Source organism: Corvus moneduloides, chromosome 1 (assembly GCF_009650955.1).
Source record: "Corvus moneduloides isolate bCorMon1 chromosome 1, bCorMon1.pri, whole genome shotgun sequence".
NCBI lineage: Eukaryota > Metazoa > Chordata > Aves > Passeriformes > Corvidae > Corvus > Corvus moneduloides.
In genome coordinates, this window is record NC_045476.1 from 140,242,736 (window position 1) to 140,386,914 (window position 144,179).

General features: G+C 38.5%; 2 protein-coding genes and 1 long non-coding RNA gene across 4 annotated transcripts; 2 read left to right on the forward strand and 1 right to left on the reverse strand.

The window, feature by feature from the left end:
* Positions 1-2,115: 2,115 nt before the first annotated feature.
* LOC116453530 lies at positions 2,116-8,296 on the reverse strand. The gene is made up of 3 exons (XR_004243846.1): positions 8,025-8,296; positions 4,296-4,389; positions 2,116-4,120 (listed from the first exon to the last, which is right to left on the reverse strand). It is a non-coding gene; the product is annotated as an uncharacterized LOC116453530 (long non-coding RNA).
* A 12-nt stretch (positions 8,297-8,308) lies between these two features.
* OTUD6B (OTU deubiquitinase 6B) lies at positions 8,309-18,512 on the forward strand. Of its 2 annotated transcripts, none has more exons than XM_032129058.1 (7): positions 8,309-8,454; positions 10,638-10,792; positions 11,863-11,958; positions 13,340-13,652; positions 15,114-15,175; positions 15,814-15,920; positions 16,416-18,512. In XM_032129058.1, exons 1-7 carry the CDS (start codon positions 8,364-8,366, stop codon positions 16,498-16,500), a joined length of 909 nt encoding a protein of 302 aa, XP_031984949.1. In that variant the 5' UTR covers positions 8,309-8,363; the 3' UTR covers positions 16,501-18,512. The 2 variants fall into 2 exon arrangements, with proteins under 2 accessions (XP_031984949.1, XP_031984958.1); XM_032129067.1 differs by lacking the exon at positions 8,309-8,454 and adding an exon at positions 8,525-8,687 and having other exon boundaries at positions 16,416-16,601.
* Positions 18,513-46,007: 27,495 nt separating this feature from the next.
* SLC26A7 (solute carrier family 26 member 7) lies at positions 46,008-117,037 on the forward strand. Its single transcript, XM_032129087.1, has 18 exons — positions 46,008-46,521; positions 59,602-59,712; positions 63,981-64,153; positions 71,729-71,893; positions 79,528-79,680; positions 81,017-81,099; positions 82,660-82,807; positions 84,881-84,994; positions 88,228-88,305; positions 89,775-89,870; positions 96,737-96,843; positions 98,955-99,021; positions 102,724-102,840; positions 104,582-104,630; positions 107,279-107,379; positions 109,664-109,718; positions 109,803-109,906; positions 111,899-117,037. Exons 1-18 carry the CDS (start codon positions 46,329-46,331, stop codon positions 111,932-111,934), a joined length of 1,950 nt encoding a protein of 649 aa, XP_031984978.1. The 5' UTR covers positions 46,008-46,328; the 3' UTR covers positions 111,935-117,037.
* Positions 117,038-144,179: the final 27,142 nt, after the last annotated feature.

Genomic DNA, 144,179 nt, shown 5'->3' on the forward strand with positions numbered 1-144,179 from the left:
CTGATAAATTACTCATCGCAGATTTTGCTAAGTTACTTTATATGCATCGGGTCCTGACTCTTGTCAGATTTGTCTTGAAAAATTACTGGAAAACTTTCACAGATGAGGGATCTCAGCTGCAGATGTTCTGCTGTGAAAATCTGATAGCACTGTTTCCAGCAAACATAAACAAACAATGGGAAAATCTCAGCTAGTTCATTTACTGATATAAGTGAACTTTCAAACAGTATGTAGTGCATATACCATGCTAGGAGGTTTTAGGAGCCTAACAGCACTTGCCATATTGAGCTTTATGTTCTGTGGAGGCTTCACTGAAAAGGCCATGTATACTCCTTCATTCATGTAGAATAATTGCAAATCTTACTGCCAGCCAATTTTAGGGCCTAAAGAAAAGGAGAGTTTAACTACTTTTGCTTCAGTGTCTGGGCTCAAGTGGCCCAGATTCACTGATTATATAGCACATAAATCAGAAAACTCTCAACAAAACCTTAGTGAAACAACAGAGCCATTTCAACAGAGTTTCATGTATAGCTATAACCAGCCTATAATGCACTTTAATGCTCTTCAGGAAACATGTTGTAGATAATAGAGGGGAATGAGATACACACTGTCGTAAAAGCAGTAAGATAGCTTCTTTGCTTGACCAATGTTCTATAACATTTAGCTGAGTAAGATTTTGATAGTCTTTACTGCTGTCATGAAAACTGACTGCCAAATAGCTTATTGGCTTTGCAATTGAAGAAATAAAATCAAGACTTTTGGAGAGTGTGGTGATGGGATGTTCTTATTGTGTTTTTATATGTTCTTTGTATGCTCTTTATACCCCAATGGTTCATCCCTACCTTCCCTACTTCCATTCCCAGTTGGTTTGTCCCAGATCCAAGCCGCTCCCCCGGTGTTCTGTATATGGTTGTTCTCTGCCCCTTGTTCTAGTCGGTTCCCCATCAATCACCCAAACCCCTCCCATTATTCCCAAAAGTTCAGTGTCTATCACCTAAGCCCTCCCTGTTTATCCTTATATGGGCCTTGTCAATCCCCTGAGATCCTGCACCTTCTGACACCTCCCCTCTGGAAATCCCCTAGACCTCCACGCCCCATTGGGGCATGTGATCCCTTTCCCTCCACCCCTCAAGGCTATTGGCCTATGTGAATCTCTATCCGTGTCCATATCCCTCCCCTAAAGATCCCTATTGGTCCCCTGTTAAGCCATCCCCATTGTAATGCCTCCCCTTATAAGGTGTTGCCCAAAACTGCTCTGGGCTTGTCCTCTGTGGATACCCTCCAATAAAGTTGGATTACCGCCCCTGGCAAGCCTCCTCGCTACTTTTTATCTCTCTCTTTCTCCAGGGCTGCTGACTGCTACAGTGCCTGGAGCCTGTGCTCCCCTAGGTAGGGCAGAGGCTTCAGAGGAGCAGCTTTAAAGCTCCGTGCCTCCAGCTGCTCCCCACTCCTGCCGCACACTGCTGGAGATAGCTTGGGCAGTGGACACTGCGACAGGAGAGTGACAGAAGTACCAGGGGTCCTACCTCAGCTTACTTATCAATGAACAAACTATCTTCCTGATGTTCAGATGTTACTAAATACTGTGACACCACTGGGAGAACGTTACTAGAAAGGATGTCAAAGTGCAGTACTTTAAATAGCCATGCATGCTTTCCTCCCCAGAAGAGAAATACGAAAGAAAGTGGACACAGCAGCTGGTTAATTCACTGTCCAAGTCAGCTGATATCACAGGTGTGAAGTTACTGACTTCAGTGACTAACTTGACAATATTCAGTAGCATTGCAGAAGTACCCCTTAATTCTAAAAGTTTCAATTTTGTCAGTGTGCAAGACAGACAGTGCTTAGTACAGAGCATCTTACAGCTATCACTGATTTCAATGGGAGGCTTGAGTTCCTACAGAACAGATTAATGAAGTAATAAATTTTAATACCAGAAAGGGCCGTTATGGTAATCCAGTCAGACTGCTTTGAATTCTGAAAGTCAGTAAATGCTGCTTGCATGAAGCCTATAACTTAGGTCTGAGCTAACACATACCCATAGGAAGTATTTCAGTCTTGATTTAAAGACTTGTGTGACAGCAAACCTATCAGATCCTAGATAAAGTGCTTCACAGTTGGTTACCTCATATTTCAGTTCTCTGTTTTTTTCCTTTCAATTTCTAACTATTATGTTTCAATATGACCTTATCTGTTAAGCCACCCTTTCTACTCAGGAACTAGACAACCTGAGCTTACATGCAGGAAGGCTCAAGCTAGGTGCTGTAAGACTATCAAAGAGGAAAACCAGAATTTGTGTGTGGGGGGAAATGCTAATGAGCTGGCAGGTCAAGAGGCCCCTGAGCAACCAGGGATCCTGGTGCAAGCAGGCAGGGAGCAGGCAGGGAACAGGGGCCCTGGAGCAGGGGCAGGAACAGGCAGGGAGAGAAGGTGGCACACATGCTGCCCTGGCAGTCCCACAGAGACATCTTGACTGCAGGTCCCTATGATGGCAGTTTCCCCAAATTCAGAATTTTTTTCCTTTTATAAGAGGATTTCTGATCAGCCAGTAGCCTTTGGTCTCCACTCCCTAGGCCATACTCACACTTGGCGATACCAGAGAGTGTAATTTTCTCAAGTCTCAGCAAATGCCTCCTCTTGCTGCTTGGTTGATCCTCTAGCTCAGCTTGCTTCCCTTTGATAGGCTCAAAGCAGTCATCTTCATAACTTGTGATGTGTTTTTTTCAAGCAGTAATTTGATATCAGTTACTTTATAATGTCGGGTTGTCTGTTTTCAGTATTTTCAAGGCCTTTGTTGTTGTCCCACATTAAACTCCAGTTCATAACAGCCGTCTTGGCACAAAGCTCCAGTTCCCAGGACAGGCTCTCACCACAGGCTGATAACAAGCGCCACAGCCCAGAACTGGGGCATTGAGCCTGTGGCCTGCTGCTAACAATGGAAGTGCTCTTCTTAATAGCTTTCATTTATTCCAGGTTTCATGGCAGCAGAGGAAACTCATCATTAGCTGGCTGGGCAGCGTGACCTGCCCAGCATTCATGGCACTGCTGTTCTCAAACATGTACTCCCTCATACTTGGTGTGCACTAAAATCTCCACTCCTGTGTAAATTTGAGTTCAGCTATACCAAGTGTTGTTCAAATGAGGCTAGCTTTAATCAACCTACCTTCATCAATTCAGCACTTCCCATTTGGTGACTTGAGGTACTTATTTGGTTGTTGGTATTTATTCTATATTCTTTTGGATTCCTGCTAAAGATATAGCAGAAGCCTGGACTAAAAACAGTCCAGGGACTTCACTGGATCCCTTTGACTAGGGATAGTTCTGCTGGAGGAAAGGAACATCTGCTACTTTTTTTCCTGAAAGATTTAAGGCTGTAGTCCCCTAAAACACTGGAGAGCTCAGCCTGCTTGAAGGACAGAGTGTGTCATATGCCTGAACATCTAATTCCAGTGTCTTGTATGGTAAAAAGAGGATTTTTTTTACTTTGCTGTAATTTCTAATGCTCTGAAAAAAAATCCCAGAAATGTAGAAGGTTATATGTTAAGGAAACTCTCCCATCTGACCATTCTGATGGCAATCTGGGAGTCCCACTTGCACCACTCCTGGTTTTGACTGCTGGGACAGAAGCCCCTTTGCAGCAAGTAACTCCAGCGACCTCACAGGTGCCCTGTTTGACTCCCTGCACACCCCAGACTCAGACCTAAGTTTCCCTCATCAGCTTGACCCGAGGTTTCCCACAGCAGAGTCCCAGACGTCCTTTAAGTAATTTAAGCATGGTGCAGCGACTTACAGAACTGGGTGCCTCTGGGGAGGGACTCCCAACAAAGAGATCCCTGGGGGTTTATACCCTCACAGTCTGTGCACCCATGCTTCAAGCACCTCTTGTTCCAATGGTGGGTTTTGGTCTGGGGGTCTTCTCATTGTTCACTGGGTCCTGCAGAGTCTCTGGGTGACTGACCATCCCTGCCTGCCTGGTGTTGCAGGTCCACATGCCCTCTGTCAGGGAAAAGGTCAGTGCTCCTTCACGGCTCGTTGCTTGTGGTTCCAGCCATCCAGGGCACAGTGAGCATGTCACACACCAAGCAATCTGAACTGGGTGTACTCCTCAACAGTCCTCCTGCTAATGTACTGAAAGAAAAAAGACTAAACTGTCGAGGCATTTAACCACTGCCTTTACATACAACATTATTACAAGAAACAAACAGAATGAAAAGCTAACAAGATTGCCACAGGGCAGAGTACAAGTTCATAGATTCCCGTGCACAAATACTCAAATGAGTACAAATAAAAATCACCTAGGATTCTCAGAAGTCTTTTACTTTTCAACTGATTGATCGCCCACTCTTCATTTGATGTAAGAATAGTGTATCCAGTCCTCCTTACCTAAAACTTAAACAGCAAAACTTTAAACAGCAAAATAAGGACACAGTAGGAAACTCATTTTGGTGCTTATTGGAGCCCTGAGTTCTGAAGTTTTCAGCCTTTCAGTGCTGACAGGCAGTGATCCTCAGAAGCACACCGCATTTGACCTGAAGCCTTGGGAAAGGCTTCCTAAATTGTGTGATAACACTGAGGTTGTTGCTGTGTAATTAAAAGTTATATCACTGGGTGGATGTACTAGTTTGAAAACAAACTAGTGGGAGACACCAAGTCAGAATAACAATTTAATAGGGAAAAAAAAAAAAAGGAAGAAAAAAAAAGCCCAAAAATAAAGGCAGGAAACACTGGGTTAAACTGACAGAGTCAGGATACAGCCAGACACCCTGTTAATCAGGGTGGTGGTAGCAGTCTGGTAGAATGGCAGCTGCAGTCCTCTGAAGCAGTGATCCTGTAGAAAAAGGGTGTGCTCTTGCTCTGAAGTCCAGTGGTGGCTGTGTAGCTCCTGTCCTTTGGAAATCCAGTGGAAAGGGTTCTCTCTGATGCTCAGAATCTCAGATTATATCCAGGATGGAATGCTTGGTTCCTCCCTCTGGGTGGAGCATCTCACAATGGGGTAATGAGTCATGAGGCCAAGTGTTGATTAGGCTCATTAACAGAAGATAGTCCAGAGGGAGTTATCTCTGAGTCATGCAGCAGGACAATGATGGGCCATTAACAGTAAGATAGTCTGGGGAGAGGAGGCAAGGAAACACTGCCCCACCTGATTTCAACAGCTCATGAGGATGGTAATAGAATACACTGCAACTCAGGACAGTGGAATATGTAGAGATGTAGAAAAATTAGGTTTATGGGATATATGTAACAATATGGAGGATTTTGGGTGTGGGTTAGTTCTTCTTCCTTTCTCCTTCTTCCTCACAAATCTAGGGGTTCTGTTATTGGTCCAAAAAACTGGCAGTGCAGTTCATAAATGGTTAGTTATTGGATTATAAATAAAAACAAGTTACTTGGTTGGGTAATTTAGACCTTAAAAAGCCTTGGAAGTTAGAACTCATGGACATTTTCTACCTTGTTAACTTGGAGGCACACTCTGTGCAGCTGTGCTATAGATAAGATATAATAAAACCTAAGTCCAAAAATAACTCTCGGTCTCCTGCATTTTAATTCAAACTCTGGGTAAAAGAACTCACGAAACAGAAGCAAAGAAGAAAATAAAAGGTAAAAAGAGAAAATCAAAAAATGGGAAATTAATAGGTGCTAACTTGGATTTTCTAGAGAATACCTTAATTAAAACTTCATCTCCAGGCTATATATTGTATACCTGTATTTCAGATGGCATGTGCTGATACCATTGAGCATACTCTTTTCTGCTCTTATATGTTCTTTTTACATCTCTAAAACATACTGTGTCAACAGTACAGTTTGAAGGCAAACAAAGGTTGACTTCCTTCATCTATTGGGATGCTGAAAAAGCCAGCTGTTAAATTATTTACAATAAAATATCATCTTTAAGTGGTATTTGCAAAAGCATAGTCAAGGGGCCTGGCACCACTGGGTGAGGGGTCAATGCATGTTGGTTAATTGTCCACAGATCCTGCACAAGTACTCAGGGTCTTCATCTAACCTATTCTGGTTTACAGGCAATATATGCAGACACACATACTTTAAAATTCCTTTGTCTAAGTATTGGTCTATCTGGTTTTGGATACTTTTTCCCAGCTTCCAGGGGAATAGGGTACTGTCTCATAGAGGGTAGCACGTCTGCCTTGGTTTTAATGCGTACAGGCTGTGCTGAAACCAACAGTCCCCCACCTGTAGTGGTCTTACCCCAGAACTCTGATAATACAGCTTTCAATATTTCTAGTATCTTCTGTTCACTTTTGAAGCTCTCAGTAATCACCCTCAGTGCCATTATTAAATCCATTCCTTCTGGTGACAAATGCAGTTCTGCATCTAAGGCCTGTAGAAGGTCTCTCCCTAACAAGCACACTGAGGAGTCTTCTACTAATAAAAATAAATCTTCCCTGTACACTCTTATTTCCTATCATTGCTAATACAGGTTTACTCACATTTTTCCCTGCCCAGTGCCTCAATGTATGAATACTTTGTGGTTACTAACCCTCTTGGGGCAAAGTTTAAGTGGGATAATGTGGCTCCTGTATCTACCAGCAATCCAACAATGAGACCCACTCCCCACATACTATATGTCTCTGTTGACCAGGTGTTCTCCACAAATTGTATGTTTCTACTTGTATTGTTCCTTCAAATTCAGTAGAATTGCTGGCTCTAGTCATTGTGACTATCTATCCTTGCACAATTACTCCCCCACTTGGTTGGAAAGGCCATTCCCTTTGCCTGTGTCCTAAATTTCCACAATAATAACACTACATTTCCACATTCCTTCTCTGTCTCTTTCTGCTTTCTGGTTTAGGTCTGCTAAGTGTTATTTGGTCTTCCTCTCTTTCATTTTCTTCCCTGGACATTTCCTGTCAAGGCAACAGCCATCAGATTTCTCTAATTTCCCTTTTCTCCTCTACTTGCTCTGCCCTCTGGTTTTTTTTTTGCCCATCGTACACAAATAATGCATACATAGATACAGGGTGTGGACACATACATGCCATAGACAAACTGATACAAAGCACATATATGTTAGTCAAACCAAATCCAACATGGATTTGTCCCTACTCTGGATTTGCAGAATACTTACAAGGCCACCCTAGTACTTTCCAGCGCTACACTATTTTCCTAGCTAAAAGCCAATTGTCCCTCTCCTCTTTTCCTAGCTGGTCTGTGATGTCTTTTATTCTAACAAGATGGAAATAGCATGTGGAAGTAAATGAAAATTACATTTTCAGGCATGGACATATGAATCTGAAAATTATTTACATTTCAACATAATTTTAAAGGGGATCAAAAAAAATAGTGGTTTTATACAGCAAGAGAGTTTGATATATCATGTTATGATTCTGTTTTAAACTCGTGTCCTTTCTTTACATTTGAGACTGTACTTCATAGAATCTCAGAATCATCTAGGTTGGGACAGATGTTTATGATGTCCAACTGTTAACCCAGCAGTGCCAAGTCCATCACGAAATCATGTCTCTCAGAAACATATTTACTGTTTTTTAAATACCTCCAGGGATGTATTCTTGTAGACATTCTGTTCATAAAAACGTAAAACTAGTAACAGCAATGACCTTAACTGTTAAGGACAAACGCACTGTTCCATTACCACTTTTTGCCCAGTTCAAGTAATTTTATGCCCCATTAAAATATTAACTTTTATAGGTTATATTTTGCCCGTATCAACTGAATGTTCCACAAAATAGCATTGGCGCCTGCACTGAACAGAAAAGTATCTCACTACACAATTTGTAGTTCACACTTGGAGGTGCTGATTTGACCCCAAACACGAAGCCTGGCTTTCTACTGTAATAAAAATATTTCACCTTTTGAGGAGTAAGCACCGCAACTTTAAAAATCGTGAGCCTTTCTGGTGTTTCTGAGCTTCATGAGAAAAACTGGCACACGCAGCACACTGTATTTTGCACAGAAATGAACAAGTTAAATAATTCTTTTTTTCTTAATGTGATACATTTTTCTTAATGTAATTGCGTAAAACCCCTAACCGTTTCCTTTCTCACCTCCCTGCTTAACAGGATCTTCCTCGAGCTAAACGTATGGCTTTTTCCTAGTGCAGACTTGTCCACAGAAGTCCTTTACCAGGACATTACGGCAGGAGCGAGTAGCCCCGCAGACACCAGCGAACAGAAGCGCTCACAGCCCCAGAACAAATCAAGCGCTTCCTTTCCGTACCACGGCCGTAGCCCAGGGTCCCGCGACCTGGCACGGGCCCGGGCCGCTCCTGCCCCTCACGCCGCGGCTGAGGCGGTGCCAGGCGGGGCGGCGCTGGCGGAAGCGCAGCGAGCTCCCGCCTCCCGCCGGGGTCGGGGGTTAGCCGCGCCCGCCGGCTCCGGGCGCCCATGGAGGGCTTGGGGGACGAAGAGTCGGGGCCCGAGGGTCCTCTGCAGCAGCTGGTGAAGCGGCAGCGCAAGGAGAAGCGGGAGCTCCAGGGTGAGGGGCGCCACGGCCCGGCGCAGGGCGGGAGGGGAGAAGGCTGGGGAGCGGCGGCGGCGACACGCGGGGCCGGCTGGACTCGGCGTCCCTTCTCCGCCTTCCCTCGCAGGAAGCCCCGCTCGGCAGCGCGAGTAGCTCGGAGGGGCGGGAGGGCCGGCGGCGGCTGTGAGAAGGAGGGAGCAGCCCTGGCAGTGCCCTCGCAGGGGGACGAGGACGGCGGTAGCGAAATGGTGCGTGCGGGCAGCGGTGCGGCAGCCGGGCTGTGCTGCCGGCAGCAGTGCCCCTCGTGCGGGCGGCCTGCGGAGCTCGCCTTGCCGTGGCCTTGGGAGCCGCGCGATGCGCGGGAGCTGTGATTTAACGCTGGGCCATTGGCGTGATGTTCGCGTTTTGTTACTTTGGTTTTAAGTTAAAAGGTGTGTTTTTAAAAGGCATTTTAGATTGAAAAGCCTGCATAGGGGCTCTTGCTGCCCAGCCCGTTATGTTTCTTTATTCAAAATGCAGTTGACCTGAACCGAATTTTCATGTCCTGTCCAGCTATAATAAAGTATCTGTAGTAAAAGACCTGTGTGGTCTTAAAGTGCTTAATAGGAGCTTAAAACACTTTACGCTATTTGACCTACCCTATTATATATTAATATAATGAAGTAGGTCTGATAGATGGATTCTGTTGAGTTTCATAGTTACTATAACATTTTTGTTAAGCTTTTATCATTGCTAGTATATTGATACGGCCTTTTCCTTGTTTGACTTTTTTGGCATGTAATGAAATAGGCCCATCTGCAATTTTTTATCAGAGGGTTAAAGAAGAAAGGAGTCAGGTTGCATACTGTCATTAAATCTATAGGAACTTACTGTTTTGAGATGCCTTTTCCTCAGTCAGATTTGGTTGAAATTGAAGAGGGATGGGAATCAAGCATTGTCTAGGTGGCTGGGGCACATGGCTCCATACACACCCCCCCTTTCCACCACCCATACTCTCTGCTGTGTATTTGTATGTGCCTTTTATGTTCTGGATTCCCTTCTCCTCTATTATGTTAATTTTAATGAACAAAGCTGCTTTTCTGTCATATTCAGCTTATTCATCTGTGAGGCTGAATGCTTAAAATAAATCTTTCAGTATGAGCATTCTTCTTGCCTCCCTTTGAAAAGTTTCATTATCATTGCCATCATCTTCAGCTCAATTGTGTCAGTCAAGGGGGAAGGACAGGAAAACAGCACAGGTGATGAATAGCAAGCAGGGTGTTAAATAATTGCTGCTGTAACTCCAAAACAGTGAGTACAGAAGTGACAGAGGTAGCGGGAGTGTTCCTTTAAGAACACAAGAGAAGAAGACTCTGGGGGAATCTGGTTGTAGTTTCCACTGTGTAATGGATGGAGCCAGACTCATCAAAGGACACAGAATGGACTAGAGTGTAACAAGAAAAATCCTCATGGGAAGAGTAAGGGAAAATATTTTCATAGCAAGAATCATTAAATACTGGTAAAAAAGTTTCCCAGAAAGGTTGCAGAATGCCCATCCCTGGAGACTGCATAGTCATCTGAATAAATTTCATCTGAATTAACATAACCTGGTACAGCTTTGAATTCAGCCACACTTTGAGCAGGAGGTAGAACTAAGTAACCTCTGGACACTGTTTCTAACCAAACTATTCTGTGATTTTAGAAATGAAGCATTGACTTACAGCCTAGAAATACTTACGAACTTTAATCAAGTTAAGATTTTTTGGTTTATTTGGTTTTGAATACCCATTTTGCTTTTAGAAACTTTGTCTTAAGGATGGGTAAACTCAGTGTTTAATTTTAATCTGCTGCTTGTCTGATTAAAATATTGCACATCTTTCCTGTGAGATTTGAGATTCTGATGCTCACATAATCTTTTCAAAGGCAACAGGCCAAGGTCTGCTGCATGGATGAAGTTCATTTGTATTTTTATTAGTAACCTGACATAAGTTTTTCTCTTTTTCAGAGAAAGAAAGAAAAGAAAAGTCAGTTTGCATCTTCTAAGGAAAAATATAGCCACTTCAAAATGTGAGGATTAGAACTGGCAGTCTCATAGCTGTTATACTGATTTGTTGATGTTTGTAAATTAGTTTTTCTGTGTGACTTCTAGTCATCTTCTGCAATGACCATAGAGTATCTATATTTTAAAATAACGTTTTATTACACTGCTCGTCTAACAGCAAAAATTCAAGGCATGAAAAATGCTGTTCCCAAGAATGATAAGAAGAGACGAAAACAGCTGGCAGATGAAGTTGCCAAACTAGAGGCAGAACTTGAACAGAAGCACAAGGAAGAATTAAAGCAGCTGAAGGAAGCTTCACCTGAACAGAATAAGGTAGGTGCCCTAACTTCAGCTGAAGTTGTACAGGTACAGTTTGTGTTAGGGCTTTTTTAACTTTAAAAAATTATAATGAAATAACACTTCAAAGTAGTTATCCTTTTCTTCACAATATTAGTAACTCTTTTCAACTTAGGAAAGCTTTAGCTGTTACAGTAAATGGGCAGTGCTAGAAGGCGCATGTAACAGTGGGGCATTTTTGCTCTTGAGCACAGTTGAGAGAGCTTAAAGAATTGCTGTAAAAGGTGTTTCAAAAGCAGGTTTAATAAAAATTTACAAAAGCATGACAAAATTTGATGGCAAGACTTACTTTGTTACTGAATCCATGGATGAGGCATACAAGCAAAATTGTTACACAAATGCCAAGCTGTAACAGAAATTAAATGTAGAGTAGGGGGAAAGGTATAACACCCCAAGTAGTATTTGGTGTTGCCTTTAAGGCTACATGAGTAACTCAGTTATGTTAGAGAGTTATTTGTTTAAGTTACTGTTATATTGCCACTCTGGTTATCTTATATAGACTATTCAAGTATTCATGACCTTCAGCAGGTGTTTGACTCATCCAGTTTGTTTTGTCTTGTGATTTTGTCAATGTAAGTGATTTTTTTGTATAGCTCGTATGGTTAGTGGGTTAGGTTTGTAATTTTTCTTGAGAAGTTTCAACTCTCTCTCTTTTTCAACTGGTGGTTATGCTTTGATATAGAGGGTGGACCCTTCTGCTTTAATTTCACAGAACTTGATAATGGCTGTTTGGATACCTCAGTGGCTGGCATGGTGGGGAAAGCTTTTCCTTTCAGTCAGTAAGCAGTGTTCACAGAGAACGTAGAGCTTAAATTTGAGATGCACAGTTCATAACTCTATTGGGAGTACAGAAAAGTAATGAAATTCAAGGCAGTAGTTTGGGATGGGAAGTGCTTTGATGGGTTCTGTGCTGTACATGGATCATTGTGGTTAAACTTCATAAAAATATCCTGGAAGAGAACTTTAAATTGTTTCAGAAGATGCATGTCTTAGTTATTGTTTATACTAATAAGAACATTTAACTTTTTTTTTTTTTTCCTTTTTAGACAGATTCCATAGCTGATGGGGTTGCAAATTTAGAGCTTGAAGGAATAGAGCAGCAGATTCAGCATCCTCGAATATCAAAAGCACAGAAGAGGCGGGTATGACTTCACATTAAACATTTTACAAATAACTGAATGACATTATTACTTAACTGTAATAGCCAAAGCTAAACAATTTTACAGGGGACATTACCTGGCTAATTCTGTATTGATGCTGTACCTACTGCGTGCCTTGAAAATCTGTTAAACTGCTGCCTAGAAATATATAAGGATTTTATAAATAGTTGTACTTATCTATCCTCAGCCATGAACTGGGGATCAGAATAGGTCAGGAAATGGGAGCCATAAAAAAAGAAATTATGTAAAGCAAATGATTTTTGAAAGACTTTCACTAGAAATACTATTAAAGAAGTAAAGTAATTGAATTAAAATACTATGTGGAAAATACGCAACTAGTAGAACTTTACACATTTAACAAAAGAACATCAATACTGAAGAAATTAATTTAAAATATTGAGTTGTTAAGAAACGCTACCTAGTGTCCTGTCTGTTAGGTTTAGATCTGGTTAAACATCAGATGTTGTGATGGATTAACGTTATCATTGTACCTTCATGAATATTGGCTCAGGGCCAGAGGAACTCTGCTTTACTGCCTATTTTATCCCCTGTTACATGGTCACTACAAACATGTTAAAAGGATGTTCATAATTCATGGCACCATGTCTAGGCAAACCAGGAACTCTGGTCTAGTTTTCCTGTATTCTGATTGCCTAAACCAGTCTGGTCTTGATTTGTGATGAATTTTAAGTATGAAAGTGGAAAGATCATTCTCTGTACTGCTTCCTTTTTTACTTGCTTATTTACTTTGGCTCTTGCTCCCTTGTTAACTTCAGCACAAACTTACGAAACATTCTATGAAAGTAATTTTTTTTGTGTTATTACATCCCTTCTAATATTCTCTACATGCATTCTTGTCCATCCTTTAGGTTAGGAGCAGTCTTTTATGATGTAGAACACATATCCTGAGGGAGTTTCAGTTTCATGGCATGAACTCCATTATGCAATCATGTGCTTAAGTGGTAGATCCCACACTTCTTACAAAAGAGCAGTATTTTCTGATGTTTAATTAGAATTGCCATACTTGAGTGTTGAAATAGGTGATCCTGGAGAAAGGACAATGATTAATAGCCTTTGTATGAGTGTTGTAAAGTGTTATTTTGCATGTTGATATAATTAAGATTTCTCTTGCCATAGTTTTGGGTGTGGTGTCAGAGGCAGTTAGGATATATTGGTCACTTAGCATTTGCTAAAGTTTGGGTTTAGGAGGACTCTAATTGGTATTTATTCAGGCAAATACTTCATAGGTAAGAATGTATTGAGAAAACACTGAAAGAGTTAGAAGCAAGCACTAAGCCAAGAGCTGTATGGGCATATTCTAAATTTAACATTTGATGTAATTTTTGTGTGTTTTTAATCTAAGGAGAAAAAAGCTGCTTTGGAGAAAGAAAGAGAAGAAAGAATAGCTGAAGCTGAGATACAAAATTTAACAGGTGCTAGACATCTTGAAAGTCAGAAACTTTCCTCCCTATTGGCAGCAAGGCACTTGGAGATTAAACAAATCCCTTCAGATGGCCATTGCATGTACAGAGCTATTGAAGACCAGCTCAAGGATCACCAAAATTCCTGGACTGTTGCAACTCTGAGGAACCAAACAGCACAGTATATGCAAAGTCACTTCGATGACTTCCTGCCTTTTCTGACAAACCCTAATACTGGAGACATGTATAGCAGAGGTAAGACTTGTAGCATATGAGATTTTAAGAACTATTTTAAGTGTTCCTGATAAATCACTGATAAGTCTCAGTTACATCTGAATTGGGACTTTTAAGGTGTTTGTAACATTGTTACTTTATTGGTCTGCTATGAAACTTGGTACACTTAGATCTCTGTAATTAATATATATTTTTTTAAATTAATCTAGGAAACATTATTCCCCATTTTAAAAAAACAGAACTTGCTGGTTACTAGATGATGTGTACTCATTCTGGGAATATGATTTGTTATTATAAACAGCTTGTCTACCAGGCTGGGGTGATTTTTTTGTCAAGTCTTATATTGGTGTTTTCAATGTACACAGGAAAGCTGTTAAAATGGGTGTGAAACAAGCAAATCTATTTTATAATAGTTTGAATAGATGCATTTTCTTATTCTACCTTGTTTTTTCACTGCAAGGTATTTTGGAACAGTTTTTTACAAATAGACTAAACTAATAAAGAGTTTTAGTGTGGAGCAACAGTGTAGGTTGAGTAAATGTAGTTAAACAGAGTTTATGTGCCTCTTACTTAAGCAATACTTGATTAATTCATTATGTCTGGAACACCACAAAAATGACAGCATAGATTTCCTTAACTTAGTGCTGCATTTGTTTAATAGGCATTGCTGTGGATTTCATGTGGTCACTGGGTGCTGTCTTTCCCATGCTGACAGATTGTTATCACAGGATAAATGTGTCCCAGGAGAATACTCAATGAAATTCTGCACAGCAGCAGGGAATTGCGGTTTTCAGTTATAAGGGAAATGTATGAAAAGTCATTCTGAGCAGCGTTCAGAAAATCTGGATTCTTCTTTCTCAAAATTTGTTTGTAAGGTTCAAAAGCTTGGGGGTTTGTAATTTACAAATTTTAAACTTGGGTTCTGTAGAACATGATCTGAAAAGATTTTATTTGGTTATTTACAAAGAAACTATTGGTAATAAATACTTCAGGATGCTAAAAACAAGGCAGCTAATTCGGAAATTTAAAGAAAACCCAGCCAACTGTTCAACTGCATTCAACTGCAAGATTTTTAAAACATACCTGACACCTGGCTAATATAAGAACTAGATGTAATACTCACTGTCACATTCTTTACTGAAGTTTCTGAACATCCTCTGAACAGGAAGAAAACTGTATGCAATTTCGTGTTTGTTGTTACCTGCTGTTCTCTGAATAAAAAATTTAAAGTATTAACTGTACTTCTTTTTATACTCTTCTTTTATCCCTCTCCTCAGTCTGAAATTTTCTTTTTAAAGCAGAATGAGTTCGGGTTTTTTTTCACATCTGTTTTTCTCTCCTTTTCTTAGTGAACATATATATTTTCCTTTAAAATGTGTTTGTACTTTTCTGGCTCTAGTTCTTCATTGCACAGTCAGTGTTTTTCCTCAGTTGCTTGTTCTCAAAGACAAGTACTAAAAGTTGTCTTTTCTTTCCCTGCAGAGGAATTTGAGAAATACTGTGATGATATAGCCAATACAGCTGCATGGGGTGGTCAGCTGGAAGTAAGTATCGTATTGATAATTTTTATTTGTGAAATTCTGAACTGGGTGAATATACCTTAAAAAAGGGCTTCTTTAGAAAGAATACCTGAAGGCATAAGGGAACATAGTCATAAATAGCTTATTAAGTACTTCTTCCTGTGGTTATAAGTTGTTTTCCCAAAGTAGTAGCTTTTCTGATAGTGCACCACTGTTCTGATGTATTTGACAACATGCAAGTTAGTGAATTAATTTGGTTTAAATATAATTAGAAAGACTGACACTATGAGTGGGGGAAGACTTAGATAGTAGCAAAGATGCCTAGAGCAGAGTATTGTTAGGTTTTTATCATGTAAGCAAGAACCTGAGCTTCAAAAAATACATATTTATTTTAGTTTGTCTTATTTTTCTTGAAAGAACAGTTAGGAAATTAATGAAAGTAGCCCAATGTTGTATTCTCTAAACAATGATTAGTTTAAGACAATCTGTTTTCAATTAAAGTTTTAGAAGTTAAAATAATTTTTCTTATTTTATTAAAGCTTATTTTCTGAAAATATTTCTAGTGTTATGCTTGAACTGTCTGCTAAAATTAAATGCCTAGTTTTCCTGTCTCCAGCCTACATTGTATTTAATCCTATTACTAAATTATTTTTGCCTTAAAGCTAAGGGCTTTGTCACACATTTTACAAACACCTATTGAAGTAGTGCAAATGGATTCTCCTCCCATTATTGTTGGTGAAGAATATTCAGGCAAACCAATAACACTTGTGTAAGTATGTCATTTTATCACTTAAATTTAGCGCACTTATTTCTGTAACAGAGGGCTCAGCTTTGATTCTCACCTGCTCTTTTACTCTCTGTTACGTATCTGGCGTTGAAACAATGCTTGAATAATGGTTGTGCAGGTCAGAAATTGTTTGTGATTGACACACTGTGGAGAAATTGTAATTAGACAATGTCTGATGTGTATCAGTCGCTGATTTAGAGAATGCTGCAAGGTCATTTTACTTGTTAAATAATTACAAAATAATAATGACAATGAGACAAGATGGAGGAAACTTTTTTCCCTGTTCAGAGTATATGTCAAACTGTGCCTGGAAGTCACCAGAATTAAAAACTGTCTTTAATACTCTTCTGTGTAATGTTGCTATATATTTTGTTGTTAAAACTTGGCTTTGTTTAAATTGTCTTCCAGTGCTGTTACTGTTTGGCATGATGTATACTTCTTGTTAAACTGAACGCTATTTCTGTAACTTTTTTTTAGGTATATGAGGCATGCCTATGGATTAGGAGAACATTACAATTCTGTAAAAGTTCTAACAGACACTGCTACAGAAAACAGCAGCTAGCATACAAAAGTTGTGCATTCACATGGATAACGGTTGCATTGTGATGTGTTGGACTCCAGGAAATTCCCAGTAAGACTGGAAAGTAAATGGAATGGATTATAGAGTAAAAAAAAAAAAAACAAACCTGCAAGGTTTGACTGTAAATCAGAAATAGGTCTTGATTTAAAACCAAACCAAACCAAAACCACACAACAATATTTTGAACTTGTTGGTATTAATTATGTTTAGAAGATCTTCTGTAGAATGGTGGCTGTATAGATCAGGTTTTTTTTAACAGAGCTTCCTCCCATGCTGCAGGGAAAATACCAAGTGGTAAAAATTTGTTTTGATTAGTCTGCATTTCTGCTGAAAAATTAAGGTTAGTGAAGGTTCCTGTTCCATTATTTCTGTCAGATTTTCATGATAATGGAAGAGTTCAAGCATTTGAAATAGCTGATTGTATTTTGGTTGATGGAATATCCTCTACATAGTCTTATCAGGATCTAGTTTTAACAGTGTAGTATTGATCCCCTTCTTTATTTGGGCAGAGAAGATCTGGAGGCAAATCCAGCAGCAGAATGTCTTGCTTGGCTGAAGGAATTGCACCATCTTTTTAAGACTTTCATGTAAGATTTTTACCAAGGTTTGATGTAGGTTTTTTTTTTTTTGCAGTTGACAGTAGGAATTCGACTATTGTGCAGGAAGATCATTGTTATTTATGAGTGTACATTATAATGTCAGTGCAAGTTAACCTCACTGTTCATTCTCCATAGTCTTTCAGCTGTACATTTTTGTGAATCAATCATCTTACAGGGCTCCTCAATGTCTTCACTTCAGGTAGTAAAACTCACCTGAACTCATAATTTATGGATCTGCTGATCTAAGCACTTTGTCATCTAAAGTGTGATGTTTTATAATGCTGAAAACAGCTGGTTGCACACAGCTGAAGAAATAACTACTTTGGGTTTTGTCAGTAACTAAAGGTGATCTGGAAAAGAATTGTTTATTTTAATTGCTTCTTACGATGCACGGAGACTTGAAAGGTTTTAATATGGTTTGACATTTTACATTAGAAATGTAGATTGTTGTCTGTAAATGTGACTTAAAAATTAGGAGCATACTGAAACCAAAGTTGTAATGCAAATGTTTTTTAACAAGAGAAGTGATTTTTAAATTTTTTTTTAAAGCCTTAGTCAATAAAATAATTGTCTGTATTTTACTGCTGCTGAGTTGGTTTGGAGAAAAGCGGTTCATGAAAAGATTAAACAACTTTGCCCTGGTTTGAGGATTATGACCTAACAGTACATATCTTGTACTTCAGTAAAGCTAGCTTGCAGACTGACATTCCTGGAACTTAGAAAAATCTGCTCTTACTTAAGAGGGAGAGAAGTGATCACTTTATGGGGCAGATTATGTCTGATTTAAAATACTTTGAGAGAGAGAGGAGGTGAAAAAAAAAAATCAGATAATTACAGCAGGGTTTTTTCAACAAGCAGTTCTTTGGGCTGGTTCCTGCCAGGAAAACAAAGTATTAACCAGATCAGGAGTTTTTACATTCTTAATTATCTGTTACAGTATAACAAATATAGCTGGTTTATACACAAAATCAGCTGGCTTCCTGTAAAATTTGGTTTACTACCTTCATTATATAAAATGATGGTTTTAATTTCAAACAAAAAATAGGCTACCACAGCATGGAAAAAAATGTTTCTAGTCATAATACCATTACAAATTTCACTAAAAAGAATAAGAATAATAAATATTCTTCTCTGCATTGCTTAGAATTGATATATAAAATGCACATGCTGAATTTTATAAATCCGCAGTTCTTTGGTTTATTTGGATTTCAGTTTTGTTTGATTAACAGAGAGAAAAGATGCTGGAATCGGGGAATGTCTGTACCAACAGTTTGTCATGTTGAAGATGTTTACAGTTTGTATAAAGTTAAATAATTTAATACAGCGAGTGAAAGATCCCTGCTCATTCTGTATGGGACTTGCCAAAAAGTAATAAATTGGTTTATTTGTGGCAAATCTTGTTGTGGTCAATTTTATTTTGTAGTCAAATAGTTCCCTTATTTCCTAGTATGAATAAGCTTATCCATTTAATTTTTAGGATCCTACTGTAATATGAATTCTCAAAAGCTGACTGTATTCAGGCAGACAGAGCTTTAGTCTATATGAAATCAAGTTGTTTCTGAACAAAATTTATCCTCAGCATTTTAGCAGTTAAACTCGAGCTCTTCTGAAAAGCTGTATTTGAAAATACTGTTGAACTTTGCCATGCATAAAAATGATGAAGTGGAACTGAGAGGGTGTCTTTTCACAATTAAGCATTTAACTTCTTTGTCAGATTACACGTTTCTCTGCAGAGTGACACTATTTACTTTGAGTTTGTATGTATTTCAGTAGCTTTCCTTGCTTGTGTCTGTAATTCAGTTTCTTCAGTTGCTGTTTCTTTTAAGGACTGTCAGGTATTCTTTTGAAAGATTAATTGAGATTAGTTGCCAGTAGGAATGCTCACATGAACAGGAGGGAAGCTGTCTAGTGGTCTGAAATAAATTGTGTACAATGTTCTGAAAGGGAAGAACGTATTTGTTGTTGAAAACAGTGGTCACATGTGGCGTTTAGTGCTTGTCCTTGTCCCCTTCACTTACTCTGCACTGGTCTCTGCTCTCCTGTCCAGTTGCGTGGGCTGCAGGCAGCCCCAGAAAGGGTGTGAGAGGTGGGTGGCAGCCAGAGAGACTGCAGACCTGTAATAATTGATTTAAATAGTAAATTAATTCATTTAATAATTTATTCTTTAAATACTAAATTAGTTCAAGGACCTTTTAAAAGAAGGAAATTATATAAAATGCAATGAAGCAGTGATGTCTCTTGTGTGCATTTGTACAATTCTCATAACTTCTATTTATGTATATTAAAATATTGCACCGAAGCTAAAACCAGAGCTTTTTCTTATGTTGAGGGTGGCGGAGCACTGGAACAGGCTGCCCAGAGAGGTCGTGGAGTCTCTCTCTCTGGAGACATTCAAAACCCACCTGTTCTGGGTGACCCTGCCTTGGCAGGGCGGTTGGACTGGATGATTTCCAGAAGTCCCTTCCAACCCTTATCTGTGATTCTGTAAAACACAGTGAAGAGGGAATTTGTTTCACAACCGCTTGCTTTGAGGGCAAAATTGTCAATAGGAGCACTTTTTGCCTCCTCTCCATGGTCTGTTCTTCTCCCTTTTTTAACAGGCAGTTCAACAGGGGCTGTGATAGGCTCCAGGAAAAAAAAAAACAGTGCTGAAATTTTCGGTGCATGCAGAACACATCCCCTCTGCTCCTACTGTAACTCAAGGAGAAAGATGTGCTGGCAGCAGTGTGACTGGGTACATCTGCTGCTTGTGGGATGGTGGCTCCCCCTCTGCTGTGTTATGCTTGAGTGTAACATAGTTATGAATTACAACGGTGGGAATTACTGGAGCTAAATGCACGGGTGGCCTTAGGGTTGAATGGGGTCAGGAGGGGCACTCCCTCTGGCAGTTTGGGCTGTGGATTTTACCCAGTTCCTCCTTCAGCAGCTTATGAATTCGGTGATGTGACAGTGACCAAGTGAAGGCAGGCAGTGTCCCTTTTGTGGGAAATACGCGTAGTCACAGTGCACACAAAGAGAGGTGTGTTCAGGGGAGTCCTGCTCAGACACTGCAGAGGTGTGCTGGCTCAGTGGCATCTGCAGAGGTGCAGCAGCCTTCCTGCAAAGGAGCCAATGATGAATGTCTCAGAGATGGCCTGAAAGCTTTGGTGAGAGTGGATGTCAGAATGTCCCATCTGCATCATCTGGGTACTTTGGGCTGTCATCTGTCATAGGCCATGGAATTGTTGCAAGTACAACTTTCTATTTTTAGTCCTTGAAACACAGCCTTCCCTCCTCTGTCTCCCAGCAGATCTCCTGGGATGTAATAATGAATGACAAACAGCCCGTGTTTATTACTTAATATGTAAGAAGATAAGCAAACTTAAAAATAGGATCTGAAATACAGAAGGCATTTTCTGTACTTTCCTTGGCTCCAGTGAGAATGCTAACCCACCAATTCCTTTGTTTTGAGCAACTAATAAAAGGAACACATGGGTTATGATTGATCACTAGGGCCGGGTGATAGATGTACTTTTGAATACAACTAAAATCCTTAGCAATTGCCTCTGTATGTTAGAAACAGTTATATCATAAAAAGAATTATTCACACACACAAAAATATTTGGTAAAATTCAGAATAAACTGATGTAGTCTCTGTGTTGAAGATTAAATAGAGACCTCAAGGTGTTAATTGAAAAGCTTTATACTCTTTACAAGTTAGAAAAATCGGAGTGCATAAACTTATCATAGTAAGCAGATTAAAAAGTATTCCTAGGAGCTATATTTTCTGCAGAGGCTCCTTGAACTTCATCATGATATATGAAGGAGTTAGACATGTTAAGAATCTGACGGTGCTGTTTGTCCTGAAATAAAAATCTTTCAGATGTGAGTGGTGCTGTTTTATTTTTTATTGCTCTATTTTTTTCTTCTTTTGAAGGCTAGTGTTATGAAAACACTTGAGCATGATCTCTTATTTGAAATTATTATGTAAATCATGAAGATGCACTGTAAGAATTTGTCTTGGTTTGAAAGACAGGTGTCTGCTAAGGAAGGCAGGAGCCTCCCTTGGAACGGCAGAGGCGACCTCCCTTCCCTCCGAGTTATTATGATTTTGAAATCAAGGGGCTTTTAGGCAAAGATGTGGGAAATAGGAATAACAGTTCTTTACTATTATATATCTATATGTGTATAACCAGTCAAACAAAGAGCAATAACTCTGGCAGTAACAGCAAACAATCACAAACCCAGTGCCAGCCTTCTCGGCTGTCAGGCCCTTTCCCCTCGGGTGCAGTTCCGCTCGCAGCCGGCAGGGGCGCTGGCGGCTCCCGGTGAGCAGGGCAGGTGCGATGGTTCCCCCGCGGCTGCAGGGGGCGCTCCGGAGCGAGCTCGGGGAGCACGCGGCACCGGTGCCCTGGGATCCCGGGAAGGGATGGGACAAAGGCTTCACAAACCCCTGGGCAGCCGATCCCGGTGTCCGGCCGGACCCTGGGGAACAGCAGGCTGGAATGGCAGGGACAAGCACAAAGCCTGGGTGGCAGATGAGATGTATCCAAATTGCGGAGCTGCGGTGGGAACCCCCGGAGGCCTGGGCAGGCAGGGCGAGCAGGGCTACAACATAGTGAAGGCTCGAAGCAACGGTGGGGGCAGGACGGCCACGGCCCAGCTCCCAGCGGGGCAGGGAAGGCGGGCTTGGGATCTCGGGGTTTCTCTGGCAGAAGGAAAAGCAGCCAAAGAAAGCAGCCTCCCTCTCTGTCCAAAGCCGGGACTGACTGTCCACATACCCAGGTGAAACAAAAGAGTAGCCAGATGCACCCCACCCCAATGGCAGGTCTTTTGTTTTTCTTAAGTATCCAGCAATTTTTCCCCCAGCAACATGTATGGGGAAAATTCTTTTAACAGAAAAAAACCTAGGAGAACTCCTAAAACCCCAACACAATTGCATTCTGGAAGGTATTTGAATATTCTTTTGAGAAAGCTAAGGATGTGGAGATTTTAAACTAATAGTTCTTCTACAATAAGGCTCCATTGAGTGGGGAAAGAGTGAGGGACAAAAGATAGCACATCTAATGAAGAACCATTTTTCTTTTAGCTGTTTGCAGAATGCTGGAGCCCAAAAAAGCCATAAACAGAATAGGGAAAGTATTTGTGAACTGTGGATGCCTACATGAAATGCACGAAATTATTCAGTGTTGAGGAATATTCCAGGTGCTGGTGGCTGGGCGTGCTGAATGTTGTGCCCTGGCTGGGGGGGAAGTGACCGGAGCCCCAGGCAAACAGCTGTGAGTGCCCTTCTACACTTCAGTGTTTTGAACAGCTGCTCCATATTAACCAGCAGCCTCCACCATTCAGGGTTTGGTGAGATCCCTGAGAGTGTTCTGCAGGTTCATTGGCAGCCTACATTGCATCTTCTTCACTGGTTGGTGGAACTGCAGATGGCGTCAATGGATTTTAAAAACTTGATTTTAATCTCTGGTATATTTATCAGTATTGGAAACACTGTTCTCAATGTTGCTGATTCCATTGTAATGCTTGCTGTTTGCTTGGCCTGCTGCTTGCGTGTGTTACCCATCTGCTTCTGAACGTTTTATCACATCTTTTGCAAACAGCTGAAGACTTAGAGTCGACTTGGAGATCTTTGAGAAAAACTACAGGGGACAAGGAGCTAGAGAATGTAATGGAAGAATGTTTTAAATCCAAGTTGAAAAACTGCTGTTCAGTAAAAAACAGTGACGAGAGTGTTAAGCAAAATTATTCTGCTGTTCTTCCAAACCTTTACATTTTAGATTGTACATTTTAGTTGTGACAATCAAGTAAAAATTTTGTTTTAAATAGAGAAGAAGCTGCGCACCCCTGATAGAACCTGCAAAACCTGAGTACATGCTGTCACTTCTAAGAGGTCCTTAGCTTTCCCCATCTTATCAAGTGATATTCTCCCTCTTGTGGAAGGACACATTACAAAAACTATAAGGGTCTTTTTCTAGGAAGACCATTTGGGAATTCTGTTATTTTTCATAAAACATTTTTGATGCTGTCATAATCATCCACATAACCACTAGGTCCTCCTTGTGCCTGGCTGAGAGCTGTCTGTCAACTACTCTTGTCACAGACATCATATGGATACAGACTCTTTAGAAAGGACAGGCTGGGAAGGTGAGGAGGAGAGGGTTAGCTTACTGCTTGTCTGTGGGACAGGTGATGGGTCTGTTCATAGCTTATGGGTCAGGATCAGAGGGGTGCCCTAATTGGGCTTGTTGTTACACACAGCAAACATATTTCATATTTTTATTAAGTTTACTTACAGTGTGAGTGTTTTGCACTCTTTGAGCTCCCTGGCCAACTCCAGAGCCTTAATCTAAAAATAAGGCAAAGCAGACTTAATTTGAAAACTTTTGCTCAGTAAATACATTTGATTATGAAATCTCCAGTAAATCCTGTCTATACAGTATATATGTCTACACTGTCTCCAGTAAATACAGTCTGAAATGTTGCATGTTTCCTCTGCAAGACTTCTTTATGCATTTGAAGAAGAACACACAAGACAGGTTGTTTGTACATATGAAAGCAAGTCCCAGTAGAGGATTTCTGGTAGTCTCACTTAATTCTCACAATGTATGTATGCATCACAATGATACATGTACCATCAAAGTTTGTATGATGCACAAACTAAGGTTCCCTTCCCAGGGTGGCCTTTCCAAAACTCATAAAAAATGTTACATGAGTATTAAAATAGTCTTTATAAATTTCAAATGCATTGGTATGCAACAGTTTGCAGTCAGAAGACATAAAAAAAAATCATTTTACTTAGCCCCATCCCTGGCAGTGTTCAAGGCCAGGCTGGATGGAGCTCTGAGCAACCTGGTCTGGTCCATGGCAGGGGGGTTGGAACATGGTGATCTTTAAGGTCCCTTCCAACCCAAACCATTCTATGATTCTATGATCATTTCAAGGACTGAAATCAAATATGCATTTTAATAAGGGCGGAAAAGAATCCAATCCTGTACTGTGTACTGTAAAAATAGATGAGAACTACTGACTATTATAGTAGGATCTGAGTAAACAGACCAAGAAGAGAATGAACTGGTAAAGGAATAAATCTTATATTTTATTTATTAAAGCACTGTACATGTTAATTATATATAGTTAAGGACAAACTCTCAGTAAATCTTAATTGAAGAGCCCTAAAAATTATAAAAGTAACTTAACTTCTAATTTTGCATATAGTACATCTCAGAAACATTTCCTTTTGAAGTATTGAAGTGAGGGAATAGATAACCCATAGCTATACTGAGTAACTCAAATTATATTTTAAATTTTGAAACTAAGATTCTCATGTTGCTCTCATGCGCATAGAAATACAAAAATATATAGACATGTAAAACATATTTACATATTTGGTATTTTCTTCAGTTCATTTTCTAAAGTAATGCAATAGGCAAATTTCTGATGTCAGGACTGAATGTATCACTGGCACACAATGCACATGACATTCTGTTCATTCAGTTAATGACTTCAAGGATAGTTTAACCAAGTATCACTGGCACACAATGCACATGACATTCTGTTCATTCAATTAATGGCTTCAAGGATAGTTTAACCAAGTGTTTGAAGAACTGTACACCAAGATTAAAGATATGTATTGAATAAGTTTTACTCTTTATCTCTTAAATATAGTAACCTGTTTTTGTAATAGCATAAATCAAAAAGCAAGGTGGTGGATGTGAGGTGGGAATATGGGTCTCGAAGCTGGGAAAAAAGTTCTTGAGGGTTATCAGTGGCCTCAATAACACATTTTAAAACTGAGCAAGTACCTTCCAACAGTTGGCTTACAAAATATCAAAATTTAATCACACTCTTCTAAATGCAGTGTAAAGTGAGTAAACATGAAGCATGATTTTCATAGAATACTTTAGTTTTAAAGGGATCTCTGGTGGTCCTCCAGACTGGCATCCAGCTCAAAGCAGCGCAGCTTTCAGATAGAGCAAATTATTCTGTCTTTTGTTTTATGAGCATTATCTTGTGTGTGGAAAAAGGGGAGGGAATGCAACTGAGAACTCTGTAGACACAGTCAGAAGAGAAATGCATGTTCTGTGTGTTTGCTTCAGGTTGCAGGTCCCTTGTCTGTGTATCCATGCCAGTCAAAGGGACCACTCTGCTCTGAAATTTTTTATCTGAAGAATTCCCCAGTCTGAGTTGAGTTTTCCAGCTTCTTCAGTGAAGAGGTCATAGTGAGGGAGCTGTTTGCTTGGGGTTTTCTGATCACTGTGATTGATAGAGCCAGCTGACAGACTGGAACAGCTTTAAAGGTATTTCTGCTTATTCAGCCTATTTACAATACTGGTGTGTTGTATTCAGTAGAATTAACTCACCTGATGCTTATTCCTTTAGACAAGTCTTTCATTCCATCCTTATTATTAACTCTGCCTTGTCATACAAGTTATCATGCTTAGTGCTTTTCAGATAAATCATTTTATTGGAAAATAGCTGAAGAGTTGCAGAGGCTGTAATCTCCTTCTGCTGGGGACTGTGTGAGTTACTGAAGAATTGGATATCAGCTGTTGCTTGAGACTCCTGGAGCTCTCAGCTGTGTACCCTGGTGGTTGTGACCACATTCCTGGCAAAGAAATCTGCTTACCATGTTTGGGCAGATGGGGAGCAACTCACCCTTCATTTTCTGCTTGAATTTCAGTTTGTCATTTTTTGTTTGCAATTTTCCATTTCCAAGGATCTTTTCATGATCACACCTCCCGCCAGTTTAGCAGCAGCTGCACATCTCATTAAAGCAGTTTCTATTTCTTGCACCTCTTAAATGAAGGTGTTACAAGACTAGACTGGACTGGACATTACTAATGAACTTTGTCGCACAGTATTAGCTATCTCTCTCAGCAGATGCCTTGAACTCTTATAATTCTCCCTGAGCCTTTCTACATCAAGGAATGCCAGTCCCAATGAGCATGGAGTGTTTCTGACACACTTGGTTATGTGGCATCAAATATTTTGCTAGCTGGACATAAACTACACAAGTTATTACGTAGAAATTGCTCATTTCATAGGCCTTTCACTGCTTTTGAAAAGACTTCTCCGTCTCAGAGTAGGTAATGATTTCTTTGCATGTGCAATTCTTGCTGTGACTGCCAGTAAGAGTTCCACCCATACCATGTTTTTTTTTCAAAATCTGAACTTCATCCATGAGTATCTGGTCTCAGGCCAGGGAGTTAATATTAAATAGTTTGCTGCAGAAACTCTCTGTTATAATTCATAGAGTATGCAATGAAAAGAGTGACTTGGAAATGGAATGTCCTAAATTCTTTGGCCATCTCCCTCAGCCATCCAGTCCTCAAGACACATTTGCAGTTTTATTTACTTTCTGAAGCTCTGATAGCCCTAATTTTTCCCAAGATTCTCTTAAAGTTATAGAGTTTTGGGAGTAAAAGATTTGTGTGTTGGATAATGAACTTTCAACCCCACATGAAATGATGTAATGCAGTTAAAAACTACTCTTGAAAGAGAGTGAGGTGGATATGCCTCATTCCAAATGTGGGTGACTTAAAGGGTCCCATTATGGAAAAATAAATGAAGCTTCATACTCATAATTACTTAGCTGACATGTTTAGCTGAGCAGCAATAAAACATACATCATCTAAATATATATTGTTAATCTTGGCAATGATTTATACCATGCAAGCTGAAATTACCTCACCCAGTTAGACAGAATTAAGTCAGTGAAAAGCAGCTAAGGATAATTAAGCTAGACAAAGTGGCAAATAGGTTTTTCACTGCTTAATATATGCTATTATAAATTATTTAAATACTAAAAGAAAACATGAAATTCCTTTATTTTAACCGTAATTGGTCCTGCTGTGGATGTGTTAAAACAAAAAAGATACTTCAGATATTTCATAACAGTAAATAAACGTGGTTTTATTTCATTTGGAGAACTGTATTAGAATGTGCAGATTTTAGGCTAAGAAATATCTGCAGCCTTGACATTCTTCTGATAAATCATGGATGTAAAGCAACAAACAAACAGAAGACAACAAAGAGAACTTTGCTGTTTGGGGGGGTGTGTCTGAATACACTTCTTTCTGTACTGCTTGTGAGAGAACATTTTTGTTTAGGTGTGTTTCTTGCAGTCTTTTCTAATCTGAGAGAAGTCAGCCTGGTTTTTATTTTAATAAAAGGAGAATGAAAACAACTGGATAAACATAACAAGAACAGTTTCAAGACAAAACAAGCCACCCTCCTGAGTCTTTAAATGTCCAAACAGATTCTGTGGAACATCTTAGGGCTGACAGAAGGGAGGCAGAACTCTCTGGGCATGCTTTGTGGGGAAACTGAGGCAGGAGAGGGTTTAATTTCTTCCCTCCCCCTTTTCATCCCCCCCTCCGCATCGGAGAGGAATTGTAGGGAAATGGAATTGTATAGGGAAGCCATGGGGTGAAAAACGGATTAGGAATAAACTGGGGATAGGGTAAACTTAGGAAAGGGTTCATATTGGGTATAGGGTAAAAGGGGAAAGTAGGCTGTGGGTAGGGAAATTGCTGGGATGGATATTGTTTATAATTTTGTGCATAACGGCTGCCTTTGACTGGAATACCCCCAGGCCCAGTAACATTTGCTGCTTGTAAACCCTTCTTTCCTTGCACTATATCAAATTGTACAACTTCCCCATCTCCTACACTTTGCAGGTAATTTTTAGGGTTATTCCTTTTAATGGCAGTTCTATGGATGAATAGATCTCCCCCTGTATCATCTCGTGTTATAAATCCATAGTTGTTTTTTACATTGTACCATTTCACAGTTCCTGTGACTTTCGTGGCTATAACTTCTCCTATCGCGTGCTTGCGTGTTTGTCGTGGCTGCTGGTCCCGTGTGGCTGCCGCCTCGCCGACTCCGACGTCTCGGCCGGGCCCCCGCATTGCGGCTGCTCCGCGCCCTCCGAGCGGCGCTGCTCCGGCGCGTCTGGGCTCTGCGCGGCCCCGCGTTGCCATCGCCGCCGGCTCCGTGCCCTGCGAGCGGTTCTGCTCCGCAAACTCCACGCTGCTTTGAGAGCGGCCCGGTTCCGGCTCGGCGCTGCGCGGCTTCTCGTGTCGCTGTGGAAACCGCCGCTTCTCCCTCCGCAGGGCTCTCCGAGCCGTGTGCTCAGAGCGGCCTGCCCCGCCGATGCCCAATTCCTGGCTGCTCGTGGCCCACGGCACCGCGGCACCTGCGGCATCGCTCCCTCACTGCGGTCGCGCGGCCGGGGACCCCGAGACAGGGATGGGGTCCGCGATAAGGCGCGCGCTCCCGAGGGGGCCGGGCGCATCCAGCGCAGGCACCTCCGCCGGCACGGCTGCAGTCATGTGCTCCCGGGATGGCGGCCACGCGTTCTTGGCCGTGGGATAAGTATGATCCTCTGCTCTAGGGGTAATGGGACCATACAAATGCTCCTCAAGAGCTTCACTGATTACAAGGGATGCACGGAGAGCTTCTATCGCTAGTCCATGTTCTGTTTGATCCCTTACCTTATCCCAGATCTCGTCCCAAAAACACCCATGACTAGTTCCAGAAGGTTCAATATCAAAAAGTAAGTCTCGAGAAATATAGAAGAAACTTTTGAAAAGCCAGTTAAAATAATGTTCTAGATCTCCTGGTTCTAATACTTTCTTGTTTTGTTGTTCAAGGATTCCTTTAACTTCTAGATACATTTTTTTCTGTGGCTCAGAGAGCCACATTTCCCACGATTCTTCCATAGTCCAGAGAGAATATCCAAACCAAGATGAGAAGAGAGAGATCTAGAGTGGTTTTTACTCACGAATTTTCTGTCCTTAGGGATCGGTGTCTTGCCCGCATTCCTCCACCATTTGCTACAGCGGGGATTACTGTAACACGCATATATCAAACCAGGAGTCCCGTGGAAAGGAACTAGATATGGCCAGATTCTTGGTAGATGTTTCAGAGATGTTTATTCCTCCAGCCGCATGGCCGGGGCTCTGCCGAGGAGCTGTCACAGTCACGGGACCCGAGGGTCCTTGCCCACGCAGGGGAACACAAAACAACCAATGGGGAACGAGGCTGACCAGGGGCAGGGAAACCTCGTGCCTCCCCTCAGGGCCCCTCTCCCAGGGCTACATGGCAGGGGGAGGAGACCCCAACACCTAGTGATGACAGGAACTGGGAATCTTTATAATAAGAGAAAATAAAGTTGTGTATTCATCTACCTTTTCTAGTTAAGATGATTATTCTTTAGATAAAACATACAGAATTTATATTTATTGGAGTATTTGCAAGCACTTTAGCATAAAAGGAGATAATTATATTTCATTGCCTAACAATACCCTTATTTTCAGTTTGGCCATCAGGGCAGTTTTTGTAGCATCATTGTGCAAGACGGGCTTGTAAGGTGTTGTAACCGCTGGACTCTGCCTAGCAGGCTGCTGCTCCCTGAGAGCTCAGTGAGGGTTTCCTAGAGCCATGCGATTGATCGCATCCCGGAGTCTATTTCGGACAGCCCTGTGATCTGGCTCTGGCAGCCAGAAGCGTTACAATGCAGTGGTGGTAAAGAAGGTAGAGAAGGGTCTCTCATGAGGGTTTGAGATGGCTTTAATCACATCTTGTCTCCGTGATGTTCAGAGGTAGAGAGACAGCGCGGTCTGGATGCGGGATGGTTTTGTCAGGGGCCCAGGGGCGGTCCCTGGGCAGGGTTGGGGTACAGGAACAAATAGGGAGAAACCGAGGGAGTGGCCAGGGCTAGGGAGGGAACAGGGGGAACATGTGAAATAGGAAAAGCTATGGATTAACAGATCCCCACAGTAAGGTTCATATACTTTTTTAAGTACTCCATAATGAAAATCAGATGACCAATTTCACTAAAAAATAGTAGTTCAAACCTAAAAGAAAATCCATATGTTTTTAAATCTTTTGCCATTGTTGTTTGTCATTTTGTAACATCTTGGAGCAATATCTCAGTCCAAGATTTCAAACAGAACATGGTTGGCTCTTTAGTCATGGCTTTGCAGTCTCTTAAGGCCACCAGCACTTATGCTCTGTATGCCAGTGAACACAGGAAAACACAAATGTCTTCCAAGCAAAGGCCTGACTTAATAAGCTGTTTCAGGTTACTCCTAACTTTTGTTTATGACTGAGTTGTAAAGGATATGCTCCTATGCAAGCCTAATTTTTATGAGGTGTTGTGAATTAAATTTCTATGTATGTTCAGTGGAACACAGGTGCATCTTTGTGCTTGTTATACAGGCCATCAATTTGCTGTGGCAGATAAGGTCATAGAGGTTAAATGTTTTGTCTGCGATATGATGAATTGTACAACAGGAAAGAGAATTGCATTACACACAGATGTGGGATCTCTAGGAAGCATTTGGATGCTCAGTACTGAGAAACAGGAAATCCTGAACCTGGTTCAGCCTCAGTGTAAATATCTATGTAAGTAAATTAATTTGAAAGTGGACAAAGTATTTGGATTTTAAAACCATTATTTTTCCAGTTCTGGATGATCTTAGATAAGAGGATTTACAGTATATTCATTGTAGGACTGAATATTTGATTGGTTTCTTATACAGCTGCTTAACTAAAGGCTTTATTCTGGTTTATAATTTATAGTTTTACAACGCATTTTAAAGACATCAAATACGAATGTATTTTGGGTCCCAATGTAGGCAATGGAAAGGAAGATTGAAGATGGTCAACACCTGGAAAAACCAAATCTCTTAGGAGCCATTTGAACATGGAACTACTCCCAGACAACAGTAACATCTGGATTTCACAACTTAAGCAACTTTCCAGATGGATGTTGCTTATGTTCCTATTTCTATAGACACAGTTGACATTGTGAAAAAAGAGTGAGAAGTTTGAGGATCTGTTTACAGCATCTGTATAGTACTTACCTTGTTCTTACTAGCAAGTCATCCATTTCATGGAGCTTGAGAGTCATGGAATTGTCATGGTTGGAAGGGATCTCCTGAGATCGTCTAGCATAACCCCCTGCTCAGGAAATTTAAATCTCTTGGCATGTGTCCTGGTTTTGGCCCAGCGCAGTGGGAATGGGCAAGACTGTAATGTTACTTGATACCAATTTATGTCATTGCCAGGGGTGGGGGAAAGGGATTCTCTCTTGTTTCCAAGATAAAGGACATTCTTTTCCAGTGGGAAAAAGCATGGTATGGTGGGGAAGAGTCAGATGGCATTTGTCATGGTTTTCTGTGTAAATCGTTTGTCTTATACCTTTTGTTATTAATATTGTTGCCATTACTGTTCGTTTTCTTATCTCATTGTTATTTCCAGTAAAATGTTCTTATTTTAACCCGTGATTTTCACCTTTTGTGCCTCCAGTTCCCAACTCCATCCCTGGAGTAGAAAGGGGGAAGGGAAGGAGGGAAGGGTGAGCAATCAAGTGGTGTCTGGTTTGGGAGAGTCCTGGTGGGGGCACTGAACTGGGGAGTACCATTCCGAAACCACAACAGTATGTTAGCTATGGATGGAAGCCACATTTGGTTTCTGAAAGATGTTAAACTGAATGTTGAATAGAGAGTAATATTAACAGTGTCTTGAATTTTGAAGCGAGACGTTAATCTGCTGGATGCATCACATGGCGGGACCTCGCCGAGGAAAGCAGGGAGAAGGCTGCTGCACCCGCTGCCAGGCTTTCTGCTGGACCCTGCTTGGTGTGCATGCCTTGAAGAAACAACTTCTATCCTTCATGTGCTCCTCTCATTTTAGAGTTTCTGAACCAAACTGAGGGCAGTTTGTCCAGCTCAGGAGGGCAACGTTTGTACAGAATGGAAGTGAAGGTGTGTTATAAGCATTTAAGAGTGCAGCATGAGGATTTTTAGGGGTTTGTGGGTATGGAAAAACTTCTGGGATAGCACTGAAAGACTGAGTACGCAGAAAAAGGCAGAATTCATGTAACCTTATCCATACTGACTTTTGGCTCTGGTTTTTGAAGTGAAACCTCCTCCAAACGTTGCTCAGTTTGCAGCCCAAAAGATGCAGGGAGTAAGTGAAAACTGAAATAGAATGGACATTGAAGGATCTGATGCACAAGTTCATGTTCTGACCCTCAGTTACTTATCAGTGTGGATATTTTCCATGAAGTCCAATCCTAGTTAGAATATTATTTATACTGCAGCATAAAAAATAAATTAACAATATATTAATTTCTTCTCCCTAAATTAAAAATAATCTAAGTTGGTTTTTTGATTTTGGAAAATGTGTATTTTCTTCAGCAACATTACTATCCGCTCCTTCCTCAGGGTTGCATATGACATGACAGATAACAATGGTCCTGTCCTAAAGATCTCTACATTTAAATATTAAAGTGTAAATTGTGCCTCTGGAAGCCTTTGTGCCTCAAAACCATTTAGAAAGAACCAACACTGTACAGAACATCTGACAGAAAAAGGATTCATCAGAACCTGGCGTATAGATTTGTGGAAAGTAATTTTGAAACATTGGTGTTACACTGGTGTTCCTTCAGAAAAAATGTGCAGCACTTCTAATTTTCAGAAGAAAATGAAAGTAAGCTGAAATGTACACCTGCTAGTATAGAGACAATGCTGTGCTCCCACCCAGTGTAACCAGGAATTGGATGCTGTTGCTGTGCAGTAGAGCAAGCAGGGAATGCACGCACTAGATCAATCAGATTGCTCTCTTTGGTATTGTTTACAATAATTGTTAATTAGTTTCCTAGGATAGTACCTCATTTGTGGTCAAAATAAAATGTACACCAGATGGAGAGAAAATTAATTCCAAAGTAGTAATCTATTCATATACATAATTATTCCTTGTAACTCTGTAATGGTGGTGGTTTTGGCTGTTTAAACTCCAGCAACAGATAGATCAAGCAGATGACATTGCTTAAACATTATTCAGGGTTTTATTGGGTAAACCATAAACAATTGATACATGATTGCTTTTTGACTGGCTTCTTTCATGTGTTTTAATCTGAAATTGTGATTAACATTTTTTCGCTTAGAGACTTTGAGTTAAAATTTTAGAGTTGCAGAAAATGTTTGGATGTGCTTAAAGTGTTATTTCTAATGTTTCAGCATTTTTGCTATAGGTCCTACCTTTCTTTAGTTTTGAAATTGGCTTTTAAAATGTGATGTATGGATGTCTTGATTTAGAAACAAATACATGCTTAAAAATGAAGATAAAATACTAGGTTTGAACTGTTTGGAGGGTTTTATGTTGGTTTCTTTTCTGGAACAACTTTGAAGAATCTCTTATACCTCATAGAAAATAGTTGAGAAAGCATGAATTACTTTATCTTTAGAAATGCTATATTTATATCCTGCCCTGTGGATTATTTCGTTTGGAATCAAGATTATTGTTACTTTCTTTTAGGCTAAGAATCTGATCATTCATGTCATTTCTCTCTCCCCTGAAGTTAGAGGGGTTTGTTATTTCTCATCCTTTTGAAACAATCATATTTTTACCAAGACAAAACTGATTCAGGAAACATATTCCTAAACATGTAGTTAGTAAGTAATTTCAGTGGGAATCTCAATGTGCTTGAATTTAAGGAGGTGCCTAGCAAGCTTCTTCAACTGATCCAAATTTACTTATTTTGAAATAATTCTAGTATGTCTACTGCTTCTGTAGTAGACAACTTTAAGGATAAGTAAGTCAAAGTTCCATAAACAAGTGAGGATTTTTTTTCCTATGTGGATACTTTTTTGTGTTTAGAATAAAGGATTGCTGGAATGCAAACATTTCTAGAGACTCTTGGCTCTGTGATACAGCCTATGGGGACTTTGGGCTTGATCCTTTTGCTTTGAACATTAAAACTGGCTAAGAGATGAACTTCTTTTATACTGCTGTGCAAATTGTGAGGGGTGTCTTGACAATGCTGTAAATGCTCTGTCACCTTCCTGAATCAAAACATTTCAGTAAGAGGGTGTTTAAAGAACAGTTAATTCTATTTTGGTTGCTAGGTAGAATAAAAATGACATACTAAATTCATATCCCTATCCCGTTAAGAAGACATTAAGTAAGCTGTGATAGGTGCCCAAATATATGGAGGTGACAAAACCAACAAAACCACAGCTGATCAGGGGATTTTATTTGTACTTTCCCTTTAAAGGTCTTAGAAATCATCATTTTATATGCAATCAACTAGTACTACCAAATACAGGAAGATCAGGCTATTTTCATAGCTGTCTAGTCTATGATATAACATTAAACATGATATAAAAGCCAATTATTTAAAATGTGTAAAGAGATCCTATGAAGGTTTTATTTTTTACATTCAACTAATTTATGTAATGTATATAATACTTTTCCATTGGGTATGGGATAAATCAAAATCCATCTATGTCAAGGAGAAAAGCATATTACTGAAGTTTATACAATGCTGTCATGTGGAGGGCTGTGAGCCTTTGGCACAGGAACCCTCTGCACTCCCTTGGAGGAGAGAGGCTTGAGGGCAAAAAGACTTTCCCCAGAGATAAGCAACCTCATGGTGACAAAGTGAACCACCCCCAGCGTGCCTGGTTTCTATATGGTAATAGCCTTTACCCAGCTGGCTAGTTGGTTTCTACCCCACCCCCTGCCTTTCCCATAAAAAGCCCCCTGTTTCTGCCCTTCAGCAGGGAGCCTTGTCCCTGGCCTCCCCTTCACAGGGGCTGCTGGACAATAAAAGCTGCCTCTTTGGAGCTGCCAAACGAGGCTCCTGTCTCTCTGTCCCTGAGTTCGCCTTGGGTGATTTCACAAAGAGCTGAACCACAAAAGCTGGAATCACCTGTAGCTGAGAAGTTGCTACCCTTGCTGGAATCACCTGCTGCCCAGGGAGGCCGGCCACCGCCCCTGGAAGAGTTGTTCTTTGCGGGATGCTCTCTCTCGGAAGGTCGCAGCACACCGAGTTGTCCACCCCGGCTCTCTGAAAATGATACTGGCACAGAGCAAATATTCACATGAGCACTGGCACAATGTCTTGTCTGTGTAGGAAGACATCCACGCATACAGGTTAAGCATTTAGAAACCTTGGGAAAATAAATGCACGTCGATAATTCTGTGGAACATTAAAAATTATCCGTATATTATGTACAAAATTGTTCTGTCCACATTTTATTGTTAGAGGTACACATTCTAACTCACACTGAAATACTTATTCTGTTTTCTTTTTCAAAAGCAGTTTCATTACAGCATGAAGTTTCACAGTGTTTCCTGTTTGATATTACATGGGGATTGGTTTAAGTTGTCCAAGTTTTTAAATAACACAGTTTACAAATACATGTACAAATGAATAAGGCAACATCAAAGAGGTAGATTTTAATTATACAGGCAGATACAATAGGTCTTTGACGGCAGACAGGGGCCTCATTCATCAGCCACTGGGAACTAAGATGACTTGAGGCAGCAGAAGGTCAAAGAAGAGCTAGAAAATGGAGTCATGGTGCAGCGAAGTGGGTGCCATCTCTAACAGCTGCCCAAACCTTTGGGCTCCGGTGTAGGCTCTCATTACTCCTTTGTAGTTTTTCCAGTTTGTGTAAAGGATAGTCATGAGACATTTCATGAGACATTATCTTCTCATGAGCTGCTGAGTAACATTTGCTTCTTCCATTTATGGATGGACAGAGAGTATCTGAAATGGAAGAGAGGATCTTGCACAGAGCTCCTCTGTGCATGGAGACCAAAATGATCATTGTATGTGACAAATTGGTGTCAGTACAGGCAGGTGAAATTAGTCTTGTTTCTCTTCCAAAATGCATAAGTAAGCATGCCAGATTTCTTTGAAGTCTGCAAAGGTCTGAAACGTCTCTCAGAGTTAATCAAAGTTTCTCCCTCTCATTCTGGTAACTAAGTTTTCTGTAGCAATTGTCCTAAGATGTGTTTCAAAGCAAGTTGTTTTTCTTTAAACTGCTGTATCTTGGAGGAAGTTTGCCCTCTCTCCAGTGAAGTCCTCTTGCAATTTCAGCTGTGGCAAATTTAACTCCAAGTAATTATAGTTTGAAACAACAAATTTGTGTTATATATACCTTATTTTACACACTGTTCTGTCCAATGTCTAACTTACAAACATTGCACATTTCTGAATGAATGATTCGTTTGAAGGAAGTAATTCTAAACTGGGAAAGTGTGAAACTGATCTGTGATTAAGAAACCCCCAGTGAATAATTGCATCAGTGTATTTGAGCACAAGGGGACAGGTTTTAACAGGGTGGAAGGAAAATGTCTGTATGGAATATGGGAGTCAGAACAAAGAAGTCTTGCATAAGAGGAGGAGACTTATTTGTAAACCAGTGTAAGAGGAGACAAAGGCAACACAAGAGCTAAAAAGTCCAAATTTTAGAAGTAGCAATGGAAGGAAATATGAGGGGGAAAGGAAAAAAAAAAGGTTTTGTCATTTGCAAAGATCAGGAACCAAACAAAAGCAACTGCTAAGCACCTGACTCAGCAAACTATCCAGCCATATGCTCAAGTGCATTTTTACTTAACAAAGCACTGCACAGTCAATTAAGCAATCACTGGGGTCAGGAGGAATCTTTCCAAAACAGCTATGAGAATTTAATCTCTTAGATTTTATTCCTTTAGCAACATGTAGGTTTTGTGTTCCCATTGTTTATGGGATTACACAAAATGAGCCTGAGACAATGATAAAGATTTTTATAGTTTCTATGCAAAATTTTAAATGTATGTATAATGAAAAGCACTGTCTTCCTGATTACTTTTGAAAAAGTATTTGAAGAAGTTGCATCAATCACTGGGTTTATGTTTTGGAAATACACCTTAAAAATACAGGGTTTGAAGTATGTAGGAGAGAAAATTGGCATGGAATTACCCCAGTTGTCTATACTCCCTCTCCATGACAAGGAAGAATGGTAACTTCATAAGGTTGGGAGCTATCTAGGACAAATATTGATTATTTGGGAAAATGTAAAGTTCTGCAACAGTTGTTCAGTAGGAGTGGTGCATTTCTCTCACCCTGATGAGCATCCCTGCTCCCTCAGACAGACCAGAATGGTGTATGCCAGCCATCTTTATCAGCTCTCCTCCACCCTCTAGCTGGTGCCATGTTCATATTGCTAGGAAAAACAAGACATACTACATTGTGTGATGCAGATAATTGCCTTAGAGACCCAGGAAAGGCATCATGTTCAAAACCTTGAGATGTTTACTGAGACTATCTAACTTACCATTATCTATTGTTATATTGTCTAATTTAAGTAACAGCTGACAATTAAGAAACTATAAAACTACGGCCTTTTCTTCATCAGTGAGGTCATTAGCAATCACATCAGAAGAGAAAGAGAGTATATCTTAATTAGCATTAAGAGGCAGAACTGTAAAGACAGAATGCATTGTTCAAGGTCACCTAGAAGAGATTTTTTTTCTGTAAACATAGATCAGTAACGATTAGGACAAATTGTCCAAATCATAGAGTCCAGAACATACAAGCATGATCATACATTACTTTTTTATATAATCAATTGTATAAAATAGTACACAGTTGCATAAAAGGGACAAGTAGCAGAATTTGGTTGGGTTTTTCTTCTCAATTATTCCATAATTTTATGCAAATTAAAATGGACTGTGGTTTGGGACTTGGGGAATATGGATCTGTGTAGTGGGCATTTTGAATAAAATATATAGACTCATCTAGATGGTGTGTATGAAAGAGCAATCTCTTTTTTTTTTCTTTTTTTTCTTTTTTTTTTTTAGTACATTTCAATGGATTCTTAAGCACCTGGCATGTGAGTCATGGTGTTCTCATTTACCCAGCACTAGTGTATCAGTGGGTTGTTTTTGTTCCTACACTTCAGAAGAAATTGCTGAAGGAGTAGCAACAGTCCTGATTTCAGGGCACTTGGCAAGTATACTGGGAGATTTAGTTTGGATTATTTCTATACTTTTGGAATTTGGAATTATTACATTTTTATAACCTATGGATGCACGTATGAGGAAGTTTAAAATACATGCTTTCAAACTTAAGTATTTTGTTTGTGTCTAGTCTCTAAGTCCCAGGCAAGGATGAGAACTTTTATTGAAGTAAGAAAGATAGTTCAGTGCAGCTGTTTGTTGCGAGACTTTTCTGAGGTTACTGTCTTGTAGTAGTAAAGTCATCTAGAAAATGAATGTTCTTATGTCTCTGTATATCTTTCATGCTTATTTCTGGAGCTAGTAAAAGTTGATGTTACAATTTGGATTATTGTTAGTACGGATCTTTTTGTCTACTCTTTAATTTAACAGCAATGGATTTCCTGTATACTTGCTGATGATTATTAAGTCAGTTTTGGCAAACAACAGCTTTGGGGAGAAAAATCATTTAAGTCTTTTTGGTCTCAAGTTTGAAGAGTAAGCCCTTTTTTTATTCAGTATCCACTATGCATTCTTCATGTGAAAGTTTCTGTTAAGTGTGCAGACTACAAGGTAGTGGTCTCATAAAACATCTTTTCAGATATTTTAAATTATCATGAGGAAAGAAAGGACTGTGTGGATATGTTAATGCTTTTAGATTATCTATTTGTAAGAACTGTTTTAGCTTCCCCACAGGCTGCATGGAATTTGCTCAGCTGTGATCCTGGAATTCTGTCAGTTTGGTGTCTCTGAGGGCAGGAAGATATTAGCTACTTAAATACTAAATTTTAATTATTACACTTCATAGGCTTTCCTTTTTGAATGGCTGTACTTTCTGTCGTGTGTTGTAAAATCTATTACCGCTGTGATTTATATTATGACAGCCTACAGATCTGGATTAATATGCTGCTTTATAAATACACTGTTAACTTAGTTTCCTCAGTGAGGTAATTAAGTATCTGTTTCAGCTGGATGAAATTAAGCTAATGAGTGAAGTATATGGACACTCTAATATTGCAGGTTTTTCTGATTAACGCTTTCACTGACTGATGTGTCTCTCTAAAAAATACTTAACAGCACCACAGTTTGTTGTAAGAGAGTAGAAGTGAGGCACTTAGAGGTTTTTGCACTGGGAGAAAAGAGTGTGATAAGATATCTTACCACAGGATGCAAAAGAAGGGAAGGGTCTGGAGGCAAGGTATTGCTGATTATTCAGATAGTGACATCCTCTCTCTTTAGAGTGTCAGAACTTACTGTTGAAGAAAGGTTATGTATTTTCGGGTAATCTGTGATTTTGTATTCATTCCAGTGCCATAAGATGACGTAACCCTCAACAGAGAGGAGTGCAGTGAGGGCGTTAAGCACAAGAACAGTTTGTCCCTCCTGAGCAAGGTCCTGAGCAACTTGATCTGGCTTTGAAGTTATCCATTCTTTGAGGAAGTGTTTGGATGAGATGGCCTTCAGGTGTCCCTCCCCTCTTAAATTATTCTATGCTTCTAAGGATATCTGGAGATAAAGTCCTTCAGGAATGCTTGTTTCATTATACTAGTTCCCAAAGAGTTCTCTCATGAGACAAACCATAACAAATCAGCACCTAAATGTTCCGTGGTTGATAACATTGTGTTCACTCAAGTAAATGGTAACTTGTTGGGTTGCACTTCTTGAACATAGTAACATTTTAGGCCTATCTGCTGTTTGTCTAACTTACAAGACTGTTGCACTGGAGTTCCAGGGAAAATAGAGCCCTGTCGTGGGAGGTGTCAAGGAAACTTTCCCCTGACCATCCAGGAGCCACTCAAGCAGTCACAGTCCCACCATCTGAGCTGGGACTGAGACCTCTTCACAGAGGAAGGCCCCAGCGATCTGATGGGTGCCCTGCATGACTCCCTACACGCACACTCAGACAAGGTTTTCTTACTGGCTCAACCCCAGGTTTCCCATATCAGAATCTTAGACCTCTGGATCCTTAAAATAGTTTAATCATGGTGCAACAACAGAATAACAGCTTGTGCCAAGAAGTGGAGCCTGAATAAAGGACTACCTGGGGCTATTTTACCCTTACCTTAGGTGTGCAAGAGTCTGGGATCTTCCTGTCAGTGCATTGGCTCCTGCTGTGTCTCTCAGTGTCAGGTCACCTGGCTGGTGTCACAGGTCCCCTGCCCTTTGCAGTTCATGGCCTCTCACCACCCAGAGCTCAGCTGGCACTGCACCCCGAGCTACCTGCACTGACTATTCTTCAACAGGATCTCAGGTCTGGCCCTCCCAGCTGCCTCTGTGCCTCAGTGTCCCACAGCCTCTGGTGGGCCAGGTCTCAGCACCATCGCTTACAGATTAGGTCGCAGACATTAGAATGGATATTCTTCAAGATGTGCTTAAATGCTCAGTACCCACTGATTTGAAATGAAAGGATAGCTGGAGTGAGCAGAGACTTTGAATCTCATTCTCTGGAGGTCGAGGCTAGAACTGAAATCAGTGAAGATCTGCTTCTGTGGTGCGGCTGCTCCATTCCACAGGCTGCTGAGCACCGACTAGTCAGTAAGATATGCAAGGGAAGGGGTCACTTGAGTTTGAATTTTTTGGTTTCCTAAGTTGAAAAGTTCTCCCTTATTTGTGTGGCTCGTGGACTGGTTTGTGCACTCAATAATCAGAAAATCTGGTTTACTCTCTCTGTCGTAACATTTGGTTAAGTGAAATAATATGAAGAAACCGATGCCCGTGATTTAAATATTTTTTCAACATGCATTTTTTATGTTGAAACCTTAAACAGCATCTCTCTTGCACTGACAAATCTGTGTCAAGGGTAAGGGATTGCCACAAAATATTTCTGTTAAATGCCAGTGTATGTGTAGATAGATTTATGTATTTTCACTATTAAGATGTGTTCTCAAATGTAAGAGTGCTTAAATCTGTTTCTAGTCTATTCTTTGACATTTAACCCAGTTTAAAAAGGAAAAATATAAGGTCTCTTTTACTAATTTGAAGGTAATCTTCAAACAGCTGCTAGAAACAACCTTATAAGGAAATGAAAAATTGCATTTTCTTCACAGATATTTTCCATAAGAAATGGACACTACTGCATTTCTTATTCTCATTTTAGATATGCTAAAAATATCTAATACAACTTGCTAATAATTTATTTTTTAAAAATTTCATTAGCACGGCAATTAGTATGGCAATTTATTAGGAGACAGCTGTAAGGATCTCATCAGAAACAGAGTTTAAGAGGATGGTTGCATTATTACACTATTATTTTTCCCGTTCTACACTCCCTTTGTCATTCATTAGATGTGCTCAGAGCAGACTGTGCCTGAGTATTATGAGCTCCCATGGTTCAGTTCCTTGCCAATCTATCAGTTGACCTCCTGTCTTAATATTCTGACTAGTGAACACATTTGAAATGTAGTGAGTAAACCTTTTTTGATGCTACAGATACCTGTTTTTCAACTAACTGTGTTAATAAACTATGTAGTTAATATTATCCAGTTCAAAACCCGTCATGTCGCGACACAGCATCAGATCGGAGCAGTGTTTTTGCGTCCTGCAATAATCAAAGGAAAATACCAAGAGAAGCCACTCGATGTCAGTGTTGCTTCACCGAGTTTTGCCTAGCGCAGCAGCCTTAAAAGCGCTGAAAAGCCCGTTTACAGAGATGTTTAAGTAGAGTCCAAGCCTTTTGAGGCATGTCTAGCTTCTGTGTTGCCTAGATGTTACTGTCCCCATAGTCTCCTAAATATTCTGTATGATGAAGGGATGGAGATTATAGCTTTGTCTGTTTCGTGAAGGGTAAGAATCACATCTTTGTCAGTTTAGGTCCACATTCAAGTATTTGGTGACTGAAATCAGGAGTACTTTTAAAGTTAATTATTACTGAAAATGCATTGGATCCAACTGTGGGAGATAAACTGGCAAGCTTTGGAATTTGTGAATTTTGTCTGGCTTTGATGCAGCAGAATTTCAGAGGGGGAAGTTATTTAAATATCAGAAATAAATGATTTGCATACTTACACATATGCTTCTTCTCTGCCTAGTGTTGTTGTTTAACCCAGGTTTACGTAATACATGTGGTTGATAACCTACTTTTTAAAAAATTCTCAAAATTCAGGAATGCTGTTTGAACTGCGTGAATTTTTATCACTGTTTTTGTGGCGTTGTATTTGTCACCACTCTCTTATTATTTCATTAGCTTGTATAATATTCCCATATGCTGTGTTCTGCAATGTATGAACTGCACAATTTGGTCTCTCTAAATTAGTTCCTATCACCCCATTCTTAAAATTTGACTTTCATTCCTGTCCAGTTGTGCTTTGTCAAACTACTTAAAATTTTTCATAGGATCTGTCCAGGAATTTTAGCCATAGTTCCTAAAGACACCAGCTTTATGTGACCAAGATTTTTGCCTGTCTTATTTTCCTAAGTCTTTCATTTAGTATAACCTAAATCCTTTAGCCATACTTAACTTGACAGAGCAGTACCAAAACTGAGTTCATAAAAATTGTTGGTCAGAATAGAGGACAAGGATGAACAGGAAATAATTTCTGCACAGAATAAAAAGGTGAGGAAAGCTCAATCATTATATATTCATTATATATTAAGATCTAAATCATATATATGTTTTAGCCAGTGGCCAGCCAGAAAGGTGTGTGTAGCTTTGGATTAATGATAGTGCTTACTTCCCTTTAAGGAAGGGAAGGGAGAACTTGAGGAAGTGACTTGGATGCTCTGGATGTTCCTGGAGAGCAAATGATGCGCATCAGCAGGAATACAGGTTTAGTTATTTCACACTGGTTTAATACTGGATATTTGCAGGTATTTAGTTAAGTGATCTGTCTTCCTGAGAAAACTTACAAAGAGCAAGTCACACTGCAGAATCACAGTGTTTAAGGTTGGAAGGGATCACAGTGGATCCCCCAGTCCAGCCTCCCTGCTCGAGCAGGGTTGTCACAGAGAACATGGCACAGGATTGTGTCCAGATGGTTCTTGATTATCTCCAGTGAGGGAGACCTCACAGTATGTTCCATTATTTCCATCTATGCCTGTCTTAGGTGTTAATAACTTCATTTAGGTTCTATGAGCATGTGTAAACATAAGTATAGTTTTTGAAATTGCTTGCCAGTTTATGTGAAGTCTAAAAGCAGTTCTCATCCAAGAATCCAAAGATTTCCTACAAAATCTGCTTCCATGTGAAGTGGGGTTTAGGGCTTCTCTGTCAGAGTTTGCCAGAAATTTTTCCATTTGAGGTCTAAGTTGGAGTAAGGTGTTAGTTTGGCTTTTTTTTTAATCCCTTGAGGCCAGAGCTAGAGAATCAAAACTCCTTTCCTCACATATCCACCATGTATGCAAACTTTCCATATATGCAAACATTAGAGGAGCTGATGAAAATATAGTCTGTCCCCACAGAGCTTGCCCTATTTATTTTTGGAACCTGTTGTAAACCAGGTTTTAAAAGCCCACCATATCTGATCTATGATGCAATAAATATCTCCTTCTCTATACTACCTGTATTCTAAATTTTTGACTTATGGTAATTATCTTTTTAGCATTGTACATAAATATTCTACTAGAATTATATTTTTATGCATTTCCAGATCAAACAAACAAACAACTATGTAATCACTTATAAACAGATTTTACTTCTATAAGATTATCAAAAAAGCTAATTGTGAAACATCTAATATTACAACAGTGTGTATGAATACACTGGCTTAAATGTAGAACCAAATTTTCCTCATGCTTATCCTTTGGTGTTCCAGAAAATGAAGCTTTATGCACTTGTTTCAGAGCAGGAGAGGGTCGCATAATTCTGATAGCTCAGGTACATCATTATACAATTGAGCCTATGAAAACCCTGCAGAGTCTGGGAGTGCATAGATTAAAGATTTATAACGAACAAAATCCAGCTGATGGGAAAAAGTTTCAACATTGTGTGTGTGATACAATGTGTTTCCATTAGGATACTGATGTGTTCTAGGAAAGTAGACGGGTTTTTATGTTTCTTTAAGATTTGAAGGTTGCAATATTGTGTAGTGAGGTATAGGCTTGTTGTCATACATACCTAGGCATCAGTTTTCCTTAAAAACCTTGATTTCTTTGGGGGTTTGTGAATGAAATGTTGCTTTGTGTCATTGCTAAGAGTACTTTATTAATTTCAGAGTTACAATGAACAATATTTTTCAATAGTGACAGCATTATCAACTTCAGATTTATGGATAATGCAGTTTTTTACTTATCAAAATAATTCTTGGAGTAAAACAAAGTTTCCACACAAATTCCACATCAGCTGTAAGATGTTTGCACTCATGCATGCACACACCACAGAGAGATACCATACTTTGTTGTCGGTGGGGGACAAATGCTAATCCTAGGAGTTCAGGTACTAATCTGGGATTGATGAAAACGGTCCAGTTTTACTGAATCTTCAATGAGGAGGTGGGGAAATCTCAATTACAGACTTTTTCAAACATCTCCAGCATTTTGGTGCATGAAGGTTGAGGAAAGGATAATATGTTCTTGTGTGTTTAGCAATGGTTCTTTGATTTCCTAAAGTGGTTTTTTTTTGCCTGTTTCAGAATACTCAGAGCTTCTAGCAAAACATGATTAAAAAAAAAAAAGAGGCTAGGCTCTTTTACACAAGTATCTATATTTGGGTATGTTTTTGCACATGCATATTTATGTGTATAAATGTATTTTGATTTTTATTTCATGGTAAATACTGTTATAGTTAGAGGTACTGAACATTTCATCAAAACTAAGCAGCACCTGACTGCTGAGTAGCTCTCACTGTAGCTGTAAGGATTCCTGTCCACTTCTGACTACTGAAAGTAAGGAAAGATCTGTGTTGTGAAACACTTGGCAGACATAAACACCTCAATTATGATGTCCTTGAACTGTACTTCGAAGTTAAAAAACAGAGATAACCAAAAACACAAACCACAAAAAGAAAAAATAAATTATGTTTAGAGGTTTAATCTAATGAACAGAAGTAAGATTACCTGTCTTTAAAAAGTGTATGTTTTTAATGAGTGGACGGGGCAAAGAATAAGTATGCCAGGAATACTTATAAGTGAGGGTCTGTCTCAAACTAAGACATTCTTTCCTTCTCTTTCTTGTTTCTTTTTTGCCTTTGCACTGCTATGGGACACAGTTATGGACATCAGCTGAATGTCACTCAGTAGAATTAACTGTGATGCATTTGTCCTTGTGCCAGTCTACCTGTTGCATTTGGAAGCAATCTCATTTTTCTAAAGCTGTTTTGGATGGAAAATGCTTCAGTTTTAGTTGCCTTAGTCTAAACAATAAAATGTAAATTAATTTCTATTTTAAAAAATGGAAATATTTAAAAATATATTTATTTTTATTGCTTACTGCAGAACAGTGGAAGACACTTCACCCATATGATGGATCTTGCATTTCAACTTAAATTTCTTTGCCATCCAGAGATACAGAAAACTTAGAGGAAAGCTTACTGTGTCCTTGTTCCATATCAGTCAAGGCATTTAAATGCCTGCACATTTGAAGCTCTTCCATGCCCTTATCTCTTTGTGTCTGAGCACTTTGTATCATACACAAGGTGCATGATGTTATTACCAGAACAAATGTTACTTGGTGAACTGTCTGTGCTGAGAGAGCCTTTGCTGAGTGGACAGCCAAGAGCAGAAAGGACTAGCTTTGAAGAAGAATGATTGTCACAAGAATTTTTGGCACTTCCCACGTGAAGCCGATACCCTGCAGTCCCTCACTGCACTTTGAGATTATTAGTCTTAAGTTTGAGGTTTCAGCCTACAGAGAGAGTCTGTGTATGTTTCCAGTAGGACTTATTGCTACCTGATGTTCTGCATTTACTACATAAATAAGCTCTTTACTGTAATTTAGAAGACAAAATGTTGGTGGAGTAAGACAAGTCTTCTAGCACGAGCTTTGCTGAGGTCTTAATGCCTTCCGCCTGCGGCCAGAGCAGCTCCCCCCAGGAGAGACAAGGCTGCTCTCCCGGGCTTGGCAGGGAGATGCCTGCTCTGCTGGGCACTTCTTGCTCAGATTAGCATAGCCCAGCCTATATCACACACACACCCAGTAATACCTCATTTTGCCACTGGAATGAGGCCAAAAGCACAAGCATTACAGGGATATAAAGCGGGAAGTTACTGGAAAGAATCACAAACTAACGTGAGACTAGACCAAATTTTTGCAAACAGCAGAAAATGTGATCTTTTTTTGTAGAGAGTTCTTGCATTTAATGTAGCTGTTTATATGATTGAAGCGCTTAATAAGTGTTTTCATTGAGTATAGTTACAGAACAGCTGCAGAAATCTTAAGTGCTTCTGTTCATTTTTTTTTCTCTGTAGTTTTGGAACTGAAAAATCTCAGAAGAAAACTGGAGGCTGACACAGATCAGGGTGATTCCTCAACTGTGCACTCTCCTGACAGAGGCACTGCTTTTGTGGGGTAGAAATGATGACAGGGGGAAAAAGGAAAAGAAGCACAGTCTGGAGGAAGATCCAGGCTGTTCGCTTTGAAGATATCAAAACCTGGTGTATGAGAAGGCTGCCTATCTTGAAATGGGTGCCTGTCTACAACTGGAAGGAAAATTTGGTTCCTGATACAGTGTCTGGGATGATGTTAGCCATCCAACAGGTGACTCAAGGTACAGTTAACTCATTTCAGATTAGTATTTTAAGTTTTTCTGGTCATATCTAATGTTGATTGGATCTAAATAAAAATACAAGGAAAAATATATAGTCTTAACTCATGTATAGAATGGATGTGCAAATGTGGATAGAAATGCATTGTGTTACTGTAGTTAAATTCTGGGGAACTTTACTATTTATCCCATACCTTTGACAATTTTTCAAACATTTAATATGGAAGGTGAGAGAGCAGTAACTCTATTCATACAGGATATGGTAATATACAACGTTTTATCAGTTAAATGACCACTTTTTTCTCTATTTCACATGGAAAACAAAATATAACTAAATGATAATTGCACTGTAAGATATGCTATTCTGGAAGAAACAAATGCATGATACTATTACCTGCAAAATTCCAAAACACAACAGGAAAAATTCACAACTTTCTGTGCATAAAGAATGTTCCTGCCAGAGACATTATCCAGGGAGAGGATCTGCGGCATCCATAGCTTGTGTGCTGATTTAATGCTGTGTTGCATTACCTACCACACCTCTTTTCAAGAAGCAATACAAAGTAGGGGTGGAGCTAGACTCCATTTTACAGCTTAAAAAAAATAAGAAAGGAAAAAAAAAGAAGGAAAAGGAAAAACTCTTCAAGCCCTGCGCAATGACCTGCAGAAAGCTTAAGTTCCAGTCATCTTGCTTAGTAAAGTGATTGGTACTAGGAAATAAATGCTTTTGTCAGTTTCTGCTGTGTCTTTGATAGTGTCACCTTCTTATGACATTATCTTATATTTATCCCAGACAAATCACAGCTTCTTATCTCAGATGAACTTTAGCACATTCCTTCATTTGAATGACATGTATTATTTCTTAACAATCTTCCATATTAGGTATGCTTAACTATCATTCATGTTAAATTATAAACACTCCTTTAATTGAGTTATGCTGGAGCTGGAAACAAATTATTTGTGTCAGTATTTGTGCTTTTAAAGTAATTAGGAACATCTGCATTGGCATGATTTAACTTTAAGAACCTTAATACTGCAAAGTACCTAATTTCACTGGTATGTGTGTATACAACAATTGTAATTAAAATGGTGCTAATAACACTATGTTGAAATTCATAAAAAATGCTACATTAAACAGCATTTCTGCAGTGTTGATAGTTTTAGCCAGGATTTTCGTGTTTGAGTCTTGTACCAAGAAGTCGTTTAATGTAACAGATAAATTTACAAAGATCCAGTGAAGACAAAAAATACAGGTTTGTGTTTTCTAGATTATTTTTAAATTCCCTAGAAACAATATTATCCTTATTTTATGCTGTTTAAAAAGAAATTGATTGAAACCCTTTCCTCCTGCTGATCTGTTTTTTCTTTCTCTGCTTGCTGCTTCTCAAGATTTCAGAATTATTTTAGGGGATGAAATAGGAGGAGAGTTAGAGACAGAAGCATTTCATCATGTTTGTGGTGCTTTAATTTGAATGCAATATATTAGCTCTTTCCCTAATGTTGTAAGCATTCCAGTTACAAGAACTATCCTGATATTTCCACAGAAAGATTTCATGCATGAAAAAATGTTCCATTTGTTATATAGCACAAAGCAAAAAACCCACATATTTTGAGAGGTCCTATTGTGACTGTTTCCTTCTACCCACAAGATAAACCAAGAAATTTTGTAATGAAATGAAAGGCAGAAATTCTAATAATAGCAGGAAAAAAAGGCAACCAGTGATAATTGACTTGTTGAGCATAGTGTCAACCTCAGCAACAGGTTTAAGCAAATTCAAGTATAAGGAAATAAACTTGAGTTACGAAGGTATTTGGAAAAATGTACAGCTGTATTTGGATGCAACAGTTTTCTGAGTGATGAAAGCTGCAAACTCCAGAGTAGAGAGCAGTCCAGTAGGCTGAAAATAATTAAGAAAGGCCTTCCAAATGAGCTGCATTTTTCACAATTTCCTTCTGTGGGATTTCTTACTCATCTGGCATTGGTCATATTCAGACTATTCAGGTTGGCAGCTGCTCCAATCTGGTGTAATGTGTTTGTCTTCCATCTTCTAATCTAAATTTTAGATAAAATTGGTGGTTTCCCTTTGTATAGTGAGGAAGAAAAGATGAAAGTCATTGTCCTTACTGTGTCATAGTGAAAGCAACAAAACTGGGCTGAGGGAGAGGAGACCAAGGAGTATAGTGAGATGGGAAGGAAAGACATGGGATTATCATGATGTGCTGCTTGGCATTTGTGATGAAAGAGTCATTGCTGAAACCAAAGAGTCATCCTGCAGTGTTCCTACAGTTGTTTCATTATTTGCTAAAAATGACAAATAAATATTAATTCAGGAGCCCCAAAATTCACTGCTGAACTCTTATGTCCTGTTTACCTATTGAGACAATACTTTTATTGTCTCTGTATGTTTCCTCTAGTTTTAGAGTCCTTTATCTACTCCCACAGAATATGGAGAAAGAAGTGTCACAGATAGTTATGTTTCTAAAAATTTTATGAAAATATCACATAGGAACAAGACCCTACAAGTTCTAACAAAAAAAACCCAAAACCCTTTCAAATACACCAGTTGGTGGAAAGGCTCAGCTGGACTTGCAGTCTCAGACTGCAAAGTCAGTCAGCCAGAAGTCAAAACCAGTAAAGGAAATCAGGCTTCATCAGTTCCAGCTATTTGATATTAGTTCCAACTATAATTCAATAATGCTGACATAGAATCCTTATTCTTGCTTTGATACCTAAGGTTGAAAAAATAATCTTTGCATCTAAAATGAACATCATGGTCCAGTCTTGAATTTTGCTATATGCTGTAATAGGAAGTTAAGAAACTTGAACTTTTATGTTTTGGTAATCACTACATAATTTGTCTCAAAAATTTCTCAAAAATCTGTTATTGATGGACCAGAACAAGATGTCTCTAAATTAACAAAATAAATCCCTAATTTTCTTTTTGGATTAGCATTCATTGCTCTCTTCCATTTCCCTTTAAAACTTATTAATACCCCATCAACAGTGATTCTATGAAGAGTCTTCTTTCCACTTAATTCTCTATCCCTCATCCTTGCAAACAAATTCAATTCCTAGATCCCTGTAGATGTCCCATAAATGCCTAATCTTTTTTTTCCTTTCCAAATTGAAATGGAAAACAAAAGGTCTGCAGTGCAGGTAAGTACTTCTCAGCAAGCTGCTTTTGTATTCTTCACTGGTCAATGAAGACTTAGTTTGTAAGAGTTAATGAACATTAAATTAGAGAACATCCAAAGGAGGGTAACAAGGATGGTGAAGAGTCTTGATGGGAAGCTGAATGAGGAGCAGCTGAGGTCACTTGGTCTGTTCAGCCTGGAGAAGAGGAGACCTCAACATCCTCATGAGGGGAGGTGGAGAGGCAGGTACTGATCTCTTCTCTCTGGTGACCAGTGACAGGACTTGAGGAAACTGAGGAGGGGTTTAGGTTGGATATCAGGGAAAGATTCTTCACCCAGGGGGTGTTTGGGAATGGAACAGGCTCCCCAGGGCAGTGGTCACAGCACCAAGCCTGACAGCATTCAAGAAGCATTTGGACAACACTCTCAGGCACATGGTGTGACTCTTGGGGTGTCCTGTGCAGGGCCAGGAGTTGGACTGGACAATCTTTATGGATCCCTTCCCACTCAGCTTATTCTGTGATTCTATGCTTGTGAGAGGTGGTGAATGACTGTGTTTACATCACTTTTTTTCTTTTCTTTCATTCACTTATTAAGTTGTCTATCTTGACTGACAAGTTTTCTCACTTTTGCTTTTTTGATTCTCTCCCCCATCCTTTGAGGAGGAGTAAGTGAGTGAGTGAGTGGCTGACTGGGTACTTAACTGCTGGCTAGAATCAACCCACCACAGGCATGATTCATCTGACTAAATCTAACCATCTGCTTTGTTAAGGTTGATTAATTATATTAATAAGATTTCCTCTGAGTGTAACGGGATTGGCTCAGATGTAGACACTGATGAGGCAGACATCAAAGTTTAGGTGTCTTAACCATGATATCTGTGGCATTGTGGGTAATAAACAATTCATGTTTAACATGGCTAAAGGCAGGTCTTACTGTTGTCTTTTCTGTAATTCATCCATTGACCTGTCACAATAATAACAGAGTTATTTGTGGTTTTTTCATGTGACATGGTCACCCCATACTCATATAAGAAGAATACTTTGTTCAGCCTGGGTCTGAATTTTTCTTGGTTTCCTTACATGGTAAAATTAAGGTGCATTTTGATGCAGTCTTTCCATGTAGCTAAATCTCATATAACTGTCATCATGTTTTTTCTGTAGCCTTCTGAATATGTGCTATAGTCCCATCATATCTCTTCAGAGTGCAGCTGCTTAGCCTATTTTCACAGTGGTAACTTTTATTGCACCAAGCAATAAAATCATCTTTACTTTCAAGGCCTTTCATAGGTGATCTTTCCTGACATTATTTATTCATTACCAAGCTCTTGGTCCATCTATCATTAATCCACTTTGTTATCCTTCTTCATTCAGTCTTGTCTTTTCAAACAAATAGCTTTGTGCCTCAGGATTTAAATTTTGCAGTGTATATTGGTTGGCAGTCATACCTCAGTATTTTGCTATTTAGAATGTGGGGTTTGTGGTTTGTTTTTTGCTCGTTTGTTTGGTTTTTTTTCCTGGGCAGAACTGCACACTGCTCACAAAGGCTAGCATATAGAAAGCAAGTAGTTAGTACCATGACCCATCAATAAGCTCCCCTGAATGTCCCTGAATGTAACAGAAGTAAAGCCAAGTTTTCACGAAAAAGTTTATAAAACAGACCCTCTGTCATGCAGCTGAGTTAATTGCCAGAGGAATTATTCCCCAAGTTAGTCTGCTTGGATATATATTTTAGTGTATGTAACTTATTTATGTTCTCTATACAGGTAGGGGACACAAATGTGTCTGAAGCATTTTGGTCATGACATGCTGTGAAAATTAAGTGCTCTGCATAACATCTGAAGTTGCCTTACTCTTTCTGGATGTAAATGCCTAATGTAGGTACCTAACTTCAGACGACGTCAACCCTTCTCCCCAAGCTTTTTCCAAGATCTCTCCTGAGGTTTTGATAATTATAAACCTCATCTTCAAGCCATTAATGACCAGAGAGGGTCCTGCTTACACAAATATATGACTTAAATTCTATTTTTTGGTAATTTTCTGGGTGATGATAATACTTACATCCTACTTACTTTTCATTATAACAGTTTAGAGCTCCTGTCCAATAATAGAAAAATATATGGGTAGGGAAATTAAACACACAAAAATACTTTTGCTTGAAACAGAGAAATGACTTATGCAATACTACATTGAGAGTTTAGGGTGCGAAGAATTCAGGTTTCAGTAGTTTGCTACTGATATGAATGTCCAACATTGCAATTGAGTTAGACCCTTCCAAAAAACCCCAAACCTACAAATGTTTTTCCAGCCTTCAAAAAGATGAGTACAAGACAAAGGCATGATACATTCTACTGAAGTATTTGATCTGAATGGAAGCCTCAGTGCGAAATTAGAACTTTGAAACTTCAGCTTCCTGAAGGATGATGACTTTGCCATGTGGGAAGTGGTCAAGCACATGGATATATAACTGATAGCAAACAGAGAAAATGAAACACATTCAGACTGAAGGCTGAGATGGGTAATCGCCGTCTCAGGATTCTGAAAAACTAGATGGGTTTCATTGTGGATCTGGTAAGACGTGCCCTAGATGATTCTGTCCAATTTGGAATTATATTCTGTGATTGCTAGTGAGCTTAGTGTTGTACCCCAGTTACAAGTCTGTATTGCAGATGAGGGACTGGACCAGATGCAAGCCATAGAGTTGTATATCTCTTAAGTAATAATAATTATAATTATAAGAATAATAATGCTAATGAAAAAAATATATACATGTAGAGCAATAAGGGATACCAGAGTGATTAATTCAGCTATGCAATTCTGAAGCAGGACTCTAGGACAGCTGGTGGGTTTTGTTTCAGATTTATGTATGGATTCTAAAGACAAATCTGCTGCTGCTCTCAGTTAGAGGTGGTTTTAATGATGTGTTGGAAAATGATTATCCTATTTGAAAAAAACATGGGCTGCTGTGTGAGTTAGGAGGTGCAAAGAAGGTGATGACCACTGGTAGTGCTGTCTGTTGATCCATTATCACAAATATAGTGTGTTGTTTCGGTTGCCTCTGTTCATGGAAGATGATCTCAGCAGAATAAAAGGCTAGGAGAAGGAGCAGAAAAACAGAGATTATATTTGGGAGAAAACTTAAATGGCTCAGACAGGTTAATTAAAACCTGGAAGGTTTTTCCTTATCAGGAAAGGCTTTTAAATTAAAAGACGGTTGCAGCACATGGAGAAATGAAAACAAAGTAACATGAATATGTTTAGATTTAAAACTGGAAGTAGTTCTAAAAATATTGCATTCAAATACTGGGGTAAGAAGATGGATCTCCTTATCACATAATTCCATTCACAGATGTGCTAAATTACATGTTTGGCTGAGGGGGAGCAGACCACAAGGGAGGGTCTTCATAAGTTTATGCTCCCTTCCAATATCTGCTGCTGCTCAAAAAAAAATTGAAGTTTTGAACTTGTGTGTATCTATTAGAAAGTTAAGACAAATGTGTGGGAGTTTCAAAACTAAAATACTGCCACTGTATTTCTGATTCTATCTTTTCTTGCTAAGTTTGTGGATTCATAAACATTATTCTGTTTCTTTTGAAATAAACATTTGTCTGTGTGCTATATTGCATGTACTCAAAAGCTGCCTATTGGAAGCATGAGGGTGTAAAGTTTGGACTTTCAAATTTATCAGATTGCAGTGATGTCAGTGTTTGTAGTCTAAAAAACAATATTTTTTTTGCAGGCAGCTAGTTCAGGGATATGCTTCATATAGAATTTATATATACATTTGCTGCCTTTCCTATGACCTGTCATGAACAAGAAATGCTTTGGCTCAAGCAGATTTTGGTGGGCTGTTTTTTTGGAGGGTGGAGGGCCCTTGAGACATATTTCCTCTAAAAGTTAAATATGTAGATGGCATCTGATGAAATCAGTATTGTTATTTCTGCCAACTTCTTTTTTTTTTCATTCTTCAAGCCCAACAATAACTCACTGAGTCTTGGTGTGGTTTGTATGTTTTAATTAAAGTTAATTTAATCTGGAGCTGGATTTATTGCTGAACAACTAATTCCTTAACACTGGCTGGAGACCTTGACATTAAAAAAAATTAACTATACTGCTTTTCTTCATTCCAGAATGGGTGCCCAGTGTTTTGGAAGGCATGATGCCAAAAACTTATATAATTTTTTTTTTCTTAGCTTTTCATGGAGGAACCCCAGCTGTGTCTTCTCAAGGGTGATAGTTGCCGGGGGTTTATTTCAGGCTCTGATCATAAATGTAGACATAAATATACTCTGAGCTGACTAACTGGAGCTAATAATTTTATTAAGGGGTAAAGCTGCCTTGTAAATATACATCTGGCTTACAAATAACATGTGTAGATGAAATCAAATAAGCACATTTGGAAACAGAGCCAGAAAAACCTCCTGCAGAATGCATTGGAGAATCCATGTAGTCCATGATTTGTAGAAGAGTGTCCAGTTGAACTCTGTTATAGTTCTCCTATGCAAAGAATAATGATGTAAGCTGAATATGAAATTTGACATGTTAGTGAGTAAATGTGGGACAATGTTTCATACTTTACAGTTTTCCAGGAGAGGAGAAAGGCACTTAGGCTGCTGTGCATGCAATGTTTTATTTCTAGTGCCTATAAAATTCTTCCAAGTTACACATGTGCTAATACAGACCAGTCTAACAGACTGCTAGAAATGTGAATTCAGTTTCTGGATGACCTCTGACTCCTCTGGGGCCTCATGTCCAGGTACACTCTGGTGTACATACATCTTTGTATGACCAGATGAGCTGTGCGGATCCCTGTGCCTTGGGGTGCCTGAGCACCATGGACAGAGACTGAGAAACCCAGGAGATGTTGATTCTTGAAGGAAGAAATGACACCACATATAATCTTCCAGATCATAAAACTGTTAGTGTTCAGATCCTTGGCCACCAATGTGCCAAAATGAATGCCCTTTTCATGGATTTCAGAAAGTCCAGTTCATCTGGATTAAGGCCTGTAATCTCTCATGGTAGGTTTTTGTTTCTCCACAGCATTGATGCTTCTCAAAATATTACCTCATAGTTACCTGCTTGCCAGAAACTCCTTATGCTTCATTTTCTGTTTATTCTTACTGAAATACAGAGAGATTTACCTATAATCCACTTTCAAAATGCTTCGTTGATTCTGGAGGTGGCCGAATTCTTCAGGTATTATGTCTGACTGGTGGATAATAGCTCATAGAACTCACTGTAAAACAATTTAAAGAATCTCTGTGGTGTTCAGATATTGTGTCAAATTCGTCCTAAAGAGGTCTTAATGTCAAGACTGATAGCTTTTCTTGAGGAGCTCTATTAAAAGAAAACACTAGAAATTTTTAAAGTCGGTTTTGTATGTATCTAAATTCTATTATGTACAGAAGGGTCAAGCTGTCTTGAATAGTGAAATCATAAGTGGGTCCTGCCATCAACTTGTTTCTTGTACCATAATGCTTGCATATTTTCCTTTTGAACATTTAAGATACAAATGTCAGGATGTGGAGATCTGTAAAGTGGCAGAATAGAACAGTGTTTTCTCAAACCTACCTTGGATGTAGTTGTCAGGTCATTGAGAGAGCTGCATTTTAGAGTCTGAAATACTGTGAATTCAGGTACTATGGCTAACAGAGCTGAGGTGTTTAACTCTCACCTGGCTGAAGGAGTCAGTTGCATGGGAAGGAACTGCACTGAAGCACCCTCCAAAAAAGAGGGTGGTTGCCAAATCAACATTGTGCAGTCTCTGAAAGATTTATGGTTCATTTTTGAGGATCTGTCCTTCCATTTTGTCTTTACATTCTTCATTTGCCTCAGGCTTGAAATGACAGAAGAACCAAGGAATGATTTTAAGCTCTGGGTACTTTGTCACAAAGTAAGTCAGACAGAAGGTACAATCCACTTGTGTAGGCCCAGCAAATGGGGCCATTATGTAACAGAGGTCTTGCAAGCATGAATGTGCATTGAGAGAACTGATACTGAGCTTCCCAGTTTTTGGAGGTAAATGACACTATTTCCAAAGGATCATTTTGTGTTAAAAGCTTTTACAAAATAGCCATTGTCAAAGAACCCTCCAGAACTGTAGGTTTGTGTAGGAAAACTGTTATGAAATATGATATAAATTTTTTTTTTCCTGTGGTGGGTTGTTTTTTTCTTCAATAGAAATTAGCTATCCTGGAGTTAGAAATTAAAGCCTGGGATACGACTCATTGGTTGTCTAATTTGTTAGTTCTCCAAGAAGCATTGATAGGAGCATCATTAAATATGTGTCAATTCTACATTTTAGGGCATCCTCAGAAATACCTTTTTTACTTCATAGTTCAGCTCAATGAAAAAATATAGAAATTGTATTTTTCTGAAGCATCAGAGAGTGACCACAACTGCAGATAGCATTTTTGAGTGGGATAAGATGAATTAGTGTCATTTAGGGTTCCATAAATCTGGGTCTGACCAGCTTAGTATAGTCACATTTAAGAGTAAAAGGTTACAATTACAGAAAGTTATTTGAATATACACTCTATCAGAAAGACTTTTAAAATACATAGCTTTTTACAGTAAATACTAAATGCTACTAATGTTGATATTCCTCAAATTAATTATAGGCTTAATACTTTTCCTGCTTCTTCAGTTAATTTCTGGTTTGTACCTAGTATTTCCAAAAGACATGGTAGAGCTTTCCTCAGAATAGATGTATGTGTCAGGAGCATATTTCCAGATGCAGAAAATTGTTAACAAGTTGACCATACTCTGGTGATTCACAGCTCTTTTTCCTGTGCGAATTATTTTTTTATTGCTGTACTTTTGGCACTAGTCTAATCAGCAGGAACTACCAACTTAAACTGAGACGCTTCTCCTGCGGTCAGAGATGGCCTTGTTTCTCTTTGTATCAAGCTTGTTATTTTGTAGTTACTTGCATTTGACACTGATTAACAGTGGGGAACATCCCTTGCTTTTCAGAGTGGCGTGCCAGAGGATTGTTAAGCACCTGGTGCTAGTCACAGGTTATGGTTTTCAGTGAAAGTGTGTCCCACAATGTTATCTTATGATAAGGAGGTAGTTAAAACAAGCAATATTAATGTACTGTATCCAAACTTACTGTTCAATATTTGTTTGCATTTCTTTTCATGGAATTTGTATTCTTATATGAAAACCTTAATGTCACTGCCATGGGGGCTTCTCCATATTACCAATGAAGATTATGTGAGATCCTTACTTTATGATCTATTTCTTTTAAGTATTACTGTTTGGAATGAAAAAATAATGTTTCCTGTCTTTTGACAGGAAAGCTCTTGAGCACATGGAATGCACTGCAGTGAAGTTTAATATGAAAATTAATGAAATAAGCTGAAATATGCTACTGATTACATCTTGGAAAAGTATTTTAACCTTTAGAACATTTGATGCCTAATCAGAAAGCCTGAAGTCTTTACTAATTCTATTTTATAATGGCTGTCTGTTCTTACACACTTCGGTAAGTGACATGCTTCAGTAATGGGAGTAAAAACCTAACGAACAGAGCCAGGACTCAAGTCAAAGATTGGTAATTTTAGCTCTGTCCTGATTGCAATGACCTCTCTATGAGAACAATGACTCACTGCTTCTAGAAACTTAATATAAAAGAATGTGAAAGGTCTAAGTGAGAAATGGAGAAAAACAAGAGCTGAATTTAAGTTCAGATTATCTGCCTGTAAACAAGTGATATTTATCAACAGCAGATAATCTGGATTTATAACCATAACCAGGATTTACAGGCCCTTCCCAAAAACCTTCTAAAGTACATAGCTTGCTCAGCATTCAGTACTGAAACTTGTGTATTTCCCTTATGCTTGTCCACACAGACAGGTAAATTCATTTCAATTATGTTGCTATAACTAAAATGAGGCTGAAGTTATACTGATTCTTCCGATTCCTTTACTTTTTGGAGAGTGAAATAAATTAGCCTTGCATAATGCTTTGTTGAAATGTTGGAATATCTGTGTGAGTAGTATTCAACTAATGAATTAGTTCCAAATTTTTTGTTTCCTTTTGGTTTTGTTCATAAAATGGTTATAATGGAAGAGCTTTCCAGCGTTAAACAAGCTTTAAAACATTCTTTCTCCTATTCTCTTTCCCCCCCCCCCTCCTCCATGCTCAATTTTGTCTGGACAGAGTCATGCAGTTCTCTCCTGTGCTGTTTTTATTCTCCTCAGGCACACCCTTCTGTGTTGCTCTTGGGTCAGAATCTCCTTCTACCTCTATTGATCATGTGAACATAGATATCACACTACAATTTCAAAGATCTTTCTGGTTTATGATAATGCTGTGCTAAGAGAAAAATGCAGAAGTGGCTATCAGTAGATGCACTAATTGCACTAGATGAATTGGCTGAAAAGCAACCAAGTCCATTTCTGTTTAAAAGAAGTTTAAACACATTAAAATATCTCATTTCCAAGTCATAATTGATAGTGCTACTTTGCTGAGCACAATGTGGATGAAAATGATTCATGTAGGATTCATATCAGCAAAATCTGCATAGTGAGGTTTTTCTAAGAACAGATGAACTGCTTCACTGAGAACTTGACACTTCTGATCTTTTGGCATTTTCTTGCCTCCCCCCACCATGTGCACTTTGTTACAGACTCAAATGAAAATTTAAGAAGGAGATTTTGAATAAAAATATTCAGAACTGCCTCTGAAAGCCCATAAACAAAGACATTCTTTGGCACTCTCCATATTGTTAAAGCCCCATAACACCAACATTTCAGGTAAAGAATGCTTTCTGGAGCAGTTAGGAAAGCTTGGTGAGAACAATTAATCCTACACATTTAGTTTTCTTTGGAGATCTCAAATGAACACAGAAGGCAACTCCATTCCACAGATCTGAATCACCTCTGTCCCAGACTGCACATGGTCATTCTCCCAGTGCACACACGTCTGTCCTAGGCTTGTGAGAACACTCAGGTTGAAGGGGAATTTCAGAAAGGCATCTTGTGTGTTACACAGGCCAGTCCTTTCTTCCAGACTGCATGATTCCCCAAAATTAATGGAGCAACTGTGCAGGGCAAGTTCTCCTTCTTAGTTTCCAGTAGTAAGAGCTGTGAAATGGCAGTAGTGCCTGCAGATCTGAAGCACAGTCTGGGGAGTCTCCTTCTGATGACTTGCAAGAAGTCAGTGCAGTCTGACTTGCTATCTTAGGTATCCTGAGTTGAACAGCAACCAAATCTGCTGCTTTGCAGGAGTGTCTCTGTTGAAAGATGAGTTCTTGTCGTATTCCGAGATTTTCTAGGAAAAGGATGGATGCTGTCCTCTATAGCTAAGTGGTAAAGGTAATTAGTAAGTCTATAAAGTTAAACCCTAACCAATTCAGTTTGTTCTCCATCTCAACATGAAAGTCAAATACTTTCTGTTTCTGAACTGACAGCTTTACACGATGAAAGAAATGTTAATATTTAAAGGCTTAAAAACCCCAGGCACCTAAAGAGGATGAACTCTGGAATATTTTTTTGTTTAAGAAATTAGAAGAAAGCAGACTGAAGGGGCTCCATCCAAACCAAAATTACAGGTTTTGAAGTATTTGTAAGAAATAACCATCCCATTGCCTGGAGACCTGGCAATCTCAAACCCATGTTTGTGAGGGTGGGGGTGAAACAATGCTGCCTCCTCCTGTGAGGCCTGGCTATTAAAAGAGGTTTGGAACCACTGATGGAGGCAACTTGGACACATGGTAGGATATGGGGATTTTGATGATGAAATGAAAAACCTTCCACAGTTCTTTCTGATCCTTATTTTACAGTAGTTCACTTGTAATCTAGGTTTTAATAAATGAAGATGATTTTTTTTCTGCTCTTAATAAAACTGTAGACATTTCCTCATAAAAATAAAAAACAACAAAGTGAACAGAACAGTTTTATCTTCATACAGTGAAGTAATTCTATTTAACTTTCTACAGGGCTGGCCTTTGCTATTCTGTCTTCAGTCCATCCAGTTTTTGGTTTATATGGATCTTTCTTCCCTGTCATTGTCTATGCCATATTTGGAATGGGACGTCATGTTGCAACAGGTAAGTGTCTGTTTGTTAAAATAATTTTCAAAAATAAGGAGCCAGATGCTGAAATTTATTTTTGTTTAAAGGTCAATGGAAGGACAATTATCTATGATTAAACAGAAATAAGATGTTTTTGTGCTTCTCTTTACAACTTTTTTTTCCTTCACTTTAAATACTTTAAAGAGCCTCATTAAGAATATATTGGAGTTACTCCATATATTGGAGTTACTCCTGCCATTATAATTTAATATTGCACTGACACTTCCTTTGTAAATGTAATTTACTAAGAGCTTTTGTATTTTAACTCTGCTTTAGAAATCTGCTTCAGGCTAAGAGTTTAACAAAGGCCTCTGCCAACAAGATGTATGCAAATGGAAATGAAAAATGTTTGAGTGCATCTTAAACCACAGAAAACACACATTGCTTCTTACCTGTCTAAAACACAAATTCTGCATTTCTCAGGGGAAAAAAAACCCAAAAAACTACTTTCTGAGCCCATTACCTGCCATTGTATTAAAGCTAGAGACTCTCCCAATGAGGACTCTTGTCCTCTGCCAGAGTAGTTAGGTAGATAGTGAAAGGTGCTGCCTGGCTGATCTGCTGGTAGTTATGAGTTACAGGTTTACCCTCAGCAGAGCCTCAGCAGCTGGAGAATTGAATGGTTTTGTTCTCCTAATAGGTAGATGAATGCTCTGTTTCTGAGCCCAAAGAAATCAAATTATGGAGGGAAGCTGGAAATACTACTCATTAGATTGAACCCCAAATTCTTTGCTGTGCAGAAGTGGGCACTTGATGGCCCCTGAAGTTTGCAAGAAGGATGAGATAGGCCCAGTAGCAACACACAGCATGTCTGGGTAAAGGGAACCTGTGGCTGTCAGAAGAATTAAGCAGGGAGGAGGTATCTCTTCCTTGAAGAGGAGAAAATCTCCTGAAAGGAGGAAAGATAGTTCTGGGTAATCACACTCAAAATGAACTCCGCAGAGTCTGATTGTACAAGTGTATGCAATGTTTTAGTAAGAAGATAGCAACACATTTTGAGTACCCTTTTTTATCTAAAATATTCAGTTAAATTATAAAAAAATAAAATTCTGAACAGCTATAAATTGTCTTAGAGAAAAAGGAAAGCTGAAAGTTTGTATTCCCTTGATGCACAGAAAGTATTTAAGCCTTTGATATGCAAAAAGGATCTGTGGATGTGTTAGTGTCTTAATATGTATGAGTAAGGGACTGTACTCAACTCATGTTAAAAAGGAAGCATTCCAAAAAAAGGTGAAAATTTAGAATCTGGGAAATGAATTTTACTCTTGAATAGAGACAGATTAGTACACTCATTAAAATTTTAGCCTATTTTAAAAAGCTGTTTCAAAACTGAAAAATTTAGCAGTGTATTGTCAGAAGTTTGTTGGTGTAAGATTATTAAGAAGACAAGAATCCATCATATGTAGGAAAGTAGATAAGTAAGCATCTGGCTGACATAAATTCTAGTAATGAAAACAGGTGATAGAATAGGTAAGCAGAAGCTCTTAAGTCTGACGTTTTATCCTTGGGAGGGAATACTGTTCAGAAAATAACTTACTGAGTTCCACAGCTTCATGTCTGCAGATTTCTGCATGGTCCTTGGTGTGGAAACCTATTCCATTCATAGGTCTCTACTTCAAAATTTAACCTCATTCAAAAAAAGGTAACAAAACAGTTTCCTTGCATTGATGTATTTTTTTTTTAATTAATAAATTTGTGTGACATATATTGTTGATCCTTTCGGTAGAAAGGTCTCATGCACTTGTTCCTCCAGCCTCAGTTAAGGCATCATGGTGTGTAGCTGAGTGTGTAGGAGGTATACTGCCTGCCTCAAGTGCTCTGTAATTCCTTAGGTACGTCGGAGACAATCACTTACCAGAATTTTCGGTAAGATCTGTGATGCTCTCCATATGTACACAGGCTGTAAAAGTGCCCTTTGTTAGTGAAGGCAGTCATGTTAATATGAAATGGAAAATCCATCAATGGCCCTGTTCTGTCAACTTTTATTCATTTGAAATGCCTCTTCTTTGAAATAGCTGATCTACTTCAAAAGATTTCCCACCTGAGCAACAAACACCTACACCTTTTTCATGACTTTTTAAAATATAATTGATTTTGAACCATCCTGTCAGACAGCTTTTCTGTCATAGTAACACATACAAGTCTTTGATTTAAGATAGAATTTTATGTAAGCTCTTTTCAAATTTAATTTTATGTAAACTGGTTTTTTTTTTTTTTGGGGGGGGGGGGGGAAGGGGGTTAAGTAAAAAAATAAGAGAACAGCCAAAAGGAAAAAAAAGCAATCTGAAAAGCAAAATATTTAAAACTATCCTGAGTGTTTCTTGAAGAAAATGTATTTTAGGCCTAGATAAAAAAAGGGAATGTGATCAAAAAACCCACCCCTTCATGGTTCAAGGGCAAATTAAGGGGACTGTAATGGGTAACAGTGTGTAATGGCACTTGAAAAATTGAAAGCTTGGCTAAATGAGGTGGGTGGGAAAGCCATGAAATGTGACAGGTCAAACTTGTGCAGGAGTATTAAAAGGCTAAAAGAATTTGAAGAATTCTACAGAGAGTATGATCAAACTGATAGTTAGAAGTTCTATAAATACACCAAAATCAGAAGAATGAGAAGTACACCGATAGGACACCTTTCTGACAAAGGGGTAACAGGGACATTCTGTGGCAAGGCCACAGGATTATCAAGTTGTCAGTATAATTTTGCAGGGTAGTTAGAAGGTCTCTGCAGGGAGTCCTGGGAACTGCAGACCTGTTGATAACAGAAATAAAAATACTGAGTCATAGAATCTTACAACCATAGAATGGCCAGGGTTGGAAGGAGCCTTAAAGATACAACCCCTCTGCCATGGTCAGGGACGCCTTCCACTAGATCAAGTTGCTCAGAGCCCCTTCCAACCCGGCTTTGAACACTCCCAGGGATGGGACAAAAAAAGATATGTATAATCAGACCCTGCTGGAAAGGAATTAATGTGACTTCTGTAAAGGAAAATCCTACCTCACTACCTCCTAGACTACTGTATGAATGTCAACAAGCACATGGAGAAGGGATATACTTTGACTATAAGATATCAGAATGGTCAAACAGCTACTGATAAGGTTCCATACCAAAGGTTACTAAAGAAACTAAGTTGCCCTTGTGATAGAAGGAAAGTCCTTTTATGAATTGGTTGAAGGATATGAAGCAAAAGGCTGGACCTTATGGTCATTTTTCAGGGTGGCAGTATCCCTGGTGGGTTCCCAAGGAATTCATGCTGTGAGGTTTACTCTATGAAGGCCAAGGTGAGGGTAGGACTGTGTTCACCAGGTCCTGCAGCGGTAGAAAAAAGGCGAGTTCAAAGAGAATTCGCTTTAAAAGACTTCTAAAGTATTGATTAAAGAAAACAGTGCAGCAGATGGTGAACTTCTGGAACCTGCTCTCAGAGGACACTATGGAGGGAGATATACAAGCTGGCTCAGACAAGCCTTTGACAAATTCATGAATTCTAGTCCACAAACAAAATCAAAAAAGGCCAGCTAAGGAAGTACTTCTCTATCACAACAGCTATGGATGCTGGCAATAAGGGCAATGGCCTGCAGAAACAGCCAGGCCTGTGTGCTTTCCCCGGGTAACAGCTCTGATTGTCACAGCTGGAGACAGAGTACTGGGCAAGATGGGCCATTGTTCTGACATAGCAAGATATTTCTTACACTCTAATAGCTCTGCATGTTTGCGTCTTTCAATGTCGAATTGTCATCCTCATTTATCTTTGTGTTATTAAAAATGCTATACCTCTCTCAGCAAATAAATGTTTTTCTCATAATTTGCCTCCATTTATTAGAGTGCTAGATACTATTTAATGGGCTAGGTGCTATATATAGTGGGAATTAATTGCCCTAGAAATTTGAGTGGTGAACACTTGGGATTCTAAGACAAATAGCTGCTTGATCACATCCAGGGTGAGTTAAAAGCATTTCTGATAACTTGAAATCATTGTAAATTGTTGTATTTGAATCTCTTTTGTAAACCTGTCTAAACGAATGTGCTAAAAAAAAAGGATTTATATTTAATTTGCCTGTATAAATGGTATTTTATGGGAAGAAATGTGTGTTACATAGAAAAATTACCTTAAAAATTGTTCTTATGATGACAGGAATATACAAAATGGCACTTTTACTTATAATGACTATTTTGAAAAAGAGACCATGAGTGATGAATACAGACAGATATACAATTATTGGTGATTAATGTGTGGCTTTTTTTGCAGGAACTTTTGCTTTAACTTCCTTAATATCTGCCAATGCAGTTGAGCGCCTTGTTCCTTCAGTCAGAGCTAATTTCACTGCAAACAATAATTCCGGAATTCTGGGTTTGTCGGAATTTGAAATGCAGAGGATTGGAGTTGCAGCAGCAGTTTCATTTTTAGGAGGAATCATTCAGGTTGGTGGTGATCACATTTTCTGTATGCTACTGATGTTCTGCCTTTGCAACAGCTGTGACATTCATAATACTTTTTTTACTTCTCTGAGAAGAACTAATGGAAACATCTGGTTCAATGGTCATAAATGATGAAATTAATGTGCTTTAAGAATTTGCTACTCTTTTGTTGAGATGTAGTAATTATCTGTATACATGCTCCTAATGTGTTACAATATGAAGCAAAAACCACATTCAGTCAGCTCTAATATAACGCTCACTTGCAGCTGGTGTCCCCTTTCCTTCTCCTTCAGAAATAAACATGAATCAGCTCCTGGTAAGCACTGACATATTCCTGAGGCTTTCTGTTGCCCTTGGCTTGAAAAGAAATACTATACAATATCCAATAATTAAAAACAGTAGGGAAAACTTTAAATTCTCTTTGGAGTTCACACACCCATCATTAAAGCGAAATAGTAAAACAGATGTCTTCAAATGATTCTCTAAAGTTTATTCAAATGATCAGAGGTCTTTTAAATTTCTTCTTTTTTCTTATTCTGGCCACAAGGGCCAAGTTCCTTTATCCATTGCCAGTTGCTTAGGTCTTCAAAGAAAGCTTCCCTCTTTTCTTGTAAATATTAAAATAGAAGAAATGTTCCAGCTTGCAATATTGCAACAACTCCTGGGTACCTGGGCTCCTGAAAGAAACCCAGACCCCTCCACTTGGTGCTTTGGATGCCTCTACCGTGCAGAGGAGGAGCAAAGGAGCCCATAATGGGATCTTCAGTAGCCTGTGTGCTTGGCAGGAACTGGGGTGCATACTTAATGTTAGTCACCAGGAAATATCAAGAAGCATTGTTATTTCTGTTGCATTTTTATAATTCTTTTATTGGTTTATGACCAGGATTCTTTTCGTGGATTATGGCTTGGGGTGGGAACATGAGGGACAGCCTACAGACAACACGGAAAGCAGAGCTGATGCAGATTGTGCGTGGCTGTGCCTGCACGTGCTGTCCCAGTGCACCACTATGTGAACCACAGCACCGCATCTTATGCAGGGTGCTTGCAACAGCAGAGCATGAATGCAGATCTTCATGCAAGAGACCTGTGCTCACAGGTTGGAAATCTCCTACATCATCCTCAGAGAGGCCAAAATGCCTCACACAGGAAGTTGGTGCCTGCATTCATTTGATCTCACTTCAAAATCCAGTGCAGAAATTATTTTGCTTGGTGGCTGTAGAATCCCATTAGATGTGTAAGTTCTCTAGACCTCTTACTCTTTCATCCTGAAAAGTTCTGCTTTTTCATATGACTTCAATTGCATCAGCTGATTTATCTCAGCCTATGTCCTGTTTAATCCTGACTGGAATGAGAAGAACTACAAAATCCTCCCTGCATCTTCAGAGCAGGTCTGGTAGGGAACTGTGCCATGTGCATGGACTCCTCTCTCAGGTCAACAATGTCACTTGCAATAGAATCATATTAACACAGGTGGTGCTTGTTGTGCTGGCACTAGTCCTTTCTGTGTGTTTAATGGTTGGAGACCAGAGTAAAATACTTATTTCCTAAAGAAGTGCCTTGAAGCTATTAATACTGTGATACGCAGGTGAAAGTCTGGATCAAGGCTGAGATTAAACTTTGCCATCTTCCCAGGTGCTGTTAAGTGTGGGAATCTATGTTTCTCATCATGATTCCAGTCTCCCAACTAACAGTTGCTGCAAACCCCAGAGAAGGTGACAGGGCACATTGTGCTCTTAATGGAGAGCTAAATCAGTCACCTTCTTCTATTTATCAGATTAGATTAGAAATTAATTAATAGCCTGGAGTTAATGTATATTCTGGGACAGGAAGCATTTGAGGCAACAGCTTTTCATTGAAGACATTCTGAAATACAAAAAGAAGTTGTATTTTCAGTGTAGTTGTTATTTGGGATGGTACTGCTCCGGGAAGGGAGCAGACCTGGGTTATGTTATCTACTATAAGACTTAAATTTTTCTGAAAAACAGTCAAAATGCAGCTCTCTAACCAGCCACTAATTGCACAAAACAATGGATGCTGTGACTAATCCATACCTTGGGCAGCCTCCACATGAAGGATGAAAAGTCCTTGCCAAAGCAGCTGTTTTGTTCTTGAGAAGAGTAGGTAAAGAGCTGAACACCCTCGGCCTAAAAAGCAATTTGATACTTTTTTCCCAGTAGCCTGGCTAAGTACTCTAAACAGCAAATAATATTATAAAACAAGGGAAAACATACAAAATAGTGAGTAATGGAGGGAAGGCATGGGGGGAGATGTTCTTGAGATGAACTGCTGTTGGCTAGTTTGTGTTTAGTACAGACCACAACTGTGCATTTATGTGTGAGGCAAACTCTGAGCAGGCTCTGTGAATCTCAGCGCCATCCAGACATGAAATAAATTAGAACTGTTTTCTGATCATAAGACAAGAACAGGTAGAGCTTATCAGAATTGAAATTTGGGGCTTAGCTGATTAAGTTTTTCTTAAGTAATATATTTCAGAGTCCTAAAGTGCTTCTGAAATCTAATGTTGAGGAAGTGTTCATAAAAGAGGGAAGATATTTAGTTATATTAAGAGGCATTCTGATGAAGATAAAATAGTATTAAAATAGAAAAGAATTAAACATAAAACCTGTAATTACCAAAACCATTTAATATAATGCTTTCATTATCTCATTTTTAAAAGCAGGCATAATGGAAGGCATAATGAAGATTTTTTTTAATGTTTGCGTAGCTGCTACTCTATAAGGAAAAACAGGGTATGGAAAACAAATCAACTTAATAGAATTCTTCCCTGATATTAAATACCTCAGAGGTATTGATGGGGAGAGAAAATGATGGAACATAACAGATACCTGTAGAGTAATTTTGTAATTAAATTGGATAGTCCCTTTATAACATTAAAAAAATCCTCAAAAGAGCTTTTGGGTAAGATTTTTTTTCCCTAGTAATATATTATATGTGCAAGAATACTCGCATAAATATATGTGTCTCTAAAAAAATATTAGCACACTAAATTGAAATTCAAGATTAAGATTTGCTGAATTAATAGAGGAAAGCTCCTTGCAGATCAAATTGAGAAAAAAAAAGTTTACCCTAGGAAAAAAGCTTTATTCTCTTAAGACCACAGTGTTATAGACTTCGGTTGGGCTACTCTTCTGTAAATGAGAAATAGATGCCTATTGCATTCCAGTCTTGAGACATTTTTATCGGTAATTTTTTCATCTATTGTATTTTAAAAACTAATGTAATTAGTTTCTGATATACCGTGTTGGAAATAAAAATGTTTCTGGTTTTCAGGAGAACAAATTTACACAGTCTATTATCAATTTGCTTAATAACGAAGGAGCACATTTGAATAAGAAGGGTGTTTTTGTTAGGCAATATTCTTGTCCAAATCTCTATTTCCCTGTGGGAAAAATGATGCTGCACTATTCTATGTTACACATAGTTCTGGAGGTAAAAACATGAGTCTATTGTACAGTGATAACCAGGAAAAAAGTTCATTTTTCTTTTAAAGTGGAAATACCTTCTTGGAGGCTCATATTCTGTATCTTGAAAACTACAAGTGGGCTGGGTGGATGCTCTGGTTCCCACAATTATGGTCGAGCATACCATGTGTTAGTACAGAAAGAATATAGAAAATACTTTTTCAGGTCCTGGAATGAGGAAAGTCCAATCTGCACACCATCAGAGGCTACCAGACACCCTCAAGACACCCAGAATGAACATAAGAGCTTCAACTCAGAAGACCAAAACCTACTGATCTACCAGTTAGATGTCTATTGAAACAGGCCAGGGAGAGTTTTAAATTGGCAACTCAGTCAGGCTGAACTATGTCTGTCTGTTTTGTCTGGAAGGTCCATAGATGTCTTCACTTTTGCAACCTTTGATTTTGAGATAACGAATAAAATGTACTAACTGAGAGGCTCACAGTCTGTACAGTTTCCCTCCAAGAGATGTTCCCCACGTCTGACCTCATCTACCCGCCCCATGCAGCAAATGATCAGAAAGGGCACCACCACTTTTGTTCGCTGTAATAGTGAAAAAACCCCTTCCAGCACAGTGACATTTTGAGGGGCTTAAAATTCATTCTCCAAAACTGAATCTGTGCAGAAGGTAAAATGATATCAGTCTTTCGATTTCTGTGGATAGAAAGTTTGACGTTAGTGATTTCCAAAGAACTGTTAAGTGATAAAAATTTTTACTGGCCATGAAGTTAAATTGACTACATGTTGAATGGAATTTTAATAATAATAATAAACTGAGCATGTTGTCATGGGAAGAAAGTATTGAAAGTGGACAAGAACCAAAGGTTCTGAATTAATGAACATAGAGGGCTTTGCTTTTTGCAATTGCTCATTTTTCTTCTACTGGCTGAATTCCCATTCTCTTCTACTTCTCAGTGTAAAATTATGGAACAGTAAAGACAGCTGCAAGAAAAGGTTCCCTTAGTATTATCTTTCTTCCAATTTGAAATGTACTTCTTTTTTTCTATTTATTTTTTTTAGAAATCACACCTTCCACCAGTTATGTCTAATCACTTCATTGTATACCTTGTTTCTGTGATCTTTTCTCCTTTACTGTGCATTAACTCAAGCCTGCTTTCCCTCATTTTCTCTTCATTTTTTCTCCTTTCCCTGAAAAGTCTTGATTCAATTTATGTGAGTTTATTCAAGAATGTATAGCTGGTGAAAGCAAAATTAATCTCAAGAAAGTTACTTCTTAATGAGCCTTTTTTTATGCTGTTATGTACTGAAAATGCCACACAAATAACCAATAGCCAAGTGCCTTTCAAACCATTTTTATATTGTGCATGTCCTTTCCCTGAAATATGCTTTTCTTCTCTAGGAACGAAGTTTTTTAAAATTAAAAATTCTGAATACAATTCTAAAATATGTGAAAATTTTGTTTCTTTTACACTTCAAGAAAATCCCAGTATTACTACAAATAAGGGAGAAAAATATTTGCCTTTTTTTTCTTTTTTAATTTTCTGTTCTAGCACTTCACTGTCACTTTTCTCTGTAATTTGTCTGCATCAGGAAGGAAGAGAAATCATACAATATACCAGAAAATAAAGTCGAAGACCTGCAAAAATGAGCATCACAACTGTAGCCAAGACAAAGCAGATTGTTAGACATTTCTTTAAGAATATTGAACTTTCTACATTTTGGTCAGTGTTACTGGGTGAAAGATTTTATGACATAGTGCAATGTAATGCAATTGTGTGGTGTCAGCTTAACTCAGTTTCAAATGGTGTTTATTCAAAATGCAGTGGCAGCCAAACTTACATGGCTGTTGCCCAGCATGGAGGGTTAATTGTAGAATCAAGCTGGGCTTGCGTAATTTTAAGTATATCTGTCAAGAAAACTCACATGGAACTAGATTTGGGAGGCTTGTTTCAAAACTTTTTGCCTCCTCATGATCTAATCGGTTTCTGTGCATTACTCATGTTGCAAGGACTACAGGAGGTTCCCATACCAGCTTATGCTGAAAAGTACACCCTCCACCCAGGATGTTTTCTGTTCTGGTTGCTTCACTGTTAGACCTTCTCCATGGAAGATGTATGGGTGAACATCATATTTATTTAGCTATCATGTAAATAAAGAGTAGGATGTTCATGATGAAGAAGAACTGTCTTTATTTCTGGAAGTCCTGAGCTACCTTCTGCAATAAGGAGGGGGGACCAAGTGTAGTCTGTTGCTTGTTTAACTGAGTGGCTACAGAAATTGTCTAACTGAAACCATACTCATGGTTTGCATGTATTTTACATAGCCTACGGTTACAAGCAACCAATAAAATCTATATTTGAAATGTGATCTTTTAGTTAGTACCTGTGAAGCATCCTCTTAAAATGATGATTTAAAAAAAAAGTAAAAATAAATAAGTAAATCTGAGAGTGATGCTGAAGTTTCTAAGTTCAGCAATTATTTTCCTGTAACTCACAGTAAAAACTTTCTCTGAAATGCTAGTAGTAACTAATACTTCTTTGTGACATTATGCAGTACACAGAATTGTCTCTGCGGTTTAGATTCCAAAGCTAAATAAACATCCAATTTTCTGGAAGCTAAGCTATTACACAGTTAGAAATTTCACATTGAGACAATAGAAACTGATCTTAGAAAACAAACAAAAATTCACCCGGGAAGGGAGAATTTAATTCTTATTGAACTTTGCTACTGTGAGCAATGTTTTAAATATATTAGTAGGCACACTGTTAGAACAAACAGCTAAACAAAATATCTGAAATTTGTAATTATCAGTTTTAGGCCTGACTAAATAAATTACTACCCACTGAGGGTATGCAGTAATTATCATTATTGGAGTCCAATCTTGAATGACAATCAATGTTCCAATTGCTCATAGTACAGAGCAATTTACATGCTATTAGTGGGAAATAGAAGAAAAATCTCAGATTTAATCTCTCAAATAGAAGAGGAAATTGCTCACTAGAGATTTTGTAGTAAATTAAAAGCCACTTATTTTGGTATTTTTGTTTCTTTTGTGGTACTATGCTCAAAGCTCACTGCATACAGGTGAGTTTTATGGTGAAAAAAATGAATGGTGTTCAGACATAAAGAATGATATCATCTGAAAATGATACTTTTAGCTTCAGAACAAAACAAAACAAAAAAGCAAGGGAGACTGTATTATATTCCAAAATTATGATATTTAGTATGATAAACACAAAATTAACCTCTTAGGAAATATGGTAACAAACAACTCTGTGCCAAGAGCATGCAACTTTTCAGGCAGAAGAACAGCAAATGCAAAAGACCATAGAAATAAGAAACTGCAAAACTCATTGTAAGGGGAGATAATGTCAATGTAACTTAATGTGGATCAGAAAAGCATTAAACATTACGTAAACCACAGCAGCAACTGTAGTCATGTGACAACTTTGTTGAAAGAATTCAGAGTTGTCAAATCTCATACTTCGGAGGGAAAGGCTCTTTGAAGTCCAGGATAAGGGGAGAAAACAGTTGAACACAATAATACTTTGTCCTGTACGCCTACGAAGTACCTACAATAATTGTAGATTCCACTGTAGTTTAAATTCCTGGATTAGAGGTCTCACCACAAGACTCTCCATAGCACCTCATAAATTTGGTATCTGTTGAAATTACTAATGTTGGGAATCCTGATAGTGACATGATGGCAACCAGTAAGCTGGGGCAAGATATGGCCCTTGGCCCATTGAGGTTGGATAGCAGTGGAGCAGGAATGAGACTTAGAACCAGTCCCACTTTTGAGTTGCTGTACTTCGTGTTGCAGTGTCGAGTTGATGTTTTTATGGTGTTTATCGTGCTCACGTATTTGAGCAGGAGAGAATACTAAGAGTTTCTTTGAGTCTGCTTTTGTTACCAAACCAGTGTTAGAGTCTGGTAAACTAGTGAGTAAAATAGTGCAGGTAAACCCACAAAACTTCAGTGGGTTCCATTTTCAGCTACATTTGTCCTTCAAAGGACTTTTGCTTTGTACCTTTAGCTCATTTATCTTATAATTTATTAAAAGGACTCTGGCTCATTGTCCTATCACCAAGAAGCTGCATTTATAGTTGCTGATCCTCCTGCCTTTGCCTTCTAGGTAGCGATGTTTATGCTGCAGTTGGGCAGTGCCACTTTCTTGTTAACAGAACCCGTGATAAGTGCGATGACAACAGGAGCAGCTACACATGTTGTGACTTCACAAGTGAAGTATCTGCTGGGAATGAAAATGCCATATATATCGGGACCACTGGCATTTTTTCATGTGAGTTCATTGGAAGAGATGGGTTACTTCATTAGCTATCATTTTGTTAAATAACAACGCTATTTGTCTCTGTGTAAGAGTAAGGAATTTGTTATACACATGTGTGAATGAACAGAAGATGAGCCTTCATCTTGCTTTGATTGTTAGTAAGAAAAGATTTGGAAAAACTTGATAGAGAACTAGCAGGAATGGGCACAGTAATTAATTTAAAATAGATGTGTTAGGGCCTCAATAATTTCATTTATTATTCTGAGCCATTATACACTCATACAGGGAGGGTAATCTCTTTCTGGATCAGCACATGGAAGGAATATAAACATAAATTTCAACATAGTTTCTTCATATGCTGCTGAATGAAATCTGACCATGATTGTGGTAAAAGGAAAGTGACCCATGATTTGTGCATCTCCTATGCAAAAATTACTCTAGATATGTTGTTTATTACTTTATGACATGATACTACTTTGCCATAAACACAGCAAATGGACAGCTTTAAGGTAATTTTTATAAAATGCATGCAGCATTTCATGCAGTATTGTTGCAAATGAGCAGTTAGGCTGCTTAAAGAATCACCATTGGCAAAAGCAGGTATGAGCTTAATACGAACTTATGAAAGTGCGACTCTAACAGAGTTCAGTGGCAAGGTTCACTCACTTACTCCAAGGATGAAGCATTCATAGGAAAATTGCATTAGTATCAACTTAGAATGGTTTGCATGGAGACCGAGGTTGAAAAGGGTAAGGGTGCAAAGGGTATGGATACAAAAAGATAAGGTGAGCCAAAGGGTTTAACAGAATTTCTTCACTGAGTAATTTAACATTTATGAAGTGATTAAATGGGATTTTTAATAAATATAACAGACTTAATTACAGTTCCATGGTAACAACATTCACACCATAGTAAATTTACACTCACACACACAGGCAGAGATGTATACATGTCAGTCTGTGAGTGTAAAGGTGCTTATCAAAAATTCCCCCTGGCTTCAGTGAAATACTCATGGCAAATGCCTGAGTGTTTCTCAACAGGCAGGTGTTGCACCTCGAAGAGTATGTGCATGTCTGTGTATCAGCCCAGGCCTCGCTGTAAGTGATGGTCTTTTGAGAATCGCAGACTTGAGGGTTCATGAGCTCTGAGAGGTGCCCCACTGAGGGAGGTGATGGCACAGCCCACTGTGGCCCAGAAGAGCTCAGAGGGACTCACTTAGGACTCCTCTGTCACAAGGTGATTTGCTTTAGTCATGAGTTAGTTTCCATCCTGGCCATAACCCACGCTGGCAACTACTGGAGTTTCCAAAACACTTGGAAATTGTTTCCAAAACTTCAGCAACAATGGTGCCGTTCTGCTTGGGCTCCAGGTCAGGTAGGGAATGTTCTAAGGCTGTCAGGGGATGACTGATCACCCTTTGTTCTCCACCTGGGCCGGACAGCGGATGTTGCTGTTACAGTGTTGCTCCCACCTGTATCACGGGAGAGCACCTGGTGCGCTCAAGGACATGTCACCGCCCGGCTGTTTGGTCAAGGGCAGGGGGTGATGCACCACCACCACTGTCATGGTTACAGCCCTCAGAAAGTACATACTTTTGGCCGAAACCTTAAAGAGCAAAGTTGTATAATCTTATTACACAAAAGACATGAATATATTCTTGATGGTTACTTATTCCAGCAAGCCCTGAGTTTAGGTGCTGTGAGCACAATCTCTTGGCATTATTCGTACTACAACACTCCCTGCCAAAATGATACATTGCTCATAGTAAAACTGTATTTACTTGCTGAGGTGATATTTAAGTTGCACTGATAGTGAGACTTCATCCAGTCAGCCACTAAATTAGGACACCTTATTTAAAAGCACTGACTGTCTTTGTGTCCTTTATTTTTTCTTATTATTTTGGGAAATTTGCTAATGTGAACTCTTTGATTAGAAGATATTGCTTTTTAGAATGTTTTTTTTTTTCATAGTATTTTATAAATTTGGCAGTTTTTCATATGGATAGTAAATTGGTAAGTTTTTTACAGGACCAATTTATTAATGAAAATTAGGGGCATGTAATAAACACAATTAATTTATCCATTTATCTTGCAGAGACATACCTAAAAGTGTCATAGCCATTTCTATGAATAGCCAGTTGGCTTATGAGACTATTAAAAATGATTCTTCACATATTAATTTTTTTTATTATTTAAAAACCTTTTCATAAATGATTCTTAATATAAAATGTGAATAGCCTCTTTTTCATGGTGTTTCCATGGAGACTGTACTTACATATAGGAATATTGTCATCTTGTAGAGATGACTGGTGTTAAGTACTGCAGCCAAGGCATAATCAGAATATACATTATGAGCAATAATAAAGAACTGCAGTGATATGAAGAAATATTTCCACGTTGGTGTGCTCATGATATCATAAATGAGGTCATTCAAATGCTTTGAAAGAAATCTATTCCCTTATCCCTTGTATTTTTAATGTATTTGAAACAAGTTCTTTGCCTTTCACTTCTCTTTTGAAATCAAACCCCTCTGAACACATTCCAAAGAAAAATTTTCCTGATTTTTTTTAAGGTTCTGAATTGCTCTGTAAATTGTGTGAAAATAAATTACCAAAAAAAAATTTGTTCTGTACAACTTGAAAGAATAATAAAAAAGGGGCAGTTTTACTACATAAATGTTTTAAAATGTTTCTGGTATCTATTCAGACTTATGAGTTTCCTTAAGAAGGTACAGTATCTCAGTCAGAAACACCAGAGCTAGACTTTAACAATAATTTTCTTCTGTCATTGTAGTTTTATGTGAAAATTATATGAATTAGATATAAAGTAGTTTGCACATGTATCTAGAGAGTGAAAGGCAACTTTGGCATCTCTCTGGACATGTTCTTTACTTCAAATCCTTGAAATCCAAAGACTGGTACTTTTGCTTACATTTTTTTTCTTTGTCCACTCCAAAACACCTCCCACTCACAAAGCCAAGTTTTGCCTCAGGCAGCCTTTGGGTTGGCAAAGCAAGAATAAGAATGTTTAATAAAGTGTGATAGGAGAGTTGCAAGTATAGCAAGCCAGTGAAATGAATTCTTTATAGCATGTGAGATCATGGTTAAATACGTAGAAAGGGACTATGCATATGGAGAACAAATCTAGTACACTGGCCTTGAGCCTGTGGTATTTTTGTGTTTACACATAGTTCACGTAACTTATTAAATTTTGTTTTCCCTGTACATAATTTGTCACAATTCAGTTGAGCTGCACAGTGCAGCACCACTTGGTACTTTGCAAATGGAAAGGGAAAAGTGAAGGTGAAGAAAAATAATGAGGGAATACTGCATGTGAGAGCAAACTTTACAAGGGACAAGAAAAGTGTCAAGTTTTACTCAGCATCTGAAAACAGAAGAACATACATGTATTTGCTCTTTATTTATGTATAGATATGTTTCTCTTTCCACACGTTTCTGAGAAAATACAATACTGCAAAATGAACTGCAATGTAAGAAACTTGCTTTGCAAAACGGCGTCTTTTGTGGCCATGCTGCAAGTTTGTTGCAAAATCCTTGTGTGGTTTTGCTGAAATTATCTGAAAAAAATCCCAAACTTTCATGTTCTGCTATCAGTCCTTTTTTTTCACCCCTTTTTTACCCAGTTACTTATACAGTTTACAATATTTGCCTGTACATTTTCCCTCCAGTGTGACATATTTAAAAAAAATCAGAATGAAATATTTTTTAAAATGAAATGAGGTTTCACTCTTAAAATGCATTTTGTTAAATAGCATGTTCCTTTAATTCTTTTGTTTGCTTCAGCCTCTATACTTATTTTAGGGCTAATCTTTTGGGGTTTCATGTATACACTAAAAAACCCAACTCAGAGCGTTTCATTATTATATCCAAATACACATCCTTTCTAGAATATAAACCACTACAACATTCAATATCACCCTATGAAAGTATGTGAAAATATGGTGGAACTCGAAACTGCTGGTTTCCCACGAGAAAAGGAACATTCAATGTCTGTATATATATGTGCAAAGCTGGAATACTTCTTGTTTCACTTAGGTCCAAATTTGCACTGATTACCAAAAAGTCCACTGATTGCTTATGATATTGTCAGATAGGTTCCATTAAGAATCTTTACACAAAACTAGCAGTAAAGCTAAAAGCACAAGAGGCAAACAGCTCAATTAATATATTATTGCTGATTTTAAAAACTTTTAAAATTATATAATGAAAAAGATTGCTTCATACACTGTAATATCAAGCTAAATTCTGCTGGATAATTTCCAAATTATTTCAGTGAGTGCATTATCAAAATATGGTAAATTCTGAATTTATAATTATGTTTTTGATTAAAACATTTGTAAATACTTCTTTTGAATCAGATGCAGATGCTACTGCAAGTTTTAGCTTTATGTACTTAGGATTTATAGTTTGATCTTGGCTAAGTACAGTAACTGACTGGACAGAGTACCATGTAAAATCTATAGTTTAAAGAAATGTCTATTATATATGGTAATTGCATTCATGTTAAGAGCCACATGCTCTTTCTTTCTTGTGAAAGGGTCTCCTTGCTTTACTGGTCATATCATGAATTGAGTGGTTTTAGGTTTTCAGAAAATGGTTACCCAGGAATCAACTAGTCAGTCAAAGCCCTTTAGTCTAATGCAGTAATTAATTTCATATTAATGTATTACTGCCAGAATTGTTTTAGTGTACTACAGACGCTTTGGGCATAGGGCTGTTTGGGCTACTGAATTCGAATGAGGTACAAAGTTTTGGTAGTTCCATTATTTTTCATTTATTGACTGATGTAGACTAAATACAGAAGGGTACGATTTCAAAAGAAACACCAAAGGATGTACTAGGCAGTTCATATAAAGATTCTGTTGCAAAGTCTGAAAAACCTATGGCAAAGGTTTACAAGATTTGGATATATATTTTTAAAATTAAATGGAAGTGTCAATGTGTCAATAGAAGTTTTTTAGTCAATTTGAAAGATGGAAATTATAGCTTGTGCATATTTCTTCACTAAAATTGTATTTATTTACTCAGTCTTTTGTCTCACTTTGTCTAGGAAAATTAGGTTTAATGCCATGAACACAGATAGCTAATGCTGACACTTTAATAGACAGCATTCATTTCAAAACAAATCACATCTCTCTCACTTCAGCAAGTAGGAATCAACCCATTTCTTCCCTTTTCTTGCCACTTCACCTTAGATCTAGCTCACTCTTTGTTGAGTTTGTGGGCAGTTTTCCAGATTGCCTCCTTTTGTCATAATTAATCACAGCTTCTGCTTGGGCACTGAGCCAAGTCCTGTCCTTTCTTGAAAATGCATTCTTGGAAAATTATGGGTACAGAGCCTAGTTCCAAGCCACTCAAGATACAATCCACATATTGTCTGATTACAGTAGGGCAATATGTGGTTAAAAACTGTGGTTTAATTGCCATTCTTCAGATTTAAGACATTTCTAGATCACATTACTTAACAAGTTGATTTTAAAATATTTTCCTGGTTTCTGAGAAATGTTTCTGCTGGGTTTTATTGTGCATTCTTAATTGAAACTCTAAGGGCTAAATTTCAAAGGACTGGACTACTTTTTCCTCTTTATGAGGAAGTTACCTTTCTGTAACGAAATTTAGATTGGGTTTTTTTCCATTTCTAGATTTTGAAAATATTCTCAGAGAGAAAAAATCAGGAAGTTATTTTAATTTACTCATTCTTCAATATGAGCATCACCTCTTCAATGAGTGCCAGAATCAGAACAATAGAAATAAATTTTATCATCATATTGACTACCTTTCTGCTAGAACAGGGTTTTTTCCTAAGATAATTCTCTAGTACTTTTTCCTGTCCAATATAAATATATGTATTTAAGCTCCAGACTGTCAAAACTTGTTAGTATTATACATGTATTTGAATATAAGTTCTCTGAAGCAGAAAATTATTAATCTTTATTTTGATAAAATTACAAGTGTCACTTTTGATTTTTTTAGTGGTCTTCTTAATCATTGCCGGAGAAAACACCTTTTTTTATATATCATTATTATTATTTCAAGCCCCAGTTGCTTGATTTTATTATCCTTAATGTCGGGGTTTTAAAAAAAAAGTTACTTGTGATGATGTCTAAATCTACATCCTACATCTTAACTTCTGTTATCTCTATGGTTTATATTTCAGGATGCACAGTAGTTCCCAGAATTTAAATGCAGAAGTCAGGGGATTGAGCCTACCTTGTTTATTCCCCTACAGCTTTAGTAAGCATATGTATTGTATCCATATTTATGGCTTGCTGTTGTTCCAGGCAATAGACTGTTGCTTTTCTTCAGGAGTCCTGAAAATAAGTTGTGATAGAGATCTCATTATTTCTTTATTTATCAGGATAGATATTCTCTCTTTCTTCACCCCTTCTAACTGTTTCAGCAAACTTCTAATTTTTTTCATTACTTTCTCTTAATCTGCTATCATACTGATTTATGCCTTATTTCCTGAACCCACAAATTCAGCATAGAGGCAAAATTATAGTTCACTGTGTCATCTGTGCTGGTTTGAAGGCAACTGCATTCTTCCGAGTCTGTTACTTACAACATTGTATTCATCATCAAATACCCCGTTGCTCATCACTGTTGTTCATTCTACGCCTGTTCCATATTTCTATTCCCCATGTTCCTTACAATTCAGCACCATATTTCCTTTCTTCATCACAGATCCAACTATACTTTTCTAACTTGTTTTACAGGTTATTGCAGCACTTATTAACTGCTGAAAAGCTGAAGGCCTCCCATTCACAGCTCCATAGCTCTGGCCTGGTGTCCTCTTTCCCTTTTAGCTCTGCAGTCAGCAGAAAAGGAAATAAACTGGGCTAAACAGATAACTTTAGTTATTTAAATCACCAATAACATATGTATGCAAGCTTGGCAGCCATTTAGTGTGTGCAGCCCCTGGACCTGGTCAAAGCATGCTCCATGGAGCACTGTGAAAGGGGTAAGAGCAACCAGCGGGGAGACTGAGGATGGCCTGCTGAAATTACTCTGGAAAAACGACCCACAGATTGCAGAGGATGCCCTGAAGAGGATGCTCATCTTGGAAGATTCCTGTTGCATCTCTTCCCATCCAGCCACTACTGCATTTTTCATTCCCTTTTCTTTTTTTCTCTTCTTCTCTTTCCCCCTGTTTTCTGTCTTTTAATTTTTTTTTCTCAGAAATAACTTTTACTACTAGAATTGGTGGATGTTTTATGCTATGTCCACTACAAATAAACCTTTGTGCAAGAATCTTTTCTCAAAATTTTTATGTGGCACTCATTTATCTCACTGAACTTAATGAGACTGAATAAGAAAAGGAAACATATCACATTTATTGGAATTTTATCACTTTCTTCTACCCATAGAAATGTTAATTTATACAAATATTCGCTGCTTTTTTTTTTTTTTTGGTGTGTTTTCAAAAATCCATAGGAGTAGTAAATTTGTGGATTTCCTTCCTTGTAAAATCTAAAGTACAGGCCAAGAAGTTGACCAATGACTCAGCTCCTGCAGTATTGATTCAGCTGTCACTGATTATTTGTCTGAAGCTGTGAGAAGATGCCATAGCATGTGATCCAGAATATATTTTTTTTGACATGTGATTGTTATTTGCTGTTCACTGTAGATTTATGCCTATGTGTTTGAGAATATCAGATCAGTTCAGTTGGAGGCATTACTTCTCTCCTTGCTGAGCATTGTCGTGCTTGTTCTGGTTAAAGAACTGAATGAGAAATTTCAGAGAAACATTAAAGTTGTCCTTCCCATCGATCTACTTTTGGTAAGTACAAAATTATATATCAGGCTTTTTCTTACAAAGCTTTTAGTAGCTCAATCTGCTGAAGTTTACTGTGCTGTCTATAGTTACCCACACCCACACCTGCCACTTATTAAATGGACAGCTGATTTTCATGGCTGTAAGTTAATTGTAAGAACAGGAAACAGTATGGCTAAATAATTAAGGAAGAAATGACATACAGTCCCAATTTGTATAATATTTTTCATATGTTCAGTACTTTTTACATAATCACAAGAACATGAAGCCTAGAATGTTGAAGTGTAAGGAGTTTGAAATAGAAAATTAAAAGTAACTGGCACATTATAACTCCAGGCAAGTCTTGTTCTGAGTAGTTGTGACTTAGATGTTGCTTGTTATTTATCTACAACAAAGTTAAATAGCTATGCCATTGCTTTCTATCATTTTACTAACAGTTTTCCTTTAACATGGTATAGACAAAATTGAAATTAGCAATTGCATTATAAACCCCTGATTTAAGGATTAAGTTGTAGTCAAATGATCGGCAACAGATCACCATCAGAAGGTTTCTGTTTTTCTTTAGACCTCTAAAAGAAAATACAAAGTATGAAGGATAGTTGTCTTTTAGGGTGTATCATCGCAATTACTCTTTTACTGGAAAAATTTACAAGGACAAAATTCTGGAAAAGGAGGAAGTGTGGTCCCGGTCTCAGTGTTACCTTTTTAAAAATATTGGATAAAATGTACCAGCAAGGTTTGCAGGTACTAAGGATTGCAGACTGGAACTCATACCTGTTCTATTGTGATTTGTGTATTCATCTCATCTGAAATATGAGGAAATGAGTTTGAATCTCCTCGGGGTCAAACTTTCCACTCCCTCTGCAAGATTCATACCTGCTAGAACATAAGAGGCAGACATATCTGCTGTGTTTTGTGCTGAAGTCAACACTGCCAGTCTGGATCAGATGTGCTCAGAGAGCATCAGCTGAATCAGGAACACCTCAATTATGAGCTACTTTAAGCTGCTCACATGAATGGCAGTGCTCTGGGGCACATGCTGAATAGAGGGACTTCGGACACTGATTGCCAAGGTTCCTGAGGCTTTACAGAGAGTCATACAAATCTCTTTCATTAACACGGAATGTACAAACTGCACTATAGTCTCATTTCATTACTGTGTCCAAATCTTAGTTTCTTTTGACTCTTCCACATATGCAAAAAATAAATCATTATAATACTTTCCTGTTTTACTGGACTGATTTAAGGATAAATGTATGTGCCATGTACTTAGGTACAGCAACAATAGCGACCGTGTCAGAAGCAACAGAAATGTAACATCTTTTTCTGTTTGAATCAATAGATAATTGTTACATCCATTGCTTGCTACTGTGCTGATATGGAATACATCTACGGGATAGAAGTTGTGGGAAATATTCCTAAAGGGTAATGTTGGTTTTATTAGCTTGTGGCTTTTAAATATCTTTATTTCTGAGAAAGTCTCTGAAAAGGTCAAAGTAGTTTCTGAAATAAGAATTGGTAAAAATCTATTTTGTTTGTTCCCCGTCTCCTCAAATACTCTTTCACAATTCCATCTCATATTAACAAGTTATATGTGCATAGATATCATCACAAAAATGCATTCTTGTACATTTCATTAGCTTTTTATTGATTTGTGGAATAAAAAGTAGGTACTAAGTACCCGATGATGTATGACAGGAGGGCAGGACAGTCTTTACAAGATTATTGCAACCTCCTTTTTGAGGGTTTCCTTGGGTTATGGTAGAAGAAAGGTTTAACAATGAGGTAAGATTTGTAGATCACTACACTTCATTCCTCTCCACCCATATAGAAATTTTAGAAAATGTGGTTTCTGAGGATATGTGAAAGATTTAATTATGCTAAATCTAGAAAAGAACATTTTTACTGTAGTTAGGGATACATTTTTCTCCATGACCTTGAAAAGAAGGCAAAAAAAAATCCAATATAATTAACTGGAAAGAGAAATTAGATTAGTTGTCAGACAAAATGTTCAGACTCTACAGGTTGGTATGGAAGAGAGCAGCTGTTGTGTAATCTCCTGCTTGGATATAGCAGTGCTTCCCTAAATGTCACAAAGTACAGCAGGAATGCATGTGTGGCAGCTTGCACTGAAAGAAATAAAGTAAGGGACATTTCTGCGAAAGAAAATGCTTTTTAAGTATTCAGAGCATGCTATGAATCTGAGACTAAAACAGGGCTAAGTGTGCCCCTTCTGTGTGTAATGAATAGGTAAACTGTATTTGCAGCTTTAATCAGGAATTTATTTTCTGTCTAACCTCATACAAGTAGTGTTGAAAAAATAGAAACAGAGCCTGGATCATTCCTGAGCATTTTTAGACATTTACCTGAAATACCTAACTGCCTTGTCAGTGGAGGACATCAGAAACCTTAAGAGCACAATTTGGTTTTCAGTCGGTGTGATTTGTGCTCTGGAAAGACCAAAGTCTTTTTGAAGAGTTCAGAGACAATCTGGGGTGGTTTGGTTCATAACTTGTTTCATTGCAACCCCCATTAGATGGAATAAATGTCCGTACTGTCAGTAACCAACAGGAATACAAAATTTTTTAAAGATTTAAATTTAACTTTACAGGAAAATCAACTATATCAAAAAAAAGAGAAAATATACAGTAGTCTCTTCTACTGAACATTACAGAATTAGTAAATGGTTGCTAATTTTATTTGTCAGTCATGAACTTAATTTATCAACATCTCTTTATAATTTCTCAAATTAAAGTTTTCAAATTGAATAGTCCATCTGAAACTGTTTCATCTTCTACAAATTCTATTCTGCTCTTCCCAACAGATGGAGATTTTAATAACCTAAAATATTGAAAAATGTCACCTTACAAGTAACACAAAAATAAGCTGTTCCTGTAGAGATTGTTTCTCTGGTATTTGCATGAATTGCAGGTATATAGAAACTATGTATCAAGTTTTGCAAAAATTACTGTCTTTTTTTTATAGGTTGCCATCACCAAAAGCACCACCCATGAGTGTCCTGCCTGAAGTAGTCACTGAAGCTTTTGGAGTGGCACTGGTTGGTTATGTAGCCTCACTAGCTCTTGCTCAAGGCTCTGCTAAAAAGTTTAAATACACTGTGGATGACAACCAGGTAAAGCTCTTTCTCCTTAGTGTCACTGAGCCTTGAAATCACTTCACCATTTGGGGAAAGTATCATAGATGAACGCCCAGTAGGATAAGCTATTTTCCATATAGCATCCTGACACCTTCTAGTGCTTACTGTAACACCCAAAACTTGTTCAAATTGTCTCTGCAGAATGCCCTCATTGGCTGAACTGCTCCTTTTGGGGAAGCTCATCCTTCAGGATAATCTTGTAGGGCTACATTCAGTGCAGCATTTGGATATTAGTGCATTTTCCACTGCTCTCAGATGAGACAACTTCTCCTCTGGCAGTTGAGCTCTTATAGACAAGTTATGATGTTAAATCAGCCACCAATTAATAAAACAAAGCAACTGTAAAACAAAACCAGGTACTTATAGCCCCAGGACTTATCTGATGTTGTGAGAGGAAATTATTTATACTTCTGCAAAGTGGAAGTCTCACCCAAAATGAAGGTTTATTTGTATATAAGAAGCTGTGTGAGTTCAGAGGGTGCTGCCAAATTTACAGCCATAGGAGCTTTCTGTTCTGAGTTCCACTTTGCAGAAGACATGCTTAAATAAAAGTGGAACATCTCTACACTACTACATTGCTTGTCATGGTGGGTGGGTAACTCCAAGCCAGCTGGAAATCCATGGAGACGATAATTCAAGCACTGTGGTAAGAAAGGCTCAATTTCAGAGAGCTGGCACTAGTACTGTGAGCTGAAAATGCTGCCTCCACCTTTCTGTTAAGTGGTTTGAGATAAATGACATAGGGTTGAATGAAGAACTGTTTTGCAGCTGGAGGTCTATTTGGACACCCTATCTAGACAGGCTGGTCTTGCTGCATCTGTTCCTGACCTTCACAACTCTTATGTCATTGGAAAACACAGTGAAAACATTCTTGTCTATTCAGTTCTCTATAATATTTTTCAGTTTGAATACATTGGGCCATGAATTTCTGCTGATGCTTCAGAGCCACATTTCTATGGAGCAGAGGGAGAATGCTTTGAACTTAGTGCAGAACAGACTCCAGGGTGACATGCTGCTATGTTTCAAGGCAGTCCATGGAACACAGCAACCTGTAGATCTTTCTGCACCTTTGGAAGTCTTGTACTTTACTCAGCTTCATTACTGAAGTCTTGGAAACTCTGTGTATGTCTGCATCAAATAATGGAGCAAAAGAGCAAAACCTCCATGACAGGAGAGCAGTGAGGGGCTGTGGCTGTGGTGCCCTCAGGGGCCAGGCACAGCGCTTGGCATGGGGGCTCGTGGGTGTGTGAGACTGCTGGGCCAGCTTTACAGGGGTGCTGTTCTGTGCTGTGAACACAAACTCATGAGCTGGTGTTTTCCTGGCTGGATACAGCATCGTTTGTGTCCTAAGCACTCTGAGGTCTTTTCCTACATGTTTTCCTCATCAGACCAATATGCTCCTTAAATTCTGTGATGCTGGGTGGCCATGTTGGAACACTTCCTTAAAAAACACTGTTCTTCTTAGACTGGCTTCTTCAAGGTGGCTTCTCCACTTTTTCTTCTACAAATCTTTGTTCAGACATGTCTGCATTTTGACTGTGAACAAACACCAAATATATTTGTGATGAAACACAGCATGCCTGTAATGTGGCTACCACACTTCACTCTCACTAAAACGTGCTCTAAAAAAAGAGAAATCAGTGGCTGTCTTTTTCCAGTGAGTCATAAACCAGAAACAATCTGGACAGTTTCCAGATACCAGTACTTGGGGCCCTGGCCAGTTAAAAAGCAGACATGGATCAAAATGTAAATATTTTGGTTGAACTTCATCTTCAAAACGTAGCAATAGCATTTATTCTGTGAACAAAATGTCCCTTCTGCTTTTGATGAATCTGGTTCAACAGCTCTATCATTCTATCGTTCTAAGTTGTGAGAAGATATATTCTGTTGAGAAATCCTTTTTCATGCACCTATGGGATTTTCTTCCCTCAAAAATGTGTCCATCCTTTATCATTGCTAATATTTACATAGGGGACTCCTATGTTGGCGAGAGGCATTGAAATGACAGAACAATAGGAAAAAACCATCTTCTATTTAACGACTTTGCAGGAATTTTTGGCTCATGGCCTCAGCAACGTGATTCCTTCATTTTTCTTTTGCATACCAAGTGCTGCAGCGATGGGACGGACGGCGCTTTTATACAGTACAGGAGCCAAAACACAGGTAACAGCTTAGAGTAAAGTACGTCGGAGAATTAAAGCTGTGATTCTGCTCACTGGAATTTGTACTGATTTATCCATTGTATTTCCCCAGTCTCCCTTTTCCTCTGTCCTGAGAATGACTCTGCCCTGTCATTTTTAACAATCTGCATTAAATTGCATTCAATCAGCGATGTCTTCCTAGGAAAGACAATGGTCCCTCTTATTAATTTTTATGTTTCATTCAATATAAACTGTAAGGTCTGTGGCAGCAAGGAAGTTAGGAGTTGTGTTTTCAGACTGCGGAAAACTACATAAAAGCCCTTTCAGTTAATGTGAATTTGTTAGCATTGTAACAAAAGTGCCCTCTAATGGTGTTTAATGGATTTAATGGCACTGTCTAAACCGAAGTTTTAGGAAAAAATCACGTTTAATTTAGTGCTTCTATCTGATTTCCAAAATAAAATGAAAGTAACCTTTAGAGCTGTTTGTTAAAAAACCACAAGTAATCTCCCAGCTTCTGCCTTGTGACATGGTGTACTTGTCCTATCCCTCAGTGTACACTGAGCCCAGAGAGATGACATTTAGATTTTTGAGGATTTTTTTTGCCTATTTTCTGCTGTAGGAAACTAAACCCACAAGTTCTTATTACAGTCACTGAGGAAAGAGGAGACTGTAATTGCTGAAAACGGTAACTGTGACCCTGTGAGCCCGTCATCTGTCTGAATCGTGCTTGCGAACAAGAGGTGGCAAGCCAGCTGGGGCACCCCCACAGCATTGCCTCTTCCTCTGAAACTCAAGGGCCTTCAGTGGCAACCTGCCATCAATGCTATGCCCTTTGGAGTTCACTGCTATTCTCCCAGGTAACAAGTGACAGAACAAGAGGAAATACCACCAAGTTGAGCCAGGGAAGGTTTAGATTAGAGATCAGGAATTTTTTTTTTTTCACAGAAAGGGTTGTAAAGCACTAGAACAGACTGCTGACAGAGTCACCATCCCGGGGAGTTTTCAAAAATTGTGTGAATATGGCATTTGAGGACCTGGTTTAACGGTGAACCACCATGGTGGTGGTGCTGGGCTGATGGTTGGACTCGATGACCTAAAAGGTCTCTTCTAACCTTAACAATTCTATGATTCAATGATTCCATTGTCATTTTATAGCTGGTGTTGCCTGTAAAAAGGACATTAGCTGCAAGGAAAAGGTTCATGAGGTACAAGACTAAGTGCAATCCGTAGGTACTGTTTCTCCTCAACCATCTCCTGCAATTATTTCTCATGCAGATGCCACAATATTAAGGAATTATACAGGGCTTTACTTCAATACTCTACATGTCAAATACTTGCTAATTAGCCTACAGAGTACTCCGAACTCACTTAATCATAATGAACAATCTAACAAATAATAATCTGGAAAAGTATTTATATGCAAATATTTTAGCTACCACTTGGCTATTAGTTATTTCATATATTTTAGTTGAATTTGATGTCACACCATTTGCCATCATCTCACAGACATTCTCTTCTGTAACCTGTTAATGTACTCATTTTACAATTTGCAGTTGTACTGCATCATGTTGTACTAGCTTTTCCATGGAAGATTTGAGGTAACCTGCAGACCTATAATGTGAAGAAGGCTCATAGGGTATTTGAGCACTTTGGCTCTGGTTCATGTAGACAAAGACCCCGATAAAAGGTTATTCAATACATGAAATGGAAAAGAAACCACTATAATTTGATTTCAAGATAGCAAACACATGGTAAAAGTCTGCTTGGTTTATCCATTGGTTTCACAGCATAGCAGTGCCTGGCTCTAAAAGTCAGAGTATGGCTGAGTTAGCACTATGAGAGCATTTTAATAGGCATAACAATTTCTCCCTTGCCTTCTTGGAAAGCAACACATCAACTTAATCCTCTCCTTTGTGGCTGTCTAGGCAGAATGAAGACACGAGAAGATCATCACTTATAAATATTGGTGAGGTCATAGGCAAAAAGAAGCCTTGCTTTAATTACATAGAGGGAAGTCAGTTTGGCACAGGGCATGGAAGAAATGCAGAGAGCCTTTCAGGGGCACAGAGCAGCTCTTTTTTTCTCAAATGGCTATACCTGAGATGCAGTTTTGCCATTTGTTCCTCAGTGGTATATTTTCCTGAGAAAAAACAGAAGTGAGGAACTCTATCATGGACTACAAGTGTCCTTCAAATAGAATCAACACTTTTTTTTCTTGCTCTTCATGAAAGCAGAAAGAGGGAAAAGTTCCTTGTGACTTTACCAGCAGATTTTCTGTCCCTTTTTCTGTAAACACTTTGTCTATCCTTCTTGATGGTATTTTTAAGTACACCATGACTTTAATTTTCTAGTGTTTTAACAACTTGTCTGGTTTTGTTTTTAACAACTCGTCTCTTAAAATGAAACCTAATTATTTTAGTAAAGAAACATATTATCAATATAAAAATAAAGTGAGCATCTGTCTACTTACCGTCAAAAACCTTCTGTGAATCTCAACTGTATAAGACCAGAAGTACTCAGTGAGCACTCAGAACGGAATAGGACAGTGCAATTTTACTGTAGTTTTCCATCAGATTAATACCATAAATACTGTGAAGAAATGTATAATTATTACACCATATATTTTTCTGAATTTATATTACTTGCATTAATTATAATCTTTAATACATATTTTTAAACTGTGCCTACATTTTCTTAAGTAAATAAACCGATATTAACATGAAATTGTTAGTGGTTTCTGGTTTAACAATAGTTTTCTTTTAGTGTTAATCCCAATAAAATAAGTTAGAAGTCTTCTCTTGTGGAAAAAATGATAGCATACATAATTCTTGCTTAGTGCTGTGACAAATCTGTTATTTAGTACAATATAGGGTGCATGGCTATAAATAAGTTGCAGAATGACAGTAGGTGCTGAGAAACTTCTGGGATGAGATATTGCACACACACGTTCCATTGAATAACCAAGTGTGTAAGTGATGCTCTGATCTATATCAGTGGGCTGGCAGCAGGGTCAAGCACAGATACTGAGATCTCTCATTACGTTTTCACTGTAGTTGATTAAAGGTAATAATCAGAGATTAAAATTGAAATTATATGCATCTTCAATGCACAGATACATTAACAGCTAACATCTTCAACATCTGATTCTTGACTTTGTCTACAATATTTTATAATTTATCCTTTTCACAATTTCTTTTGTTGTTGTTGTTGTTGTTGGACTGACTGATCTGCAATTCTTGTTTATCGTTTTAGGTGGCTTGCCTTATCTCTTGTGTATTAATTCTTGTGGTGATCTATGCAATTGGACCTCTGCTCTACTGGCTTCCTATGGTATGGTACTTATCCTTTTTAAAGATTAAGATGTCAAACATTTTCTAATAGTTTCTTTCAGGGAAAGATAGTGCAACCTCTAAAACAGCTCTATTTAATTTCAGTGGCTAAAAGAATAGTCAGGGCACTACAAATCTCGAAATCATAAAATACGGAGGTGACAGCATAAGACATATAGATTTTATACATATATAGTTATATATAGGCTATCATGTAAGCATATAGAAGCGAATTTCTCTTCTACATAGTTTTGGCAGGTAGTTTATGAAAAATATACATCCAGGTTGTTGTGAACTTGTAAACTGACAAAGTGTGGTAGAAATTAATGAAGATTCATATTTCTCCAAGATATGCATATGATACACAACTTTGCATTTCAAATAAATTTGACACAAATTATTTTAGATAGTGATATAAGCTTACAGAAAGATTATGAAGTATTCCTATATCTCTGTCATGGAATACATCTACACTATGACTCTATGAAGCAGGGTGGCATCTTTTCACATAAGCTATATCTAGCTTTTGGTATTACAAATTAATAGTTAATTTTAACTAGAGGCATGTCAAAGCTGCAAAATACAGCTCTAAAATTATCCACAATTCTGCCATGTATGTACATGAAGTTTTAACTCAACCATGTTTAAAAATTACTTTGTGCTATTGTTTACATGGTGTCATGAAAGTTCTCACTTTTCAAACACAGTTCCTTTTATAGCTTATTTTAACCATGCAAAGTAAGGACGCTTGAAGAGGGGTGCTCAATATGTCCTGATTTTTTGCTATACTTCTTCCCTACTTTCATTTGTTTTTATATGGATTGTATGTGAATTTTGACTGGTTTCCTGTAGGCTTTTCCCCCATATTTTAAAAATACTTTTTGGTTTTTGCTTTCTTGATAATTTCTTTCTCTTCTAATATGCTTTTTCAGCCCATCTATACACTGCAAGTCCATCAGTTTGTACTCTGTTCTTTTTGGCTCTAGATGATTTTTTCATCCATCTTCTCCTCCTTCCTGATTTAAAGAACAAAAAATTATTTTGTTTGCTTTAAAATTAATGGACTTTTGCCCTAGAGGCCTTCTCTAGCAGAAGGGAAGGAAGTGAGGAAGGGGAATTAAAATTTTTCACTGCGTAGAAGTTGAGTGCTGATTTGCTTTTGTCCTCCAGACTGTGGCAGAATGTATCTGGTCTGCTGATGCATGGAAGAGTCTTGGGTGGTCCTGAGGCTTCTGCCATTTTTCTCACAATTAGGTAGCCTGTAGATTGCCTTCACAAAAAAAAGAGGGATAGGGGGGGTTGATGCTGTTAGCATCTGTCACAAGGACGCCTGTGCTTATGTCATTTTCTAAACACCTACCAGTTTTTCTACAATTTAATTATGATATCGACTGCTAAATTAAAGAAAAAGTAGAAAAATTGTTTTCACTAGCAATTCTGCAAATGGCTTTTGTTTTTATGTCTTTGCAGTGTGTGTTAGCAAGCATTATAGTTGTGGGCTTGAAGGGGATGCTAATGCAGTTCCGTGACTTAAAAAAATATTGGAAAGTGGATAAAATAGACTGGGTAAGTAAAACTTAATCTAAGGAGGTTTTCCTGAGACTGTTTGGCAAACACCTGTTAGCTAAACTTTAATAGTTCTGTGGCCCTAGAAGAGACAAGTGCAAGGTATTTAGTAGTACTTTTTGCGCACTATCAGCTCAGAAGAACAGCATCTGTAATATCACTTGTATTAAAAAAATGACATTTTAGTAAATGATAAAGAATCAAACCTAATGCTACAGATGTGTATACAGACAGATCAACTTAATGTCAGCAAATACGTGTCTAATTTTTATGTCTTCTCTATCTGTTTAACATGCTTTTGCTACTGTAGCATTATTGAACAGATTTTGGTATCTTCATCCTCTGGGAATACGGAATGACCATACAGGTCAAACAGAACTGGAAAAATAGTGATGCAGAAATATGCATATTGAGGGGTGCTGTAGGTAAATTGCCTTAACTCTTTCAGATTTTGCAAGCAGAATATCTACTGTCTGAACATAGTGAAAGATTCTGCTCTATGAGAGGAGGAATACATCAGAAAGACAAGATAGGTGAAAAGAGATATAGTATGAAAATCTAGTTTAATGCAAAATCTAAATAGTCTGAGAGATTTTGCACAGAATGCCTAGCAAATTAAAGATGAATCCATATGTAAGGACACTCCTGGATTTCTCTTCTGTGGGAGATTTTGGATGTAATGGCCAATTAGTGGAACCAAAATTTCTATGCACTTACATAAATACATACATGCTGATGTCCCATATGTTTGAGTTAACAGTACTCAGAAAGGTATTTTGGCCATATAGGCCTTTTCTGTGGTGGGATATACAAGTAATTGGCGTTAATAATGAACTTTGTTGACTTCACCAGTGACTTAGTATTCTACAGCAGTAATGGTTAAGTCTAGACTGAATAAAAATTTTTTTAATAGAGTACTGGATTAAGTATGGGAAACAGAGCTGAGTAAACAACACCAAGTTTGACTGTGAGATTTTTTGCACTTAGTTGCAGAAAACTAGAGGTGCAAAAAACTTGGTTTTAGGGGTTTCTTTTGTATTATCCAGAAAAAAAGCTCTATCTTTCATTAAATCTTTTCTTCCTCAAGCAGTAAAATTCTGAAAATATTTTCTGTCTCTTGTATTGTATTTGATCTTCAGCTTAACCCATAATGTCAGTGACAGAACTGGTGGATGATGCAGATCAAGAATTATTCTGGGAACAATGGACTTAAAATGTTGATAGTTATGGCAGAGAGATATATCTTCTCCATCAGTTCATTGAGATAATAAGTCATTATGTTTTCCAGCAGGATATTCTGGAATCTCACTAGATTTGACACATCTTCACAGATAGACTAGCCTGATTGATTTTTGCTTTTCTGGTTTTGGCAGAAAAGGTTGTGTGAGTGGTTCGTTACTACATCTCTGACATCTGTCATCATTTCTAGGAGAGGTTATAGAATGGGGGAGTTTGCTGGGTTCATCTTTCTGACTAAACATACTCGAGCAATGATTTATCTTCAAGCAGTTTTACCATCAGTCCTTAGCTTGACAGGATAAATCATCTTGCTCAAAATAGCATAGTTTAAAGTAAGCCTATAAACATTGATCTTGCATTGCTGCCTGCTATGAGGAGCTCCACCAAGGCCAGTGATTTGTGTAACTACACTGGTGTTATTTTGGCCTGAAAAGATTCACCCCAGAAATTGACAGAACACTGGAAATGAATCATTCCATCACCCAGGTTATCCAAAGTGTTTTGAAGATATAAACCCTAACAAAACATTTGGAAATAATTAGCAGTTGTCCTTTCTGGAACTGATTCTTTGAAGGGTGTGTGTCATGTAGCATTGAAGTCAGGTTTGTTTTGCTTATAAGTCTGGCAAATGATAGCACATGGAAACAGAGTATTATGGAGTTTGTTACCTTGCTCCTTCTTTAAGCATCTCATTAAACACAAGTGGTATGAATAATATTTATTTGTTGATTAGTTCTTTATAAACATAATCCTTTTACATGTGGAAGGTAAGATAATGTTCAGGAGTTGGACTTGAGGATCTTCATTGCTTCATTCTATCACAGGATATTCTGGGTTTCTATGAAATCTCTTCTTTCAGCCATGGGTGGCTTTTTCTTTCAGATTTACATCCTGCCTCTCAAATGACGTTCGACTGCTTTTTAGCTACTACCCCACTGTCCTTATTCCAGAGATCTCTTTCCTGCTGTTCATAGCATCCATATGAACTTCAAATGTCTCCTGCTTCACTTAAGGTCTTCTGTCAGTCCCTACACCTTGGTTGGAGGACTTCAACAATCTCAGATTAATAATTGCACTATTCCACTATATATGTTATATGCATAACTGAGAGTGATTTGTCTTATTTTTTTCCCTCTTTTTCTGGGAACTGCCAGAAAGCTAATCTGGCATTAGTCTGTAAATATATCCCATTTGTCAGGTCCTCAGGTCAAAATTTGATTTCCTTGTCCTTTCTATAAGCCTAATTTCTTATGCAGGCCCACTTGACTAATTTGCCGTTTTTATTCTCCAGCTTGACAGTGCACTTTCCTAGTATCACTAAAAAGGCCAGTGAAGCTCTTGTTAACTCTTGATTTTAAGGCTCAGCATCACAGATAAACTGCCTTTTAAGACAGATAAAACTACTGCCTGGCAATGGACTGCTGAAGAAAAATGTTCTCTTTGCTGTTAACAGTTGGACTTGAAAGTAAGATGGAGGAAAAGTATTTCAGAAGGTGATGTTCTAAGTGAAACATTATAATAAAATAAGGATCATTTTCATGAGTTAATTATATAGCAGGGATTTGGGAAGTCCAGCAATGGAATACTTTGGCATTTAAAGAGAAAAAAATGTTTTAAAGCTGCACATATGTCTTGACCAGAAAATTACCACAGCTGAGACAAAGCCAGGTTGCATGCCTGACTTGTAAGGCAGGAAGAATGGCAAGAATTTGTGGTAAAAATTACACATTCCCAACATGGCATTGGGATGACAGGTAGTTATGGATGCATGAATTGTAATTGTATGTACATATATTAATATTAAAGGATGTAAGGAATTTTACTAATTCAGTGATTAAAGTAGATCCAAGAATGAGGGTCTCATTTTTGACCAGTATCCTCCAGGATCTTGCCATTGCGAATTTCTGAGACACGCATAAAACACCCTGCCAATCTATTTTGTCAAAATATTTAGAGGAGAGGGCCTGGAAACGGTCTTCCTTGAAAATTTTGGAGCTCATTAGTGCAATTTCTTGGGGTTTTTTAGAACTTCTTCACATATTATCCTCAGGAGGAAGATGGCCTTTTAAATTTGTTCATCACACATGGGTCCTGAATCATGAGAGGGCTCTGAGAGCTCTCAGGGCTCTGCTATAAAGACAATTTTCTACGAAGTAGGAAACCATCTCTTCTGTGAGAATAATTTTACATCAATACCTCTAGCTTACGACATCCTAGGGAGATTTTCTGTTCTTCCTGCATTAGTGAATATGCTACTATGAGTTATATTACTTGTGCTGTAGTTGATCTCAGTGGGGTGGGAAGGAATTTGCAAATGCTTAATCCATTGAAAGTATGATTACCATATAAATTATTTTTAAAGAGTAATATTTGTATCAGTCCCTCTGTTTCCAGGGCTGTTTGCAAACAAATACTGTCTCAACCATTGTGGATGGAATGCCTGTGAAAAATTATATTAAAGAACTACCATACCACTTTATTATCATAGGATCATTTAGGTTGGAAAAGACCTTTAAAGACCACCTAGTCCAACTGTTAACCCAACACTGCCAAGTCTACCCCTAAACCATGTCCCTAAGTGCATTAAGCAGTTCCTGCTCTATGGCTGTGGTGGTCTTCACTTGAATCCTAAGTTTTGATGAAGGGTGTGCTGTGGATGAATGCACACATTAGTCATTTGTTTGCAGAAGGATGTGGGAGCATGGCCGTGTCACTCAGTCCTTAGAGCCAGAACCAGGATTCCAGCATCTTCCCTGCTGAGAAAGCTCCTGAATAAGCAGGCTTTAATGGGATTCTCCTTCTGGCTATATGGTGGTGGCTGCAGCATGGGCCTCTATCTGAGCAACTCATCACAGCCTCGCATTACAGATAGTGCAGAACTGGTCAGTTGAGTCATGTTCATCTCTTCCTCCATTAAGCAACACCATAATCAGGTAGGAGTTAGATGAACTGCGCCTTGAATTTTCTTCATCCTCATAACCAAATCCATTTATTATGGTTGGAAATCAGACAGCTGTGTTGCAGATAGTTAAGTGCAAGGAACCCTACCCATTCAGGTGATAGCTGATCATATCCTCAGTGTGCAAAGAAAAAGGGAAGTGCGTAATCTGGTTTCAAGCTCATACAGAAACACTTCTTATCACCATACCTTAGCATTGCATTGTTAGCCCTAGGTTCAGAAAGTATTCTGCAATTTATTTATATGCTTTTTCCTACCAAGTGCCAGTTTTAGACTGTCATCAATGGTGGATGATTAGACCCTATGGAATGGAAAGTCTAAATGGAGGCAGCTGCTGTACACAGTCATTGTACCTCTCAGTGCTTCTGATACTTTCTAATATATACAGCAGTTGACATAAATCCATTTCTTCTGCTTGTTTCTTTTCTCCCTCTTTAGAGTTTTTCTCCAAATTAGTACAGTACAAGGATACTTAGAAGGTGGATTTTTTATTTTTGAAATTAACATGTGCCTATAATATATTATTGCTAAGATTTGAATAATGATTAGATTCTATCTGTTGTGGAGTATGCAGTAACCCTCTTGAAGTAAATTGCCAAGGAAAACTTTGGTATTTTTATGACTTCTTTATTGAACTTTGCAATAACCCATGAATTTAAAAAAAAAAAAAAGTCTATCAGATCAACATAACTTCTTTCTACAGGTTTGGTGCTACCCTAATTAAAGAAGTACTGACTCCAGGCCAATACAAAGCACTGAAAAGGTGATTGACTAATGAGCATATGATTGTTTTGGCTCAGGCTCTACAACAATGGCAGTCTCTGATTACAGTTAAGATGTAAGATACTAGACTGCTGGAGAGGCACTTAACTAGCTTTCTCAGTACTCAGCAGTACTTAAACATTTCTGGCTTTGATTCTTCCTATGCAGACTTTGTATTGGGGTTTTATGCTTTCTGTTTTCTTCTGACACATAAGAATTTTGCAGGTCTGCAGCAGTGATTTAGTTAGATGTGATGAGGTTCAGGTCAGCAGCTTAACTGGATTGCACTGAAGTGGATTCAGGTGTTGTCAAGGGTTCAGTCTTATTAAGATAGGCTAATTCTTGATCTCTCAGGTTTTTAGTAGTTTTGTTAGCTTTTTCATGTCCAGGTGAGTTTCTTTATAAATGTATATTGGATTTATAAATCTTAGCATTACTTTCTTATTCATGAATCAGAACTCAATATCTGTTGCTCATAAAGGTAGTCTTTGCAAATATATGCACAACAATTTGTGTAAGATGTCATGTTAAAATACAACTGGCGATTGAGGACAGTTTAAGTTTACCTGTTTGCCTAGCAGCCATCCTGTTGAAGAAATGAGAACTCTTTTGCAGTAGTTAGGAATCTTGAAGATGAAAAAGGCTTCTCGATAGACTCACGTAACACTCTGTCCTCTGTGAAGCACAAGTTAGTACGGTATGCCTTACACTTTATAATTCATAAACTAACAGTTCTGGGATCTGCTCGAGCAAAATTCTTGTGGTTAGGCTGAAAGTATTCTATTGTCTCTGGCTTTCGTGAGTTAAGTGAAAGCATGAGAAAGGATAATCTTAATACTGATTGTGCCATTGTAATGTGATCTGTTATTCTGCAAACATGAACAAGAAGCACTGCAATTCTTGAAACAGGCACCTGTGGGGATCTGTATATCCAGAGGAGTGAAAATACTTTCCATTCTTCTTTAACACCTTTTATAGAAATATTAGATAGCAGTCCTTGCTTAAGGCTCCCTCAAGGAAAGAAATATGTACTTTATTATAACAATTGGGTTGGTATAAGAAATCAAGTAATTTGTACTTTTGTTTTAATTGTAAAATCTGCATGTCTCTTAGCTGTACACATCATTGTAGTATGGAAATAAAAGTGATCATTTCTGGTTAGAAAATAATAAAGGAAAAACTGAAATGTGAAAGTTTTTAAAAGTTTTTTTAACATTTTAAATTTCTTCTCAAAGTGACTTTAGTTTCAGATATGCTTCTGTGTATTTTTTAAACTTGTATTTAAAATGAGTCCAAAGTTTTAGTAATCAAATATTGAAAGATGGGGAAGTAATATGAAATCTTACCATTTCCACTGGAAGAAATTAATTCCCCAGTAATTTTTATTTATTATAGAGTTGTTTTAGTCAGCTGTACTCTGATAAACGCCACTTTTAATCAGCCTCCTTGCAAATTATAATTCCCACTTATATGATTAGTGAGAGAAAAGCTCTCTGTATGTGACCTCATTAGGGCACCTCATTATGTGAAAGGAAAGGAGGATTTAAAATCTGTGCAGTGAAGAAGGTGACGAGAATTTGCAATGTGAAAAATAAAATACAGGTTTTCCAAACAACTGAATTCATTGTGAATTAAGCTGTTAGCACAAGCACAAATGCTATTTTAAGTAGCCCTGGAAGGAACCTCTGTGAGCACTGGGATGAGCTGTGCCATGCTGTATGTGGCCTCCCACGGGGAGGTATTATTTTAATTGCTAATTCAATCTTCAGTATTTGCCAGTTCAAAGATCCAAATGTTCACATCTGAGAAACTATCTTAGTTTTAAAAATCTTTATTTCTGATTCATAAAGCGCACATTATTATAAAATCTAAAACTAATCACTTCTTTTTGCTCCCCTCCTTAAAGAGCATATGGGTTAGTACCTATGTGTTTACAATATGCTTTGCTGCTAATGTGGGACTGTTGTATGGCGTTGTCTGCACTATATTAATCGTGATTTTTCGCTTTCCCAGGTAAGAGACAATTCATTGAAATGTTCTACTAGCACATCATTATGTATTCTTTCTGCATATTGCTTCACAGTCAGGATAGACATACGGTATACTAAATTTAACAACTCAACTTCAGTTTTTTAGTTGCAGAAAATTGCAAGATAAGACAATTCAAAAGGAAAAGTCACATCTGTGCATTTACTGTAGACTAAGGATCTCTAAAACATTTTATAAAATGGTATTATTTTGTGATTTCTGTTATTATTACACTTCTGTATGATTAATTATGTGAAGGTAGCATAAAATCAACAGGAAGATTAATAATATTTTTTTCCATTAGATATTTATTTGCTCCTTAAGGAGAAAGTATGTCTGGGAAGCTTTAGTAACTAAGAGCCTTTATAAACCCCTAGGTACTATGTTGCACAGGAGTTGGTAGTTGACAATTGCACTGCTAATATAGATTAATGAAACATAACTGTACAGCTATTCTAATGTCTAACAAAAAGTGTAAGTTCTGTGTATCAATTAGAAAAGTCAGGATAAATAAACTAGAGCAATCAGAAATTCTTCTTTTTTTTTTTTTAATATATTACAGTTGCTACTTTGGATCATGAGTAAAGGGAAATATAGCTGAAGTTCATGATTGATTTGTGCTACAGAAATAATTCACAGCTCACCAGTCCTGGAAATTACTTGCTGCTTGCATGCAGTTGTTTGCATGATCATTGAATCCCACTGAAATTAAGCACAATATAGACAGCTCGATTAAATGCTTGTTAAAGTTAATGGTGTTAGACATTTGTGCACAGCTCTGTTCTCACAGAATAAGTTGCAGAACCAGCATGAAAATAGTTCAAAATTTCAAGGCAGCTAAAAATGATGGGAGATTGATTCAAGCAGAAACTATCAGTACCTTTGTGATAACATTGTGCTACTCAGCAAACTAAAATTTTGATATATTCTGGTAGTAAAACAAAAGGCAAGTTTCCATGTTGTTTTTACCCTGAGCCTGGATGTTAGAGGTTCTCCAACAGCAGAAAGGGATGGATATCTAACACAAAAGAACCTGATCTAGTGGAGACCTCAGTCTGAACCTGCACTAATTAATGTAAATAAGACTCTTTCCAGTGATCTCTCTGCTCTTCAGTGAAGCTGCACACACTTGTCCATGCCATCTAAACGCATTGAACAAGGTAGCAGCCTTAAAACTGGTATGGCACAGATAGGGTTAACAAGATAACCTGTAGTAAGCCATACAGTCATGAGCAAAAGCGTTAGCAGGAGTGAAGCAAGGAAAATACCATGGATTATTTATTGTAAAATTTCTGTTCAGATGACAGACCATTGGATGTGGTAAATATTATGTATCAGAATGTATTAAAACCAGCAGCAGCCACAGCTCCATTTATGCAAAGATGAGAGAACAGCTGATATTTGAAAGGCTTGTTTATCTGGCCCCAATACCTGCAAATACTCCTTGTATATTCGTGCATCTGTCTCGCAGGCTAGCTAGTTTCACAGTCTTCTGCAGTTAAATGTGTTCCTGCAAAGGATGCATTAAATCGAAAGATCCTACGCTGAGCGCCCTTTCCAAGGCAACTTTCTCTTTTCACTGTGTAGAGAGCACAGGAATACTGGCCCTTTCCAGTAAGTCCCCCATTTTGATGGCTAGAGTGCAATGTTCTGCTTCTTAAAGACGTGTCCATTTCAATGACAAATAAAATATCTTTATTTTTCATGACCCACAGCTATTCTACATATTTATTTTCCCTTTCATTACAATATGATTTTGCAGTTAAAAAATATTAAACTTCTTAACTTTTGAAGCTATAGGTTATATATGAGCTACCTTGACTTGAAAATAGCTCTCTTGCCAGCTAATGAAAATTAAGATTTTCTTCACCAGAGAATTTCATTATTCATATTTTCAAAATGATATAATTCTAAAATTTTTACTCTTTAAGTGGATGGTTATCAGAAAAGATAAGGTCTGTAATCACAAAAATATGCAGATTGCTTTGTCAGACCTTTAAACTGCTATGCTGTAGTTTGGGGTGTGTGTCTTTTTGTTTCTGTTCAAGGCTTCTAATGATTTACTGTACAGATTTTTCTCTATGTATTGATTACAGAGCAAAGACACTCAATTTGAAAAATATGAAAGAGGTGGAATATAAATACAAGGCAGAAGATAATAGTGTAAGTTAATTTTTTTTAACCTTTTTTGTGTGTGTGTGTTTCACTAATTCAGATTTGTTTGCTTTCTCTAGTTAGTTACCAGATTGTAATCAGGGAATCAAGGGAATGTGTTTATGATATGACCACTTGAAATCTAAAGCCAGTATAATATAATAAAAACAAAACTAGTTGCCCATCAGAAACTGGAATATTTTCAAGGTCCTGCTGCTTGTCTGCAAAGTGAAGTTAGGCAAGTCCGCTTAGATCTATCCACCTTAGTTTATTTGTCATTTTTAGTTACGAATTGCTCTTTCTAAAAGTTTCCTAATTCCTAAATTTAAGGAACTATCTTGCCAGGAATGGCAAGGGCAATCTGAGCAGACAATAGCAGTCTCCATATTCTTATCATATTTCCTAAAAGTCCTCTGGTATTCTCATCATCCCCAATCTCTTTTCTGAGACCATTTCTGCCACCAACCCCTCCTGACCAGACTGTTTCAGAGGACACCATATGGCTGGGCAAAGAGGGGCAGCACCACAAAGTTGTCACAGACTGCTTCACACATCTCATCACCCTTTGCACATGAAAAATGGATGGAAGAATCTCTCCCGAAGACTGTGCCTTTAAAATTTGGCTTCTTAACAAACCTAAAGCAACCACTCAGATTCTTTTGGTTGTTTTCATTGCAATTATCATCAAAGTCGCTTTTGCTAAGGTCTATGGCAAGAAGAGAAGGGTAATGACCCACAGAGGTGAACTCCCACCTCCAAGATGAAATGGTAGCTCAGCAGCCAAGAGAGAAGTAGAACCATGTGTCCTTTGAGCACAGAGCCCCATCACTGGGACATCCTGCCTTCTCCACCGTGGCAGTTTCTCTTACGTCCTTTTTCCTTTCCTAGCGCTTATGAAAGATCTTATGTATCAGTAAGCCACATGCTCAGCAGTTATTGCTTCACCATTAAGCAGCTCTTCTTTAAGGAATTTATTATTTCTGGCAAATGTCTTCCATCAGAGCTAACTTGGGCTCAAAATCTGAACTTCCAAGGGCTCAAGGGCATTTACTGTTTTGGCATGCTGAGCAATGTTGGAATGTGAAAGGTACATAAGAATGGGGAGGACTCTGAAATGTGAATTAAAAACACTGTTGTTGAGGCTGGCCCAGCTGTCAATTATTATATCACTTTTCATTCTTAATAAAAATGTTGGAGTAACTTTGTCAGAGATGGGTAACCAAAATTTGATTTGCCTGCTATTTTTCATATCGGTTCATATCATGAAGCACTTTGTAAAAATGCCTATACATTTTTTTTTTTTTTTAAGCTATCTGCTCCCCTGCTATTTTTTTCCCCCTTATTCAGTAAGATTAACGCCAGTAACCTAGTAATAACAAACTAGTGTCTGCAGACAGTGGGGAAAATAACATTATGTTAAAGAAGAAAATTGCTCAAGAGCTTATTACACAAAACAAAGAAGGAAAATATGCCTTTAATTGAATTTAGTCACTGGGTTGCAGCAGGCATTTAGGGTAATTTTTAATGTATGAATGTTAGACTGGTCCAAGTTTCCCTGGTAAGTAACAGATTAGACATAAACAACAGGACATTTAAACATGAAAATATGCAAGCTTAATGATCTACCCTGCCATTAAGGTCTGTGAATTTATAGGGGTTATTTCATCAATAAGAGAAAAGACACTTTAATGTGGAAAAAAAATCAAAGGGTGTTTAGAAGCTTATGTGAAACACATTTCATCCCAGGCATTCACTGGCACTGAACTCGTACCCAAGCAGAGCCAGTGCTGTGCCGAGTGTGCAGGGCAATCGCCTGGGGCCTTCTAAGTGTTGGCAGGGACTGACACGTGAGATAAATTTCCTACTTTCTTTGCAAGGACTCAACAAAGAGGAAGTTCATTTTTCTCTGAGCAGTTCTTGTTAACAAAGAATCAAACCAGACCCAGGAATAACTGGCTGGTCAATTTTAGGCACAATTGGCCTTGTCCATTCTGGATGAAAAAATTATACCTAAGACTGCTATCTGTTTGATCTGGCCTTATGGTTTGACCCTTTCAAGTTCTGTACCTTGTACTTTTGGAAGCTTGATCATCACTGGATTTGATCTTTGCACATCAGTCTTCCTTTTTTTTCTTAGTTTTTATCTTCTACTTTGCCAGTGCTGCTATGGCACTGGTGTCCACTTGTCTCCACACCAAGCTGTGTATAACATAGTTTTTATGGGAATTTGTGGGATGTCAGAGTATTTCTCTGTTCAAGCATATACTGTCCTCTGTTTTGCCCTTTAGAGCTTTATTCCATATAAACAGAGACATTTTAACAGCCAGTTGAGCTTTGCCACTTGTCTGACTGGCATGTCAGTGATGTGGTATTTACCACAATCACACTCATAGGTAAATTGCGCAAAGTCTCTATGCGTACTCTGGGGTTCTTTGCCTCAGTTTGGGATGTTTGAAATGTTTCCTTTATTTGATGGTCACTGTGGTGGTGTCTGATAGGTCATCTCATTCCCAGAAGTCTGAACAGCAGTCTACAATAAGGAGATAGTTTAGGTGGTTTGTGGTGAAGATTTCCATTCTTGTTTTGCTTGAAAGTCTGTTGGGAAAACTGCATATCTTCAATGCAATCCCAAGCAATACTACTTAAAAAATGGTCTGTGCCAGCTCCACTTACTTGTGTTTGACTGTGACCTTGTTACATGACTTTTGTTAGGAAGAAGAGAGACTTTTTTGACCTATTTTCTCTTGCAAATTCTTGATTTTTACTTCCATTGTCACACAACCTGTGGAAAATCGGGAGTTCAGTAGAATTACCTTAATTCTACCTCCTACAAAACCAGGATTTAAGCATGTCTTCCTGCTGTCCAATATATTTATATATAAATACTAATTTTCTTACTGGCTTTTGAAGGTGTTTTATAAGTACACCTTGAGAGTGAGAGAAACAGCCCTTGTTTTGAGCAAAATGTCTCCCACTTGTACCTGGGGGTTTCTGAACATTATCTGGTGTCCTTTCAAAATTGTTCTGCTGTGTAACACTTGTGTTTTGAGCTACACAGTCTGACTGAAGGTACTGGTAAGCTGCTTGTAGCTTATTCAGTGAAATGCAGAGACAGGATCAAGGGCAACTGATAGTTCTCATGTAGATTATTGTGTTGGTTGCAGATATTTGCTGGTAAAGCTTTAAATGTGTCACTCAAGGTTGATCTGGATCCACCAAGTATTTTCATAGAGAACTATCTGTACTAAGGTCATCTTCAGATGACCAAGATGAATATTGCCAACTTTCCCCAAATCACCTGCAGTGTTTGCCCTAAATCCTTGTGTACTTATTTCAAGACGTGTTTGTCTAATAAAATATACTACCTGTCTGCAAATGTTACCTTGTCTATGCTTGAGGATCACATCAACTGAAATAGTGCTATTATAATTGTTAGCTCATAGTTCTTAGTATTATGCTTTATAACATGCATGCTTTTTCTCATGCTAACTAAAATGATAGAAAATTTTCATTATATATTACTTATACTTCCATTCTTAATTTATGTGGGAAGACTGATCAATAGAATTATCTGTTAAATTAGTCTCACAATCCAAAGCTCCTCCTGGGTTAATTTACAGGTATTTTTAGGCTTTTTAGAGAAATTAGTCTGGGGTTCGGTCTCCAAATCCAAGATGACCTTTTCAGCATTATGTTTATTTCATTCCACAGGAATCATTAAAACAGGTAAAAATAGTTTCAGTCAACAGCCCGTTAGTCTTTTTGAATGCCAGAAAATTTCATGCTGACCTGTTAAAGATAATCCAGAAGGATGGCATGAGCAGCCAGGTATGTGATATTGTAAATGAGGTGGGATGTGCTTTATGCTTCAGTAATCACCATGATTGGGTTGAAGATTGTGTTTGCTCTCCTTGCATTTCTTAGAGAATGCAATCAGATACTGAAACAAGTATAAAAAAGTAACATTAGAAATGATTCATTTAGAATAAAGCTAATCCTAATCTTAATCAGATTCAATATGGACTAATCTCATAGTATTACTTGAAAACAGTATCTCTACTATTTCTGCTTGTGATCCTGTAAGATACATTAAAGCACTGACCCAAAACTCCAAAATTTCTGCAAGAACTTACATAACCTCAGCTAATGTAAGACTGGGATTTAGACAATGAGTAGCTTTCATATTTCAACAAATATGCTTGAATAAAATGTGATTTTCTTTTTTTCTGAAAATAAGGCCATGAGAGATGGATGCTTCATTTTGAACTATAAGTAATTTTGGGAGAATTAGGAAGAAAGTGGCTATGTTTTTTTTCAAAAGTACTGTTTCTTTTTCCTCTTTTGCACTGATTGTATTAGAAAAATAAACAGCATACAAATTACATATAACACTTTTTTGGAGAATATTCCCATAAGCATAGTATTTTCCAAGTTTATCGGCACATAACTACTGCAACTTCCTGCAACACTTCCTAAAAGGCAAAAAATAAATTATCATTTTTCTTTCAGTACCGTGAAGACGTTCCAATACTATACAATGCTTACTGTAGACAATTTCATCCAGTTTGGCAAACTGGGCTGAGAAAATCACAGCCATGCCTTAGATGGGTTGTTAAGACAGCAACATGTGTCTACTACCTCTGCTGTCCCTTGACAAAGAGTTGTGCTAGTCATATGCACGTGGATGGGTGGAAATTCAGCTCAGAAAATGTGATGCTTTTTTCCCTTGGTTTTACTAGGCTGAGTGATTTGGATTAGTATGATAAAAAACCTCCAAACAGAGAGAAATTACTTAGGATTTGCATGGAATTAATTAGAGTCAATTCAAGAAGTTAATTTAATAAGTTAATTTATACATTACTTATAAGGCAGATTTTATCCTTTGTCTCTTCTGTAAGGTACTCAGCAGTACAGCTGCCTGAAATACCGTGCTTCTTTTTAAATTTTTCTTTTGTTTAATAAATGTCTTTCTGTAGCACATAATGGGTGTGAAAAAAATGCAGTTTCAATTTTTTTTTCTGTGCTTTGTTTCTGGTTTTAATTCATGTTTCTACTGAGAACTTGCATGTTGAAATAATTATTATAAAAATTCTCCAGATAAATGTAATTTTTAAATAAATTTACACGTCAAAAATGTTCTTACTAAAATATTAGTGTAGCAGATGAGATTGCAGCAAGTAGAAAATTAATCAAAAGTTAATCTTATAAAATCACTGCCTAGAATTTTTCTTTTCAAGAACATCTCTCCCATCTTTTGACCACTTCTTAACCACAAAAGCACTATATCCAAAATATGCTTTCTAGTGAATCCAAACATGACAGAGGTTGCGTCATGTTTGAAATGAAGTGCAAAATATCAGTTTGAGAGGGTGCCTCTGTATTCTTCTAAAGTTATACCAGAAAATATTATACATCCAACAGCCTGTTGCATAGCACATGATTTTGGAGAGAATGAGTTAACTTTGATACTGAGAAACAGAATTCTTATGTATTGCATTGATTTTCTCTTGTTACTGTGCAATGGGCTAGTTTTCCTTGGTATGTAAATCATTTGTTGCTTTTATTTCAGTGTGAGCAGAACACATTGCTCTGTTCATTTTCCAATGGAAGTTGTCATGGTGAGTTTATATCTACAAATCATATTAAAACCAAAATGAATGTAAGTGTGCAAAAAACGGCTCCACATTTTTCTATATATTTCTAGGTGCACACAAGTTTTATGGAAACAAATATTTTCAGTTAGACCAAACATTCAATGAAGCATGATTGCTAAACTATCTTAAACTATGTTAACCTTGGCCTAACAAGTCCTGGTTTTCATTCTGTTTTAGACTGACATTTTAAGATTTCAAAAGCAGGGAACCCCACAAAAAATGCCTTTTCTACAGGAGTGGAAGGTTCGTGGGCGCCTTATGGCCCATCACAGGGGGGTTGGAACTAGATGGTCTTTAAGGTCCCTTCCAACCCAAACCATTTGCTGATTCTGTCCCTGCTTGTTGCACTGGAATGACGGTGTGTGTAAAGAGACATGTACGTAGTGGGGGAAACACTTCCCGTGTTGTTGCCTGGACTCATCCTCAGACCAGGCTGAAGAGACTGTTTTGCTAAGCTCTGGTCTTGGGTATTTTTGGCGTTCACAATTAGTATGAAAAAGTTAAAGTAAGATTAGAATCATGCCAAATCTTTGTGATCTTTAAAGCCACATAACACAAAACCTCAGAAAATGCCAACTCAATTTTCAGTGATGCCATAACCACCAATATTATACAGTATATCAATACAACATATAATAAAAAACCCTAGAGGTTTTTTTTTCAATTAAGGTGGATAACTCCACTCTTTTCACATTTTGTAACATTTAAACGAAATCAGAGCGCATACATTCCCATGGGAGAGCTGCAGCAACCTTTTGCAGTAGACACTTTATACTGACGACTTCATTGTGGCTAGAATTAAAACAGTGTTTATTTAAAGCACTTATAAGCATTAAGGCCACAGTAGAAAATCTGATTTGGAGGTTGTTGTCTGATTGTTCGTGTTTGTTAACTAGACTCAGGACATTTTTATGAAACTACAATTTAGTTTTCTTGGGGGTGATAGAGTGCTTTGCTGTAGCATAGCAACCTACGAAAATGGCTACTGAAGATTATATTGTATTTTATTGACTATATTGTAAAATACTATGTCTGAGAAGGTCTTACCAGTACATATTTCAGTCATCTTGAAGATGAACTGGTTTCTCATATTACAAAAAGTGACAGAAGACACAAGACCTCTTTTCTGAGAGCCTAAGTCCTGCCTTGAGGACTGAAGTGCTGTTTACTTGGATCAACCAGTCTATGGTGATTCTTCATGGGGTCTTTAAAACAACAAACAGAGAGAAAAAAGAAAAATCCCTATAAAGAGAAAAGCAAAATGTGGAACTTACATTTTCAAGAAGGAGGGGAGCATGAGGACACAATCCTTAAGCCTTATGGCAGTTGTCCAGGAAAGCATGGAAATTTATGCCTTTGTCAGAATCTTTCCTTTCTCCCTTTGGGGAATACTGTCTGTATCAGCACCAAATGACACAACTGCTCTTGCTCATGCCACTGATACAAAGAGGTTGCAGGTCTTTGCCTACCCCCTCATTTAGAGGCCAGGCATCCTCTACTGCAATTCAGGATGCAGCAGGGAATTATTACACTGAGCCTGGGAGATCACATGAACCCTTTCTAGGTTTCTATGACAGTAATTTCAGGCAGGAGATTCCCCTTAAAATTCTATATTTTTGTTTGTATGTATCTATTCATGTGTGTTGGACAGTACAAAGAGAGTAAATGTCTGGAGATGCAAGTCCAAAAGTCTTTGGCTTTCAGACTACTGTCAGAAAGGAATTACCACCATTATAAATTTGCATAATGGGGAAATTCCAAGTCCCCTCAATAGTTTAAAATCTTTACCTCTGCTCTGCCAAAGCCATTTAGCTTAACTCGTCTTTACAATCAGAATTCCTTTCCTTCATATTTTTCTTTTCTTTTTTTTTCAGTTGCATGCATTATGATAACAAACATTTGCTCAGAAAATGTAAATAAGTGTGCATTATTTTCTAGTTTTTCCTTTATGAATGCCAGGGATCATTTATCTATGTGCTAGTTCAGGATGCATTTAGAGCAGAGTATGTTTCAACTAAACAAAAGATGGCTTGAGGTTGAAGAATAAGACGTTTGCAAATCTTACCAACACAATTTTCTTCTCCAGCATCAATATGTCAGAGTGTATTAAAAAATTAACCAAACAAAAACCAGCATTGTAAAACCTTAGAAAAATGAAATGCTCCACTTTACATATATGTCTTCCTTATGGGTGTGAATATTAAGTTAAGCCATAGGCAGGTGTTTAAGTACTATGGAAATCAATGTCATATCAGGACTTAAAACAAAGAGATATATTTTCTGTGTATCCCATGAAAAATCTTCCAAAGAAGCCAAGCTGACTCATTGAGAAATTCAAATTTGAAGAAACAATTGTCTAATTCTTGAGACACTATTGCTGCCTAAAACATCTCATTAGTATGTTCTGTCTGTCATCACTTCTTTCCATTGCCCTACATGTTCTTCACTTGAGCTTCTAAAATGTGGTATTTTCTTCCCTGATACCCTAGCACATAACAGTAAAAGTTTTACTGTGATAGTTTGGGCTTATTTTGTTGCGCTATCATCATTCTTATACCCATTTCTTAAGTATTCTCCTTTTAATTAAAGTTTTTCATTTATCAAATGTTTAGGCGAGTCGGTGCAGTCATGTCACAGTGAGCGACGTGTTTTGATATTAGACTGCAGTGGACTGAATTTTTTTGACTACACTGGAGTCTCAGTGCTTCTTCAGGTATTCATGACAGAAACATTCTGTATATGTTATAATTACACATATGAGTTACTGGGGCCAACTACTAGTCACTTCACCTGTATCAGTGGATAAATATTTCACCCATAGAAAATATAAGCACAGATTTGGTATTAAATTGTACTGTGTATATATATAAAATTACATTAAAATATTTCTAAATATTTTGGGTAACAGTGCAAATGTATACATCTGCATGTAATGAAGATGAGCTTCAGAACTTCTCCTTTTTTTTTTTTTTAAGTTTGTTTAGGTCATATTTGACCCTGCCGTGTCAGTTGTAGGGACACGTGTAAATTTACTGCTTTAAAGTTTCAGCTTTAATTCTGTGCTTTTATCTGTGTGTTCATCTTTTGACCTCTGGCTTAGCAGAAAGTAGATCTCCAACCTTTCTCCCATGGGCAACATATCTTGCAGACTGGGTTCAGGCATTGCAGGAGTTCCAAGATGCTCCCAGAAGACTAAACCCAGTAATCACTGGTTATTGGGGTGAATGGAACTAAATCCAGGTGGCAGCTGGCCTCACTTGGTGTTCCCCTGGGGCCAGTCCTCTTTAATATCCTTGTTGATGATTTGGACAAGGGGATTGAGTGTGTACCTTCAGTCAGTTTTCAGATGAGACCAAGCTGGGTGGGACTGTTGATCTGCTGGAGGGCAGGAAGGCTCTGCAGAGGGATCTGGACAGGCTGGATTGATGGGCTGAGGCAGACGGTAAGAAATTCAGCAAGGCAAAGTGCCAGGTCCTGCTCTTGTGTCACACCAACCCTGTGCAGTGCTACAGGCTGGGGGAAGAGTGGCTGGAAAGACATGGATAGTGGTGGACTTGGCAATGCCAAGTTAAGGCTTGGACTCGATGACCTTAAAGGTCCTTTCCAACCTAAACAATTCTATGAGTCTATGGTTCTGCATAATAAGCAGTTCTATAGAGTGGATAAATATTATGTTCAAAAGCTATTTCTTACACTTCCATCAGATCTGGAGTTTAAAAGTTGTGTAGTGACTACAGAGTTAAGTGGGTATGGAAGGTTTGGTTTGCATAATTTTTGTGAGAAAGATAAAGGACTAGATTCAAACTTGGGTCTTAGCCCAGGTTTTTCTTGCCCTAACAATTTTCTCAATTTACCGCAGTGATTACACAGTGAAGTAAGTGTTGTCTTAAAAGAGTTTAAATTAGAACTACGCATATTGGCATGGATATAATGAAAAAGAAAACTGGAAAAATAAGGTTAGTGGGAGTGACTCTTTATTAGCTATCCCTTAGAAATATAGGGCATTCAATATAGTATTAATTTTAAAAATTATGATTTCCAAAAGGTCTTAGAGACCTCCAAATTACAAATTACTTTAAAGAAGTGTTTGACAAATTTTTGAGAGGTAAGTCTGGTGTGGGCTATGAAGAGCACAGGTTGGTAGTGCAGCCTGTGGATAAATGGTTGGTCCAAAACCAAGTTGCTCAGAGAGGACCACACTCAATATGTCCTTGTTGTTACACTCCTTCCCAAAATATCATCACTGATGCCAGAGATGGATGATTTTTGAACTGAGTAAGGTTTTTGGTTTATTTTTAAAAATAGAGTATTCTGATAGGGTCCTCACTGAATCTCTTCTCTCAGAATTTTTCTACTTCATACGGATTATTTAAATTTTTTTTGATGCAGGAACTGCTTTGGATATTCCCCATTTGGCAGAAAAATGCCCTACTCTGGTTTTGGAGATATTTTCACTTTTTTTTTTTTTCTTTAGCTTTCTATCTTATTAATATTTTCTCTCTGTGGAGTTGACCAGTTTCAAAGAGAGAATAAAGAACAACTTAGTTCTGAATGTAGCATGATAGTTATGGTGCTTTTTTGATAAAAGTCTCAGTTTTCTAGGTCTGATTCCTGTCTATGTGGACTGGTAGTAAGCATATGGTAAGGACATGGGAAAACACGTTGAAAAAAGAGAACTGGAAATAATACCCCTAAAAATTACAGTAAGAAAATGCAAAATTGTTAATCACATTCAGTTTTACTTCTCAGCAGAGCTGTAAAGTACTGCGAAGAGGTGGTAGGAAATAAATGTGGCTTGGTAATGTTTGCATTATAGAAGGGCTCACTCTGGTGGCTGCTGGCAGTACAGCTGCTGCAGCAGCACTCCGGGCTCTGTCTACCTTGAATATGGGTAGGCAGGAATTTCTGTGTATTTTATTTTCTGTTGGTACTTAAAACATGGTTGGTTTTTTGTTTTTTTTTTTTTTTTTTAAAATTTCTTGTTTTCAAACATATAGATTTACGTGGACTGTAAAAACAGATACATCGATGTGTTGCTAGCACACTGCAAAGGCAAGTATCAGAGTAAAAATTTTAACATGATGGTTTATATATCCTCACTACCTTCTCAGTGTTCATGTGTTTGTTTTATTGCAGCTTCCTTGATGAAAGCAATGCAGTACGGTGGAAATCTTGAATCTGACAATCCAGTATTTTTTGAATCTATTTCTTCAGCAATTGAGGCCATTCATATTCACAGGGTAAGACTTATAAGCAGGAGTAGGTGAAGCCTGGAGGGCTTCTTGGATGCTCACAGCAATTTGTTAAAGTCTGGGAAAGTCTTATTTACCCAATGAATCCATCGTGTAGAAATCTTTTATCTGTCTGCACTCTAAAACTGGTCCTCAGCCTCAGGAATGCAGTTTTCCATTTTTTTTGCTGCTAGCACTCTCTTCCCATTACCCTGTCTCTTTTTGCATCAACTTCTTGATCTTCTATGGTAGATCCAGAGGCACTGTGTTGTGGTGCTTTAATCTGGGCTCATTCTCCACTGGAAAGATTTATGTCATCTGGAAACACCTAACACAGTCTCTCGGTGAAACAAATTCACTCACAGCCAGCTCTGCATTACTGAAACTACACTTCTGTTTCTCAGCCTGGGGTGCTTGAAGCTGCTTCACACCAGACCAGCACCGCACTGGTCTGACTGAAATGCTTCTGGATTCCCAGCAAGTTTGGTTTGAGACAGAAATCTTGTCTCTGCCCTGCACTGTAGCATGCTCTGTTGGCTCACTGGTGGAAAGAGGGGAAGAAAGAGCTAGAGGGAGAAGGGAGGCTTGAGCATCTATTTACTTGCTCAATTATACTTGCATTCTTTTTTAAAAAGATTGTAAACATTTCTTCTTGAACTATGTGATCCTTTTCCACTGTCATGCCAGTGTAAGTGAGCATGCATTACAAGCAGTGTGCTTTCCTGTAGTTTTATTTATGATTCATACATGGCTAGAGTTTGGCTCAGAGCCCTCTCCAAGAGACGTTAAACTCATCATCGTCTGTGGTTTGGTTGGTTGTCTTTTTTTCTTCACTTTGTATTTTACCAATTAAATCAGAGTTGCCTATGGACAAAAACACTTTCCATTGATTTATCCAGATTAAGGTGAGTTGGCACAGCTGGTCTAGTGAATTGACCAGAAAAACATGTTCTCTTCAGAGCTTTTCAACATTTTTCATTATGTTGTCCTACAAAAAATAATTTCCTGAAATGGTAACTGCGGGGCAAAAATAACGGGGTTGGCTATTGTATATTTTGTCTGGGTCTGATTAGATGAATTAGAATGATTGTTGTGTTATAAAATGTCTGCATTTTTTATTGATATTAATTAACTTTCCTAACATTCTTGTAAGATAGTTATGTACTAGCATTCCCATTTTATGGAAATGGGACATGGATAGACCAGGACAAACGTTCATAATGAAAAGCGGTACCTAAAACTCAAAGTCCACTTTTTTAGGAACTGATTGCTTGTTTCTACCAGAGCTGCTAGGCAAATCAAACCTCTGTATAATGGCTCAGCAGTTTAGTCTGAAAGGCTTGCATGCAGTCTCAAATTTTAAACATAATTATGAACAGTGTATATATATACTGCTGATGCTTCTTCTTCAGAGTATTTGTAGTACATGCTTCAGGGATTTTTATGTGTTCATTGTGTTTAACACCTGAAGATAAGGTGGACAAGAGTGACAAGGCAGGGTGATGGCAATAGCAGCACCACACTGTACCTACCAGTCTATGTACTCCTCCTGCACCTTTTTAAGCTGCTGAGGCCAGTAGGACTTTTGAGTGTTAACAGGACAGAACAGGCAGAATAGGATAGAAAAAATATGAGGAAGGGGCTGGAGACTAACAGAAAGTGATTTGTTCTGATTTACATTTCAGCTTCCCCATACAACAGTCTTTCACTGTCAGAAAGGTAGAGGCAAGAGGGCTTTGTGGTTAACTTTCATCTCTGATGCTGTTCAGAAATGCAAAGATGTTCTTATCTACATCCTCCAATGAAAATGTTGTGTCATTCTCATTTTTACGTTTATAAATTGATAAGAAACTTGACTATTACTTTATGCAGTTAATAATAAATAACTTTTTGAAATATTAGTTTTTATAATGGTGGCATTTTCAAGCTTCATCTCCTAATTTTATATTATATTCTAAGAAAACATTATAATACTTTTTTTTTCTGTTTCTCTCAATTTAGAATTACAGCAAGTTCAGTGAACAGAGTGAAGTGTGATGCCAACCCATTGAGCATCACTAGTTTCATCTGCTCATATTCAAAATGAACTACATCATGCCTTCTTAACTTTTTTCTCCACTGGGTCTCATAGACGATCTTTTATATGCCATGTATATTTAGCACATTCAGTAATGACAGATCTGCCTTTCAAAAAGAAAATCTTTCAGATGCAATCACCCAGAGAATGTTCATGCAATTGCTCTACAGTGGTTTTATATAATATTTTTATATACATTTAGATAAAAATTATTAGAAAGCAGACACGAGGTATTAACTGTGTTTACCAGTTAGGTGTATTCTTTTAGATATCTTCTATTGTAACATTAGTTGGAATAAGCATTTGTAGTTTTGTGTATGGAATAGAGACATTATGAATCTTTAAAAGAGCATGCTATAATTGATACAGTATCCACAGGAAGGCATATACCAATGCATACTGTTTCTAATGGCTTTACTTACTCTCTCCTCTGTTCAGGCCAGCCATTTGCAGTAACAGCATCATATCACAGCTATCATATGCTTCCACTTTTTTTACTTTGGCTTTGTCTGCTTTTTAATGCCTGCCCAGATCAATGGGAGAACTTGCAAGTATATGCAGAGAAGGCAGATGCATGTTCACTAAGAACCCTGGATTGCTTCCCCTCTATTAGTTGTCTTCTGCTATTATGGTTTGCTACATTTTCAAAGCCACAGGTATTCTGTAGCTGAGGTAGCTGAGAGGTGATTGTAGGGACACATAAGGTGTGGGCCACATTTCAGCCACAATCCTGATGTGCAGTACTGTGTGTGAGCACACAAAGTGGGTGGAGGAATTCACAAGTTGAGTATTTGGTTTGTATTTATGAGTTTTCAGCAATCGTGTTAGATTATATTATCACATCGATACCATGTTATATGGCAACATATTGAGGCCTTCCAGTACCTGAAGGGAGCCTACAAGAAACATGGAGAGATACTATTTACAAGAGCATGTAGAGATAGGACAAGAGGGAATGGCTTCAAACTGAAAGAGTGTAGGTTTAGATTAGATATTAGAAAAAATTCTTTACTGTGACAATGGTGAGGCACTGGAACAGGTTGCTCAGAGAAGTTATGGATGCCCTAACTCCGGAATTGTTCAAGGCGAGGTTGGATGGAGCTTTTAGCAACTTGTTCTAGTGGAAGGTGTCCCTGCACACGGCAGGGTGTTGGAACCAGATGATCTTTAAGGTCCTTTCCAACCCAGGTTATTCTACAATTCTATGTATGACTCTTTTCTCTTGCCTTTGTTCCCTTATGTGAACACCAGCAGTAAAATGTGAGTTGAGCAAAAAGGAATCAACAAATGAGAAAGATGAGAAAGTAGGATTTTTTTTCATAAACTTAAAAAATCTATGGAAGCTAAAGGTAAATTAATATGGCACAGCCATAATGGCCATCTTAGCACTACAGAGAGGAGGGAAGTACAAGGATGCTTTGTGCAGCTGACACATATAGGCAAAATCTAGTGCTAAGCATTCTGTTTTCAGCAGCAATTACATCTGTGTGCTCTGCCCAAAGCTGCTGCCTGCAGGAGATGAGGTGGCTCATGGAGTGACTTTTGCATCTCTACATAGTTAAGAAATTGATAAGCTTTTCCTCAAGTCTCGGTAACTCCACACTACTAGATGATAATGGGAGAAAGCCGTGGGTTTTTTTGCCCTTTCAGTTATGAGTGACTCTTGTAGTTATTCTCTACTTTGTACCACAGATAACCAGAAATGTTCTGTACAAGTTCTTCTGAGACTGCTTTGGTAAATACTATGCAAAAGGTTGATAAGTAACTGTGAGAAACTCATTATACACAGGAGAAATAAATTCTGTGTACCGTCTCAAGCACATTAATTTCAGATGCTGTAGTTGATTGCAAATGGCTCATTACATCACTGGACTCAGTAACAGGCTATAACATTTGATTAATAATTTCCTCAAACAGTTTTCGTAATTTATTAACACTTTAGAAACTATTTACAATGTACTTTAATCATAGAAGCATCAATTTTATGTCACAGCTGAACGGAGATTTCTACTTAACTGCAAACTGAATAAATGAATAAATGGTATCTTTTCTACTAGGTTCAGCATTTGTTCTTTGTCAGCTAAATGTTTTTTCTGAAAATTTACAGATAAGTTGATTAACGAAATTGTCAAAAATAGGGTCTTTAGCAAAGATAACATCTACCAGGAGACTTTCACTTTTGTTCTGAATGATCTTGTAAATGGAACAACACAGATACTTTTAAAATTCCATGTAGTATTAGCCTTTAATGAAACCTTCTGCATTTAATGATCAATTTTGTAGTGCTTATGAAAATTGCTTCCAATTTTTACTGCTTTCAATCGGAATAATTTTTGCCCAGCTAAATGGCTGTTTTAGGGATGAACATTTATCTCCCATTAGTTCCAATCTTCCAACACTGGGCTTTGGGATAGTTGTAATATTTCTGTAATCTCTTTTGCTGCATATAATAAGTCTAAATAACTTTCCATTTCTGAGTTAATTATATTCCCTGTCTGACAAGTGGCATCACTCAAGATAGTTGTTTCTCAGCAGAACAGAGTGTTTAAGGGACATATGAAGGTAGCTGCCCTTTCAATTTCTTCTAAAATACCTGTATTGAGTTTAAGCTCTGTCAAACCAGAACTGCTCTACAGAACTATGGGCAGTGAGTGAGGGAGTGTCATTTTTTTTTACCACTGACTTAGTAGAGCAAATTGCAAATGACTTCACTACTGATTCAGTTTCCATTTCTCCACCACCTACCCTTCTGAGCTATTGATGTTTCCTAAAACATGTTATTGTGCATTGCCTGTCTTCAAAAGGCCGGGATACCATGCCATCAGACCTCATGGATCACCAGATCACTGGCTACTCTGCTGGTGGCATGGGAGTTGCTTCATGTCCTCCCTGAGTTGCTCTCTGCGAATCCCTGATGCTGGTGTGTTTGTGCCACTCAGAGTCAACTAACAAACAACTGCTTAATTCTTTGGTGAAGATTTAAGGAAACACTAATACTGGATTAAGTTTTGGAGGCAATTCCCACTATTAATTTTAACCCTTCCCTCAATGCTTTTTTATGCAGACTGGCCACTGGCTTTCCTCTGGCGCTCAGAAAGAATTATTATGTAAATATATGGAAGCCCAACCCAAAACATCACAATTAGCTTCACTGGAATAGAATGGAATGGAATAAAATAGAATACAGTAGAGTAACATTTGAAAGAAACCAACAGTGATCACCTAGTCCAAATGCCATAATTATAGAAGAATATCATAATTAGAATAAGCCATACTTATTCTTCTCATCCAGAAGGGCAAAGGGAACCAAACTCATCCTGTACCAAAGAGCCTGCACCAAGTCTGTGTGTCCTTATGGCTGGGCAGGCTCTGGCCTCACTATCCCAGTGGAGGTGAATTACAGTCAGGAACAGTAAGGGGCTTAGTTATTTGTGCCCTGCTGAGGCAGACATTCATCTTTGTACCTTCAGCCTTACTTACTGGAACATCCCTAGGGACTTTTCAGAATAATGCAAAGTTTTACTAGCTGTGGTTATGTCTGTGAGCTTGTGCAGTGTTAGCAATAAGAGCAAAGTGTGGAGCTCTCTCTCTCCTAAGTGATTCCTAAAGGTGCAAGAGAGATACTGCACCTGCCAGCAGAGGCTCGAGGAAGTCTCTCATTTACAAAGAGGTTCCAAGTAATGAAACCAATGAATTTACTACTCTGAGCAAGCAATTCTGAAAATCTAACCATTCACTTTGATTCCTGTGTGTACACTTAGATGCTCAGATTTTATACTGCAAAATTCAGTATGTGTGAGTCACCTAGCTTTTGCAAATCAGTGCTTCAATTTTGTTCATTTGGTGTATTCTGCACTTCAGAGGAGAACTTTAATACAAGATTGTTTTCTAGAGATGGTCCAATGTTATCAGAGATGACATAACATATTTGCTTGATGTGTTTAGGAATTTTTAGCTATTTTTAGGAACTTGTTCTACATTTTTAATAGTACATCATGTGAGTGAAGAATTTTTATCAATACTTAAAGATTTGCTAACCAGAGTATATTAAAATGGTGATCTGATCATATGCTTCTTACAGAATTTGTTTCACACATTCCAAAACAAAGGAAGCAATGAGGAAAAAACTAGGGAGCAAACTGATGTTAAAGAATGAGTATAATGGCAATTAAAAATTAGGCATAAAATATGTAATAAGGAAAAGACTGTTAACATTATATTTATGCAAATTAAATGTTTCTAATTCTTGTCATATGTCTTTCATTTTAAAGGTTATTTGCCCTGATTCTATGATTCAAGTGTCACAAGGTCTGGCTTTGACATAATTTATTTGACAGCTCTGTGTGTCATAAATATATAATGTAACAAAGAAAGGTATCTTCACTGTTGAATGAAAACATTAATGTGTCAATACTGCGTATGAATACTGTTTGACATTTACTAGTTTCAAAAATAAAACACACAGTATGCCTTGAAAATATGGTATTCCTATTTTTGGAAGATACTTTCTTTGTCTACAGAAACTCATAAATAAATGAAGGAGCACAGTTCCAGAGTGCATAATAAATGGTGCATTCATCATTAAGATAGATTTTTAGTAAAGATCACATAATCTGTATGTTTCCATATGTTTTAAATGCATTTAATTATTTTTCTTTTTTCAATTCTGTGTATTAAGATATGCAAGAATAAATTTATACTTAAATAAATTTGAATATGAGACAATTTGCATGTAGAAGGAGGAAAATGCCCTCATTATTTGGGTTTTTTTTTTACATTCTGTACTAGCCAGTTTGTAATGAAATATTTTGCCTTCTTCAACCTCAAAATGTATTAAATCTTAACAATGAACAAAGAGAAATTGCCTTACATTCAGAAGTTTTATTTCTTCACAGCTCTTACAGGAGTATGGCATATAACAGACATTTTTACCTCTATAAGAAATACAGAAATCTTGGTCCAATTCCTCTAGTATTGGCTCTTTGCATGCACAGTCATTTGAATACGTCTTTTTTTAATTGTCATTTGCATCTACAGATGGTGCACCTCATATCCAATTGGCACATACTGATGGCACTACTTATATACAGTCTGTGGCTTATCCCAGTAGAGACGAAATGATGGGCAAACCTTCCCACCACCTCCCAATAACTGTGATGACACTAATGAAAAATGGATTGACATATCTTTAAAAATTTGGCCTTGAAAGTAGCAGCTTAATTTTTCAAGCCTGGTAATTTATGAAAGAATTTGCTTCTACCAAAAGGAATGCAACCTCTACATTTTTTTAAATTTACAGTGGCTTGCAGAAGTATAAACAATTTACAGTGCCATCAACTACTAGATGCTAGACAGCTAAATACTCTTAATGTTAATGACACAGGATATTTTCTAGAGCTTTTCTTCCCAATTGCACTCACACAATAGCAAGGAAACCTCCAAGTTATCTCAATTTGGAGTGAGATAACAGAAAATGCCATTATTTTTATTCCCAGAATGGGCCTGTAGAAGCCCAAGATCGGCTCTCACCAGGAACTTGAAAGGTAACTTGAAGTGCAATTCCTTCCCTACTGGGAATCCTCTAGTTCCACAGCAGTTCTGGAGAGCATGACAAGCAAAAGCAGAGAAATGGCTGCTTGGTTAATTTTTTTCTCATGTGTTTTCCAATAAAGAGGTCTTTTGTGCTGGATACATTCAGGTGGTTAAAAATTAAGAACCAAGAAAGTGGCTCATGTTGTTGCTCTGACTGACTTGATGATAAGTATTTCTCATTCCCATTGTGCTTTGATTGTGATACTGTTGTAGTTTAAAAATGCACAAAATCTTAGGAACTCTTGAAAACTCCACAATGCTGAATTAATCTGTACCCTGTACATTCACTTAAATACCACAAAATATATCTCACTAATTTGGACATATTGTTTTATATTCCATTTGAGAGGCAAAATTATCTGCACCCTTAATTGTTACTTGCAACTAATAGTTGTAAGATTTTGGGGAAGGTGCTTTTTGCACATTTGCTCTCATTTGTAGGCTCAGGTAGTATAGTCAAAAATGGCTGCTGCTCATTGGATCAGGAAAGGAGGTCTCTCTCAGTTCACAGGCAACAGTCACTGAAATTGTGAGTTGATTCTCCAGAGTAGTATCAGAGTAGTATACTCCAAGATAAATTAATAATTTCAAAAACTCCCAGCATTTTGCTTCAAGTTCCTTTTTCTCTTCTCTCTCTCTGTGACTGTTTTTAAATTTCAGGAATTTCATTACTTTCTGATTTAGCTTGGCTCCTACTGCCAAATTCTTAATTCAGAATACCTCCATAAAGGAAGATACGTTTTGAAAGAACAAGAGCAATCCTTATCAGTTAGGGAAAAAAATACGCTTTTTTGGTTCTGGAGTGCTTCCAGATTTGAAACATGTTTTGGAATATTACCTTTGCAATCTACAATTTGTGATCATTTTAATCTTATTTTTAGTAATAAAATTGTGTTTAAATCTGCTGATCACAGCTCAGGTTTGGTGCTGGCCTGGCTCCACTGTTGCCCCGATTTCATAGGTCTCCAGTATACCTCTTGTCTTCAGTTCCCAACCCCATGAAACAGAGACAGTGACTTGTAGGTGACCCGTGATGCTCTGCAGACCTGGGGACTGCTCGCTTTGCTCCTTCCTTCTGCCTCTCTCCTAGCAGGAGACAACCTGCTCTGCAGACTGCAGAGCACTAGTGGCTGCAGTACTGATCAAAACACAAGTGAGATGCTGCAGATGCAGAGCTGGAAACCAGGGCTATGATGCTGGTGGGCTGTGAGTCTGTCATGCATGGGACTGGGAGGAGAAGGGCGCTGGTGTGGACAGCAGGATATGGGCAGAGGCTATACAGGAGAAAAAGACTCAAGGGAACAAGACTGTGATATTGTGCATGAATGAAAAAGCTGAAGAGCAAAGGTGCAGCTGGGATGTCAGGCTGCATGAAGGTATTGGATGAAGGGGAGGCAGACCACAAAAATTTGAACCAATTCCTATTGGCAGGCCCTTGATCACCATACAAGGTCATTTTCTTCCGAAGTGAAGTTTGTCTCACACAAAGATAACTTCCCCACACTGCCATTGCTCCTGTTAATGTGGTTTTAGCAGCATTTCAATTACTTAATATCAATAAGAGTTGTTTGGTTTTTTTTCCTGGAGTCAGACAACTTTTTCAGACAAAATGCAGCATTTATAGGTGTTTCATTCATGTAAGCATGAAGTACACGTATAAAAAAGCTCACATCTGCCTCTTTTCAGCCTCACAGACTATACCTTTTCAGTGAGACAGGTGGTCCATAAGGAGTAACAGGTGTACCCCAAGTATTGCCACCTCCATGTTATGAGCAGCCCTTGCAAACACTGTGCTCAAAGCACTTCAGTCATTTCTCCATCATTGTCACCACTCAGATATTTCTCCAGGATCCACCTGGAGTAGTGGCAGCTCCATTCATGCAGTGCATCAAAGAAAATTTAGCACAGGACTAGAAGTGTGCAACAAAAAGAAAGAAAGTTAAAGGGGAAACACTTTCAGTTAAAAGATTAATTCCAAGCTAGGATAACAGTTTTAGAACAACCAGTCCATTAGGACTAATCAATAGTTAGTTATGGGCAATGCTGAGTTTCATGGGAACATGGTACCCTGTGCCTTGGTGTGTGCCACCACTCTGTCTGTGCAGGGAAAGGCCGAACCAGGTAGTGCAGTAGAGTCTTCAGCACCCTCAGTACTCTTCGGAGCTGCACTGAGATGCACTTGCCCTGGAGATGTGCAGGCACTATACAGAGGACAGCTGTGATCCACTTAGCACCGGGCAACCAAGCATTAGGGTAGGCAGAGACACTGTTGCACCTTTTATCAGGAGAGAGACATCCATGTGGGCTTGGACAGCTGCTGAATCTGTCTTTATTAACATGGTCCTCAGCTTAGAATGGCATCATCCTGCCTGGGCTGTGTGCATCAAGGTGTGGTCTGAGAACTTGAACCGAGTATTTCCAGATCGCCAAAATCTACTGTGCCCAAGTCTGGACTTACGTCAGGAAGGTACCTTAACTCTTCTATGCTTTCTCCTTCCTGTGGACATTATCTGGCTGCATAGAAAAGAGGACAACAAGATTCACTGGTGACAAGGGCAAGGACAGCAGACGGCATGAGCTGGTGATAGAAGTTCCTGGAATCTGATCTTCATAATGGTGGTTTAACATTAAATATATATATATTGTCCTGGGAAGAGGGAATGGTACCCTGAAGTTCCTCACTCCTATGACTTCCCCAGGCACTAAAATACAGTGTCTCCTTTTGCCAGGCAGGCCAGTTAAGGCTTAAACTCTTTTTGGCACAGTTTTGTTGTAAGGTATCCTCACCCACCACTAGGAAGGTTATTGCCCTGAAGGTAAAATGGTAGACGTGAATTTTGTCAGCCTGAGAAGGAAGTTGTTTCTGGATTTCTCGACTCATATGGCAGAACCTGGGCTATTGTATTGAAGGAGCTGCCCTATCTTATGCATGAAACGAGGACTAGCAATATGTTAGCTCTCTGCTGTCAACACAATGGACACACTGGAAAAATCCATGAGAATTATCTCTGTATTTCTGCAAGGGGTAAGGGAAATGCCTCACTGCTTGGTCTGGTCAGCTGTGGACAACTCTGGTGCCACAAGAGCCACAAGTCTGGACACTAAGTAAAAGCGCATAAAGTGTTCTAATACCTAAACTCATAAGCAACTGCCAAAACCTTTTATTAGGTGTTGGAGGTACTCCCTCTGCCCCCACAGCTGTCAAAAAGGAAAAAAAAAAAAGGCAATGTTTAACTCTGCAGCATGTAAAGCATTTCTGCATCAGTGATTCCTCCCCCATGGAACATAGCAGGTAAGTCTTGGTGACAGTCAAGCTTAAGCTTTTTTTTTTCCCCCTTTGATTTCCTGGCATTTGCAAATCTATGATAGGTCCTTAATGTTATATTAACATAGATTTTCATGTGTCAATTAACAGATAAATTCATTATGAAAACTCATTTAGGAAAGGGCTGACACCAGATAAAGCCTTGAGGCAGCTGTGGAGTACTGGGATGAAACATCTGCTCCATCAAATTGCACTCAGATGCTCCTGTTTCTCGGCTGTTCACCCCTGCTCCACAGCATCTCAAGCAGCCACTTACCTCCTCGGGACATACAAGTTTGGACACAGACCCACAAAGGCCAAATGTCTCCATCAATTCTCCCAGGCATAACCAGCTAAAGAAAGTTGTCAAGATATGCAACCCTTTGACATCATGAAAGAAAAAAATCTGTACTACATGCCATGTTCATTTTTCATGTGAGATTTGCTTTTGTTGACTTATTTACTCAGTATTGAATTTGACAACCATCTCAAATATTGAATCTACTATTGGAACCCACCTATTTTCTGTGTTATGGACCTCATTTGCTATTTTAGCTAATGCAAAAATGCCTTCTATTACTAGCTGTGTTGCTTCTTATGACATAATAGAAATTGACTCAGAACATAGCATATGCTGTTATCACCCATAATAGATCAGCCACATCTCAAGGATTGGAAGCCAAAATTACCATTTGGCATGTCTGTAAATTCAAATAAAACGTCTGTCCCAAGTTGAAAATTAATGGAATTTTATCTATTTTATATATATATGTATCAAAGGCTTTGCTTTCACTACTGCCATAAAAGATTTTTCATTTAGTATTTGTGTTAAATTCTCCGTGGGTGTTTAATGTTGTTGAAGAGCTCATCAGGCTGCAATTTGTAAAACACATCTCCTTCTGCCTCTCTGCAGATTGTTTCCTCCACTTTGAGGTTCAGTGCTTCCAGAAACACAGAGCTGGGAGAAGGCCCTGAGAAGCTGCTTCTCTGTCTCCCTGTCCCAAGGCAGGACCCACTAAACCATTTCCAACAGTTTTTTCTTACAAAATAGAAGGCAATACTAAAATACTGTACATTTATACATATATACATCCCTTCATATATGTGTAGTGTACATCAAAATTTCTTCCCTATCGGTTGTTACTATTTAGTTTTTAAAGGGCCAGTAATTCAGAAAAGAGCAATTACTGAGGAAGAACCTTACCTGAACACTTTCAGAACAGACAGCTCCCTGACAGCAGTCTGATGTTCATGCACATACATGGCAGGATCAGACCTTCCATGAGTAGCTCATTTCTTACCTGTAGCTGGGGTGCATTTTCAACCAGCACATGAGCTCTTTTTGAGGGTGGGGATTTTTTACCCAATTGTGCAGAATTTTTTTTCATCCTCTGCCACTCGTGTTTTTGATGAGGATTTCTTTTCAACAGCTATGGTTTCTAGAAGGGACAAATTATGCGTCCAGTTCTGCAAACCTGCCTGCAATGAACGCCTTTAGAAATCAGTGGAGCTTTCACATGGCAGATGGCTCCCTAGGATTGAATTCTACATAATTTTGCGATATTTTAGCTGGGGATATTTTAGTGGCTTTTTCCCTATGCATGACAGCACGATTTGCTAGCTGCTAGAAAATGTCATCAGACCCTTTCTCATTCCACAGTGAAACCTTTGGATTTTTTTTTTTGAACGGGCAAAAATGTTTTCTTTCCCTGCTGTATAGAACACTCCTATCCAACGAAAAATATTTCCAGATAAAAACAGTGACAGTAGAAGGGTAGAAGGGTAAACCAGCCATGTTGTGATTCAAAATAGATGTAAAGCCAAAAGAAGGGGGAAGAGGTTTTGCTAAAAGCCTTTAAACAAATGTTCTATTATTGAAAATGCTTCCACCCCCTAAAATCCTTGTGGATGACTTTCTAATTATTTCATTTGTGGTGTCATCTGATTTCTCCTACAATGCAATAAATGCAAAAATATTATAAATTCACCAAGTTTAGCTTTTTTGCATTTGTTCAAAAAGGATGAATTCAATGATTATTGCATGTCAGTCCACATCTAGACTGCCTCCTACAAAAACACAACAAAAGAAAAAAAAAGTTGCTGCAAACTTCTCTCTATTTTGCCAGCATTTGTCCCAGTCCCAGAAAGAATTAATTCACTATATCTGGGCAGGCCTATAGCTGCATACAGAGATTGCAGTGGATTATTTTATACTAGTTTTGCCAATGGACTCTGCAGGGAACATTCTCCTTCAAGCTGGTCACACAACTGGTTAGGAGTAACAAGACATGTTAGTGCTTAAAATGGACTTGCATGTCCAACAGATGTTTAAATTCAAAAGACCTGTCAGAGAGTGAAGTAAAGGTTACCCAGCTCCCTGGGTAGTCCATAGAATGAAACAGGAGTCCTATTTAGATAGTTTACATTTCCCAGTGTGTCATTCCCATAGAAGATATATGTTGCCATGACTTACCGTCTCTGGCTAGTAAGACTGATTCTACTGTCAATTTTTTTGCCTTTTTTTTAAATATAAGCATCTATGTCTCTATTCTGAAGCAAAGCAGATATTCTGAATACATCTCACTCCATCCTAGAATTTGTAGTCTGTAATATCATTTACAGCACACACAAATACACAACTCCTTTTGTATTTTTTTCCATTCTGATCTTGTGAATAATTATTCCTTTCAAATGTTTCCACTTGTTTTCATAAGGCATTCCTTCTTCTTTGACCCTTCAGTATGATGGCTATTCAACAAAATTAAAATTAATGTGGCTCTCTTCTTTCCTTCTTTATACAACAGTGTAATCAATAACATCATCTGACTTCTGGAGACAGGAACTGTTAGTTAACCTTCCTTGCTGCTCTTGGCTGAACAGCTGCCTGGCACTGCGGCATGTAAGACATTGTAAATTACAGCAAAATAGCGCCTATCTTCAAAAATATGGTGATACAACAGTCATTTTAACAGCAGGATATTTTGATTCATTGTTCACATTCACTGTTCACATAAACAACACTTCAGAATTTGAGTCTGGGCTATTGAAGAGGGGTTTCTTTGTGCAAAATAATTCTTAACCACTGTACCAATGGTATTCTGAGGCAGACACTTGATCAGAAAGGTGTGGAGTCTTGGGAGACTGTTACAGTGAGGATACTGCAACACGTGTATCAAACAACGAGGCCCATGGAAAAGAAATAGATGTGGACTGATAGATGTTTCAGAGATGTTTATTTCTCCAGCTGCGTGGCCGGGATCTGCTGAGGAACTGCCTCAATCACGGGACCCGAGGGTCCTTGCCTGCACAGGGGAACACAAAACAACCAATGGGGAACGAGGCTGACCAGGGGCAGGGAAACCCTGTGCCTCCCGCCCAGGGCCCCTCTCCCAGGGCTACATGGCAGTGGGGAGGGCCCCAACATTTCACCCGTTTATTTTTAACAAAAAGAGATTTAAAACTTAACATTGAAAACAACTGGATAAACATAACAAGAACAGTTTCAAAACAAAACAAGCCACCCTCCTGAGTCTTTAAATGTCCAAACAGATTCTCTGGAACATCTTAAGGCTGACAGAAGGGAGACAGGACTCTCTGAGCATGCTTTGTGGGGAAACTGAGGCAGGAGAGGGTTTCTTCCATTTGTAGCTGTTGGAACTCTAAACAATGTTAATTTCTTCCCTCCCCCTTTTCATCCCTCACTCAGCATTGAAAAGGGATTTTGGGGGAAACAATTGGCAAAGGCATGGTTTTGTGAGGGAAACCATGGGTGAAAAAACAGATTGCGAATACACTGGGGGTAATAGGATATAGAGTAAAAGGGAAAGGTGGGATTAGGAAAGGGAGACTGTAGGGGGGCTTATAATGGAGATATTGTCTAACATGACTATGATTTTTAGCATATATACTGCCTTTTACAGGAACACCACCAGGCCCAGTGACCTCTGACGCTTGTAACCCTTTTCTACCTTGCACAGTTTTGAACTCCACCACCTCTCCATCTCCCAAGCTTGGGATGTAATTTTCAGGGTTATTCTTTTTAACAGCAGTTCTATGAACGAATGTGTCTTCTTGGTTGTCACATCTTGTTATAAAACCATAATTTTGTTTAACATTATACCATTTTACTATTCCTAAAACCTTAGCTACGATGATTTTTTCCTTTTTCCAAGTGGCTGCTGTTTTCTGTCTCGCTGCATTTTTGCTTTCTCTTTCGTTTTTGCTTGCTTCCGTGTTGAAACTGCCAGGGTTGTCAGTGCTGCCGGGGCTGTTGGGGCTGCTCATGCCTGCGCACTCTTCCCAGGGTTGCATTCGGGGCCACGCAGGCTGGGTTGGGCCACACCGCGCCGCTCAGCTCCCCACGTGCCGCTGTCTCCTCTGCTTTCAGCTGCGCTGCCGCTGCCTGGGGCCGCACTCATGTCTCGACCAGGCCCCTGAGCGGCAGCCCCCCTGCGCCCTGCTCCAGCGCGCGTTTCGGCTGGGGGCAGCTTCTCTCCACCGCCGCCAGCCACTGCCCGCGCGCTGCCCCTCTCGGTCAGGCGTTCACGGGGCTCACTCCACACACATGGTGCGGGGCCGGGCGGGCACTGCCGGGTCACGCTGCTCCTGCCGCGCCTCGCTCCGCCGCCGACGCTGCGGCTCGTGTGGCTCCGCCCGTGCACGGGAAATGCCTTGCTGCTGCTCCCAGAGCGCTCGGTCCACGTGGCCTGGGTCACACGGACTCTGAGGCAGGCTTCCCTTCACCAAGACACAGCTGACATTGCTCAACAGTCTCAGTAATTAAATAATATTCACGAAAATATTCTTCCATCGGCATATATTTTGACTCAGAAATTAACTGTGTCCAAATGGTGTTCCAAAAGTCTTTGGTAAGAATCAAATCCCAAGAAACGTAGAAAAAGTTCTTAAACAACCAGGAAAGGAAATGTTTCAGTTCCTTTTAAGCTTGAATTAAGCTAAAATTTACAAATTGTGTTCAAGAATCTTTTAAAGTTTAAGATAAATGTCCATATGTGGCTCTGAGAGCCAAGAGTCTTTCCACGGTTCCTCCATAGTTTAGAGATGGAACAGCAAAACAAAACAAGAAGAGAAATCCAGAGTTTACTCACAAATCAGTTGCTGTCCGAAGGGATCGGGGATCATTCTGCTTGCAATTCTCTACCATTTGTTACAGTGGGGATACTGCAACACGTGTATCAAACAACGAGGCCCATGGAGAAGAAATATCTATGGACCGATTCTTGATAGATGTTTCAGAGATGTTTATTTCTCCAGCCGCATGGCCGGGGCTCTGCCGAGGAACTGCTGCAATCACGGGACCCGAGGGTCCTTGCCCGCGCAGGGGAACACAAAACAACCAGTGGGGAACGAGGCTGACCAGGGGCAGGGAAACCCCGTGTCTCCCGCCCAGGGCCCCTCTCCCAGGGCTACATGGCAGGGGGGAAGGGACCCCGACAGGAGACTATTCGGACTCCCACCTGAGATCTCCATGGAAATTTCATGTGCTGCTCTTCCTGAGCATGGAAATACAAATGGGAAAAATACTCACTAAGAAAACAGCACTAGGCATGATAAGGGATCTGGCGTTTTCATTTTTTTTTTTTTTAATGACGTATCAAATGGACAAGGAAATGTTATAAGAAAGGAGAATGAATAAAAAATAATTTGCTTTGGCAGTTGAGAATCATGAATGTGTTTTGCAGCTGGTAACCAATACAGCTAGGGAGGAAGAGTGCTCATTATTGCACCAGAGACAACAAGTCAGTACATGAAGAGTTAATAAGACCACATTTAGAAAATTAGGGAAATGGGACCTTAAGGAAGCACTCTAAGGCATAACATGCAAAGTCATTTTTGCTAATCAAAGAGGCATTGGAAACTTGGCTGACATTTGCTTTAATGAAAGACTTTCATTTTTCTCCAGCTCCTCCACAGAGTTCAGAACTGTGTAGCTGAACTCTAAATTGTCTGGTATTTTGTCTTGAAGGTCTGAACTTTTTTTGTCAATAATGCAATGGATTATGCATTCCCATTTTTCAAACTCTGTTCAGCCAGTGTAGGTGATCTCTTGCTTACAATCACAGACTTGTAGAGCTATGTTAGTTCATGAGGATGAAAAGGGAATTAATTTTGCTATAGGATTACCACATCAAATTTAGCATTCTTTGTACAAATTTACTGAACCAGAGCAGTAACTTCCTTTATATACTCATTTCAAAACATTCCAATTTCCTAAATATAGAAGCACTGCTCATATTTTGGAGGAACCTCTCTATTGTCATCTAAGTAGAAACCTACACATACACGTGTACAATATTCTAGAAACAGGCAGTCTCTTGGTCTCCTTTTATAGTCTGAAAAATAAGTTACATATTGGATTATAATTTTAAAACTGATATATCCATTTACGTTTTTCTCTGCTAAGGTTCTTAAAAAGTTTAGTTTGTCTAACTTAGAATTCAATCACAAAGGAGAGAAAATAAGGAATATTTACTATCAGAGGTAGTGTTTTCAAAATTGTCATAATTTTTGTAATTTTTTTGTGGAGTCAAATCTGGAAAAAAGGCAGTAATGCTGTCTTCTCCAAACCGAGATTTGAGGGGAACTAGGTCTTACCATGGCAGAAAAGGCAGAGCATCCCCGAGATCAGTTCACTGGCCATCAAAAAACATCATCAAAAAGGAGCTGGATTTATGGATTAAATCTTACGAAGACTTGATGTGCCTGAGATATTCCCTGCCCTGCCCTCGTAGGTGAGTTCTGACAGTACCCAACAGCATCCCAAATCAGAGCTGGTTAAAGAGAGGGTAAGTATGTCTGAACAAATTAATTCTTATATTTTATTCTGGAAAAGAACCTTTATTTTCATTCTTTGAGAAGGGATTGGGCAGGGGAAAGAAACTGTTTTGATTTTAAAAGCCCCTTGTTCCACCAGTTATACTGGTTTGGTACCTGAAACATGAAAGTGAAGTGCTTTTTGTCCACCAGTAACAGAAAAAATATTTAGTTTTTATTTGAAATTTTGTACTAATTAAAAGGATGAACAGTTTTAAATTCTTTTAGTAAAATTTCATGTTAATTGCAAAATAATTTTTCACTGGGGAAAATATCTTGATAGAATGTTACCAATTTAACCTAATGTAAATGAGAATTAAATCCTTCCATGCTGCTAGAGATTAACAATGATGTAAATGAAATTATAATCTACCAGGGAAAAGTAAGTTTAATTTACAGGAGATAAGAGCCTCATAAGATAAGAACTGTTCAGTTGAAAACCCTTAACATCCTTCCAAAGGCTCAGTCTGAGTTGCATCCGATGCTACAAGACCCAGATTTTAATTCAGAAGATGGAGCTGTCTTGACCAAAGCTTCTGTGGTGCTGTGTTTCCAAGTCGTTTCCCATTCCAGGAGACGCTAACACAGGCAGACTGTGAATGGCTGACACCCTTTTAACACTTTGATGCTGTTCCATGAACTTAAACCAAGCTGAGCTATTTTTTTGTTTTTTTCATCATCCATTAATGATAAACAGCAACTCGGTTAATTAATCCATGTATTTCATGGACTGTCAATGTTGAAAAAAGGTGAGTTTTGGTCAGTATTTTGCACCTAATTCTTACTAACACTTGAACAACAGACCTGTAAAGTTTCTCTACTTCTTTGATAGTGACTTTGAAGAATGCACAGCTATGCTTGAACTCTATTACCAGGAATGAAATGCAAAATAAAAATGCTCCTAAATCTAAGAACAGAAACAATGCTCTATTTACACTAGATGCTTATAACAATAACATTGATTATGTAATCATGACTAAATTATTTATTCCAATAATTTGTTGGTATTTAAGGAGATTCCTGCTGAAAACTCCTTGCACTCAATTTGTGTTTGAAAATGTTTTAAAAAGCTGAACTAAAACTGAATAATGAACTCTATGGGTATTTCACTGACTAACCAGACTTGTGACTGTCTATCTGAGAGAAACAGAAGACAATTTTATGAAACAGCTTCCTGATAAAATTGCAATTTCATTACTCTCAAAATACTCAATCTATTGATTTTGAGCAAATGTACCATGAAAAAAGTAAAAACAAAATTGATTTATTCTTTAATTGGTTTTATTTACTACCTTATTCAAATGCATTGAATATCATGCTATATGTAAGGGAGACTTAACATAACATAAAGTCCAAACAAAATATCTAGAATTATAACTGGAATCTCAAGAACTTTTACAATTTGAAACAGAGTGATTTTTATTTTGCTAGAATGGCATTACTGAGATTAGAATACAATAGCACTAGACAGATTGCCAATATAGATTGCTTCAACCAGCATGTACTACAGACTTCTGGAATTTTCATTTAATGAGAAATACCAGAATTTCATCTCTCCCCTTAATTTAATTCAAAGGAGAAAAAAAGGAAGAAATTATTACTCAAAAATTTGAATGGCACTGTGTAATAATGAAAATTTAAAACTATGAAAAAAGATGTAATGTTGTGAAATCTTGGTCTATAAGGTTGCATGAAGACTGATATTTCTTATTATATTAACAAATCTGCATATGTGCATATGTTAAATAAAACCAAGGATTTGGGCCTGACAGTTAAAATATTCGGGGGTTCATAATCTGTATTGTCTTAACTTGAGTATATTTATCACTTTTATGAGGGCACATAATTTATAACTACTCTTCACTTGACTTGAGCCACTAAAGCAAATGGATTACCATCAGTTCAAGTCAGTTTATACAAAGATCCTTTTCACTGACAATGCACTGCTCCAGCACAATAACCTCACAAAGGCCCCACATAAAAGACTTTGTAGTGTATTTTTAAGATACTTTGTATAATTTTGATCTACTTCAGTATACTTTGCATACCTTCTCTGTGTTGATATTATTTGAGTTTTAAGTACAATAGACTTTGTATAAAACTACAGAGGAATGAAATAGGGAATTAAAGAAAAAAAAGACGAATCCCTTCAATGCTTTCATTTGTGGTCAGTCACCACTGTACTCCCTCTTACTTCTTTTGAGATTTGTAGCCAAGCCGAGATCTACGGCCATCTGTTTTTAATCTCTATTCAGGATGATAGTCTGTGGATCAATGAATTCTAGCCACAGTCTATAGAGAAACTGCAAATCTTTTTAGGATAATTTCCAGAGGATAATAATATTCACAAAAGACTTCTTTTGCCTTCCTTATCTCCAGCTATAGTTTTTCATAAAAGAATGGTATCATAGCTGCCTGTTCCAACAATTGCTTCTATCATGATGCATTATTGCCAGCAAGCTAAACAATTGAAGTCATAAATCTTTGAGCTTTTAGCTATGCTACCACTGCCCAAAGGAGATTTTGTGAGACACAAGTGAACTAAAGAGAGTCAAGTGACTAAATGCAAGAGGGTGAAACGGGACAGAAAAGCTTTCCTTCTAATATATTGTCTGGATTTTCTTGCAAGAAAAACATACCATGAAATAAAGGTCCTTCGCAAGTCTGAAATTAAGCAGGGTGCACTTGCTTCCACCGGACACAACCATACTGACAGAAATGAGTAATTCTACTAACTGTACATTACACTGAGAAACAAATATCAGCAGAAAATAGTAACTACTGGTTCCTGTCCTGGTGCCCATTGACTTGGCATCTGCTGAGAGTAAGACGCACAAACGCCTATGCTAAGAAGTGCTAATCTCGCTGGCTCTCACACAGTTCAGCTGCTGAGCTCTCCCCTCCACGCAGTTTGTGCACGACCTGCAGCCATCCTGCCAAAGCCAGAAAGCGCAGGGCTTTGTAAATCCCTGACGGTCCACACTGCTGCTGCTCCTCCCCTCCTCCTACTGAGGAAAAAGTGGAGAGAGCATCTGGGACTGAAGGAGGCACAGGTTCCCCATTCCCAAACTAAATCAACTGCAGTACTGGTGGACAGCACAATACTCTTCTCAGAGCTGGCTGAAGTTGCCTGACTCTAAAGGGTTATAACCAGATAAGCAGGTCCATTCCTTGCAGAGGGGCATGAGGGCATTACAAGTCAGCCTAACAAAGTGCTCCAAAGAAAAATAAATAAGCAGCAGTCCTTAACCCTTAGCTTTCCCAAGTGTGCTTTGTTATTTCTTTCAGAAATCTGTCTGAAATGAAACTGGCATAAACGCAGGAATTCTTCCTGATCTGAGATTCAGGCCTCCTATCTGAATTGCATCACTGCACTTAAAAAACCACATCCTTGTTGATGTGAGTATCCATCTTTTCAAATTATTGTTATATATGTCATGTAAGTTGCAGCATTCTTATCTCTCTTGAGAAAAAAACCTAAGCTGACCACTCTTTCAGATTCTTGCAACGTTTTTTTAGGATGTTGAGATTCTACATTTTAAATATGAACAGCTGAATTCTCCCCTTAGATACATAAATGCAATTCCCACCGAAATCAATTAAAGCTGTCTTGAAATCTCAGAGTACCCTAAGCTTTATATCCATTTATATCTTGGAAGTAATTGGACATATATCATGTGAATTGACTAATGGAAAGATGAATTGTCCCCAGTTCACTATCTGGAAGGAGAGTTTGGATACTTGATACACAGCTTTTCACTTCCTGTAAATTTTCAGAACCACAGCTTCTCTCTACATCTCCATTTGTATAAATTACTTCAATTTCATGGTGCTAATCCTCTCTTTTTTGTGAGCTTTACATGGTCTTCCTGCCAAGAAAGGAAGGACTATGGGAAAAAAAATTTAGTTCTTAATTGTCTACTCTCATACAAAGTATTTTTACTCTACAACATTATGGGGAATGTTTTAAAATAAAACAGGCTTTATAAGAAAACAGCAAGGCTATGGTACTAACCAGAGAAGTATTTAGAAGGAAAATTACTACAGTGATGGAAATTCCAGTTGTTCCAGACTAGTGCTTACCCCATCCAAATCAATAGATTTTTTTGTCACTGATTTTTGTGCTGGACAAAATTTCACTCTGTTCAAGGTCTGGGACTTCTCTCTTGCCAGTGGAATCTTTAGAGCATGTGAGGAAAAAAAAATGAAATGGAAATTTCTTGCAAAATATTATTTCAAGAGTCCATAGAAACACTGATAAGCATGTTGCTTATTCTGACTTTTTAAATTCCAAATTATCTCTACTTTCCATCAAAAATAATGACACCATTATACAAAATACTTCAAATTAATTGCAAAATATTTTTTCTGAAGTAATTTCTGAGATATTAGTTTCATTGTTTAAATAGAAGTGTTTTCTTGGTTTTAACAACTTTAATTCCAATTGAAATAAAGTCAGGCTAGAGTGGAAAATCCACTTTTAAAGACGTATCTGGCTGGAAGATATAGGTACAGGTCAGAAGCTATCAGAAGCTATTTTAGATAGCCTGTGTGAAGCATCATTCCTGGGAATGGAGTGTGAGTATAACCAGGAGGCAACATCTGGAGTCAAGGACCAGGGGAAGCAGCTTTTCTGTCTTCCTTCCGTTTGTACCACAGACCTAGTTAGCTTTGGCTTTACATATGAAATTGCCTTCCTGACCATACTTTTAATAGAAGAGCCATAAACTTTTAATTAAGAGGTAATCTGAAAGAAACAGCATATTTTTGTAGAGTAATAGTCTCTTGCTGGCGGCAGACAAGGCGTTTACTGGAATGAGATTTATCTTCAAAGCAGAAGGTATCGATCATATGCTATTACAATCACAACACTATTTCTTTTACCAGGTGACTGATGGTGAAGCAATGATCTTGATTGATGGATGCCAGTACACAAGAGAAACAGTGGTTTAATGCATTTTTTCAACAGCAGACCTCTGAACAGTTCAAGTCATAATTGCCCCTTCTGGGGGCCAGAAAACTAGGACAATTTTGAAATGAGAAAATAATGGATATTTCTTCCATTGAACAAATTTTCCATTTGAAATACCATGATTAGTCTATTTCTTAATCCATAGGCTCATAAGTACTTAATTACAATAATTTTAAATTCTTTCAACTTTTTTTCCCCAGAAATAAAACTATTTCACTAGTAAAGTATAATAGAGAATAAAGAATACTTTTTTTTTTTTTACATTCAGCCTCAGAGTTTCACCCAGGATTCATGAAGTGTTTCTATGAACAAAGTAGTCCTGCTGCAATCACCTGCTTGTGCCTTTTTGGGTGTTGACTTCATTCATCCACAAATTACCTACTGGGAGTTCAGGTTTTCCTCTCCTGTGGATATGAGAATCTCAATTATCTCTTAAGATCAGTGAGGAATTCTGTGTGTATCTAAGAGGTGTGGGATCTCCGTTCTAATCACTTCTTGGCATACAGCTCTGCCTAACCCTACTTGGTCATCCATTTGCTCTTTAAAAACAGCCACAGTTCGTTCATCCTTTCTCAACATATAAAGAAAGTATGAAAATACAATTCTTTAAAGAGAAGTGAGAAAACCCAGGTTTCTTTTATGCTGGCCATTTTGTTCTGAAAGTTGTAGGCAGGATATCCTATTCAACAAAAATGGTAAGAACTCTAGCTATGGCTTCCTTACTCCTTTTCATCTTTTTTTTTCCACTTCATTTTATGTCTCGCTCCTGAGGACTTGTTATACCTCACAAATCATGCGATCTGCTCTAAATATTGTGGTCTATTAGCTTTACAAAGTTCTGGGCCTTTCTACCCTGAAAAAAATGATACAATAATATGGGTAAAAGTGATTAAGCATTTTTATCTTTATTTCTACTTCTTTAATTAATTTACTCGGGATTTAGAAGCTGTGGAAAAATATTTTTTTCCTGTGGCCTATATTATGGTGAATTGAGAGCCTTACAGAAAACAAGAAATTATACTCATATCTATTTTCACAAGTTTATTTGGTTGACTTCAAGTCCTTCAAAGAAAAACAGATGTAAAAATAAAGCATTTTTATATTTGGAAAAAATATTATGCAAAATAGGGTGCATGATAGGTCTGGCACTGTCTGCCAAATGTAGATTTATGCTGTGGGTACCTAATGAAACAGTCCTGCTAAACTCAGCGCTAATATTCCCTAAGCAGGTGACCAAGAAGGATAAGGGGCTTTGAAGACCTCCAGACGCAGGTCTTTTCTGGCAGGTTGAGGTATCTAATGACCTCCTCTCTGAGGGCTTGAGGGGGAATCTGGGGTTTCCTACTGATTATACATCACCATCTTTGGTGACCCCCTTGCCCGAATCCTGCATCCCTCTTGCTCCTGCTGTAAGGAGCGGAGGACAAGGGCAGAGACAGGGAGCATCAGCTGGACTTTTGGCTTTCACTAGGCATTTTCTTGGCTCACATCTTGCTCTCTTGGTTCTACTCTGGTATCAACCCCAGCAAGTGTGGACTTGTGTTGTTAGTAGCTTTGCTACCGTGGGGTATAGGGATGGACTGAAGTTTGGGCATGAAATGAGGAGCTGGGACGCAGATAAGAATGAAAATGGAACTTGCCTTCTATTTTTAAATCTGTCTTTGCTGCCTTGCTCGGTAGGAGGGGCCACGTCGGTGTTTCGGGGCCACGTCGGTGTTTCGGGGCCCCGTGGAGAGGCAGGAGCGAGCTCTCCCCTCGCCCGGGTCTGCGGGCCATCCCTCAGCAGCGCAGAGACGGGGCTCCTGCTGAGGGGCTAGGGCAGCTGCCCAGCCCCGAAATGCCGCGGTGACCAGCCTTGTCCGGCTATTCCCAGGCGCACGGCTGTGTGCGAGGGTGCCGGGACGGGCCCTCTCGGCTCTCCGGCTGCCCTGGGGCCCGGGCCCGGCTGCCCAGCTGCTGTCCCGGCCGCGGCCCCGGCGGGCTCTGCGGGGCACGGGCCCTTCCGGAGCCCCGAGCCCCCGGCGCGGCCGGCCCGCCCCCGCTCCCCGCCCGGCCCCGCGCCGCGCGCCCGTTTGAATAAAGCCGTCATCAAAACCAGTGGGCTGAGTCAGCTATTAAACCACTTAATTCCCAAATCCATACCGTGGGTGATTTAGAAAGGACAATTAAAAAGCCAGGGAATGGTCTCTATGCTTTTTTATTGTGAGCTTCATCAGCCCGGAGTGCTGCCTGCCATCCCCTTCACTAAAAAAAAGCCTCGATGCACAAATTGCAATGGTATTTTATAGGTGCCTTCTTGGCTTCCCCTCCTCTGCCCCAGACTGTCAGCAAATGTTTTCTTGGATATAAATCACTATTTTATTTTATCATCATATTTTATTTTATTTTATTTTATTTTATTTTATTTTATTTTATTTTATTTTCTATTTTGTTTTATTTTACTCTGACTGTAGATTTAGGGCTGGATTGAAAATAATCATGGCATAACCAACAGAAAGAGAATGGCAATGGTCTCATTGGTCAATTGGACTCATTGGCAATGGTCACCTAGTGTGAGATCAGCCCTGACTTGCTGTGAGCTTACCCATCCTTCTCCTGGGCAAAATAAAGGAGCAGCAGGGCTTGGGAATGAGCCAGTTCCATCACAGCTCTGTTATTATGCCAGAAACCCTGGAACATAACCCTCCTCAGGTCTGGGACCAAGGGTTCAGTCTCACCTTGCCTGTCAAAGCCAAAGAGGATAGGACTTATACTTGAAATTAAAGTGGACACAATTCTGTTTTAGTATCTATTAATTCTGGAGTAATAAAGCTAAGAGTAGAGTGACTAAAACAAAAGTCACAGCACTATTAATCTGAAATTAATTTTTTGTTCTCATGTTGTCCTCCTGGCTACTCAAAAACAAGCTAATATCATGCTAATGTTCCTTTTAATAGACACTGCATGAAACTTGCCTGTTCACACCCTGCAGTATCTGAACAAGAACCTGGCCCAGATCGTATGTTCTGCGTCTCCATCTGTGCTGGTGGGTCAAACTGCTCTGTGAAAAGAGCTCTCCAGTAGCTCCTGGTATTCAGCTAAACTAGCGAGAATCTGAAGTGCCAGGGATTTGGATTGAATTCAGCTTTCCTTTTGCCTCAAAAAAATCCAGACAAACTCCCAACTGAAAACCTTCCTGTCTTTCCCAGGTTAAAAAGGAGAGTGAGTTGGAGGAGTATGTGGGAAAGCCTTTGCTTTCTCTGCTGGAGCAGAGCAGGTCATGGTGCTGGAGCAGCAAGGGGGAGAGATGCCTCTCATGCCTGGAGTGACTTAGCAGACAGAAGTTCCCCCAAAAGAGGGGATCTAGTCCACAACAGAGGTCCCTGATGGTGCTGTGTCCAGTGTGTGGGCCTTTGTGAAAGCACTTTCTCTCTTGCTGTTTCTCTCACCCCAGACAATTCACGATGCTCAGTGGATAGCATTAATGGACTTGTGTTTCCTTGCATTTTCCACAACTGTCTGTTTTTCTACTTGTCTCCCCTTTTCCGTTTCCTCTTGGCGCCGCATCCTAAGCTCCTAACCTCTTACACACATGCACTGTTTTTTTTCTCTTGCTGGGGGAGGTGCTGCACAATGAGATCCATGTAGTGAGAGTTCAATTGCTACATGTCGGAGCACGGCATATGCTAGCCAGTTTTCTCACCCACACCCCTCTCCGTGGGATTTCTCAGCACATTTGCTTCCCAGCTCCTGCACTCAACATGTGCTGCAAAGTGTAGTGGAATATCCGGGTCTAAGGTCCTACAGTGTACAGGAGGACTCTTCCTGACTTGTATTAATATTGCTGCCAGTGAAATCTGTGGCATTTTGATTGCTTTGGAGCTCCAGTGCTGAAACACGTTTCTTTCTGCCTACCCATGTGACTCTCCTTTCAGCTTTTTGTCTTCACATGAAAGAGAGGGCAAAAAAAAAAAATCTTTTGATGTTTTTTGAGAATACTGCAAGATATTCTCATGAAAACACCATTTCATTTGCTCAGGCTCTTGTTCATACAGACTTACATGACTTCCAGGATTGACTATTTTAATTTGTTCCTGGTGGTGTTCCAGATTGTTTGCTAAACTGGCTGCAGATGGTTTTGAATGTTGCTGCTGCCAGAATTGTTACTAGGACTTGATCTGCAGATCATATTTCTCCAGTCTCACGTTCCCTCTACCCTGGTGCCTGTTAAGCAGCATATGGCTTTAAAATTCTTTACTGACTTTTAAAGCTTGCACTGGCCCTGATTCTTTTTACCTTCCTGGCCTTATAATGCTTTAGACTTTGGCTTAGGCTCGTGGCTTATCTGATTTAATGGCCACTGACAGTTCAGAGCCAGCATCCAAAAACCAGGGTCAAGTATTGCTTTGGATTTTGCTCCCTGTCATACTTTTCTGTCAGTGAAGTGAAGGAAGTGAGTAGATTTTTTGCTTCTATTGCCTAATATTATAATGATTATTCCAAGCTTTTACACTAAGCTTTTCTACATAGATTTACGCACAGATGCAGACGCACATGAAGTCAACGCATAAACCGTATGCTCCTCCTTTAAAATTCAAAAGTGCAAACAAAAGAAGCTTGATTCCCAGCTGATGTACTAGAGAACTGGTCTAATAAATTCTGGAGAGCCACTTCCTGATGATACTAGGTGAAGAGGGATAGGTCCTTGTTTGTGCATGGCATGAAAAGATTTGGGAACATCACCTTCTCTTATTTGCCTGCCCTTCAAATACTTTGATCACTGAAAGCTGAGTAGTGTCACTCTTATCTGTCTATCAACTTTGCATTGCCTCAGCTGAAAAGGAGGTGGGCAAGAACACTGCCTTGCATGGGTATATTTCATCACACAGTGTTTGTTTCTCCCCCTGACTAGTGAGACCCTGCTGCTGGTTTTGATCACTGCCAGATGCAGAGCAAAGGACAATAGAAGGGGACTGGGTTCTTTCCATCTGTTACTGAATGTGCTCATAGAATTTTTATTAATGGTGGTACAGCACAAATGCACAATGGGTAAAATTTTGTATTTACTGAAATCTATGGGAATTTTCTTGGTGGCTTTATTAGAGCCCAGGCTTTAAGGAACAAGGTTTGGAAGCAGAGGTGGCTTGGATTGCAAGGTTAGCAAGTGCATGGAAAGAGTACTTGCTCTCAGTAAATTAAGTCAGGATTGCTCTGGGGGTCACGGTGGTGCAATCAGGGGTTGCCATAGGTTTAGATCCTCTTCCCGAAAGCCACTCTGCAAGCCCAGCCACTGGTGTTTATTCTTCAAAGGTTAGTTCAGGGAGAGTTCCTGTCCTCGTGCTATCTTTGAGACCTTCTAGACACTGTCTCCATCTGGAAAGAATTCACAGTGCTCCCTTCTGCTCCCACCTCAACCTGCAAGGCCACACCAGGACCCCAGTGCATCCCATTCCTTTACCTTTACTGACTGCAATGCAGTTTTTTCTGAGAATATACATAGGCCTTTCTTTGAACTGAGTAGTTCTGAGTTTACAGATCTCTTTTTCTTATTAGCCTCCCCAGTCTGTCTCTTGGTGAGGTCCTATGTATTTTGTACTTACTCCTTTTTATTCTGTCTTTCAACAAAGTAGAAAGTTCACAGGTTCTACTTTCCCTATGGAAAGCAATGCCAGACTTTTTTGCTTCTTTCATTTCTTTCAGAATTGACCATAGTTTCAGATTACATAAATTTCTAGAAATGAAAATTTTAAAAAAAGGGGGACGAAAATTTGATTAGGGAAAAAAAGGGGGAAAAGAGGGGAAAAAGGGGAAAAAGATAGAAGAACTTGAACACTTATGTCCACTGCCATTTAATCTGAATGTATTCTGTTTTGCTTTTTTTTTTGTGTTGTTCTATCAAAAAAAAAAAAAAAAGGCGGGGGAAGGAGTGGGAAGAAAGAATGGATATATCAGCACTTCTTCATAAAAATCCTTTTCTCAAGAGAGTTGTATATTATATGAAAGAAAAAGTCAAAGTTCAGATTACTTTTTGGATCACTGAATATATTAAATTTATTCCTGTGTGGTAAATTCATCAAGGGAGAATTTTAGTACTCTATAAAAAGTTAGAGTGCCCTAGTAAGGTTAGAAAGTATTGGAAAGCTACTGTAGCTATAAGGCAGGGAACACAAGGCAAAGGACATGGAGACTCATTAAAGTTCATGACAATTTACTGCCATGATATTGAGGCCAGATGACTTATGAAGTCCCCAGGTATACAACCAGGTCAGTGATAAGTAGAAATCAGGAGTAACTTTTCTCCTGTGTGTGCATTTTAAGACTAGCATGAGAACATGACACATAGGACTAGAGTTAGCTATTTAAACAAGGTGTTGCGCAATTAGAAAAGAAAGAGTTAAGGAAAATTAGGAAAAAGAGTAAACAAAATTTTCTGAAAGCTCGAGAAGTTACTTTTCCTTCACGGACCGGAAGCAGAGTGTGTTTATTCAAGTGAAAAGGTAGATGTTTAAGTAATCTTTAATCAAACAGATATGGCTACAGCAAGAGTTATGGCTGGAAGCTCTGGCCAGATGAAATTGGAAGAAAACGTGAAACAGGCCCTGAGCAGCAATGGCAAGGAGCTACTGCAACACAATACTGAAAAAGCCCAGCGATACTGCCTAAACAGGTCTGAATGCTTTTCTGGGAGACCTGTGTTCACACAAGTTTTACTTTAGTCATACATATTACTGAGTTCACTCACTGCATGGACACTGAATAAAATGCTGGGCTCTGGGACGTTCAGGAGAACAGACTGAAAGAGATGTTGGCTCATCCTTATCTTAAACTTTAGCAAACTGAGAGGTGACTTTCTGGATCAGGCCAGGTTTCTGTTACAGCTTGCTTCACAAAGAAAGGTGGAACAACCCCAAGACATTACTTGTCTTTGTATTTTAAGGGGGAAAACAATGAATATCAATATTTTTACAGAACTAGTTAAAATGCATTTCAGCAGATCCTTTGAATTCCTTTGACTGAAGTTAAATTTCTTAACAATGCCAAATAAAAACTGCCTAATTTTATTTATCAAAATATCATAAAAATGTTAGTTCAGGACTCAGAGGGACTTCAATTCCTCACAGGAACTGTAGTTCAAATGCAGCATCCCCATTTTTCTTCTGGGGTTTGGGGTCCCCAGTTCAATTGCACCTGGTCTGGTGTTTCAGCTTCAGGAATGTCTGTGGTGTAACTCAGACAAAGAAGCTTTTGCAAAAAAGAACTGGGGCATGTATTATCTGAACTAAACTGAAATGCCATGAGACATTTCTTTGACTTTTGTGACCATGAGGTATGGTCTAACTGATCTGGTCTGAAGTGTTTTAACTAGCCAAAATATTTTTCTTGGAGTCAGTGTTTCCCAGTGAAGATTCAGAAACTTCAAGGAATATTATTGTTTCCTTGCAGTAAAGTTCAGTTTTGCAGAAAATGCATTTTATATGAGAAAGCATTTGTGGAAATTTCCTGACTAGTTTTATTTAAGAACTAGAGAACCAGCTCTTAATTGAAAGGGGGAGAGTGCCAAATATTAACACCCCCAGGGACAGCAAAACTGATTAAATATGTGTCTAATGTTCTGTTTTTAATCCAAAGGAAACTGCTTCGATTGCATACATGTTGTTTTAAGTTTTTTTCATTTTCTTGAAAAAGTGTCTAAGTGAAACAGCATGTTCTTTATGCTGGGGTCCCATTCCCTCGGGTTATTGTCATCATGCTCACAGCACATAAGTGCTGCTCTTTCCTCTGAGCAAGCAGACACGCCAGCAGTGTGAGGGCTAGAAACAATGAGGGAAACACTGCAGTGGTCCTTGTGTGTGCCTGACTAACTGCTGGGTCATGAGCTGCAGGGATTGGAGACCTGAGCTTTCTTAAAATTCTTCTCCATGGATATGTCCCTTCCTGAAGTTACAGCTCTTATGAACAGCCGCACTTGATGATTAAAATGAATGGCGGGACACTACAAACGGCAAAGTTTTGCTGCTGAAAAATCCATCTCTTTTCAAAATCACAGATTCACAGATTGGCTGAAGTTGGCAGGACCTCTGGAGGTCATCTGGTTCAGTTCACCCCACTCAAGCAGGGCCACCCAGAGCCAGTTGCCCAGGACAATGTCTAAATAGTTTTTGAATGTCTCCAAAGAGGGAGACTTCACAGCCTCTCTGGGCAACCTGTGTTAGTGCTTGGTCATCCTGACAGTAAAAAAGTATTTCCTGGTATTCAGAGGGAATCTCTGATGCTTCACTTTGTGCCTGTTTCCTCTGTTCCTGTCACTGGGCACTGCTGAAAAGTTCCTATAGACATTGATAAGCCCTTGCTGAACTTCATGAGGACTTCCTTATAAAACTAGGTGTTACCTGATAATAATCTTTGCTATTCAGACACAAATTACATTAAAATAGAGTGGATAATTTAAATAGAATCATTCTGATCTTTTATCAACACTTACTGTTTATGTATTCACCAGCAGCACTATCAGAGCCATACCAGATTGACCTTTTCCAGAAAATATCCATGATATTGATCATGTGCTTTAGCAATGAAGAAAATCTAAAGAGGTGGAGCTATTGAGGCCATTCTTAACTCTGAAATAACATTACCAAAGCTTGCAGATCTCTGCTGCCAAGAGAAGAAAGAAAACATCTTGATTTTTATCCTTTGACTTACCATCATTGCTGCCCATGCTGAGAGCCCAATGTACCGTCTCTGAGAGAAAACCCACGTCTCTGTAGGACACACCTTTTAACTTACAGACAGTGATCAGATGGTCTATTGCAATACCAGGTGACTTAAGGAGATACGGATCACAGTCAAGATTGCCTTGGTAGCTCTAGCTTTTCAATGCTTTTAAGTTTGTAGGATGAGTTGTACCCATGTTGCTGTAATATCGTCTGGCTTAGTGCTTATTAAGCTGCATCAAACTGCATGATTTTTCTTGAAAATCATTGCATATTTATATGTATGTGCATATACAGTTTTCTAAAATTAAATTTGTAACATGAGCAGCTGTTATAAATCTAGGTGCAGTGCCATACACTTTATGGTACTTGCTTCCCGGAAAGGCTAATGAATAATGGTAATTCTGGCAAATATATTTGCTTTGGTGACTCTAAGGCTGAAAGATGTCTTTATAATCTGGTGTTAAATACCATTTAAGAAAAAAATATCTCATCCAAAAGTCGTGTGCAAATGTAGACAAAAGTTAAATCAAATCTGAATGTCTTTTGCAGTACAGAAATGCAGAGCTGAGGTCACATTAAAACCACAATCCAATTCTGTAGACAACATCCTGAGAAAAAGCAGAAATTCTGAGAAAAACTCATCCATCCATAACAAGCAGGTTCTTCTCATCAGTGAACACAAAACCAGAGGAAAAGACCAACAAAGCATTAGTTTACTTTGACCACTAATTTGTGGATGACTAATTGGAGATGACTGTGTAACAGCAAGCAAAAAATGCATAGTGTTTATATCAAATAATCCAGTGAAATGGTCAAAGACAAGCCAAATCATTTACAGGAGGATTTCAGTGTGGCAGAGGGTTTCAGAGTGGCTTTGCCAGTACACGGCTAAGCTCTGCTGGAGATGTTGCAATTAACTGATTCTTCGTGACTGATCCTGGGCTCTGCATGCAGGACTAGAACCATGTCTGCCTGTGTAAAAGTATTAGGTTTCTGGCTGCTGCTATCTCTCAGATGGTTAGGAACATGGAGTTGGAAACCCCTTTTGGGAATGCCAAATACAGTCTCTAGAAAATAAATGCATTAAATATTTCCTTTCATATAGGCACCTTTAAAATATGATACAGAGCTAATAAATTTTGAAGTCACAATAAATTAAAATTGGGAAAGACAGGAAACCTTTTGAATAGCAATGTTACAAAACAGTTAAACGTAAGAGTTCAGTGTGTACAGGTAGGAGTTCATCTCTGATCTGCAATGCCAAAGACATGTCTAAGGGAGGAAGCAGAAGAATTGTGGTGATTGGCACTTGTTTCCAGATCTGCTCCTGGATTAGATTAGGACTGCTGTATTTGTGACAAGGGTTTCCTGGCCAGAAGTATGTGTGCATGAACCACCCAGGTGGCCTACATATGAACTGGAAGTGCATCCCAACCTCAGCATGTCTGATGTGCTCTGCATGTGCTGTGCAGCTGTGCACACACAGTCAGTCAGATGGATCCAGTGCACGCTGCGTTTACACTGTCATCTGTACAGTCTATAAACTACCGGGGGAATCAGGCAAATGACACATGTACACAGCGTAGGATTTCTGCTTGCTTTTGGGCTTCCTGCATCCTAAGATTCATTATGGAGGTAAAAAGACGACATGCCTGGGACAACCCAGACACATGGGGAATGTTCTTTCGTACGTATGATTTACCCAAAAGGTGATTTTGTAGAAGTTGTAAAAAACCTGTTGTACATTTATGGACTTCAAAACAGACAGTATTGTATGAGCTAAAGCAATGCATTTTTCACCCAATGAAAGAAAGAAAGTGTTTAATACATGACTCCTGGACCAAACTGAGAATGAAATAATATCAAAGCAAAAATGCACCATTCAAGCAATGCAACACAGCTCCCAGATGCATAAACCTTTGGAGTAAAATAAAACCACATGATCTCCATTCATAAAACCAGCCTTTGGTGGCATTTGCTCTGCCTTTGACTTGCAAACATTCAAGTGTGAAAGCTTTTGTTCATGAGGATATCTGCAGGGCTGTGAATACTCCTACACATGCACTGCTGATATTAAAAATTATGTAGGTATACAAACCTGTGTGTAAATAGGCATCTCCTGTAGTGATTCTCTTGAATGCATCTCTTCATTTTAGGAGTCAGGAAGCAGGTAATATATGGTTTTGATGAGCAAAGGCAGACTTGGAAGAACAGAGCAGATAATCAGTTCATGTAAACTGCCATTATACAGAAATATTTGAAGAAATGTGTGAAAATTCTGTACTTTGGTAAAGCACTGTCTGGGAAAGGGAATATAAAGGAGACAATGCATTGCTTATAGGGATACGTGTGCACAGTTTTCAGCTGTTTGTAAGGTAACATTTTATTGTTCACAAGGAGAGAGGCTTGAAAGATTTACTGGAAGAAAATTCACAATAAAAATGCAGTGAGCATTTCTGCCAAAAGCAGAACCTCTTTCAGAATGTTTCTTTCCCTTGTCATTTCAATTCAAGACCTAAATGTTATTCACTGACACACAAACTAACAATGACATTTTAAAGCTTGCACAGTGCACATGCATCCAGCTCCCCTAGGAAAAGTCAGGCAAACACCTGATGCCTGCTGGGAATTTCGCTGTGGGTGCCAGACAGCTGCTGCCCATCAGTGCTTCCAGGTGTGCTTATTCGGTTGGGAGGTCGCTCCAGCTGCAGACACAATCATAACAGGCACTCAGGCAGGCTGGAGAGACAGAGGACATGCTCAGATTTTGCTGCTTGGGCTGCCTTGGTTTTGCCCTGATTTAGAGCACC

Excerpts from the sequence above, each read along its gene's own strand:
- OTUD6B (XM_032129058.1), top strand. The coding sequence starts at position 8,364 with ATGGAGGGCTTGGGGGACGAAGAGTCGGGGCCCGAGGGTCCTCTGCAG. Across the intron at positions 11,959-13,339 it reads CAAAAGCACAGAAGAGGCGG|GAGAAAAAAGCTGCTTTGGA; the intron begins GTATGACTTCAC and ends TTTTAATCTAAG. Across the intron at positions 13,653-15,113 it reads TGGAGACATGTATAGCAGAG|AGGAATTTGAGAAATACTGT; the intron begins GTAAGACTTGTA and ends CTTTCCCTGCAG.
- SLC26A7 (XM_032129087.1), top strand. The coding sequence starts at position 46,329 with ATGATGACAGGGGGAAAAAGGAAAAGAAGCACAGTCTGGAGGAAGATC. Across the intron at positions 84,995-88,227 it reads GTACAGGAGCCAAAACACAG|GTGGCTTGCCTTATCTCTTG; the intron begins GTAACAGCTTAG and ends TTATCGTTTTAG. Across the intron at positions 102,841-104,581 it reads AGGATGGCATGAGCAGCCAG|TGTGAGCAGAACACATTGCT; the intron begins GTATGTGATATT and ends CTTTTATTTCAG.